The sequence below is a fragment of the Sparus aurata genome, chromosome 4 (genome assembly GCF_900880675.1).
Source record: "Sparus aurata chromosome 4, fSpaAur1.1, whole genome shotgun sequence".
NCBI classification, from domain to species: domain Eukaryota; kingdom Metazoa; phylum Chordata; class Actinopteri; order Spariformes; family Sparidae; genus Sparus; species Sparus aurata.
Window position 1 is genome coordinate 23009955 of NC_044190.1, and position 144179 is coordinate 23154133.

Below are 144179 nucleotides of genomic sequence, written 5' to 3' on the forward strand. Positions count from 1 at the left end.
CACACACCCACAGGATGCTAGGAGAGCGGGTGGGGGTAAGGGGGGGAGCCACGAGTCAATAAACCCTGTGTAATCTGTTCCCTTTAGTGGCATAAACCATCTGAGAGGAGATTACAACCGTTCTGCCAAAGTAAGAACATGCGAGTTCCTAATGGACAGAAACACTGAACAGAAACAAACACACACACACACACGCACACACACACAAACACGTGTGTGCACCTTCGCACATACTCTATAAAGAACTGTGGAGAGTTAAGAGTAGCGTGCCCCAAGACTGCCGAGAAGTCATGACTCGAGTTTTTAAGATACAGCTGCATGACTTTAATACAGAAAGGCTCTTTTTGACTTTAGGGACAGCGAGGCCGAGAGCTACTGAGAGTGAAGGAGAAAAAAAGAGAGTATATTCCTGCATGTTTTTCAGAAAAGTACTGATTATCATGACAGGCCCACCGTGGACTTGGGCTCCTGCTGAGGTAACCGATGCGCGGCATTGTCAGTTTGTGTGAGATTACGCATCACGGCCTCCATGAGTGGAAGTGGAAGAGCGGAGGGGGTCGGACAGGAGTGGTTGAATGTGTGTGTTCCTCTGAAGAGCTGGAAGGGAGGACGTGTGGACAGGCAAATCAGAGGGCAGAGGGGCTACTTTGTGTGTGTGTGTGTGTGTGTGTGTGTGTGTGTGTGTGTGTGTGTGTGTGTGCGTGTGTGTGTGTGTGTGCATGTGTGTGTGTTGGGGGGGAAGGAGGGACGCTGACTTTATGCATCATTAAGCAGGTGGACTGAGAACACCAGGCAGAGCCGTCACTGTGGAGGGGAGCAGAGCAGACATCTGGCACACAATACAGGACGATACACCCACATGTTAGGAAGAGCCGGTTTAAACACACGTCATCGGGCTAATTATTATTTATGGATCATCTCAAACCAATTACAGTGCAGTTGTTGTCACAGACCACTGTGTGTTTTGTATTATAACAATCTGTTTCTCTTGTGTCATGGAGAGTCTTAAAGCAGAGAGCCCTTCTGTTTGTTTTTGATGTGACCGTTGTTAATCAGCGCCTTCATCCGAACTCTATTAATCTAAGAATAAGACAATACTCAGATTATTACGGCTAAACACTTTAGCCAAGTAATCTCACATTAAGGTTGTAATCGGATCAAACATAACTTGATTAACATTGCTGGATTAAGCTGTCTTTACACCTGAATCAAGATAAAGGTTGACGACTTTTAACTGACAATGTGGCAGATTAAAGGCTTGTTTCGCTCAATGTTAGATAAATACGAATAAAGACGGAGATCCCTGTCTGCACCCTGCATTAGTTTTTTCCATTTGTTTTTCTGAAAGCTTTTGGATGCTGACGAAACTGAGCAGTACCACCAGAAATTGTGTAGCCAATAGTTCTCACTCTCTCTCTCGTTCTGTCTCTCTCTCAACACAACCGGTCGAGGCAGATGGCCGCCCATCACTGAGTGTGGTTCTGCTCCGAGGTCTCTGCCTGTTAAAGGGCAGTGTTTTTCCAGTGACTGTCGCAAAGTGCTTGCTCAAGGGGGCGATGTTGGGTCTCTGTTAATAAATGAATCAAGGAGTATGGTTAAGACCTGCCCAATTTGTAAAGTGTCGTTAGATGACTTTTTTTTTGTGTGAATTTGGCGCTATGCAAATAAAGACTAAAGATTGAGTTCAAGCAAGGCCACCATAGAACATGACAAAGGAGTTTGCACAATGGCGGACATCCGAAAGAATTGGAAAATCTCATTTAGCTAAGATTGTGGTGGAGGTGGTCATCATGTTTTTATGTACAGAAACAACTAATTATCATTGGGGTTCCATCATTACCTACACATACAATGAAAAATACATAAATGTGTTGCATATCACATGCATGTGTCATGCAGTGACTAGCTAAAGCACTGAGCTGCTCTTTAATATGATGTATGGATGGGAGCAGCCTTTTATCATGATGGTTGAGTGTTTTTGGAAGATCATAAAACCATCTGGCGCACAACCACTCCCTCATCTGAGATCCTCATCCTCATCTGCTGTTCTGTCTCCTTGTTTGGTTTCAGGAACGACTACACCGTCTCCCCTAGTGTTTTTGTTGCTGTTAAACTTAACCGTACTTAAATCATCTTGATCCTGCTTTTTTTTGTTGTTGCTGTAACTGTTATCACAGCCAAAGCTCATGTTGGGTCCTGGATTCCACCACCTGCATTAAATTCAGCATTATCACAAGCACCACACATCTGGACTTAAACTTATGGCGTCGATCGAAGGACCACCAACATATACTGGCAAACACACAAAAATAAGGTCGGCTGATCTGACAAGATTGATCCTGAAGACGTCCAAACGTTTTTTTTTACAGGCAAATCATACAGATTGCTGTACTCTGTGTCCACTTACTTCTGTGTCCAAACTTCACCTACCCTCATTGACTAATGGAGCTCTGCCAAAAAAGAACTATGTTTAATTCAATATTGTTTTATTGGTACGGAGAAATTAATTGGATTTCAAGACTGGCTAGAGTCTACAGAGCATTTCAAAACTGAGAGAAATGATAGTTTAGATCGTCAATCATAATGCTTTTAAATAAATCATTAATCAGGGTGGCTCTAGCTCAGGAAGTACAGCAGGTCGACTCATAATCAGGAGGTTGCTGGTTTGAATTCCAGCTCCTCCTAGCTGCATGTCAAAGTGCCCTTGGGCAAGATGCTGAACCACAAATTGCTCCTGATGAGCAGTTGGCACCTTGCATGGCAGCCTCTGCCACCAGTGACAGAATCTATAAGCCGATTTGGACAAAAGCGTCCCCTAAATGCCCTAAATGTAAATGTAATATATATTTTGGCCAAATCACCCGACATATTACATTCTTATCTTAGTAGCCATCTTATTCCCTTAGCCATGATACCTTGTGCAAATTATGTGAGCGACTTTCGGCCCATCCTGTCTCTTGACCGGAAGCAGCATCTTCCATGGTAATAGGGCAGTAATCCTCATTCCTAGAGCAATTAGTATGACTCATCATTCATTCATGAAAATCTAGGTTCGCAACTTTGCAGAGTAAATACTACTAACACCATTATGATTGCTAAGCCCACTTAGCTAATGCTTCTAAAGGCATCACATCAGCTATTATGATACTTTTGTACTTATGCTAGTTCTGCTGAGCACCCATAACAGTTTCTTCAGTAACCTCCAAGGGAAACCTGCGTTAATTTAATAATCTCTCTAATAATATTGTCGTCCTTTCTTATCATTTACTGTTTATTGCTTGCAGTTTTTCTTTTGGTGTTTAAGTGTTATTTGGGAGTTGCCGATATCAATATACAGGCCAATTTATACACATTTTTTATAACAAATCCCCTCAAATGTGGTTATCAAATCAGTTCGTATGTGATATCTGTAATAGGCCAATAATATCGGGCTACTGCTCCATCAGTTGGGGGTTTTTTGTGTTAAAACTAAAAAACTACAACTAAATCAGGCTAACCATCGGCAGTTATAACAACTATATTGATATAAGCTACAATCAACAAATCCCTTAATTTACTCCAGAATGTTCCTTCTACCACTGGCTCAAAAGTCACCATGCATCTGGATATAAACCTGGCGAACAAACAACCCATGTGAACTCGTATTATTAGGTTTAGAGTTTCACCTCGATCCGGGTATTATTCACAGTATTCAGAGTTACTTGTGTGCACGCAAGCCGACTGATCCTCGGCTCTGACTTCACACCGAATAAAGACAAACATGGCATGCAAGTGAATGCACGGGGTGACTTCATGAAACACACACTGCAGGCACAGGCTGGCTCAGCTTCCCTTCGTTAAAGTGGCTGTCGGAGGCGATATAGTAATCCTGTTTTAATGGCCGTGCCCCTTCCCCCACCATGAAGTGATGGCCCCAGACATACCGCTGCGCCTCTCTTAAGGGAGAAGTGTCAAAACCAAGTCACCACTGTGTCCTTCGCAAAACACATTTGACAACAGTCACGAGCTAAAGAGGAGAAAAAAAAAGATCCATTACCCCTGTGTGATGACTTCTGAGATTCAGTCAGGTGTGTTTCCACAGTGCATGTTAAGTTATAGAGCCATTTGTTCCAAAATAGGACCAACTCCCCGGGAGCCATCTCAGACATTCATTACAATAAACCAGTGTTTGTCTTCTCACTGTAAAGTAATGCCAATCTGCGAGGATTATACCTCGTGTTTAATGTTATCTATGTGGATTACAGAAGAAGAAGAGACTGAATGTACCCTTTGTTTGAATAATGAGAGCCTATAATTAGACTCCACACTACCCTGCTGTGTGATGTTTTTTTGGATTTTCCATTTTTAACTAATGAGACTCCAAAAGGAACAGATTTACAGTTTACCTTATGTGACCCAATAATCCTAATCTGGTGTGATAGCGCCTGTCATGTTGTTAAAAGCCAGATACGATTATATACATTATCACCCTTTGGCCCCTGATATCAAGCAACAAATGACCCAAACAATTTGTCAATTAATGGGTTACTCAGCTGACATGAAATCAATTGATATGAGAAAAAGAATATTCAAGAGATTTATAATGCAATGAGCCCAATTATTTTGTGTTACCAGCTTCTTAAATGTAAAGATTTTCTCAGCTGTATATATTGTAGGGGCTGCAGTTCAGGTTTGTTTAGATTTTTTGATGAATCTGACTATTAATCTCGATAAATTGACTCGTTGTTTGAAGAGTAGAATGTCAAGAAATAGTAGAAAATGCTCATCACAAGTTTCTACACCCTGATGTGTTGTCTTCAAATGATGTGTTTTGTCTTACCAACAGTCCCAAAACATCAAAATATGTAGTATATAAACATAGTAGACGGAAAATCAGCAAATCCACAAACTCCCCAAAAAATTCCAATCAGGGGCGGTTGTAGCTGTAACTGTTTCTAACGACAATTTAATCAACTGGGTCTTTGTAAAGTGAATACATTGTTGGTTTAAGGCTGTCACGACATCAGATTTTCACTACATGATTATTGTGGCCAAACGAAATCAAGATAAAGACACCATTGTGATATCTATAGACCATTTGAATAAAAAGAAAAATGCTATCAGTCAAATCCATCCTTAACTTTGTTTAATGTTTGTTTTGTCCATGTGTAAGATGGAGAGAGAGTCTGTGTACAAACAGACATTATACATAATGAACAGCAAAAAGTAGGGGTGGACTGGCGAATATTCAGCATTTTTTTTATTAACAATATCATCGTGATTTTGTCAGCTTGCCAATAAAATAAATAACTTAAAAACAGCAATACTTTTGCTCTGATGCAGCATAATTTCTCTGTCAGCAGTCAGCAGTCAGCACGCTGCAGCCTCTGATTGGTCACAGGAATCAATAGAAGGAAAAGTAATAGCTTATCAACACTGAATAATCTGAATCTGCAAAGAAACTAGTGACTTAAGTTTACAAATGAATGGAGTGGAGAGGAAGATAAAAGATAAGAGAAATACTTAAGGAAGTACCTCAAATTTACACTTGAGTTCAGCGCCTGAGTGAATTGTACTACTGGTCATTCATATTTTTACTGCAAATGTATTATTATTATTGTAATAATAATAATAATAATAATAATAATAATAATAATTATTATTATTATTATTATTATTATTATTATCATCGGCAACAAATATCAGTTATCGGCACACATGGTAACTAACATCATCATCGGTATTGGTATCAGCCATTTAAAAAAAACAAAAACATAACAATCAATCACTTGTGAAAAGGCAACCAGATTCATTGAAAAACAAAACAGTCCACAAGTTAAAACATCTGCACTCTAATATTCACAGGATATTTTCATCATCACGTGCATTATTAACACCATGTCCATATTTCATTTTCTAATATCAGTATCAGTATCTGGTTTTAGTCTGCTGGTTAGACAAAGAAAACGTTTTGAAGATGTCACATTGGATTCTGCAAAACCTGTGACGGCTATTTTTAAAATGTTTGCAGCATGTTTTGCTTCATTAGATAGCCAACAGATTGCAGGACATGAGCGGGCAGGGAGATGACAAATGACATGCAACAAAGGTCCTCAGCTGGACTCAAACTGGACTCATTACAGTGCGTGACCCGCGCCTTAAACCCTGCCAGGACGCCCAGTAAGAGAGGAGCATTTTTTTACATGTTGTAGTGTTTTTTTTTTTTTTTAGATCAATTGATTTGTTAATGAGCTTAAAATGGATCGAGTTGTAAAGCAAAACAATCATTGTTTGCGGTAAAACCAATGATGATAACAAATGCTAAAAAATAATGACATAAGGGTAGCAGCATATGAGCAGCTAAGTTAGATGGGTTAGTCCGATTATTGGGACCGGTATTCAGCAGTTTCTGATTATTAGTATCTGATTTTTCTGTCAGATTGCAGATGAAATACACAGATTTAAAAATGTGCTGGTTTGGCTCTGATGCGACATCCCGTCCTATCCATATCTGACTGGCAACACATCGCCCTCAGCAGCCTATAAACACTGAACAATCTGAGGAACTATTAACTTAATGCATCAAATAAATGACGTGGAGAGGAAGTTTAAAGTGGCAGGAAATGGAAATACTCAAGGAAGTACCTCGAAATTGCACTTAAGTACAGTCGGTAAATTGTACTACTGGTTATATGCAAATGTAACAAACATATCAGCACACAGCAGCAGGTAGAGAGCAGCTAGGTTTGATGGGTAAACATTACGGGTAGTTCGATTATTGTGGCCGATATTCTGCATTTTCTGTTTTCTGCGGATAAAATAAATAGATGAATGTGCAACTTTGGTACTTTGCACTCAAGAACCGTACTTGAGTAAATTGCACTTCAAAACATCACTGGTTGTTTGAAATCCTGACACAAAGAGTTTGCTTTTAAGGCTGAAACCAGATATCGGTCCCTAACATCGGTTTTCAGTCTCCTTGATTTTCTAATGATCGGTCTCCTCCCTGAATAAAAAAAAGCCACATACCTGCCTAGTAAACAACAGACTTTGATGCCAATCAAACTAGCTGGAAACACAGACGTACTGTAAAAAGCAGCCAATGATAATGAAGCACTTAGCATCAGCTCCCTGCGCACGGTGAGCTAAACGCAGGCGGCACGAAGCTACTGAATAAGTGATCAGCGGAGAAATCAGCAGACATTTTTTTTCTCCCCTTACTAGATCACAAAAATAGATCTGAGAGCAGACACATGAGAAGAAAAAAAAAGAAAAAGAAAAATCACAATTGGAAGCTGAGCACATGAGCGATCGCGGAGAGAGGCTGGAGGGAGGGGGGAGGATGGAAGAAAAAACAAAAAACACACGTTATGTATCGGACGGCGCGCGATTGTTGTTGTGAATACACCTGCTCTGCGCTGTCATCCTCCGTGACCCTCAGCGGCGGGTCAGAGCAAACACACAAACACAACAAACAACAACACTGTGCAACCGTACTCCTCCTGAAGCGCCTGCTGTGTGTGGATGGACACCACCGGCGTGAATATGTAACAGTTGTTGAAGGCAAAGAGAGAGAAAGCGAGATGGACAGAGATGGAGGCAGCTCCGACTTCCGCCAACAGCTGCTCGGCTTCAACTTCGCACGAGAAACAGGCAACGGAGAGGAAGAAGAAGAAGGTGATGAAGAAGAAGAGAGACGGAGAAGGGTGGAGGTGGAGGTGGAGGTGGCGATGTAGGTTGTTTTTTTATCATGACAACAAAGCTAAGGAGCTAATTTTGAAGCCATTTTTTCCCTCCACATGAAAACACGCACCACCTTTTTTGCCACTCACACGCGCGCACAAACACACGCTCCCCCATCCTCACGCGCACCTCCTCCTCCTCCTCCTCGCTACTCACCACAGCTGTCTCTTAGTGGGCAGGCAGTCTTTGTTGGAGGCTGTCACTCCCATGGCCATCTGCATCACCGTGATGTATTTCTGGTACTTCATGTTGTCCTCCTTCGCCACCACTGTCGCCGCAACTGCTACAACTACTACTACAAAAACTACAACAACTACAACTATTTCTACTTCTAGGGATCCGCGCGCCACAAAAGCGGCACAGGTGAGCGTGCATTCAAATGTCTGTTATTGTCCCCTGGCACCCGAGGAGGCATCTCCAGAACCGAAAGCGCCATTTCCACGTCTGGAGGAGAGTTGACAGGGAGAACGCTCCCCGAGGAGCTCAACGAAAGGTACCACGCCGCCGCGACCCATGTCTCTAATCTCATTAGAGCTCAGAATAGATTGGCTAATCCATTCAATTTTTAGTCAGGACCGGGTCATTGTTGTGGTTCGTCCCCCCCCACCTCCCACCTCCCAGTCGCGGCCACTTTGTTTTTTTTCTCTACTGTTTGTCTCCCCCTTTCTTTCTTTCTTTTTCTAATTTTTTCTTCTTCTGTTTTTCTAAAAGAGAAAGAGACAAACAGGAGTCAGAGCTCGGATGCAGCGGCGGTGGCACCCAGGCGTCTGCGAGGTAGGAAAGAGAGTGAGCGTGTGTCCAACCAGAGAGGGAGAGAGAGCAGGGGAGTGACAGAGGAGGAGGGGGAGGAGGAGGAGGAGGAGATAGAGGCAGCAGCAGCAGCGGCGATGTGCTGGCTTAACAGAGGGGGGGACCTAGCCTACTACTGCTGAGTAATATCTCATTGTGGCACATTTGGAGGCAGCGTTTTCAGTGTTTTTCTTTTTCTTTTTTTTTTTGTCCAGGATTTGGTTTTAAGGGTTGGTGGGAAACACTTAAAAAACTGGAGCTCAGAGAGGATGGAGAGGAGTGAAGCAACAGCAGCGTGAACAAAAAAGAAAAAAAAAATACTAATTAAAAAAATAGAAATTCAAATGCAATATGATCACACAGATCCATTTGTAATTTAGAAGAATTGTAGCTACAGAAGTAGTAACTCACTGTTATTAATACAAAACCCACAGCCACAATAAATCTCTGTAGTTTCTGCAAACAGTGTTTATGTTGGAACTACGGTACAACTCGCACAGAATAGGTTTTTATCAGCGACAGTGTAATATCCCTTTAAGGAATTAAGAGGGGTTTTTTTCTTTTTGGTTGTACAAACACTTGACCCTAATTTCACAACATGAAACTTGATAGAAACTGGAAATATATTTATTCTAATAACACTTTATACAAACAAATTCAGTGTCTTAGATAAGCAACTGTGCACAATAGACGCCAGTATAACACTGCAACCAATTTGATGTTGTGACATCGCTGTGCTAGTGGTCTGGTTAGGTTTAGAGACAAACATCACCTGTTTAGGCTCAGGGAAAGATCATGTTTTAGCTTACCTGCTTCTGTCGCCACAAATACGCATGGAAATTTCCCCTAAGTCTTAAAAGTAACATCTGGTTTTGTCCCCACTAACACGGTTGGAAAATGTCCCGACCCAGTGGTTTCACGCATACAAATGCTGAGCGTTTATCGTTCTCCTGGTTGGCAGTCTGGACCACCAACACCATCCCCTCCCCCCACTGATATTGAAAGCCAGCTCATGTACCTGTAACATGAACATTAAAAGACATGCGTTGTTGACATTTTTATTATGCGTATGACACGTACAACTTTAATGTACCCATAGTTTTCAAAGATGTTAAATGACAACATTTTATTCTGACGACTGTGCTGATTTATGTGTTGCACCGTCATTTGTACTGCATCTTTCCCTTCATCTTATTTGATCTTATTTTGCTTTGTATTTTATCTCACCGTGTATAAAGTATAATAAAGTACATTTGTACCTTTTATTAGAGATAAATATATTTCAGGTGGTTTAGTAACGGCATCTCTGTTGTCTCTATTTAGAAATATAATTGAATAAACACTAAACTATTTTTTCATATATATATATACAGTTTTTTAGTATTGTTGAGGAAGCAGTCAAATGTATTTCCCTATGTATACCAAGCATCTGGCCACAAAAACTTTCTTCGGGATGAATAAAGCTTTATCTTCTTTTCTGTCAAATCAACAGAAGTTGTTTGTGTCTCATTCAACTACTGACCTTGTTGCTTAAATCTCAATCTCCTTAAGTAGCCGTACAGTGCTACTCTGCAGGTTTAACTGAACGAGGAGGGGAGTCACCATGATCTTATTGGCGGCTCAGTGAAACTGAGCCAAGCAAAGCTAATTAAGAAACTGCTCAGAAAGGATAGAAGAAAACAGAGCACTTAATATTTTATGAAGCGAATACACTCGTGTAAATACATAAAATGTTTGCTACAACAGCTGGCATCAATGAGAGAGAACACAAGTTTTTTTGAGAGATAAGTAAACTTGCCTTTATTCTTTATCACGTGTGCGTTCTCTTACTGCCAGTCGACAGAGTGATGTGAGCATGTTGCATGTTTCTTCAGGACTGTAGGGTGATAAGGAAGAGCGTGATGTAACCATAAAGACTCCTTCTGTGTAAACCCCTTTGGGCAGGACCATTAACCTTTAGATAAGTTGGCAGAGAGGCTGGAGAGCATCTTGGGCTTTTTTCTTTTTTTTCTTTTTATACAATGAAACTGCACCATGAGGTGAGACAGCACATCTCTGTCGCTGTATTTACATATTTGTTCGGACTAATAAACAGAATGAAGGAAGGGAGAGCCGCGGTGTATAAACCACAGTCGACTTGAGACGGCCCATGCGCCGGAAAAAGTAAATCTAGATATAAACTCTATCTGGAACGAGTGACACCGCGATAAAATTGCCAAGGAGAGAAGTCAGACAGGCAGGTAAGTCGTGTTGGATGGGGCAAGCTGGTGAGCAGCTGGTGGGGAAGGTCAGCGGGGAAACTGCTGTTATCAGCACTGCTTGATATTGGCACGTATGAAAACAACAGAAAAACTCACCAAAGAAAATCACCTCGCCTTTCCTCTGACTCCTCTCATGTTTGTTTACAGTTCTTGGAGTTGCAAAGAGGATTAAGTGAACACACACACACACACACACACACACAGAGGCACACCAGTGCCCTGAAGGAGACAGAGGATGGAGAGGTCACTACAGCAGTGATATGGTCTTTAGCCAGGAGGACAGTTGAGACTGTGAATGACGCACAGCCCGCAGCACACTGTCAATACTCTCTGTAGTCTCTCTTCCTAACAGAAAATGTACTGCTACTTGGTGAAACTGGCTTTGCAAATTGACACCATATCCTCGATAATCAAAACCGATTCTTTGTGCCTCTAAAACAACACACCCTTCCTGTTAGAGTGCTCAGTGTGCAGCATGTGCCAACTTCTTTCTGTGCTAATTTCGCTGGCCTCCAACATATGTCCGGCTGAATGGTTCAGTTATGTGTCAACATCTGCTTGATAAAACTACACCAGGAGTCTCTTTCATCGTCTTTATATGCACTGATATAAATGGCCAGCTCAAAACACAGCTGTCATCGTTTTGATTTTTACGGCGAGCGAGCGATGGAGAAGAACCCTGGATTGGTTGAAGAGTGAGATTTCCCTCAGGAGCAGCAACCATCCAAATGTGTTGATCCCCCCCTCACCATAAATTACACTATCCCCTGGCCCCTGGCCACGATTAATCACATGACCACAGCAGCCAGATTAAATCTGTAGCCTTGGACTGTTCTCCTGTCTCACTCTCTCTCTGCCTCTCTTTCATGCACGAGGCACACAAATAATCAACGAGCACACACATGAACACAACATCAGCTAAGCACCTCGTAATGTATGTTGTGACAAATATACAGGTTACAACTACGAGTGTGCCGTCACAGAGATTAGTCACCGTGTGGATGGTGTGTCATCATCCACCTGTTATGTGTCACTGTCTGTAGGCTACAGCTCCTGATGCTGTTTGCAGCCTGTAACTCAACACTTTACTGCAGAGCTTTAATTTTTTCACGGCCAGAACTGCATAGCCACAGCAACACTGGCTCTGGGCTTGTCCCTGACACTTGATATGCTTTCATATTTCGAGAAAGAAATGATGTAAGTTAAACAGGTACAACATGAAAGAGACTTTTAATTCCATAAAGAGCAGACACAATTATTTAACAGGTCTACAGGGAAAAGCAAAGCAGTATAAATTGCATAGTGGGTAATGTGGGTAATGTAAAAAAAACAATCTACTGGTACTGATGCTATAAAACTGTTGGAGTCATTAAGGACACTTTACCTCTTTAATTCCACACATTTTTATTTTTTTTCTAAATGTGGTTCCTGTGACATCACTGGAGGCAATTAGCACACATTTATACTAATACTAGATTTCTTTCACATATGCAGCTGTACTCCCCTGGACCTGTAATGTGGAGTTACCCTTTAATCATTTTTCAGTCAATTTTCAAGCATTAATTACTAACAATTGAATGGACGAGCTTCTTCAATGAAGATCTTCTGCTTCTGTGTCTTTTGTAGCTAAATTGAATATTTCTGGGTTTTTAGACAGTTACATTATGAAACTGAGATGGACATTTTCCCCTATTTTGTTTTCTGGAAAAATTGGTTCATTTGGTAATCAAGAAAATAATCGCTGTACAGTTCATTAGGGAAAGTCATTGTTAGTTCCAAGCCTATTTTCTTATGATGGTCTTTGATATGAATACAACATGGAAAAACACATGATTATTCATTTGAATTGGTGTCACTTGCCACTTGACGCCCCAAACTTTAATCTTTACAATGTACTGAAATACATGCGGGTGTTTACAACATGCCTATTAGACTAAATGTGTCTTCGCACCAAGCCTGCCTTTTCATTCAGACTAGCTTGGAAGGCTTAGAAAGTGTTGCTAAAAATGGGACACTGAATTAAGTAGCAGAATGTCACTATGGAGAACATCCTCTGTTTTTTAAATTTGGATTGTAAATGCTGAGCTAAAATTAGATCTGAGATAACGCTGGGTTCATTTTCACACTGATTTGGGTCGCAAGACCATCTAATAATGGTGTAATGCTGAAGTCATATAATGCTATTCTGTAATATAGAAGTTATGGTAGTTATGGTTATTTCTATGCAATCTATTTGTATTTGAGAGAGAAAATACAAGGAAAGCAACAGATGTGATGCAAGTAGGGGGTCCAGCTCGAGCTAATATGCAGCGCTGGTCCCACTTTTGGAGTATAAAAGAAGAAAATGTCAAAAACAAAGTGCAGGTCTGCGTTGTAATGTAAGGCGGAAAGGAGCTATAGCTAACAGCAGTATCTGCGTGATAAAAAAACCCGCCTGTGACGTGTGTGAGACTTGCCAGAGAGCAGTGATGTGATAAGAAGAAACACATGGACCGCCAGACATGGGAGCTGCTGAGGATGCATTAAGCATATGAATCAGCCAAGGGTAATGCAATATGTAAATGAAACAGTTGTTGAAGTGAACGTGCCTGCTGTTGTTTCAAAATTGCATGTGAGGAGCAAGGGGCACGACTCAGTGCTAACACATGTGCATTCTATACTGTTTTTTCCTCTCAGTCTGAACGCTCTATCTCAGGAGGAGAGGGAGGAGATGTGGATAGAATCATTGTTTTGATAGCCCCAAAGTTAGGTCGAGTTAAGTAACCGGTAGATTTCCGTTAAATACCCAGCGTCAACACAGTTTTAGGGTAGAGCACAAGGGTGGTGAGGTGATGGAGGTTGAGAGGAAAAAAAGCTAACAGAGGGGGAGACTGGGAGCGAATGCCAAGAGCCCTGGATATTAAATGACTGCTGTTGCTGCTCGGACAGTGATTTATGGTTCAGCTTCCGAGGTGTAGGGTGTGTGTGGGGAGGGAAAACAAGGACGGTTCCACATGAAGGGGGATATACATGTAAACAGATATTCCACACGACGTTTGCAGAGAGAACTGAATTTTCATTGCAACTCCGTGCGCGAGTCTATACATCAGCGTGTGTTTTATAGAGTGTTACCTGACAGTGAGGTGAGGCTTTGTGCTCCTGTGCCTTCTAGTCAGCGGGCTCTGACACCAGCAGCTTCCTCCTCTCCTGCCCTCCCACTGTCACCTTTATTAACAGTCTGCCAGGTGGAGACTTTCTTTCCTAAGTGTCCCACTGTAGCGTCAGATTTGCTGAGGTAAGTGATGAGCCGAAGCACAAAGAGCCTGTGGGAGGGAGGCAGCTCTCCCTCCTGTTCAAAACGCACTGTTTACAGGTAACACAGAGCGGCAATATACACTAGTTTAAGACAATACAATACAAAGCACCTCAGTGTCGGGTGGTCTGCCCTGTTGCTCACATCTGTGTTAACCCCTTAAGGAACACCGTTCGGAACACCCTTCACTAAACGAACACCCTTTGTAAAAACGAATAGTTTTTTTGCTAATAGTTTTAAGCATCAGATCTTAACAGTATATACTCACTGTTGGAAAGCTGAGACTGTCGTGATTATTTTAAGCCCAAAAAAGTTATTTCCAGACCATGTAATAGCCTTCTAAACTCACCATGACACAACATTAGAAAGAGCCCTCTACCGCAAGAAGCAAGAATGCCTACATACCTTCGGAGTGTTCCCTTTTTCCACAGCTACAACGTCATGCCACAATTTTTTTTTTTTCATAATTCGCCAAGAGTCCATAGAATGGGAATATCCATTTCATTTTACCCAAAACTAGCTACAAGTGTCAAACAAGCAAGAAACCCCAGGGTCTTAGCTTTCATTTGAGACCAAGATGTTTCTAGGTAAAGGGCATCTAAAGTTATAAGCCTTTGAATCTCAGTAGGCGCTCTTGGAAAAAAAGGACCCAAGCAAAACGCACAGACATGCTTTTAAAAAAAAAATTGTGAAAAATCATTTTTTTAGTCTTTTGACTTCAAATTTTGAGTGTAGCAAGCCGAGACCTGTGGCTATGGCCTAATTGTGTCTGCTGTGTCCATAGACATACCTGAACCCTTATATCTTAGTCAGTTCACTGACATTTGAATTGGACAGAAACCAAAACCTGTATGTCATAGAATCACACTTACACTTCTAGAAAAAACTTGAGGGTGTTACCTTTCCAATGGTACCATCCCTGAGTCTCAAACTATGTGGGAGCTGTCATGCTTTTACTTTCGGTATGTCGTTTTGGAAAAAGGTTAATACGTCCTGGCTGCCTTTTAGTCTACCGTCTAAAGGTTGGACTTGTTTTCACAAGTGCTGCGTAGTCACACGATGACAAAATTTGCCTCTCTGCTTAAGACGTTTGAATAAAGAAATACTTTATCCTGTATTATGTAAACACTCTTGATGTGACAATGGATTAGGGTTGGGCTGGTGAACAACACCAACATCCAGGTGCCCTACCAGAGAGCACAATGAATAACTTGTGAGTTGTTTCTATTATCATTGTAAATTATTTTTTTTCCCGGTAATCTTGCCCGGTTAGGCGAACTTATATGCTCGCTTAAATTTGTGGCAGCTGTGTTTCTTTTTCTGCGGGCTGTCAATGTGTTTTTTTCTATTCACAGTTTTCTTAGCCAAGCGTCCGCAGTGTAGCTAGTCGACTTACTTTGCTTAAAGCTTCAGAGGCTGAATGCAGCCAAGTCACAGACATGCGGTGCGGAGACGAAGATGCTTTCAAACCAAGAATGGGAATGTATGTATGTTGGTGGTGACGTGAGACAGTGGAGGTTGCCGTCAGAGCGACAGCACATGGCATGACAAGCACATAGAGAATAATGGGTTATCTATATTGGCTGAAAAAATATCCAAATCCTGCATTTTGTAATAACATTGTTGGTCCGCTACAACTGCTTTAAATGCAGGCAACCAGCGGGAAAAAAAAACATTAAGAAACAGCTCCTGTTACCAAATAGTCTGGACAAAAAAAAAAAAAAAAAAAATACACTGTTTAAAAAATCAAGATATAAAGTTTTAATTATGAGGGGTGAAGGTGGGCAGATTTTCATGCTAGCTGTTTCCCCTTGTTTGCAGCCTTCATGCTAAGCTAAGCTAACGAGCACTTGGCTGTAGCTTAATATGTAATGGAAAGATATGAGACCAGCTCTCCTATTCTCAACAAGAAAACAAATACCAATAACTCCCCAAATGTTTCTTCGATGCTTCTGTTTTAAAACCTGCCATGCATTGTTTCCAGGTTAATTTTAAGGAAGGGCATTTTTCATTGTGTTGGCAGCCTGTTTAAATTCTACATAGTGTTTGTGTCCCACAGAAAACCGAGGGTGAAAGAAAATGTGTGTGCGTTTGTACGGCTGATGCTTCTTCGACAGACAGTATTACTGCTGTTTACCGTCTTTAGTTAGATTAAGTAGATTAAAAGTCATGATATAAAGTCATGAGAGCTCCTTACTTAGAAAATCCATGTGCCCCTCTTGGGAGGTACAGAAGATCTCCACCGCCTGAGAAAAAAGACAAGGAATATAGAGGTAAGTATCAGACGAGTTATGGGATAAACTACCCGGTCTTCAGTCTAAACCCCCTCGGCTCAACCTTCAAATAACACCCCTGGGGTATTAAGCATTTGCTGAATGACTTGGCAAAAGAGATGTTACAATCCACAGATTTATGTTACTTAGCGAAGGTTGACAGAGCATACTGGCTTTTTTTCAGCGATGCCCTGCTTGACATTCCCACACAGACACACCTGGGAGCTCCTCAGCAGAACCACAGTCCTCAGACTGAGGGCTGTTAGATTTACTTTTATATTACACTAACAGCTTGACTCTGATTCACATCATCCTTTTATCCACTTTTCTATAGCACACAGTTATACAGTAATTATCTTAATCCTTGTGAGACATGGAGGGGTTTTATTTTATCTACAAACCGTGCATGTAGTTGGCTGTGTGTTTGTATATGGTACAGTGCTGTAGGTGCTGCCATGCGTGTGCTGTGAAGGCTGTCGCTGTGCATCTAATCATAGCAATCTCAGCCAAGAGTGAAAATAGACTATTACACCATCTGTGTGTGCATATATTCAAGTAAGAGAGGGCCATAAAGTTCCAGTCTTATCCCTGTTGCACAGCTAAGTATCCTATTGTGCAGATTCGAATTGAAGTCACATTTGTAAAGGTAATGATGCTGGTGGCAGATATTACATTTGAAAAAAAAATGAAGGAAAGACATCAGATTGCTCAGATTTGTGCAGCATCATTAACTGAGGCGAGCTTTATGAGCTTGAAGAAGGTCTCAAAGTGTTTTTAAGGTCGCTGGTCAAAGACTTGGGATTAACGCGCATATGCAGTGGTTGACTACAAGCAAAGATTAGTCATAGAGCAATAATCAAAAGTAATGAAGCTTATATCAGGATGTGGGTTCTTACTGTAACCACCAACAGCTAAAAAAAAGATATGTTCATTGCCATTTCACTGTGCATTGGTGCTAAATGAAGCTTTCTATCAGCGGCGGAAAGTCTGTACTCAAGTGCGACTGCAGTTACATCACTGAAATATTACTCAATTACAAGTCAAATTAGTGGTCTTTAAATAAGAATTAAGTCTAAATTACTCCCAGCTCCTGCTCTCTTCTGCTCAGTGGTCATGGTCACCTCTCCAAACCTGCACCGGCTGCAGAGCCGTAATGTCGAGGTTTTCATTGGTTTCGATATTAATTCAAATTGTACACTCTACTCAATTATGATTTTGAAAGTAACTAAGCAGGGTTAATGATGCTATGCATACTTGAGTATGAGCAAAATTACAGACATGAAAAGTCACTCAGAATAGTACAATTACACTAATATGAGCATTTGTAATTAGTGCCTTCCACTCCTGCTTTCTACTGTCAGAACATTAAAGTCTGCGTTGTTCATTTATGCACCCAGATTTCTGTCTCTTAAAGGTTGTGGGGTCATGGTAACAACTGACTCCATTATTCATACTACAGAGAAGTTATTAGCTGGAGTCTTTCGATGCAGCTTACTGTGGCAGAATAAACATTAGGCTGCTGGCTTTGAAACTGAGTTGAGGTATAAATAATGATGTGACATGTCGATCTCATTAGGCCCTCTGAAGTTGTCTCCTCTGGACAATGATTAGCTGTATAATGTACAAAAACATGTGTAAGGGTTATATTCTCTCTGCAGAAACCCAGCGACCTCCAGTATCAAATCTTTGTTATTACAGTTTCTGATAAAATGTATGTGTGAAGCAAAAATAAAAACACAGCTGTATATGTTGCTTTTCTCTTTAGAGTGCAGAAACCCAGTGTTGACACAGCACACACAAGCTGTGCTTGAGATTCTTTCAAATGATACTCTGTGGTCTGGCAGTTAATTATCAGAGTGAACGGGCAAACCAAACAACAGCGAGGCCAGGCCGCTCGCATGTTCAAAATGAAGCACGAGAAGGGAGAGATCAGATAGTCCTGTGAGAGCCCACTGGACTGGAGTGTGCATGTCTCTACTGTATGTGTGTGCATCATTGAGTCCTTTGACTTTCATTGCCATGTCTTGTGTGGTGAATGTTTTTCATAACAAGATATAAACTTTAAACCCTCTTCTCAATACACACAAGCAATGCGCTTTTTTTTTGAGCAACACATAATTATAGATATGGAGTGTTTGGCAACTATCTCGCTCTTAGAGTAGGAAATGCCTGTTATAAGCCCCATTGCTAAAGGGAGGGACAGTTACGCCATTAAAAGGTACGAAGACACAGTGAGGGGTCATTGCTGTTCTGCCTTTGACCCAGCAGGAAGAAGAGTGAGCAGGTAGGACAGGGTAGAGGTGTAATGTGTTGATAACATGTTGTGTGTGGGACCCACCACAAGTATATAAAAAAAAACATCTAGATGCAATTAGCAAGCTACAGTAACTCAAAGTGAAACTCAGCTGAAAATGTCATAATTGGGGGCACGATGATGTCCCTCACCCTCCGAGCAGAGGACAGGACGAGACGCCATCTAGAATCACACACTGGGTTGGCGTTATGCTGGTGTTGTTTGATCCAGTGTCAAAGATAAAAAGCAGGCGGAATGAAGGGTCTTTGTTTTGCTGTGTAAAAGGAGCTTAAGGTACAGAAATCCCTCGGTCAACTTTGAAACATGGTGGTGCATACACATGTAAATTTTTGGCCTTTCAAAATGTAACCTTTTTATGTATACAGTACACCCACTTCATTTCTCGTTCATCTGATGTGAAGTGGCTGTGGCTCAATGTGTCTCCAGGCCACAGTAAAATAAAGCATTTTTCTGTGGCCTGGAGACACACTAGAGACCCCGCTCTGCAGTCACAGCCAGAGTTATGTCACATGCTACCTTTTGTCAAAGTCACACCAGCGCAGTCCAAAATGTTGCATACAAGTTTCAAGTCAGGCCAGTCCAATAAGGCTGGGTGGATGTGTTTAGACAAAGTTAGTGTACAGTGCTGCACCATAATTATGGTAATCTCAGTATGCTTAAGTCTGCAAAAAGTCATACTTTCTGCTTTCTACTTTACAACTACGGCTTCACACAGAGTCAGTACTGGTAATTGTTGCAATTTCTCAGGTCGTCAGTCAATCAAAGAGCTACTGTAAAGAAACACAGAAAGCACTTTGAGAGGTGGAAGGATGAGCTAGTGGTCAAGCTAACCAGGGCAGACAAGCTATTATTATCTGTGATGACTACCTATCTGTACAGTAAGATGCAGTCAAGTGTTCTCCAGTCCAGTCCAGTGTAGAAATAAGTCCAACTGTGCCAGACTAGTGTGTTCCTCAATCAGAGCCTCTCCATCTCATATCAGACAACCGCGGCAAAAGCCTCAATGAGCCAACGGAGCGCTGGACGATGAGGAAGCCTCTTGTATTTTGTGCCATTTCTCTTTTTTTTTCATATCATTAAACAGTTACAGTGTACATATTATGTATAAACAAGTCTTATTTATTTCTTGGCTTTTTATTCAATTGTTTATTTTTTACTATTATTATTGTTTATTGTTATATTGAACTGTCCTTTGGCTGCTGTGACGCACAGATTTCTCCATTTGCGGGACTAATGAAGGAATTCTGATTCTGAATTCTGATTCATTTACCGGTTAGTTAGCGGTTAATGGTTGTCAGGTCAAGCAGGGTTAGCAACAGCAAAATAAACCAAAACTGACGTCTGCACTCCTGTGTGTTTTGTGTTGCATCTTTGATCATTCCTGACTTTGTTTCCAACATGCATGAAGCCATTCTTCCCTCTCCAAGTTCCATCACTTTGGGGTCTGCTTGAACAACAGTAACAGCAGCATGCATCACACAGCATTAAACTTGCACAAGGTGTTAAAACCCTGTGTTGTTCCTAGGACGCACGAAAAGTGCTGTAATGTGCTAAAATATTGAAAACAAAATGATGAAGCTTGTATGGGGGCAGGTGAGTAGGCGGAGTAAGTATGTGAGAGAGAGAGAGAGAGATTCTGCTGCACCGAGCAGATTTGCAGGGCCAAGGTCAAGGTCACAGCAGGCTTGCTTCCCGCCAGAGGCAGAGGTAACCTGAACCAACAACTGCAACACAAGAGAGCCCACACTATCTCCAGCCTGGGTGTGAAATGAAAAAGAAAAAAAAAAAAAAAAAGGTTGCCCTTGTGCTGGTGTGAACAGGCGATCTATGAAAACATATGCAGATTTTATGCATGCAAGAGATATTTTGCAGGTCCACAGATCAGATTATATTGCAGGTCATGTGATGCTTTTCTTTCTTTAGATCTTTTGTCAGACGACTCTCCCACAGGATTTTTACTATGATTTTTCCACAGTGATTTTATCATCAGTATTTGAAGTGTTAAATCATAAGTTATCAATGTTTCAGTGAGACAGTAAATGCTCATAACAACAATCCAGCTGAACAACTTCACGGTCCATGTTGGTGCTCAAAGCAGAACCGTTCATTGAGGCAGCTCAGCACACACATTGAAATATTCATGTGCTCTACATGAACTGTGCTTTCATCTATAAGTTAAAACCTCGGGAGAGGGTGTAAGCATTTTACTTTGAGAGTCTGGCTCTAATAAACATTTTGGTGGAGTAAAATGTGTCAGCGAGGCAACAGAAGGGTGAGACAGTGTGTGAAATCAGAGCTCAGGAAGAATCTCATGACATGTAACATGTCTCTCTGGCGAGGCGGATTTGGATTTCAGTAATCATGCTTGCTCCATGCGTTCTTGATGTGATGAGAAAGCACTGCTGGTAAATGTATTTTAGAGGGTAATTTATTCAACATTTTTTTTCCAGGCTTTAAACCCAGGATGCTGCAGTTTGCCTGAAGCTAGTGAGGCGCAGAGTATATTAAAGTTTGGAGAAACAGAACTCAGATTCAGACGTCGAACTGCAACAAATCTCAACTATGAAACCATCTGTACATCTGCATATTCATCTATATTTACATTAAAAGCTTGATATCCAGGTCAAGTTCAATCAGATATTTTTATGCCACATGCTTCTTGTGGAGGATGTGATCACTTCAACTGAGAATCAGCTCCAAGATGCCCAAACCCCGTCACCTCCCTTTTATCAAGAATCTGCTCCACAACAAGATTACACTGAATCCCAACACTCAGGCCCAGTGAGACCAGCATCCTGCTGACGAGCATCAAGATGATTCACACTGGGGCTGTGCGACACCAAAAACTTGGTACCTACCCTGATATACATCTTTTCATATCCAGATAAATATACCTATCACACTAAGGCGCATTTCCTGTAAATTCAACTAATACATAGTTTATATAAAATAAACACATTGAAAGGCTTTTTTTTTGTTACATTTTAAATGCTTCACTTAAAAGACCAAAATGATTTTCTTGACAAAATAATACTCATATTACATTATTTTTTTTTTGTTTTTATTTAGGTCCTTTGTGCAAATTTCTCAAATATGCTTGCATGAAATATAAATTTAATCCCTGGTATCTCGTACTGTTTTACATGATTCTCGTGTGGATGGTAAAAACGTTCCGTTATTTCATTAATGTCAAATAGGACGGATGCATGTGAGTGTTAACATCGTCAGACAACTGACTTTGGCTGAAATGAGGCAACCAATGCTTGGTCTTCAGGTATTTCCATGTTTTTGAGGGTCTATCTGATATCAGTGTGTTGATGTTGTTCCAAGAACATCATAATTAATGTTGTTCCAGGACCATCAATTCTAATTACAAGAACAGGACAAAGTCCATTTCAGATTTTGCTGTTATTAAGAATCAACTCGGATAAGCTCTCAGGAAATGTCCAAGTTGTTATTTTGATCACGTTGATTACTCTGTTGTAAGCCCAGACCAAGAGAAAACTACAGTATATGATGAAGAGGGGCAGTGAGAGAACCAGTGACGGACACCCCCAACTTACACTGTGTATAACTGAGAGGTCTGCCTGCATAGGTGTCAGCCGTCTCACTGATGGACTCCCTGACAAGATCAGCTCACAGGGCCAGGCGACACTAATGGGCTGTCTCCACTCTTTTTCTCACTCATGTATAAGCTCTGTGAGATACCTGGAAGTAAGTCTCTTCTCAGGGTAGCTGCTAGATAAGAGCGGTCACCTTCCTAGCAGGAAAAGACCAAGGTCTCAGACTTGGCGGGGCCGTTTCTCATCCTGACAGCATCACATCCAGCTGCAAACCAACACACCGGAGATTTCAGCAAAGCCAGTTCTGGACCCATAACAACATCATCCACAAATAGCATAGCTGCCACCATGTCACTTGTCTCCAGTTGAGCCCCCTTGTCAAGACTTCCCAGCGTATCTTGGATGTGTCTGACTTCATGCTAAGCAGGCAGGCATAGCTGTCAGTCAGTGTGAACAGATATGATATGACTTGCAGTATCTCCCACAAGCTGTCTTTGGAAACAGCTCTGTAAGTCCTCTCTAAATCCATAAAACACATGTAGACTTGATTATGAAATTCCTGAACACATCACTGATCCACAGTAACACAGCTAGCGAAGACGCCAAACTAGATTTAAACACTCCTCGACCTCAGTCCAAGGATAATTGTCAACAACAACAACAATAATCAATTAACCACTCGAGGCATTTATCATGCACAAACATTAGCTGGTTCCAGGATGATTTTCTGTCTTCTCCTGTTTTATAAAGCGAAAAATTGTTTGTCTTTCACCGTTGTTTGAACAATGAACAATTGGAGATGTCATCTTAAAACTGTGATGAGCATTTTTCAACATATTACAGGCCAAACAGGTATTTGATTGAATGGAATTGAAATTTTGGGAAATACGCTCAAAAGCTTTCTGGATAAGAAGACTGACACCACTATGGCAACAAGACTGCTGTTTCCACTTGTTTCCAAGGTCTGGTAATAGGTTGTTGATTGTATACTTCATATCCACCGTACTGTAAAGAGAGTTAGAGGTGCCACAATTTTGATTCTAAATGTACGTCAATCGATAATCACTTTCAATTTCGGTCATTGTTATCAAAAGTAGGATCAAAGATTTGCCCAGTGTTTTTATTGTCTCCACCCTCTTGGGCACGTCGAAAGGAAAAAATGAAGAAACCTGAACTGAAGATGATACAGCCAGTTTACTGCCAGCCTTCATTTGCACTTCCTGTGTGCACAAAGACAATAAACAGACTGGTACTGGATACAAATGACAGCATGTGAGACACTGGGTTTATTTTCTTTTTTAAAAGGGGATCCTTTATTGATTTCTTTGGGAAGAGTGTTTACTCATGGGTGAAGAACTGTACTGAACTGAAAACATTGCCAAAGATCCTTTATTAATTTGTTTGGAAAGAGGGTTCACTCGGGACATATGTGACAAACAAACAAACTGAATGACTGTCTATTGTTATTTATTGTTGAATCCCTGAAGGGTATTTTTTGTTCAACTCCGGAACCTTTATTATTGATGAACATTATTTGAATTAGCCAAGTGCAGACGTGCACAAAGCCACCAGGATATGATCAGGGTGCTGTACTTTTATCTTTTTAAAGAAATAATTTGGCATGAAAACAACAATCTGTTGGGTTTTTTTTACAAATCCAGGGGGAAAAAAGTCCAGTTCTCAAATCAAATTGAATCATGGTCTTAAAATGTATAATCAGATCAGGGATTTGTAGAATTTTGACACCCCTAATAAGATTGCCAATAAAGAGTATCAATTTTCTGAACTAACTCCTGTCTGGAAAATGCCAACAAAGGACCATCCTTATTGAAGGGTAGCAACTTCTTTGTCATCACTGAAGTCATCAACAGAAAGTTAAAGTTTCGCAGTGATCGGCTAGCGATGAAAACATAAATGACCTCAGGTGAATTGGTGGGCCATTCCAGTCAGGGGGGTTTCGACCATGGAGTGACTCAAGCTGTATGTTCCTGCCCTACGGAGGCACGAAGAGCAACAGTCAGAAACACTTTAACCAGATCCTGCATGCAGACCTTCACTGTAAAAAAAATTCTGTAGAATTTACGGTAAAATACTGGCAGCTGTGGTTGCCAGAACTTTACCGTAGAAAATACGGTCACAATGTAACTGTAAATTTCACATTAGAGAACTGTTATTTGTTTACGGTAATTTGCTGTAAAAATAACAGTTATCATATAAACCTGTTTACGGTAAATTCTTTTAAAAATAACATATATACTGTAAACCTAATTACAGTCCATCAGTGAAAAAACATGGTAAAACTGTAAGATATATTACGGTATTTTATTGCAAAGTTCAACTACAGTAAAATGCTGGCAGCTGTGGTTGCCAGAATTTCACCGTAAAAAAGATGGTACAACACACATGGAATTACAGTTTGTTGGCGTAGATTTTACAGTCAGCAAATGCAAATGGTAAATTATAAAGGAAATAACCAATTAAGCCCATTGTAAACCAAAGTACAGACTATAATTGATAAACTTTAAGAACATCTCTTTGCATATACACATTCTCTTTGAAAAACAGAACTTGTCTAGTATACTCACAAGGCAGTGTTGACATCTTCAAAAGACAGTGTGTGTCCATACATATGAAGGATAGTCCATGGTAGAAGAAATAAACATCATGAAAAAAGGAGCCACTTTCCCTGTGTTGATCAACACTAATGAGTCACTGAGTCCAGACTTGGCTGAAGAGGGCTCTTAACATGGACATGGTGTTCAAGAAACTGGAACTTAAAGCATTCAGCAGTCACCAGTTCTGCTTGAAGACTCATGTGTTGTCCATCTGGTGTCCACTGTAGACTGGCATGATCCTCTCTGCAGCCAGAAAAAAGAAACAAAGCAAAGGTTAGATTGATGCAGTGCCTGAGCATGATGCCTACAGAGATAAATTCAGCCTTCTGCTGTTAAACTGAGCTCCAATGAGCTATACATAGAATGAAACCAGTACTCTGGAATATAGTTTTGCAGGTCATCAGGAGTATTTCATTTATTTTATTGTATTAGTGTGAAAAGTAGAAACAGTCACTTTTCAGGACTAAGTGATATTCAGTATTTGTTTCACCCTTGTCGAATTGCAACCTAAATCCTGAATCCTGTCCATAATACTGATTTTTTTTTTTTTCTACTGTATGTTTGTATGAAGCTGTTGGCACCGTTCACTTGAGGGAGATCGATTGAGTGTAGTTTGAGTGCTTGCATCTACTCATTTGCTACACTGACATAAACCATAGCTTACCTCTAATTACCTTGACAAGACTGGTGTTTGAGTCATTGGGTCCAGACTTGACTGAAGACAGGTGGGACAGAGTCTCATACAGACATGTTACAATGTTAAGGAAACTGGAACTTTGGGCAGGTGTTGTCATCATTCCTGCTTGAAAATTCACCAGCAGTCTTCAATCAGGTGTTTACTGTGGACTGGCATGAATCTGTCTGCAACCAGACAAAGAAAGACAACAAAGAAAACATTGTTAATGATAATAATGATAATTATTATTATATAGCACTTACACTGTTGCAAAGTGCTTCCCGCAACAACAACAACAAAAAACAAAACATTAATTAAAGAAGTTGGAACAGAAAAAAAATTAAATGGTGAATGAAGAGTAGGTTTAAAAAATCTCATAAAAAGGCCATCCTATAAATATGATTTCAGGAGGCGCTTAAAACAGTTAACAGATTTAGCAGATCTAATAGATTGAGAGAGACTGAGGGAGAAACTGTGGAGACAACAGCTGAAAACACACAATCCTTTGGATTTGACATCGAATCAGTGATTTTGATTTTTTTAAGGATAGTTCTGAGGATTTACCCTTAAGGAACTCCAGATAACAGGGTAGTAGACATATATGGGGGACATAATTATTGATGTGGCCATGTAAGTATTTGACAGGTGTGAAGAAACAAAAACATTTAATGGCAGCACCAGTTCAAAAGCCAATCTATTTAAATGTACTCACTGAAGATGAGTGCTGATAAAGATGACGACGAATCAGAGTACTGGCCATACCGCATTCCTGCAAAGTTGATTGCCTTGCATTATCCAGCTGCACCGTGCTGTGGAGAAGGTGAAATTATTTGTTAAAAAATTGTATGGCTAAGGTGTTAAAGGGATCATTCTCACTTGTTATGTTATCTTTGAATTCGCCTAGATCAAGTGTCAATAAATGTTTCCTTCGTAATACATCCAAGTCTCCTTGTATCATCTTTCATTAAGAGTAAACCAGTTTCTCCATTATCAAAGTCTTAACCGACTTGCTACAGAAGTTACAGCTAAACATTTTTCTAGCATTAGCAACGTTAGCTGTAGCTAACGTTAGCGACTTCTCAGAGCCCTTAAGTGACTCTTTTATTCGGCAAAAAGCAGATAGTGACATGTCCAGCAACTTTTAAGATATAGCTACCTGAACTCCTCTGCTTGAAAGTCAACGAATAAGAGCTAACGTGGCTCTGCGGCTAGCTAACGTTAATCAGACAGTCTCAATGAGCTGTGAATGTGCTTACCTGAAGAAGAGACTCTGCTCCTGTGGGCGCGAAGAAATGGCGGTGACCTGAAATTTCAAGCTTCCGTTAACTCGCGGTCCTCTCTCTCTCTCTCTCTTCTCTGTCTGTCTGTCTGTCTGTATCTATCTATCTATCTATCTATCTATCTATCTATCTATCTATCTATCTAGCTGTGTGTCTGTGTGTCTGTCTCTCTGTCACAACAACAAACACTGCTCCTTTGGGCGCGAAGCAATGGCGGTGAACTGAAATTCAAAATTTCTAGCTTCCGTTAACTCAGCGGTCATCTCTCTCTCTCTCTCTCTCTCTCTCTCTCTCTGTCTCTCTCTGTCTCTCTCCTCAATTCAATAAAGCTTCATTGACACGAACAACTACAAACACAACAACGTTTTCATTGTCATGTTTTACATATAATAAAAAAAGGACATGTACAAGAATAAAATACAAATAGAAATTGTGTTTTCACTATACAAAAGAAAGATATAAAATAAAATATACTATTATTTTATGGAAGCCCATTTCCGCCACTTGACAAAAATTATGAGATACTTTGACTTAGTATCTCATAATTATGACTTAGCTATCTCATAATTTTGACTTAGTATCTCATAATTTTTTTTCATCAAGTGGCGGAAATGGACTTCCATATTATTCAAAAAGGATGTGTTAACAATGTTGCAATAAAACTCTATATGATAAACGATTGTTGTAGGCCTATGTTTTCCTGTGGGACAATAAAGTTAATCTTATCTTAATTCACTGTGTTTTGACAATAATACAACATTTATAGTTTTCTATTGCATTAAGTGCTTTGTGTCGGCCCGAACAATGCCCCTTAACTGTGATATAATAAGCACATACCACGGCCTGTCATGATGTATTGCTTAGATATACCATACTTTTTAACATTCTACTTTCTATACAAATGATGGTGTGATTTAATGGTTGTGTACCGTAAATTTAAACGTAAACATCAGCAAAATCTGTAATTCAGACAGAATGATACCGTCAATTTTAGGGTAATTACACGCTTGTGACATTACGGTATTTTACCGTGAATTTAGCAAACTTTTTATAACATTCACAGTAAATTCCATATTTTCTACTTAGTAAGGCCGTAAAATTTAAGTTATTTACTGTTTCTTGATTTACAGTAATTCTTTGTGTAAATACATTTCTTTAATGTATTTACTACAGTGATATACAATTTTTTATTTTACGGTATTTTACTGTTGCTATTGACAGTTTTTTACCGTAATTTCTACAAACATTTTTTACAGTGTTCAGTCAGTCCGTCCTCGGCTCTCGATGCCTCGTAGGAGAAATCTACATCAGTAACACAAACTGGCAGATTGGTCTCAACAGTTTAGATTTTGCCACAATAATCATAGCCTCGGCCTTCCTGCTATTTGGCCTTGGCAAGCAAGAGAAAAAAATAAGCAACCTTGTACAAACAAGAACATATCTTTAACTATTAAGCTTGGGCATTCCTTTTTTTGCTATTCACTGTCGCTATTATTGCAAATGATCTCATAAATGTTTGTACCAGTTTCACATAAACAGTCCAAGGAAGACAACTTAATTAATGCCATGCTGGGGCCCTATTACTGAAGAGATACAGTTTAGGTTTGTTCCGTTTGTCCTCTGACAGCAGGGCTACAGAGAACAGAGATATGAGTTTAAGAGACACTGCCAAAACACAAGTTGTGTGAGTGAGTGTTATAAGAATAGGACGGGGCCTGTGTTTAGACAGGGGCATCCTGTGCTGGTGAAACAAGAAGGAAGAGGTCTCGACATCACAGCGTCTCAGAGAGGAAGAAAGAAGCCAGACGTCCAATAATATTCTTTAAGTTGTTCACGCCGTTCTGTTTACATCGTCTCATGATAAATGGAAAAAAACGCTCCAGTCAGTTTCAGTTTCAATGGTGTTGTGTGTGAACTTTGTTCACATAAGAAAAACACTTCAAACATTTAAGTGGCCTTTAATCATTAGTGGTAGTGTCAGGTCTCGTGCTTATGTCCCAACAGATGTAGTATACGGGTGATCTAAAAATCCATGAGAAAAATTAAATGACAATAAAATGTCAATGCAAAAATTATGATTTGGACACAGCCACAGTTTCCGAAGAAGAAGAAGAACAAGAAGAACAAGAAGAACAAGACGACAAAGTATCTGTATTCATCACATACAATCAAACAATATATAGTATAAGCCACCCCGGAGGAGCAGTGGGCAGCCAACTTACTGTTCCCACTCCAGATCCAAGCCAGTGCCTTAGTCAGAGGCACTGGCCGGAGAATGAACCTATTATATATGTTTTGATGGCAGGGGAAACCGGAGCAGCCAGATCCAAGGTGAGAACAAATCACGGCAACAGAAATGCCCTGCTAAATGTGAGATTTTAACCCAGGACCTGTGAGGCAGCAGGGCTAACCACTGCGACACAATGCTGCCGTACTGTATCTGTAACTCTGCTTTTTTTATACATTCGACATTCATTCAATCCTTGGTAATTTGCAGATAAAAGAATTTCAGTGGTCACACAAATATTACATTCATTCTTTCATTACAAAACCTTGCAGTGTATGAGAATATTGTAATACAGCCTGTTCAATATAAAACTGATATGAGCCATTGGGGGACTCACAAGAGACTCACAAAGGGGCAGCAGAGGCTGAGATATCCAGACTTTTACTACACTGACTGCAAAAAGACCTTTATGTGTAAAATTGATGGGGACCTATTATTCTTTTTTATTTTTTCTCCTTTCCTTCAGTGTTTTATAGCTATCGTCCACATCAACAGAAGCTCCTCTCTCCAACAGAAAACTCTGCTCCTGAGACGCCTCGTTAGTCATCTCGCCTTTAGTTCCATGACTTTGTGACATCACACCACATCACCATGTCTCACATTTGCATAATTTGGGCCTATAGCAGCTAGTTTGGCTCTTAATAATTGATCTACCACAGCTGCTCTGTTGTTGTTGTTAGTGGTGCTGGATCAGGCATGTGTGAGCTGACCAATCAGAGGAAAGTGGGTATTTGGGAGGGGGCGCTTAAAGAGACAGGAGCTAAAATAGAGCGTTTCATACAGAGGGTGTATACAGTTATGCAGCACTGGACAGTATGAGAAACTGATGTGATGATTGAGCTCTGAAGGCAGCCTGTTCTAGTAGTACCCCAAAATAAAATTATGCACCTGAAAAGGAACACAATATGTCACTGAATTAGGACTTCTACTTTTCATGAAGTCGTTTTCTAATGTCACATTGCTACTATTACTTGAAAGTACCTTGTTGAGTTTTTGACCTCTACTACTACTGTGAAACAGTCCTTTATGAGTGCATCCCTGTTTTGTTTGTTTTGTGTACACTGATCAACAGGTCACTGATCATCAACATTTTCTGGTAGGCACAAACAATACTAGGTAAGAAGAGGAGGCGTTCAGAAAGGGTTTTGCTAATGTTTTATGAGGAAGGAAAGACATCAAGGATACAAAGAATGCATTTGGTGAGAGATGACTCTGGCATGTACACACAACTTCTGTTTGTTTTCAAGAAATTGCCACAGGGCACCTTTAAGTAAAGGATATAAACGCTTCTTGCACTGCTGTCCACGGGAGAACAAACACAAGACGTTCAATGAAATATAGGCTCATAAACACAGAGAGAAAATGATGGGCGGAAAGTGAAACTAGAACGGGAAGTCAGGTCATTAATCCAGCTAGCTGGTGCTCAGCAGGGTGTTAACCCCAGGGAGCAGCCATTTCTTAGTGATGCCATCCTCCAAACTCCAAAAGATGACTCATCCTGGACCCATTGAGGGCAAATAACATTCACACATGGTCTGGCATCGCAGCACGACAGTCCTTGGTGAAACACAAACTTAGCTACAGTCAGTCAAAAACTTTGATTCTGTTGGCAGTTCCTGTCTCGCAGGTGTCCTCTGTTCAAATACATCTTTCACTCCATGTGTTGCCTCACAGATACCTCTGTGCAGCCACGCTTGTCCAAGTGCACACGCATGTGCATGTGCATGTGCACGTTAAAGTGATGCGCGTATGAGTCTACAGTACATACTTGCCTAAGAGTGAGTCTGTTCTCCTCAGGGTAAGCCTGTGGAGCCTGCGACGTTTCCTCTCACCCTACTGTCAGGCACTGCTCAGCTGTTGCCTGCATGGCTTCTTAACGGTCTGGGGAGCAATGTACCCTCCTGTCCCTCCTCAGCCCACCAACACACCCCGGTGACCCCAGCCGGAGTTAAAGGTCAGCACAGAGCCCACAGCTAGCAGCGGAGAGGTCACTCTGGAAAAGTTTCTTTGTCTCCTCTACTTAACTGAGAAACAAGTGAGTCCACAGAGCTGTGAATAAATATTTGCAATATTTAAGCTATTCAGTTTAGTATGAATTATTTTTTTATTGGGTGAGTGGGTTTGGTGGGTTAGGTCATAGGTCTTAAGTCATGACATACACTTGTAGTGATTATAGTAAAGTTCTCTTCTGTAATTTGCAGTACATCAAATTGAAATATGTTCAATAAAGTCAAATTCAGTTGTAATTTGAGGGCAATTTCAAATTTAGTGGCAGGGCTTCTTAAAATGTGCCTTGAAGAGACTGTTTTAAGACTTCTGGTCTCAGCATGGATCACACTTTCACAGCAGGTCTGACAGACAGAGAAAACACAGAAGCACCAACACCTCTCTGTAGCTAACACTGTGCGGCAGCTTGCTTTATTATCAAATTATTATTACAGCTGGCTAATACGGCTTGTACATTCATATCAGCTCAAACCCGGTTATGAAAAACAACCAAGGTGAAAGTTTGAAAAAAAAAAATAAGAAGGAGAATTTGCAGATTTTGCCATTAAAGAAGTCAAATATCGAGTTAAGTCGTAACGCAAATTATAGTTACCATGAAAGTATGACAAATAACTTTTACAATCTATGACAGGTCCTAAATGCAGATGGGAGATATGGATGCAATGTGGGTTTATATTGCAACACTGTTTATGGATAAAATAAACAAAAAATACTGCTTGTTGTTTTACTCATCCAGCTATTTATTCCACTGACTCAAATAGCTCATCAAAAATCATATATCAAGAGCCGACAGCCACGCGAACGGGTCTGTGAGGCTGTACTCAGACACAGCTATGCATTGACCTAAATGCTGAAGTCAGCATGCCAGACATGCTCACACTGACAATGTTAAAGTGCTGATGTTTAGCAGGCATTACATTCACCGTCTAAGATAAGCAGTTGTTTGCATGCTATTTAGCACTAAAAACAAAGTGCAGCTGAGGCTGATGGGATATTTCTGTTTTAAAGCATTTGGTTGTGAGCGTTTATGACAAAATACCAGATAACGGACATCAAACTGAAATTTTGACTTGATGACGGTGATGGATGAAACGTTAAGATTGTTATAATTTATCATGAGAAATATATGAATGTCTCCACCAAATATTCTGGCAGAGGATTCATCCAGTGGGATTTATCCTCTGGGCACCAAAAATGTTTGCACCAATGTTTACAGTTTTTGTAAGTGGTAGAGTGACCATGTAACAGACTGATATTGATACAGCCACACCACTAACATGACTTAAAATCAAAATCATCACCGTTTTACAATCTTTCCTTAAAATACCCAATTCCCAACATTAAAGGGTTAGTTACCACTGTATGACACCAGGCAAATCAACGGTAAATATGAGGGGGAGGTATAGTGTCAGTATTTGTTTTGCTTATGAGTAATCACATTTTATATAATACATAACAAAGTAAATCAACCGTTTTATAGAAACGTTATAATTATATAGCAAGACACAGAGAGGTGACTCACACATCCAAACAGCAAAAATAATAAACCTGCACTCAGACATCACTCATCGCTTGTTACAAGCAGGGTCACGACTAACAGGTATGAGAGTGATGTTTGGACATTTTTTCAACAAAACAGACAAAATGAATTTTCAGTGCAAGCAAGGCAGCATTAAACAACTGGCTCAATAATGAACCATTTGCTCATCAAGCACAAGGAGTAAACAAACACAGATGACAGGCAATCGCTCGTCAACACATCCGCTAACAATGTTAGCGCATGCCATGTGATACCAACAGGACGAAGATCAGAGGGCTCCTGTAGAAGAGGAAGGTTCCCACGAGTGGATAATGTCTATTGAACTGGATTACAACAACTGCGAGAGTGAATAGAGATAAATAAGAGGTGAATGCAGGAAGTGCAGTGGAATTGATGGCTGCTATGCAAGTACTTGATAAGAAGTACTCGATTATGTAAAATACTTAAAATGCCCATCGCTCTATCTTCATATCGCCCTGTGTGACAACCTCCTGCTGTACAACGTTTTCCTCATTTGTGCAACTACTGTCACGACTCGGTCTAGGATCTCTTTGAACCGAATCAACTTAATGTAAGCGTGCGATAATGGAGACCCTCCATGTTTCCAGTTAAGCAGTGGACACTGTGGGTTTACCGATCCATGTTACAGGTTAGTAAGTGAAAGAGACGCTACATCAAAGATGAGGCTGCGAATGAAACCCCGTCCTGCGGTGGCCTTAATCCTTCAACACCTGCGATGTGAAGCACGCTCCTTTGATGCTGTTGGTTCAGCTGAAGAGAAAAGAGACTTGATAGGGAGACAGAGAAAGAGAGAGTGAGCGAGAGAGAGCGATGGGGAGATAATAGACTGCTCATTTAAAACTGAACTAAAGTGAATGCAAGTTAAGTTGACAGATTGGTGCGGGGGGGAGCGAATCAGCTCTTCTATAACTCTTCAATGATATAACTCGGGGGAGGTTTACTGCTCCATCTCACTGACAAAGTACTGGGTGAGAATGCTGACTGGCTATCTGCTGATGTCTGGAACCGATAAATATATAAAATTCAAATCCAGCAACAACTCATGAAGACACCAGTTGTCATTGATCTTGTCTGGACATAATTTTATAGTCCAGAGCTCACAGCTCCCGGTCGTCCACAGTATAGAAATATCTCCACCATCCTTACAGGTACCTCTCGCTACATGGTCACTGCTGTTTGTGCTGCATTACTGTTTGGCTTTCACGTATTGTCTTATATGTACTGTGTGAATTATGCCTGCTTCAGGGATTGACCTGTGGGGATGAATAAAGATTTATTTATTTTTTTAATTGAATTGAATACATACATCATACATCATTAAAAATAGTCTTTTCTGTTTAGTCAGGCTGCTTTGTTTCATGAAAAATCTCATAGATGAATCAATGTGCTGCTTTAATTCCCCTGTGAATGTAGCCTCCATATATACACAGTATGTGTGTGCGCACATACAAGGAATTTTTGTTTTTCTTTCCATTGCCTCCACTATACTTACACAGGAATACACCTAACAGATAAGAACAAGGACAACAAAGCTTGACAAATGAATGTAAAAAATAGAGAGGGCTAATATGTGCACATGTATATGAACAACTAGGTTCACAGACTTTTGATGTAAAAAAAATCACAAAGGAGTCCAAGGCAAGCTGAAACCAGGCCAACCAGACCTACCACATCTCTGTATCAGTATTAAAACTGAGAGGAATCAAAATGGAGACAAATATATGTGATGACATCACGGCTTTCATATTGTATGACAGATACAAGAGCTGAAACGATGAGGCAATTAACAGAAAATGGATGAGAAACAAATGTCACAGTGGGGTTGCAGCAATGCAACTTTTTAAGGTATACTGCGATAGAAAAATGATATTCACCATAATGTGATTCAAAACAAGATTTTGTTTCAGGCTGCTTCATAGTCATGTTCATGCTCGTCAAGTGTGTCCATAGCCTACACACCATCCATGATTAGTCTCAAGCTAAACTCAAACTGCAATAAAGAACCAAGGTAGGATGAGTGGTTCAAAAACAAGACAAATGTCCAACAAATTACTATCAGGAAGATTAGGAGCATATTTTTAGCAGGTCTGTTGAACCTGAAGATGACAACCTTGATACGCTAAAGGGTCCGCAGAACCTGCTACATTAACAGCAAGCAGCATAGAACAGTACAACCAGAATGTTTCTGCAGAACCACAAATAAGAAAACTGAATGTTTCTTGATGTTGAATGTTCTTTTCATTCTTGTCCCAACACTTACGCTCTGGTAAAGTTAAGGTACAACAAAACCTTGGTTAGGGTTAGGAAACTGTCATGGTTTGGCTTAAAATACCTCTTTTGGTCGCTACGATCACGGATGGAGATGGCCAGAAATCCTGAGAAAAAAAAAAAAAAGCTTGTTTCGGTGACCAAAAAACAGCTGGACATATCCCCAGGTGTTCTTACAAATATCCACCTTGGGCATCGAGCTTTGCCCGCTTTCTTGGCTTGTAATACCTGGGCTGAGCAGTGTAGATAAATGACTTATAACGGTGGTACCTAGAGACCATAATATTTTCTGAGATGGTCCAAGGTGTCAAGTTTGAGACATACTGTTCTAGGATACCAAAATAAATATGTTTGTGTTACGGGTCTTTGTTGGTTGGTAGAGATATAAAGATGTCCCTTTGTGTCATGGGATAATGTGACAGGCATTTTTCACTATTTTCTGTCATTTTATAGAACAATCAATCAGTTTTATCTCAGATCTCAGAATGCTCTAACGCTGACCACCACCACCAACAGCAATATAACAACAACAATGGCAATACAATAATCTAGGCTACCACACAATGGAACAATATCACAAGGGACCGGGGGAGATGGATGATCCTGGGGTGGCCAGCTCTGCCACCGTGGGCCATTCACTGTGTCCAGCAGGAGGGAAGCTGAAAGGACAAAATCAGCACAACGGCAAACAAAAGGCAGGAAGAGGACACGTCCGGTAATTTTTACATAATTTAGATTATGTGAATTATTCCTGGACATCAGAGGACACACAAACCACCCAACAGGCCGGAGTCAAAGAGAAGAGCAAGAGACATGTAAATGTAACAGTTGGAGCATGAATGCACTGTGATAACACCTCCCCAAACATGAAACATTTAATTAAAGCTGCAGCTAACAATTATTTTCTTTTCTCCAACCGACAATCCACAACCCCGAGGTATTTCATTTATTATCTCATGACAAAAGGACCGGAGCAAATCGCCACTGGTTGGCATCATTTTCTGTTGACATACAGCACTTATCCGAGTTGCTTCAGTGCTTCATTTAAATAGGGCTACATGCAATTCTTTCATTATAGATTAATATGGCAACTAAAAAATGACAACCCAAAGCAATTAACAATGACACAGAATAGAGAAAGAAAACTAAATCCTCACATTTGAGAAGCTGGAACTGGAACTGAATGTTTACTTGATAAATGACTGAAATGATAACTGGTTAACATTATTGTATTGGATTCATTTTACTAATCAATCAATTGACTGTTTCAGAACAACATGTAATATTTACACTATGGGTGCAAATTTTGAGCAGTTTCTTTAATTTAAATTGTCGGCTCCATTATCGATTAATGATTAATAATAAACAAAATATGTTGGACTTGATTTGTGTGCGATGTGTGAATCAGAGAATGCTACACCAGGAGTTAAAATATCAGATAAAGTAAACATCAAGTTTTTATGTTACTTAAATACATTTTCTGATACCCGCATTTGTATTTAATTTTGATATATTTAATTAGCAAGTGTTTTTAATACGTAAAAAAGATACTTTTTGGTGTATTTATGCCCATCTCGGCTTGTGTTAACACATCTGAATCAGTTCAGTTCTTATGATTATGACTGAGAGGCACATTCTAATGTTTAATAAGGTATTATTAGCAAAATGTTAACTGATCAAAAATGATTTCCACAGACAGTAAATTCTATATTCCAGCAATGCAATACTGCTTTTTGTGCAAGGAAAAATAAAAAAAGGGGTAACCAATAAGACCATTTTGACATACTATATAATAAAAAAGGTGTCGTAGACCGCTTTGATCGATCAACAACAGTTGGGTGATTCATTTTGTTTTTCTCTGCTCCTGTTAAACCTCAGCGCCTGTACCACCAGACCGGCCCCTCCTTCCACTGCTTTGTTCTGAACGGAGCATGTTGAGGGGGTTGGGTGTAAGAAAAAGGGTGTGGCTTCCCTGTTGTCATGGCAACAGAGATATCCCTGCTTTGAACCCCATCAACCAGTCACCAGTGGTATGGAGTGGAGGAACGATGGCACATGCAGAAAAAAAAACAAAACATTACAAACATGCATGGAGCTTCTGCCTGCAGCCCTGTCATACAAACAAACAACCCACAGAGCTGAGTGCCTGCACATGGAGGAGACGTCTGAGCAATTCCTGAGACCTGTAATAACCTGAGATAAAGCCAATACTATCCCCTTCAGTGACAGAGTGATAGGCTCTCCGGTTTCTCCGAGTTCAAACATGCATAGCCCATCACTTATACCAGCAATACCGCTGTACAGCAAATATCTTCCCTAATAGGCTGCCGCTGTTATAAAACACAAGGTTACATGACATTATTAGGCTCCGTAAAAAACAGGAGTCAACGGGTACTCTGCGTGTATCTGTGGGATGTGATGAGCGCCTGACCTGAAGACAACCCCACGGAGGGGGTGGTAGAACATAAAGCAGAGGAGCTGATGTCTCCATACTGCCGAAAACTGCTTTTTAATATGTCAGTGGTTCAAGACAGCCGGTACACAGACTCTGATGTTATTGTGTACGAGTGAGATTTGACAGCAAGAGACTGAATTTACCTCCAACAACCATCAGACACTACAGCAGAGCCAGATCGGAAAATTGCCTACATATATATTCAAAAAACAAACCAGTTCACTACATTAGATATGCAAAGCCCTTGTGCACTTCCATCAACTGAAAGCTGCACCATTATTCAGTCCCAGTCCCTCAGCAAACAGCTCAATATCACAGTCAGCATAGCGTTGCTTTCCAAACACAGCTGCATTCAGAAGATATGAAAACACACTTACAATGGAGCCCCAAAGTTATTCAGTGGCAGCTGCACTAATGAAATGAAAAAAGGCTTGATCAATACTGTATTTTACTTTCAACATAGTGTTAGACCTAACTGTTACAAGCCATATAAAATGGACTGTGATATCACATAATGTATATGTTAAAAAATATTACCATCTGGTGGTGAAATGTAGAACTGCACAACACTGCTGCTGACCCAAATGGGTGTCAAGGGAAAAAAAAACACTTTAAAAAGTGGAGAAACAACTTCATGTCAGGACAATAATGAACCTCTACTGAATTGGAAACCTATTGGAGGAGGAATCTTTGGAGGAAAGAGAGTCTAAATCAAATTTCAGGGACATTATTTTACCCAAAAAAGTCCATGCTTTTTTGGAAAACACACACTGTGAAGTCTGTAGGAGCCGGGGGTTATAATTATCCAGAGGCTTTAACATTCTCACCTTTGACTCTCTAGAAGCATCTTGTGTGAAATAAATACAGCAAAGGTAACAAAACAGCCACTAAACAGCCTCTGAAGTTTTCATAATTTAATGTGCATTTCAGTTTTTATAGTTAGGTTGTGTTTTCACACCAGGTGGAGGTGGAAAAACAGGTTCTGGATCATCTGAAAGAGGGTCAAATCTATCTGATCAGTCTCTTACAGCGATAGAACATGAAGGATTTCCTCGAACCTTAAAGAAGAAAACATACTTTTTACTGCTCCCCATTACTGTTAAGTTCGCTAACTTGGCAAACGAACCAGATAAAGCCCAAATTATTCTTGGAAAACTAGCAAACAGGATACTTTTCTCTTTTGGTGGCTTTGATTTAAAATAGTAGGGTTTTAGGGGGGAATTGAAACCTTAAACATAAACAGCCCAACAGTTAGTCTCCTAAAAGCCTATCATCCAAGTGTTAAGATAGCTGACCTCAGGAAACCCAAATCATCATCTCACCAGCCTCCATTACTATTCACTTAGCTTACTTTGCTAACTAACCATCTAAGACCCATTTCGGGAAACTAGCCACACGCAGGACATTTTTTTCTTTAGGAGGCTGGAATTTTAAATTGTACAAATTTAGAAAACAACATATAACATATACAAACGAAACATTAAACAATAATCATAAGCACAACCTTACAATTAAGAATCGTAACAGCCAAGTATTAAGCTAGCTAGCCCCAGGCCTTGCTTACCGTTTGATTTGTCATCCCTCCATCAGAATTCCGACAGTTTTTGACGGCACGTAAACGCAGCAGAGCCGTTTGCGCGCCATACAACAGACAGCGGGGCAGCAACAGTTAGCAACAGAAGCTGCCCAACAGAGAAAGCAGACGAACTGTGGAGTTACTGCACTATTGTTTTTACACAATTATTAGTTGAAAGTAGCTAACAAAGCTAATGAAGACTGATGCCATGTTTAGGAATAAGTCTGCCTGGTTCTCCAGTAGTGCACCACAGGAATGTCAGAACTTTTGGGGTAAGTGCTGTTAGCTAGCTAACTGTTAATCAGGTCAAGGTTTATAGTAACCTTAGCCTATGTTTTTTTTAAGTTAGTAACCTAAGAGTTAAATTAATCTCCCACTGAATCATGTTAACTGTATTTATTAACTTGGGTAGTTAGTAGGTAATATAGTGTGTAGTTTCTAGCCTTAAAACCTGGAAATCAATTAGCAGTTTTGAACATCCAGTTCCCCGGTCTCAAAAAAATGCGATTTTTGAATAGTTTTTTAGTTAAATGCCTGTAACATGGTCTGTGGTTACAACCGGCTTAAGATATTTTGACATTTTGTTCTACAATATAAAATACATCATTAAATGTCCCTCAGTTTAATTATAATGCACTTACATTTCTTAAACATGGCAAGTGGATAAATGAGACTAGAGACTTTGGTTACGAACTATTCTAACTTTAACTTTGCAAGTTGTTGATTTATCAGTTTACAGAAATCAAGTAGAGTAATTGTGTAATAAGATGCCAAGTGCTGGGGATATTTAAGTCCTACACCGCAGTGTAGTCTGTTCGAATTGTTAGCTTTTTACCTCTAGCGATTTAATTTACACTTCGAAAATCACAAAAGTGCTGTTCATCTGTGAAGATTGTATTACTGGACAAAACAGTTAAGCATAATAAAGTTATGTTTGCCACAGAGATTCTTTCGGCAGTAATCCAAAATCCCATCCCCAAAAATTCACAGGTTTCTTGTCGAGGGAACCGGACGATGCTTACTTGCAGGTCAAAAAAAAATACATCATCGCAATGCCAGTCTGTACATAAACCACCTGCAGTTCACCGGGTCTCAATAATTCCTCTACACATTTAAGTTGGATTTAAGCTAAATTTAAGCTGTTTTTTTGGTTAAAATAACATTTTTCTTGTAGTTTTGGAGGGTGGGACCATTGCTGGTTGGAGAACAGCAGACTACCTCTTCAGCAAGGATGCTACATGTCCTGACACTCTAAGGTGAGCATGTATTACACCCGAAAAGCTGCACATTTATCATCTAGAAGATCATTTGAAAGTCATTTTCCCATCATTTCTGTTTCTTTTTTTCAGGATATTTGAAAGCAAAGATTATCTCTGGAACAAGGTGGCTATTTTTCACTGCTTGTTTCTGTCCACCTGTGAGAGGAGACAGAGCGTAAAGTCTGTGTGCATTGGTCATTATGTGCTGCCTCCAGCTTCAGTGCAGGAAGGTGAGGAAGACTTGTTTATTGATTTGTTGTAAACCATGCTAAATTAGTTGTTCCCAACCTTGGGATCTGGACCTGTAAGGAGATCCCAAGATTAGTCTGGATGGTTACAAGATGATCAGTAAGACAGGAAATATCATATAGTATAATATAATTAGTTAAATACCTGATTAGTTTACCTCTTCTGACCACAAAACTATTCAAAGGGAAGTGTCATTCCTTAGATTAACTTTATTTAAAAGGAAACCATTTTTTTTAAATTACTGAACTCATTCCATGTTTTGTCTGATTATCATTTAAGAAGTGAGAAACGTGGTTGGGAGGTTGATTTGGGAGTGTGAAGATGAGCAGTCAGTAGCAGAGGTAAGTACACCGGGATGAAGAATTTACACAAAGGCAGATCATGTAAATTACTGTAAGCTGCTTAGTTCAAATCTGTTTTGCAGGGTTCCCATAAGAGCTTGAGTTGCCAGACAGAGGATGAGCACAGTGAAGGAGAAGCCGGGACAAGCAAGTATGTCACTTTTCCTCTGAAAATATTTTGAATCAGAGAGCTCAAGGAAATTGTAAACTGTCCTGCAACTAATTTTGCCTTTGATACTCTTTAAGCAGATCTGAACCATGTGACACGGACTCAGCCCCTCTATGTGGTCATTTGCGGGATTATCCAGTTAGTAACATATTCACAGGTGAAACATTATTAATAATTTCATAGTTCCAATCATGCTGTTTTTTGAGTTTATGTCTGTACTTGTTTTTGAGAAGATAAGAAGTGATAACCATATTGAAGATGTGGTGCAGTACATATTTTTAGATAATGAGAGAGTCTTCTGCAGGTATTGGAGTATCTTTAGCATGTTCTGTGTGTTTACATGCTTGTTTTTCTGGTGATTCATTCACTGCAGGGTATGTCAGCATGGACAACCTTCAGAAATATTCTGGTGATCTGAGTGATTTCCATCCCGGGTGTGTCCGATGTTCCAGCTGTAAATGCTGCTTGCCACACCCATAAGCAGTCACACACTCAGACACAAGAGTGTGGAAGAAGAATACATATCAGTTGTGGTATTAACAGTCACAAGCAATATATATAATATAACAGAAATTTTGTTATTTGGTTTTTATTATGGTTGCAATGTGAAAATGTATTGTAGATGTTTACGTTGACATAAAATAAATCAGTGTACCAAGGCTAATGTTGATTTTATTTTGTCCACATTATTTCATTGTCTGTTTATTGTTTTATCACTCTCACATAGTCCCCATTTTTTTTCCAGTTGCCCAGTGAAACTGAAATAGGTAAATGGTACAAAAAGCTAAAATAACATAATTTCTTACATCTGGCTGACAGTGTGTACAATAGTGCTTAGTTTCTGATATAACAATGTAGTGAGGATACACTTGTCCAAAAGAGGAGTCACGGAAATTAAATTTGTGCACTCAACTAACATAGTTTGTCTAGAGACAAACCTCGACAGACAATCTGCACATTGTAAGAAATACAGCACGAGGTGTTAGGTGCAGTCATACTGACCAGAGGGCAGCTGATGGAGTATTTTGCTTTTTTAATCATCTGTTTGCAGTCTTACAGTATTAATGCAAGTTAATACACACAGGTTAAATCTGTTTTCTTAATTTCTTAATTTATTTTTATCTTTTATTGATTTCCCTTCTCAAATGTGGAAACATCACAAATGACAGACAGCAAGGGACAAGCGAGACGTATAACACGTGTGTTGTACGAACAAATATATCAAATGAAAAGGCTTTACAGCTGTTTACAATTTGATTGAACAAACACTTTGTCAAATAAGACATTTCAGCTTTTTTTTTTAACTTTCAATAAGACATTTGAAATCAGAAACCCTTCTCAACAATGTAGAAAACATGAGAAGAGGAAAAAGAAAATTGTTGACATATATCGTATATGTGTAATGTGTGAGTAATCAGAAAGACGTGTATTTCATACAAAAACAAACATGTACTATGCTCACAATGGTTTCAATTTAATTATATGTAAATGTAATATTCCCATCAGATGCGCCTCACTCTGTACGGCCTGTTTGCTATTGGACAATCGTATCGGGCTGAGCGTAGTATTACGTTAAAGTTAGAGGGTTTTCAATGGAAATCACATCACGGCATAACGATTAGACAGGTTTGATATCAGCGTATGATTGCGAACAAAATAATTTCAAAGTCATACAGTCACAAAGTCTTACAGAGCAATGTGAGGGTTAAATGTAGTAAAATTAGCGAGGTTGAATTCCTTGGCGTGGTCGCGGTCACCCCTACAGAGTGGACTCTTCCACGGGTCGTTAGCCAATCACATGCTTTGTTTTGGTACCTGCCCTGCTAGCAGGAAGGTGTAGCTCGCTGCTGGTTGTACTTTGACACCAGCTGCGGTGCAGTCTTGTTTCTTTGGACTCTTCGTCTGTCTGGTTCATGTTCAGCTCGCTGTCACAGCCGTCATGTCGCAGGAGAATCTGACCGTGGTGCTGCACGCGCAGGGAGACCTGCGGCTGGTACGACACGAGCACAAACGTGGTCCATGTGCATGTGGCGATTAGTTACACTCGGTGGGACTTAAAACTGAATCCAATCTTTCTGCATTTTCTTACAGGAAAACCGTCCCGTCCCTGAGCCAGGACCCGATGGTATGACATGTCTTAAGAATTTAAAGGTTCACTTCAACAAAATGTGTAACGTTAGACTGTCTGTGCAGGTTATGTGAGGTTATTGTAAGTGAAACTTTAAGCATTACATCAATGCAGGTAACTCTGGACACTCTGTTTCTTATTTAAAGAACACTGCATGTCAAAATGCTTTACGAATATATGAATATACAGTAAACTGCTGCTTTTAAAGCTTTCATAGCTTTGAAATGCATTAATGATTTTCTTATGAAGATTTTTATCTACTCACAATGCATTAGTGTAAAAAAAATGGTGTTTGAAATATGTCAGTCAAGATTGGAATATCATGCTGGATGTTTTTTTTGTTGTTTTTTGGGGGACACATTTAATATCCATAAGGCAAAATAGTCAGAATCTAAGATAACTTTCCTGAACTTTGTTAATGATCTCAAACAATAGACCATTCTAGTGTATAATGTTAACAACAAATAAGCTATGAAGACATTTTAGTAATGAAATCAATGTAATATGATTGTAACATGAACTATGGTATTGTAAAATGTTAATTCAAATTTAAAGATGTAGGAAATGATTGTGACCTCTGGAATCAGACTTGTGTGTGGCGTCTTTCTGCGACAAGGTGATGAAATGCATTCCCCTCTCATGAGTAAGTGCTGTCTGTCCATATGTTATACCCAGAGGTTTTGCTCAAGATGCACTCTGTTGGAATCTGCGGCTCAGACGTTCACTACTGGCAGCATGGCCGAATCGGGGACTTTGTGCTCAAAAAGCCAATGGTTTTGGGGCACGAAGCGTCAGGACGGGTGGTGAAGGTCGGGTCTGCAGTCGAGCACCTTAACGTAGGTGAGTGGGTGAGACACGGAAGGCGGTACCGTGGAAGTGGACGTGCTTTTAAATTTCAAACAACAATATTTATTATTCCAAAAGGGTATATTACTTTTCTCAGCTCTGGTTGTTTCTACTTGTGGAGCTGTAAATGCATCTAATCACATGCATTTGTGGTGCTGTAATCTCATAATTTTGATGTAAATCCTTCACATTTTTATACTGTTGAAATCCAGCTCACACTCAGATCTTCTGTGATAGTAATACCTTGATAAACTCATGCAGTGCCGTTTACTTTTTAGGTGACAGAGTGGCCATTGAGCCTGGCGTGCCCCGCAAGGTGGACGAGTACGTAAAAAATGGACGGTACAACTTGTCTCCAACCATCTTCTTCTGTGCCACACCCCCGGATGATGGAAACCTCAGCCAATACTACAAGCACAGTGCCAACTTCTGTTACAAGTAACGCTTTGTTCATGATCGCACCAGAGTTTGCACAACAACCGCCTGATCTGACTGCCAACTGACGCTCTTGCCTAACAATTGTGGTTATCCTTTTATGTCCTTCTTCGTCTTAATTTCTCTCTGATTTTTTTTTTCTTCCCCTAACGATGCAGGTTGCCTGACAATGTGACCTACGAGGAGGGAGCTCTGATCGAACCTCTGTCTGTGGGGATCCACGCCTGTCGCAGAGGTGGTGTGACCCTCGGCAGCACAGTGCTCATCTGTGGTGCAGGTAGAAATGAGACCAAAATATTGAAATTGAGTTAAAAGACTTTTGTACTTTTGTTTTTTTTCATAACAATCCATAAGTAAAACAAGACACGGCAGGCAGCATTTCACTGTGCACTGTTAGGGAATACAAACAGAGAGGTTGATTGGAGTAACATGCCCCTGCAGGTAAAGAATCAGCTTTAACTCTCGGTGGGCGTAGTCACAAAAACAAGACTCATACTGACTCAACAAAACTCAAGTGAGGGCAAAAACTGCCGAACCTGAACGCACCTCGTAAGAGACTTAATATTTAACAAATCCCTTATGTTGTAAAAAAACAAGCTAATGAACATTTAAGACAGATGTGTGTCAGGTGAAACAGCAAATTGTTCTACAAAGGGTAAGTTAAACTGAACAGGTCCAATGTAAATGCTGAGCACACATTATGTCATTCACTCTTTTTACTCTCTACAGTGGTCATGTTGTGTATTTCCTCTCTCTCCACAGGACCTATCGGGTTGGTCAGTTTGCTCGTGGCCAAAGCAATGGGGGCCTCAAAGGTCGTCATCACAGGTAACGCGCGCAGTTTACGAACATCCATCTCGGCTGAAACGGCTCGTACAGATTCTGTCCCGTCTTTTGTTCTCTGATCCACCTCTACTGCATTCAGATCTGTTCCCGGAGCGTCTGACAATGGCCAAAGAGCTGGGTGCAGACTTCCAGCTGACGGTGAAGAAAGGAGACGGAGCCCAGCAGCTGGCCAAGAGCGTAGAGGACCTGCTGGGCGCTCAGCCTCACATTACTATTGAGTGCACTGGTGTTGAGAGCTGCGTTCAAACTGCCATATATGTACGAGTCTTTCTTCCTGTAAAATATCACATAAGGGACATAATGTATTTTTTAGTCCACACTTACTTGACAGCTTTAGCTACTTGTTACATTACAGATTAAACTACCTACTACATTTACAGCATGTAAAATGAGCGATCTTCTTGTATTACTGTTTTTACTTAAAATGGAAACAAACAACTTCTGAAATCAAATCCTAGATGGGGTCCAAGTGCTTTTTAAAGACAGCATCCTGGTTACTGTCCAATGCAAAAACAATCATAAGAATCACAATTGGCCCACGAAACCCCAATCTCAGTGCTGTGAAAAGACACACCAGGCTGTATCAATTAGTAGGTAGGTTTTGTTACTGATCTAGTTAAAGAAAGAACACGTGGACATTCACTGTTGTTTTACCTCAGTTTCTGTCCCATTTCCTTATCACCCTCTTTGCCTCCTCCATCAGCCAAATTTGTCTTCTTTTGCAGTGTGAGTTCCCACAGTTATTCCAGTTGCTCCATAGTGACATGATGTAGTGACCTGGGTAAACAATGCCTCTTCCTTTTTTTGGTTGCCTAATGGCAAATGTGCTGTCTTGCTGTAATCCTTCCTGCATTTGCTGTGGGACAAAACAAGCCTGGACTAAAAGCAAAGTTTATAGGGTTCAGCCATTACACTGTGCAATCAATATTTACTTCAGAAAGATAAGCTGAAGGAAAAAGTTGTCTATTTTCAGTTTAGGAATTTGAATAATTTCTCCACCACTGCCTGTATTATATTCTTTATAATATTATACTCGAAGTCAGCCTGCTAAATGTTTGTTTTTCAAAAAATTCAAGTTATATTTGTCTGTTTCCTGTCAGGCGACACGTTCGGGAGGTGTGATCGTGCTGGTGGGCCATGGCTCTGAGATGGTCACTGTTCCACTGATCAATGCTGCTGTAAGAGAAGTGGACATCAGAGGAGTTTTCCGCTACTCCAACACGTAAGAAGATATTGATTAAGCCCTTTTTATTCTACAAGCAGACGTTTAAAGCAAAGTTGGATACAGTTCAACTTTAGTTTGTTTACAGTCAGTGATAATTAAGTAATAGGTATCACAGAGATTGAACTCTAAAGTAAAATGTTTGTCCTGCTGTGTTGCAGCTGGCCGATGGCCATAGCCATGCTGGCGTCCGGCAAAGTGAACGTGAAGCCCCTCGTGACGCATCGGTTCCCTCTGAAGCAGGCGATCGCGGCCTTTGAGACCACGCGTCAGGGTCTGGGGATCAAGGTCATGTTGAAGTGTGACCAGAACGACCAGGATCCCTGATGCGACCCGCTGGAGTGAAACAAACCTGACCCACTGCGAGCGGCTCAGCATGACGGACAGACACACACTGGACATTGACCCCTAGAAAGATAACAGCTAGTTGTAAGAGACAAACTACTAACAGACTACTTACTGCTGTACTGCCTGCAGGTCAGAGATGTTGTTGCATCAAATGGTACGAGTTATAATTCATGGCGCTTATTTAAAAAGCATTTTAATTGTTTTTATGATTTTATATAATTTACAAATGTGCTGCTCTTTACATTTCTGATAGTTTGCACACAGCCAGTGTAGTAAAAAAAAATGAAAATCCTTAATAAAAATAATTTAACAAATTGTCTATTTTTATTCTCACACAACCTGCACTACCTAAATATAGCCATTAGGGGGAACTAGAGACTCAAAGTGAAAACATTGCAGTGTTTTTGTCCCAATAGTACATAACAGGTACTATATATAAACAAGTTTAGAAAGGTTTTTTGTATTAGCACATGATTTGAAAGTAAATGTTGATTGGACAATGTAATGGCCAAAGACTCATGTCACCATTGGCATTTAGATTGGTTCCTTATAAACGTTTCTTTTGCTGTACTGCTGTGTTCCCCACCAGGCACAAAGTCTCCCAGGAAAATGAAGACAGACTGGAGATCCAGTCACTGGTACCTGGTCTCATGTATCCATTATAAAGAGTAAATGAATGAATAAAGTCATCTTTCATCCTATGTTATTGATAGCTGAGTCAACAATAATGGCACTTGAAAAGACCAGAGGGGCAAAAGTTGTGTTCACACTGTAAATAAACAGGAACCGAATATATTTAGCCATTTTATGCCAACAGGAATATCTACCAAAAGATTACAAGAACTACAATTAATTTACTGATTCACTTTGCAGCTGTGAGCTTTGTGGGAAGTGTGTATAGAAAGATCAAAACTCATAGCTTTGTTTTGAGAAATACCATAACATTGAAGTTCTTTTCTCTTCTTGGCAGCAGTGGGCTTTCACAGAAACAGATCGGTGCCACGGCTGTGCTTTCATACAGCGAACACATCCTTTTTTAAAAAAAAAAAAAAGAAATCTTCAGTCTTCAGTTTGATTCGGTCCAACAAAACCAGCCAGGTTTAGCTCAGATTTTATTATCTTGCCACAATGACATGGTACTACTTTACGAGGCATGCACACACATAATGTTCATATGGTTAAAATTTACTACAATGCATTGCAAAACCATTACTCGGTGGTAAGGCTTGTTTCTGTCACAGTGTGTGTGATTCACAGTTCTCTCTTTCCCTCTCAGGACTGAAAGCCAACATACAGGTGGGAAGATGTTCGCAGTGACTAAACCTGTGTGTTTTTGTTTTGTTTAGTTTTTTTTTCAACATGAGCACAATACTAGACGAGTTTCTCCTTATGTACAAACATTCTAATACTGCTTATGGCAATGGGACAGCTCACACAACACAGTTACATTCACAATCCGCTCATAGTATGCATGAGTTTTCAGTCAGGAACACTAAAGATGAACATACAGTAGAGTAGCACACAAAAGAAACTTAATTTCCTCACACGTGACTTTGATATCAAAAGCATAATTAATGCATGTTAAGAGTTGTATTCGGTTGCTTGTTATTTAAATGTGTGTGAGTGTTTGTACATGGGATTTAGAAAAGACTAATCTTGCCATTCAGAGGTTGAACTTGTGTATTGCCGTATGATGAAGCTGAATCAAAAAGGATATGGCATTTCTCCCATAAACCCCTGCTGCAAGCGTTGGTTTGATTCACATGTACATTATATCATCTTAGCATATTTAAACCCAACATTTCAAACACTCGACGCATTCTCCTTTCCACTGGCAACCACGATGGTATCCGGCATTTAATTGTGTCTCTGCCATCATCACAGACCGTTTTTCAGTTCAACAGCAAGATTCAATAAATATTTACAGCTGCGGGCCCCCTCCCTCCCCTCCGCCTCCGGTTGCAATATTAGCAAAATATGTATTTACACGAGAAATAAATAAACAGTGGAGAAAAATGAAACTATACAAGGAGTATAGTAGAAGTACCATATTGCATTACATGAATATAAAAAAATAAACTGTGACGCATTCGCTCGATAAGTCCGTCCACACAGTCTCATTGGAGTGACACAGAAAAAGCACAGACAGGACAAATAAATAATACACACACACACACACACACACATACACACGCACGCACACCGTCTCTTCAGCTGGTTGGATGGAAAAAAGCATCTCATGTCAATAAAATGGCCGATGCATGTTAAGCACAGATGAAGGAAGAGATGATGATGATGAAGTCATCAGCTCAAACAAAAGAAGAAAAAAGAGAGACATGAATCGACAGGGAGAAGTGATCCTCCCTCACCCCCCCGGTCACTGGTCAGCTTGGTTTGACCCATAAGAATACCAATCACAGCTGATCACAGCCCGTCCTGTGGAGCGGTCCCTGGCCATTGTTTATATGTACATAGGTGTCTCCTGTCCTGTCAGAAGTCTGAACATGGCTGCGGGCATGGTCTTCATGTGAATCTGACATTGAGAGAAAGAAAACAACAACACAGTGTCAGTGAAAAGTGTTTTCTTATTGATATTCAGAAGATGCATAAATCTCATGACTGAATGGATTCATGACTAAAACTGTGTATAAGCAGAAGACAGAAATATTCATACACATTCTTTTTGACAGATTTATGAAGCTGTGTGTACGCCTGATTCTGTTTTATATTCTTTTTGTCTTTGGGAAAACCGGCAGGTGTGCGCAAGCTTCATTCCCAATCCCACAATTATACAGAAATGGAGGTAGAAACACCCGGCGTATCTACACTCGTGCCGGCTCCACCACTCATTGGTCCCAGAAGAATGGTAAAATAAGAAGCGCAATGTGGTTTAACTGTCTGTGTTCTCCAGCGGCACCAGAGCAGCTGTCGCTACGTGCGACCGTTACACGCGGCACATGGACCCGTAAATCATCATTAATAATGATAATGTCTTCATCATCATTCCTGTAAGTCAGACAGATGAGCACTGAATAAACACAGAGCTCAAACTGACACAGACTTTTCAAAGCGCTTTTCAATTCAGGATCAAATGAAAAGATGATGAACTTGGACGTAACGGCTCCAATGTAAATAACAAGTGATCAAAATTCTTTTATAAATATGTGTGGGAACAGGCGTACACACCGTTTTTTGTATATAAAGAAAGTTCATTCTTCTGGCTCCTGGTATTCATTAGCTGGCATTTTCCTGACCTTCTACTTCTTTGGCATAACTCTCCATATATATGTTTTCTATATCGATTTATCTCCGGGTTTCTGCTCTGACTTATATTATCCCACAATGCAACATAAAAAGTAGTGTAAAATCAATGGTCACTAAACACGATTTATTTACCATCTCGCAGTGTGCAGACAGGTCAAAGAGGTAAATTTAGAAGGCGGTTGGGGCAAGAGGAACAATCTCTGTGGAGTTTTTGATTTTTCTGTCTTATACACTAAATATTCCTCTACACAGAGATCACAGACCTCTGGGTAGTAAACAGCAAGTGATTTTGAACCCATGTTTTAGACTCGACACTGAAATTAACATTATAGATTTCTTCCATCCGTCCACAGCACAGAAACCTCCCCCCATATTTGCAGTCTTTATTAGCTGTTTGATATGCTTGGCTCTGACTATTCCAGTTAGTATTGCACTTCCACAAAATACAACCTGCCAGAGACAGAATTAAAAGAGGAACTGTCAGGTCGAGGCAGCACAGGCCGAGATATCCTCACTTTTACTGTCCAAACAAGCTGGATCCAGCATTTCCTATAAAGATACTCAATCACTCCTTTTATTAGTCTTCCCCCGCCCGGTAACATCTTTCAAACCTAACGACCCAGTTTGTAATGCAGGATTTCTGTTAAAAATGAGTGGTCACCAGGCCGAGCCTGAAATAATCCATCTGGGTTATTTTCTTGCTTTGCTTTAGAAAGTTTCTCTGGAGTCAGGAAGAGATTAAACAACTGTTTTCCAAGATCTTTACTGGCAGAGAACCTCATTACTAAATGCAGAACCTGTAGAGACTCTGCGCAAATAGGGCAGATAAAAGATACACATACGTAAATGTGTATATAATTATTCTCTGCGTGTATGTGTGTGTTTGTGTTCATGAGTTAAACCTCTCCGACGGAGTTCGACAGGGCCTGGACAATCTTCTCATGTGCTGTTGCCACCACACTCTGCCCGTTGATCTCTATGATCCGGTGACCCACACGGACTCCTCCTCGCTCAGCAATGCCTCCTCGCATCAGACTGCATATCTGACGAGCAAAAAAAAACCATTCACACACACACACACACACAGAAGAAACGTCTACATGTTAGACGCGTTTTGCAAGAATTCAGAGGTATATGCCAGTGGAAAGGTGAAATGTCTGTAGCAATGCTGTGATGGCATCTAAAACTGAGGCTACAACAGATTTATATTTAAAGACAGTGACAAACTGCATATTACATCTATGCTAAATACAATGTTCTTTTTAGCAGGATTTGCTTTAGGTGTATATTTTTCAAGGCGAAACAGTAATTTATCACAACCCTGCAAATGACACAGTGTTTCTTCAGTATACCCAACACAGGGCAAATACAATAATGAGGAGATTAATCTAAACTGAGGCAGGAACGTACACATGCCGTACAGGACAAGTACGGAATATACCATACTCACCATTAAAATTAACAATTTACTCACAAGAAAAATGCAAAATCACAAAAAAGGAGCACATTTTGATTACGATTTGAGTAAGGTTGTTGAAAGTATCGATACTTTGATTCGTTTTTCGATGCCGCATTTTTTTAAATAATTTAATCTCCGTTACTCATAAACTCAATAGCAATAAAAGTATCACCGCTACAAATTAAACAGATCCACAATTAGGGTTACAACCCAAGGCTGCACAGACATTAACTTTATCAACAATGTGTGGTTATGCTTTCAGGAACTCTTCTTGTACCACCACTGTGTACAGGTTATAATTTAAGTGAAGACAAAAATGATGCCATCCGAAGGAGCGTTTTTAATTTAAGTGGTGGTTTTGAGAGAAGTATTGAGTATCACTTAATCATATTGTACTGAACTGTGCCTAATATTCTATATCACATTGACCACCCTACATGCTCCTGGGTAACAAAAAGAAGTCAGAACTATACTTACGATGCCGTTTTGGACACTGAAGCCCAGCTGATACTTCAGATCTGGTCTCTTGATGAGGACAGTGGTGACAGGAGGGCAACTGACAATGTTCATCTTCACTTGAACCTGGTTCTTCAAGCCCTTTAACAAAAGAGCAACACACATAAAAGTTGTTCAGTTTTACAGAAATCATACTTATTTTACAGATTTAACTGCATCTCAAGTGTCTCTGTACCTTAATGATTCCCTGACAGGTGGCCAGTGGCAGCCCCACTAGGCTGGTGTTGTTAATGGACATGATCTGGTCTCCGATGCTGAGCTTGCCAGAGCGAGCGGCTGGCCCGCCGTTCATCATGTTGGCTAAGATAACTGTGGGCAGGATGGAGCCCCAGCCCGACTCCACGATCACCACACCCAGGATCTCCCCTTTACTCTTCTCCAGCTGCAGCTAGAGGTGGAGAGAGAGGAGGAGACAGTCTGTCAGGTCTCATCCTGTACAGAAGGTGACCAACTACAACACCATGACCAGAGCACACTGATTGACTGGAGCCTACAATAAAAACACAAACATTTCAACACTACTGTGTCTTCATCTGCTTTAGTAAATCTCAGCAGCACTGGATTTAGTTTCCAATTTCTGAAGAATGTGGAAAGAAATATTTTTTACTTAAAACAATATGAATCCTTTTTCCTTTAGAATAACTGTCAGAAAATTCACTTTTTCTCTCCTTTTTCCTTCCTAGTCTGTTCAGCACTGTGAGACCCTACCACGATATCTATCCTATTAATATCTCTGGTTGGATTATATTACTTCAGGCTATGTTGCAAATCAATGAGCAGCTCTCCTTTCTGGCGATGTTGGATTTATTATTTATTAGTACATTATGTGAAGAAATACTACAATCTCTCAAACAACAGCTGTATATTTTATCCATGAATGGATCCTCTGTTGAACTTCTACAGTTTGTAGCATATTACCACATATATCACTGTAATAATATGAAACTACATAACCATTACGTTGACACATTCAGCAGCTAAAGGACAGATTCTTTAACAGTCAAGTCAATCCCATTTAATTTTCCATTATTGTTCAAATGTGGCCTGCATTGCTGTTTATAAAGAGTATACAGTGCATAGGTAGATGTCTGATTTAGAGAAGTGCTCTCTAAATAATGTTTGTAATGACACAATAATACAGTTAATATGCCAGACATTAAAGCTGCCGCAAGGGAGTTTTTTCTTAATTCTGGCGGCCTCTGTGGACAGAAATGGTATGAGCACCACTGCCTCCTGTCGTAAAGATATTGATCTGGCTCGTACATTTGTTTTGGAAGTGTGTGAAAGAAAGACACAAAATATCTGCAGTACTATTTTTTCTTTTCTACTCCATGAAATCAGACCTGGGACAGAGCGATCCCTGTTTACATGATTCAGTTTAAATTCGATCTAAAACCCGCAGGACCATCAATTCTTTCTGCCAAGGCTTCTGTCTTCTGCCGAATCACGCACGCTCGTGATGACGTCATTGTTTTTACGGTACATGCATGAAATATCCAGAGTGGTAAGTTTTGAGCAGTGTATTATGTGTTTGTGAGAATAATGTATTTTGTCAGCGTATTTTGGAACAATTTCCTCCTTGCATTGTCTTTTTTGAGGCCTTGATGATGAGGAAAAAAAATGAAGTCAGAGAGGTTTCTTAGCTTTTGTTCACAGGCGATGAAACACTTTTGGAGTGTTAATATATATTTTGTCTATGTTTAGAAATCTTCTTCTTCTTTTCTGTTTTTATCTTGTAAAATTTGATTTAAAACATTTGATATGTGCATTTTATTTCTATCTCCGGCTCAATTTAAATGCTTTACCTTTAACTTTCAGCTTGGGTTGTACATATTTTAGAGATGTGAAGTATTTGAAAAAAATCACAATAAGCTAAAATACCATTGCGGACACTGGAGGAACATTTCTATGGAGTTCTTCAACACCAGTGTTTGCAGGCTGCATAATGATGAGGTAATGTATGGATCTGTGGCTGTTTAAGATCAATAACTGTAATGTGAAGATACTGACACAAAGAAAACTTGGTTTTAGTGTCGTACAGTACCACCAGACTACAGAACAGCTTCTCTTCTCAGGCTGTGATGTCTCAATTGATCCTCCACACTCCAGCATAAAAAATAGGTTTAGTTTTATGACTCATCCAACTTGCAGTCAAATCCTACCCGTTGACAGGCATTGAAAATAACTATGAACTATAAAGAATTAGCCAGTCCTTTTGCTGATGGTTCGTATGCTTATGTAGGTCATACAGAGGCATCAGTATTGAACTGAAATCGTTTCATAATCAATTAAAAGTTCCTTGCTGTTTGTTTAAATCTAATTAAACAGTCTTGACTCTGCCCTCAAACCTCCACCTGGTGTTACCTCAGTGAACAACATCTGATGATTATCACTTCGCCACACAGAGGTTGATCGGTGCTTAAAGCCAGATGAAACATTTAATTGATTTAATTCTGAATTTATAACATCAGCATTTCGATTCACACTGCTTTACAGATCCAAGTACCGTGTGGATCTCAACACTGTCTTAATGTAGGAAACAGTTTTCTGCTCACACTCTCAGATGCCAGCTACTCATGAAGCCTCGTGAAATGAACTTATTCTCCACACAGTTGGTGAGGAAGCTTTATCGCTTCGAGAAAGCCCAGTTTCCCCATCATCGCTAAAAACTACCCATGTGCCTCTGAAATAGCAGCTGTGTGGTGGTGCCCATGCAGCCTCTCTGCTCGTACAGCAGAAACTGTTTCACGGTTTGTAATTCTCTCAAAGCCTCCGGTAATGCTTTCAGCGCACACTGTAAGTTCAAGAGGAAATGCTACAGCGATAATATTTTTTCTAAAAGCCAAGAGTTGACATGCTCAAAGATTTTACTGTGCCATCTGCCTCCTAATCTGTCTAATTAGTTAACAGCTACTGTATATTTTCTCTGATGGCCCTGCAGCAGGAGTGCGATTTGTGCCACACGCTAAATTTCATAGCGTCTCGTTTTTTTCCGGCACCAACAAACATCTGCGGGAAAATCTTGAAGTTGCAGGAAATTAATTCGTGTTCTGCACATTTGATATACACCAACCTCTTTGCAGTTTTCAGAGTTGGAGAAGTGAATGAGGTCGTCATTGTACATCTCCTGGGTGTTGATGATGTCACTGTACTCCTTCTGGCTCAGGTCCTCAGGGTTGATGCCATTGGCTCTCAGGAACTCCTGATAAGCTACGCTGAACGCCTGGCCGATGGACTGAGCGATTAGCTGGGCCTGCAGGCAGACAGAAGCATGTGTTTGTGATCTTGTTTTGTTAGATCCACAGAAGCTCAGCTTCACTGAGTTATATATAAATAACAATAGAGTGGGGAATGAACATCCGGTGGCATCAAACAATAGCGGCATTGAGTTTGCCAAGAATATGTCGTGGCATAATAGAAACTGATTTTGACTGTCATAAGCTCTTTGTTTGCATTTTCAGACGAGAGCAGAGAAGACAGGAGCATTTCCCTGCTGGAGTCTCGATGAGGAGGAATGAAGTTTAATGATAACAGCCATAGAAACTAGATCTACACAAACTAAATGTTCTGTCTTTACTACAGTGATGGAATGATATACAATTTCAGCCACACAAATCAAGGACTTTAAAGCAGTTATTCACAACCAGGACGAATCGTACCTAACTGTGAACCCATCATGTCACCCACTGATTTGTGGACTACCATTTTAAAGCATCGAGTTGTTTGGAGTTACATCCTTCACCATTTTGTTTTTTTGAGCCAGAAGTGACCATTTTCAGACAAGTGGGTGGTGTTGAGAAGAATATCCTGCTTGGATCTGACTGAGAACTCGAGGACTTGCCGTGGTAGTGTCTTGTCAATCACAAGATAATCATGCTCTATAGCATACCCTGCTATATTATCTATTATACTCTAAATGGGACCATCATTTACAACATGAACATAATAGTGTATTGAAGAAGACCATGAACTCATTGGGAAACTATTAACTGAGGTAATAATTCAAGTAATAAGTCGTGTCAACCCTGCATTCAATTTGACGGGAGGACACTTTAGGCACTTCCACATTGATTTCACTACCTCTATATTTTAAACAGTCATTGCTCACATCTCTGGGGGTGCTTCTGCATTTGCCGGATAGAACATGGGAAGATTGCAGAATACCTCAGCTTCATAAATAAAATAATTTTGACAAAATATACATTCACTTGTGTTTAAGGGAAAAATACCCATACAAATTCGATTAAATGTCAGTGTGAGGTTGATTTTTAGTGCGGCTGCTGTCACAATCGCCAATGAACTCGCACCTCCCACCAACCTTGATTGATACAGCTGACAGATAATTGGTCGCAATGTGAGCTTCACTCATGAACTCAAACAAATAAGATCTAAGATCTGAATGTCTGCTTTGACGAAAATATGCACTTTTATAGAATGATCCTCAAGTTTATAGTCAGTTAAAATAAAGAGATTCTAAACATGGTGGGTGTTTTTGCTGAAGGGATGCTTTAGCTTATCTGTTAGGGTTGTGGGGGCTGCACAGAAGAAAACATTGGGGACCTGACACAAAGGATATTTGCTACCAAGGAAGATAAAAGTTAGGAAAAAGGGAAATTAGTCAAATATGAACTTGCAACAAAATGAAAACCTGAGGAGATCTTTGCTGCATAATCTACATCATTTTGCATGCTGTATTCCCCTGTTTTCCTTTGTAATTAGATTCTGCACTTGCATATAAATCTCCTGAAGAATCTGCAGACAGTAATGGCCAAAACTCTCAGAATCAATACACTCTGGCTGAGTTTTGCACGACAATAAAAAAACATCAAAACCAAGCAAACACTGCACACAGCCAGTGGAGCCACAATAACAGAAACTGTTTATAAGTTGATGGATGAGCGGCTGAATGGTTCTATTATAACTCTGGCCGGCCTTTAAAACCTGGCAGCAGAATGAGATGAAGAGAGGACAGATTGGAGTCCAGCCTTTCTACTGACTGGCAACAGACACTGAGCTGCTGGCTCTTCTGTGCAACATTGTTCCTCATGCCAAGTCTTACTGAATCTGTCTCAACAAAACAAGCAGTGGCTCTCTGTCTTTAAAAAAATAAATTAAAGATTTTAAAAAGCCCAGCCAGTAGTTGTCATTTCACGTCACTGAGCTGCTGTGGTCAAGGTCCCACAGCATTGTTTTTTGAATATCTATATTTGAGTAACATTTGTGACAAGGCTCAGCAACACGCGGAGCATCCAACGAGAACTGAAAAGTGCTTGATGTAAATCCTGATTAAGACAAAATCAGCTTTTTCTGTTTGGGGGATCAATATGTGGAATTCCTCCTGTGGAACTCAAACTGGATCTTGACTGGGATCATTTTAAAATCAAACAAACAGTTTTTGAAGAGATCACTCATGTAGTCTTTTTTGTAGTACAGTTTATATCTAATATTGTTCTGTATGTATTGTCTTGTATATATGTATTGTTGAGTTTGTGTTTGCATTGTCATTTGTGTACGTGTTGTTGAGTACATCTATTTAGGGACAGGATTGGACACTTGGGCTGTAAATGTTTTGTTGTGCGGCATCAGTTTATGTTACTCACTTTTACAATGTACAAATAAATATGAAATTAATAAATACATGTGGAGCAGACACAAAAATAGAAATTAAGGATTAAAGAAAATAAAGTAACAAAGCAATAACAATCCTCCTCGCTTTACTTTCTTTAGATGTTGGAAGACTTTTCTCCAAAAACACCTTTTTTGACTTCCTCTCAGCTACTTCCTGTCATTTAAAATGGACAGCTACTCTTATAAAGTGTGACCACATACATCAGGTTTGTGAACTTGAAGCACTTACATCTTCAGACTCAAAGACATGGCATATCATCTTGTACTGCTTCTTTGCCTCTGGTGCCCCGGGCGTAGTTTCAATACAGTCCTGGGAGGCTGTGCGTGGCATCCGGCGTCTCGCCATCAGGACCACAATGTTCCCAATGTCTGCGATGTAGGATATAGTACGGAGTGCGTTGTCCATCATCGTCTCCTGTTGGCAAAATCAACCAAAGTCTCACACGTCGAAGACAAAATCAACCTTTGAACATCAGCCCAGTTATATCCACTGATGAATTTAAAGGTATCATTATCATCATCAGTGTTGTGAAGGAGGCATGTGGCTGTTTTCTTGAGGGGCTGCTGTGTCTGACTAGGTGTTTTGATTTATTGTGGATTTATTGTAGGTCTCTCTTGTAAATATGACTATAATCTCAATGGGAGATCTTAGTAAAATGAAGACAAAATAAAAAAAATACATATTTCTTTATAATACTCTACAAGTACAGTTTCAATTTGTGACTTTATAATATGTCATGTAGGGTATGAAGACATATTCGCAGCTGTGAGCCTCAAATCAAATCCATCTGGACCCAAAATCTGGAACAAAATGAAAAAAAAATATGAACACTGTAAAGTTGTAATCTTTTTACATTCTGAATTTTTGCTAATTATCTTGTGTGGCCTGTCCTCTTCCAGGTCAACACAGTCGAGTGGAGACTGTATGATTCGGGCACCACTTGGCAATACCTCATCCTGTTCGTGTGTCCTCCTGGATCCAAACTCTTCACATATATTTCATGTTATTTCACTAACAGACATTAAATCAATTACATTTGTAAGCTGTGATTTTGTTGTCCTATGCATGCAACATCTACTGCATGTCTTCCATCTTTTTTCCCTGTCAAAAGTGTTTTTCTTTTTCAATATTATACTTTTTTCCTCACTAGAATCGAGGGTCTAAGGACGGAGGATGTCATTCAGGGTACAGATTGTAAAGCGCACTGAGGCAACTATACAAGATACAGTAGGATGTTATAAATATGTGTTGGAGAGTACAAGATGGAGCCAGTAAATAGAGAAAATACTCACATCACAATTCCACATTTGAACCAACAGTATTTTGCAACTGTTACTAACTACTTCCTTTTTTAAAAAGTATTAAAAAAAGGTCTAATGGGATTAAATTAAAGTGTGATAATTCACAGATAAATTAGATCCTGAGTACCTGTTCATCTGAAAATAATAAATAGGTGTGCAAAATACTCAGCCAGCATCTGGATATCAGAGTTTGTGTTGTTGAAACTAAGTGATTTGAACGGTGTAATCGTGTTTGTTCAGTCAGTCAAATAACTGTCTTGTGTCGTGATGTGGATTTTATGAGGCTTTGTTTCTGAACTATAGAACTGAAATTAGAGAAGATATGGACTTGAATCTACGGGTTTGCTGAGATGGACTCATTTGTTCATGTTTTATGATAATGTGCTCAATTTCATTTCAGTTTAGTTAACTTCACCTCATTAACTGTGCCTGGTGGTTTTATTCCATCAGCCTAATTAGTGCTGTTGTTCCAGCCCACCTTTGGAGTTGTTCCTATTATGAATCAATGTCAGAAACCCCATGCAAGCTACAACAAGGCTTTTGATTGCAAGCACGAAGGCTTTTTCACTCTGAATCTCTCCGTTAAGAGAGCCAGGACCACTGGCAACCAGATGGAAAAGGGAGGAAAATAGACACTGCATTGCAGCACGTTTCTGCCAGGCGGCTTCCCACACACACACACACAAACACACACACACACACACACACACACACACACACACACACACACAGATGACCAAACAGGAACTCAGACTGACATACTGCAAATGAATCATCTATCACGTATACATTAAACTGTTACTGTGAGCACAAAGCTCTATTTATGATCCAAAGAACTGCAGCACTCTCAGAAGCATTTCTGCCCCAATCAAAGTCTCTGCCTCCTGTGAAGGCTTGTTCTTGTGCTTCACGCAGCTGCATATCACGACGCTAAAAGGCAAGAAAACTTTGACGAAGCTCCTGCAAGAGTGAGGAGAAGCTTTGTTTAAGAAAGAAACTTCAAGATGAGAAAATCTGGTGGATAAATGGGATTTTCGACCTTCAGAAATCAAACTTCACTCAATTTTTTTTAACTTTTGGACTGTGTGCGTCTGTCAAATAACTGAAAAAACAAACACCCATATTTTACCTCTGATTGGTTCAATAAATGGCTAACTCATTACCTTCACAAAGGAGGTTTTGTTTTCACCTTTGTACATCTGATAGTTGGTTTGTCTGCAGGATTAGACAAAAACTACTGAACAGATTCCATCAAAACTTGGATGGTGGATGGGTTAAAAGAAAATCTCCAACCAGGCACATTTGAAAATGCATATCCCATGACCATTCACCTACACGTGCTGTTGTATACAGGAAGCAGATTGTACTAGTTGGTTGCTTAGCTACAGAAAAGTCTATGACCGAAGCAGAGAAATGTGAATGCTCTTCACTTCCTTAATAATGTGATTTTGTCAGCAAAACATTGAAAGCAGCCATTTTTGTCTTTCTTTTCCATGACTGCATTATCGTCGTCTGTCTGTGTCCTTCTCAATATAAACAATATAGCACCCATTCTGTCAACGTAGAAACTCAAATACTCCAATGTACGTGTGGTGTGCCATTCTAATTATTTGGATGTTTATATGAAGCCAGTCACACAATATCAATAACCCTCTGGCACCAAAACCCCCACTTATAGACTAAATTTATACAGTTTTAAAATGCATATTTTCATGCACTGTCACATTCAATATATATCCTGCTTGCTGTAAATAATTGTCAATATAAATCCTGCAAGATAAATATAATATAATGTAATGTAATGCATAGATATGTGTACATGCATATATCATAATTTACATTATCTGTCTACCTCGTGTGCGCATATTTATCCTGTGTTTATTCTGTATTTCTTTGGAATACTCAATTGCTTCATCACAATACTTGTACAGTGACACACAACCCACAAAACAGCTGAATTATACACAGACTTTTTGGTGTTTACTCTAACACTGTTAGGGTCATTGGTGATTTTAACATACTGTTAATACACCTACTTTCTTTTCAGATGTTTTGCGCACTACATTCCTCTCCCATTTACCATTTTTTTAGTCTTTACTAGTCGTTATCTCATTTGTAGCTGTATGTCTGTTATTGAGTAAGAACACTGAGAATAATGTGAAACTGGAGTCACATTTCGTGCATGTGAACACATACGTGGCCAATACTTGGCCGATTCTGATTTTAATATACACCAATGAAGAAGAGTTGCTCTGAGTCACCCTCCACACGCAGATGTTCGTGCAGCATTTTTAGGCCTGGCAGAGTTTAATCTCACCCCGGGTCCAAAAGAAATCTGACAGTGACATCAGGAGATTAAATAAACAAATAAATAAACTACAATCAGTAATGGCATTTCATAACAAGCAGTATGTGCCCACAGTTAAGCTGCAGTTATGTCAGCTATGACACAACAGCACTCCCCTGATGTGTAATACCTCAGTGGGTGGCTGAGGCACTGGAAGGGTAAACAGCTTTCATTCTCGCCGGTGAGAATAACACTCTCTGGTAAAAAACAGAAACATGATGTACGTGTGCTTGCTGTCTCTCACCTGTGAGTCTGCGTTGAGGACTTTGATCCTCTGGGTGGAGATGAATAGATCAACCTCGGTGAGGGTTTGAGCATCTCCGTCTGCACTCTGCATCAAGATAAAAAAAAAATAACAGAAGAGGTGGTTAGATCATCTCCTTTGACTTTCCAGATCTTTGTGCCAAACTTGGCTGTACATGATTTACAATTGTCTAAATGGTGTCTGTGTTAAATACAGGAACGTATTAGTTTAGATATCCAAAATGCATGCATGTAAAGTTCAGGGTCCAGCTGGGGAAAATGCTTGTTAGATGGACCGGTTGTTAAGTCTAAAGGTGAGGTGGATAAGGCAGAAAAAGAAAGCGTCTGGCAGTGGCATTACTTTACATCAACCGTCTTGGCACGAGGATGGCGGGCTGGCATGGAAACAGTTCATCACTAAACCCTGACCAGCTGGCTGTATTTGAGAGTGAGAGCAATGCAGCTTCAGCAGTGGAACAAGTCTGCTCACTTCTCCCTCCTTATCACTGTGCAGTGCACACTAATAAAATGATATTTGTCTTTCCTTCATTAAAAGAGCCGCATGCATTTCACAAATAAAGCAATAGTGCCAAAAGCTGTTATTGTAAATATTTAATGTCATAAATGGTGAATCATTTATTAGAGACGGTGGCTTGAAACAATTTTTATACCGAGTATAGTTTCTTAGGATACATTAAAACTAACTAGAGATTGGAAAAAGATGTAACTGAGTGTTGTTGTAGTTTCAAGAACACCTTTTGCCTGGAGAAAAGGTGCGCAGTCTTGCTTTGTGAACAGAATTCAACTTGTCTTGTGGATTTAATGTCCTACAAAGGCGATTGTTACAGGATAAATGACAATCAGCCTCTTCTATGATGGACTTCTGCTTACAAGATCAAATTATTAGTATTATTATTAACGTGATGTTACCACTGAAAAGTTTGATTATAGCTAATCATGTCAGGTTAAGGTAAAAAGAAAAGAAAAGGAAAGAAATATAAGACCTGACAACTAAATGAGACCAGAAATGTATGGCATCCCACAACAAACAATTACTTCAAACAATGTTGAATTATACATTTTTGGCTCTGAGTGCGCCGTAGTTATTCAAAACATTGAGTCTTAAAGATGCTTAATGCAGTCAGAACCGAGCTTGTTTTTCACCATCATGCCACGGATGATATGAGCTGAGATGTTATTACTGCAAGAATCAGCTGATGAAAACTGAGTTAATCACATGAAAACAAAAAAATTACACGCACTGAATTACAATCTAAAAAAAATACAAGTCGAAGTACAACTGAATTTGCAAACGCAAATTAGAGTTGCAGCTGATGAGGTAAACATTGTCATATTCAGTATGTTGTCTGTTTTTGTCAGCAAAAGCTAAACTTGACAAAGCCTTTTGATTTCTGGTATCTTTTCGTTTTATCTTGGTACATTCATAATGTAAGGAGACTGGTTATTGGACGTTTGTAGTGGCTTAAAATCCTCCTTAGATTCTTATTCTTCGGTTTAAAGGAACAAATATAAATTTGACTTTTAAATGTCATTAATAGCAGTCGTGTTACTTGAATCACTAGAAAATTATTATAAATTCCTGCACTCGGTCAGGGAATAAAACAGCAGGAATCCAGAGCATGGGTAAGAGGTTCATCCCAATGTGCCATTGTACTCTTAATTGGACATTTTTGATCTAATGAAAGTGTTATAGCACAGGCTAATACACAGTAATAAAGTTATAAAAGGACCTGTGTGGTAGAGAAACCCGTGAAGTAATAAATCCTGGAGCTTCTCCCAGAGTGTTCTGCTGACATGTCTTCTGTTACCTGGCGCTCAAAGTAGTTCCACATAAATTCATGTAAATGTGCTGTTACTGAATTTGGCTTTAGCGGCTCTGGTGCCTTTACATCACAACTCATCTTCGGTCCGAATAATGGGTCCTTTAAAAAAAGCCTTTAATGATGCGTCTGGTTAAATTCTATTTCAACTAATGTAGGAAAGACTCTCACTACTAAAATGCATCGCCTTTCACATAGAAAAACAAAAGTGTTCGTCTTACTTCTGGAAAACCTGACAAAGATTTGTTCGACTAAATTAATGCACAAGACAAACGTGACACAGATGGGAGGAGGATGGACGGAACCAGACAGGCACAAATGAAATGAAAAAAGAAAAGGTAAGAGTGTAGGGAAAGTGGCCAAAGGGTCTTCCTTTTGCTCTGTGTATTACACACCGCCTTTTTCTTGATTTTGGCAGCCTTCTGTACCCTCTGGCAGGCGGGCAGGCAGGCGTTGGAACGGGACAAGGTCAGCGGATACGGGAGCACAAAAAACAGGAGGGAGAGGAGGAGGAAATAAAGAAGGTAAATAAAAGAAGGTAAGACAGTAAAGCCTCAAACCAAACGGCAAGTGCGCTATCGCTGCTCAGAGAGAAAGAGAGAAGGACAGAGAGAGAGAGAGTGAGAAAGAGAAAGAGAGAGAGAGAGAGAGAGAGAGAGAGAGAGAGAGAGAGTGAGAGAGAGTGTGTGTGAGTATGTGTGTGACTGTAAATATGTTTGTGGAGATAGCGTTCGCACAGCCGTGTTGGTTATCAGATACAAATCAAAACAGCAATTACAAAGGGGTCATAATTGCTTTTTCTCTTTTAAACACAGCAAATCAAAGCGTGCAGACATGAACTGACACTGTTCCTGCGGTCTTAACTTCGATGTAAAGCTCTATAAGGAGGGTTTATTTCTCTTTACCAGCACTGCGGCGAACAAAGACATCAAAGTCTATAACTGTTTACTTCCCTCCATGTTCATGTCACAGTCTAACCGCTATTACCAGAGGAAGACTGGCTGGAAAACAATCAATGCTCAAAGAGGCAGTGGAGGGGATAAAGCCCCGAGCCAGGATTTAAACTGTACGCTTGGGGTTTGTTCTCTGGGCTGGAAAAAAAAAAAAAGTCAAGTCACTATATTTGGAAATAAACAGCTTAGATGAACATGGAAGCAGTTTTACATGTGTTTGATTAGCTCATCAGTAATTCTGGTCTTGGCGTGGGCCCTACAGTTGCTGAACTTGCACTCATAATCCTTCAGGGTACTTTGTAATCTTTCAAAATCAACCCTCCTGTATAAAGTTCAAGCCATCTCCATCTGCCATCGCCCAGAGGAAATGATTTTGACCTTCATTACGTTTTCCGAGTGTGAGGCTGGATGTTTGCCCAAACCAAGACAGTATTAGATGAAAAAAAAAAAAAGAAAACAGCCCAGAGGGAAGAGTCTTTTTTGGGGGTTTTCGTTTTATGACAGTTTGCTCCTCCGTCGTAAGTTCTCACGCAAGACAAACATCTGAGGCTTTCAGCAACATCTACTACTCTGCTAAAGAGGAACTGAGCAGGGAGGGGACAGACAGCAGGAAAGAGTGAGTGTGTGTGTGTGTGTGTGTGTGTGTGTGTGTGTGTGTGGGGGGGGGGGGGGGGGGGGGGTGAAGCTGCATAAATATTACATCAAACAGAGTGAACATCATGAAAAGAAGATCTGCATAAATAACCTCTACAGCCTTGCTACGATCTACCTGGCACACTTTCTTTCTGCGCTATCCAGCACTACAGAGTCTAAGTGCTTGTATGTACTACATGTGTACTTGTTCGGGTTGAAGTGGAGCAAAAAAACACGAGCAGGGCTGCACGTTACTGCCTGTGTGGTGGGGTTTGAGTGCAGTCAACGTTTGTGTCCGTCTCAATGTCAAAGATTAAAAATGACATTTGCTGTAAAGCAACTCATTCCTCCACAGGGGACAAATCAAGGAGATAATGGACGACTTCCTGTTCAATGGAACTTTTACAAGCAGGGGACAGGCACTAAACAGTGAAAGCTAACTGTTGCCATGGATTCATCCTGACAAGACTTTTGGCAGGGAAGGCAACTGCATGACAGGGAGTGAGCGAGCGAGTGAGAGAAGAACCAAACATAGATTGGATAAATATGAAGTGATGCCAGTCGACAGCCTCATTGTGGTGAAGAGGGCTTTTAGACTGAAACAAGCTAACAGGCACAAAGACTTTCAGACCCTCCGTCACTTTCCTCTTTGTTTCAGAATGTTGTTTGATTTGGTTGTGACCCATGAAGTGAAGTAATTAGGGATTTGGGGACGAATGCAACTACAAAATGTATGTAATGTATGTAATTTTTCTCATTAAAGTCAACAGAAACTAATCATAAATACATCAATGCGTTCATTGGTTGTTTTGGTCTTTCATGCCACATTCATGGTTACATGCTGGCATTTATGGCTCAATACCAAAATTAAATATTCGCTTGGTATGGACCGATTAAGCGTTCATGCTCCAACAAATTTTAAATATATCTTGTTGCGTAATTATATAAATACTTGCAGGCAACAGCAATTTCGAAGCCTCTTCAGCCGCAATTTGATATACATTAAGACTAATTTTGTAGCCTGCAAAAGGATCACTAACCATTAACAATCCTAAATGTAAGTGGAACAGATTAGACTATACTGAAGCATGTAAAATCAAAGGATAGGGCTCAGTGGCAGGACTGTTTAAGTATGAGGATGAGACACACACTAGAGTGAACTGAATTTGATTTGTAATTCCTTGCTGATGTCATTCACCATGAAACCTGACCTAATATTTCAAACCGAAGACCTAAAGTGCATTAAAGGGGCACTGTGTAGTTTTGGAGAAGAAATTCAAACTCAGAATTGTAATATTTACAGTACTAATGTGGTAACAATCCAAAGAAATGTGTATTTCTTCGATAGCTGAATAAACGAGCTGCTGTCAGATGGAAATAAGATCCACAGAACACTATTTGAAGCTTAAAAGATATAATATAAGATATATATAAACAAAGTAAAACAGTATGAAACTGAGCTGTCCCTCAAGGTCAAGACGAAGAGAGTTTGTTTATTCAGTTTGTTTAGTCATAAAAAAAAGATCAAAAATGAAGATCTTTCTCTTCTGATTGAAAAGTTTCTTCCAACATAACATTCTCTGTCTGCACAATTGCACTCAGGTGTATCCATGCCACTGGTGACATTACAGCACGCAACTTTCTAAAACTAGACCACTAGACGAGGGGTCATTTAATATTTAGAAATACATCCAAGCTTGTGATCGCATGAGAGGGAGATAAAAGAGACTGGTGTCTGGGTAGCAACTCTGCACCAGCGCTGCATGATGTCATCAAGTCACGAAACCATGCGCTTTCATCTCGAGTCCACGACTAAGAAATGTAAACAAGCTAAAAAGTCTCCTCCTGAAGAGATAAACTTTGAGTATCGCCTTTTGTGAAGTTGGACACTTGCACTTGGGCAGAGCAGAAGTGATGAACGGAGCAATCAAGCTAATGATAAAGACTATGAGGCCGGCTCCTCGACGCTGCTCTGGTACCATCCACAGCATTTCTCTGAAACTGCACTGGAATATCCTCATCCCGTCAACATTAGTGAGGAGCAGGGAGAGTGTCAACAAGGGAAATATAAGGTTCACAAGCCAGCAGTCCCATTATCCAGCCAGCTGTGGCAAACACACACCCTGCGGCCTAATCTGGCCAAGTTCTTTAGCTGCCCTAAAAGACCACTCATGCCTAATACATAATGTTGGGTTCTATACACCATTAGCACTCTGTCCATGTACATTTCATTTAGGGCAAAATAGACTAGATATAAAACAAAAAAATACCTCATGAACTATTAAGTACAAATGATAAAACATTCAAACAATATACTGAAATGGCAGGGTTACATGTTTGCTTGAGTTTGGGGAAATGCATATATCTTCCCCTTCACAGATGTCCACGAATGCGAGAAATTGATTCAGATACTGTATGACAAATATGATCAAACATGCAGTATTAGCCCCGTGAAGGCACTGGACGTATTTCCTGCTGGGCCTCTGTGTATTTTGAGACGCCTAAATAACAACAAGTCGACTGTAACATTATGCCTGCTCCTCCGGGGAGAAGAATGAGAACTGCAGCCACACCAGCAGCACTGATCGGATGCTGTCTCCAGGGATGTGATCAAACATAGCTCAACAACACTTCTGAGAGGCTGGAATAACTTAGAGGGGAATAGGCTCTCAAATGGCTGTTTCCACAACAAGGATTTTTTTCTAAGAAGCAAAGGACATTTCTTGTTGCTCAAAACCACAATTTAAATGTATTTTCTGGTCCAGCCCTGACTCTGGTGGTAATACTTTTCGATGACTGAGGAACTACCGGGGGATGAGTTTTCTCTGCTGTCACTGAATAAACATCAAGGTTGCGACAACTTGTGCAAACCATGAATTCTTACAGTAAGAAAGTATTAGAAATATCAGTTAATCTTTATTGATGTTAAATACCAAGTTATAGTATGAAGTTGACTTCCCAACTTGCAGCGGCAACATTGTGCAACTGCAAATTAAAAAAAATAAAACAAAGCAAGTGTTTTTTAATCAACTATTTGAACAGTTTTCTTAATATTTTTCAGACTCAATTTAGGAAAGCACAGAGTGACTAGAAGTACCAAACAGTTCCAAGAATTATGGGACCAGAAGAAAAACACTCAGAAAATAAAAGTAATTTCCACTTCCACTGAAGAAATAGAATAAGAGGCCATGGTGTTGTTAGAAATGCTATTTTCAGACACAAAGAAACAACAACACAGAGTCATCCCTCTGTGCTTTGATGTTTGAGTTTAGTGTAGTAAATTGATAAAAAGGAAACTCTGCAGAGGTGACAATCCTCTGTCTGTATTAAGGTTATTTCTTTTCAACCTCCATGAAACAAGAATGTAAGTTTGGATTTTCTTGTTCACTCTCCTTGTTCTCTCATCGGCGCTCCCTCTCTCTCTCATTCATCCACTAGCTCTCTTAATTGCAGCTGTCTCTCATTCGCTTGCTGCTCTCACTTTTTTTAAACTAGTGGGAAAAACAACACAGCTTTGTTTATAATGTGTCCAAAGTAGCAAGACATATCCACCCAACATGCTTATTTTAATACTAGGGGTGCCTTGCACTTCTTCACTTTGCTGAAGTGCACAACTTGAAGAAGCTGCAATATCTGTTTGACTCATCAGGGACATTTTGTCCAGTCCACCCCAGTAGATCTGAATCATCATAAGGACTACAGCAGGTGCAGGCACCAGTTTTACAACTGGAACTCAGGTTAATTCTAAATTCAGGTAAAGTTCCAGTATCTTTAAAGGCTGTTGGATCCCTGGAAAAGTTCCTGTAGTTGAAAATGACTGTAGCCGTGTTTCCACCCAACGTACTCTCATCTTTTAGCCCAGGGAACTTTTTTGACCCATGAAGATTAAAAAAAATCATCATATGCAATGATGATGCGATATAAAGCGATGAACAGGCATCATTATTTGTGCGTTATTGTATTTTGTTGATGTGTCAAAGCCCAATGAACAAAAACTGGCTTGTTGCTGCAGCTTTTAAAAAAAATGGTAGCTGAAATAAATGATGCAAGTGCTGATCAATCAGAAATGTTCTGGAAGCGCCATCCCCAAAGTTACTGTACTTTTGGAACGTAATAACCCTTTTGCTAAATAAAATACTGTCCCTGCAACATTAGAATTTAGACTCTGGTCCATGAAGTGGAAACACAGGGTCGATCCAAATGTTCCTAGTTCCTTCTTGAGGTTAGTGCCTGGGACTTTTTTGGTCAACTCCTCCAGATGGAAAACGGCAGAACTGCAAACACGCAGCCTGCTGAGTGAGCAGAGGAATGGATATGGATACCTTTAGGCCAAAAACACAGCGTGTGTTTGTTTTTATGTGTGAGTCAGTGCGGCTGGGTGTGTGTGGGTGTGTTTTTGAGTACCTTGACCCTGCTGACAGCCTCCTGGGCCTGCATCATGCGAATGTTCTTGGAGGGGTTCCTCTCAGACAGCAGCTGAGTGGAGCCCAGGTAGTTAGCAGCAAAGATAATTCCATCAATCAGGTCTTCTGGTTCGCAGGGTCCTGGGACTGGGCCAGGAGGAAGCAGAGAGGAGGGTGATTAACAGGGAGAAGAGGGGAAGGACAGAGTGCAGTAAGACTGAAAGGGTCAAGTGTGCAGTGGGGAGGGTATAGCAATCATTGCAGTCAGCATGCTGTGTGAAGAAATGGAGCCAAACACTGTTACTCTGGAGATGGAGAGATGGAGATAACAGGCTGGGTGGGATAAAGCAGTGAGATGGCCACTGGCTGCGAGCTGATGGAGGTTCAGTGCTGGTGGGAGGCTGAGGCTTGGATTAATCTGTGTCTGTGAAATGTAGATGTGGACTCTCTGACACCCACTCGGGGACACAATGTGCTGTCATGATCTGAAGGAGCAGACAGGCAGCAAAGGCCCTCACACATTATTGGGCCAAGCATCTGCCCAGAGGCAGGAAAAGAGCACTGGAAGAGTTATATCAGAGCCCATGATGTGACAGACTGGAGGCAAAATAATACCTGGAATGGTTCCATGCAATTACAATGTTTTGATTTCATCACCAAACAGGTGTGAAGACGGATTCACTCACCATCGACGAAGCTGGGAAACGACGCAACCTTCTTTGTTGGCTGGAAGAAAAAAAACAGGATATGACAAATAAATGACTGTGAATAGATTTACAGTCAATTAAGCTTGTCTCTTCAATCTCAAATAAAACAGAGAAACCTTTACGTTTCACTCTGTTTGTAAATGATGTGAGCTGTTACACTCGTCTGCTTTTCTTATTGTACTGTGCACGTATCAGTTCATGGAATCGAGCAGCTAATCTTTTACATTTAATTTTAAAGAGCACCTGCCCACAGTTTTGACATGATGCGTAGGGAAGTCTGTTAAGAATCGGAAAACAAAGATGAAGAGAGAATCTTCAAGGTAAACAAACATCAAACACTCACTCACAAAAACCCCTCTGTCTTTTATTGACACAGTCAGAGAAAGTTAATCTGATTGCTGTTTACATCAGTGATGGTAAAACCGATTGTGATTGGTGTCTGACTTTCCACAAACAAGCAAGCTGACCGTCCTAACATGAGAGGCATGATGCACATCTGCTATATTGGCTGGTAGTTGCTTTTCACAAGCTGCCATGAAAAACTTGTGTGAACAGTATTAGTTTAAGCTAAAATGCTGTGAAAGCTTTTAAAAAAGTTTTAATGTTTTCCTACAGCAGGTAAAATGAGGCTATAACTGACGCCGGAGATGGAAAACAATCTTTTTCATGTGATTTAAAAGATTGATAACAAAATTAGTGCTGATGTTTGAAAAATATTGTCCCATATGGAGACAAAAAACATATAAATGGGTTTATTTGAAAGAGGCAGAGTTATGATTGAAAACATGGCAGGAACTTCATCAGAATAATAATAAATGACTCTTTTAATCTATGTAGAAATATCTCCATTCATGATTTTGCTGAGAAAAGGCATCATAAATATTCAGACATTTCACTTATTTGCACCCCATTCACACAAATACATCCATTTAAACCTGAATACTTCTAATGCTACAGTATTTACACCTTGCTCAAGGGCACTACAAAAGTGGGTGAGGAAAGAGCATCAAGTCTCAGTCATCCACTTCATTCAAGTTGCTGAGGGAGGTGGAGGAGTGAAGAGGAAGCAGGAAGATATAGACAAGAGTTGGTTGCACAAACAGAGGGAGAGAGCTGTGAATAGTGAGGTGATTCATGAGATTTAAACACTCATTGCCCTGGATCTATTGGATCATCGAACCCGCTCTCTACGATCAGAAAGTGTACTCAGCCCACCAACAGGGAGGTGTGGTTGGAGGCTGCACAGGAAGCCTCCGCTACAGACATCTCAGTGAAAAATGGCTCTCATAAAACCGCAAGCAGACACACCGCTCAATTACGACAACGCTCTTGCGCCGCAAGCAGAGGACATAAGCTGAGGTTGTAATTACACAATTACTAATTTACTCAGTCACACACACATGCAAGCACACACACAAACAACATCTTCTGCCTAAATGACCTTGCAACAGATCTAAAGGCTGATGGTGGAAAACACTGCGATACAACATCCAGCAGCATCTTACCTCTGGTACATTGTTGTTCTCCAGGGGAACGTTGAGGTCGGAGCGCTGCTGTTTTCTGGGTTGCTCTGCACCATTGCTCACCTGGTGGGTCAACACAGAAGAACAGGTGGGACAGGACAGGAATTAGGATATAATAAAAGTGAACATCAAGAGAGTAATATTGAAAAAGCTCAAAGTCACACACATGGAAAAACTTTTTGCTTCGGTTTCTGAGGTTCAATTGTGAAGAAAAACTGTGTAACAAAGATGAAGTTTTAACCTACAAACAAAGTTAATAATAAGAGTGAAGTATTATTTTGATCAAGCTGCCGTAAACTGAAGCATGATTAAGTTCTGTCTTCTGCTTTTCCTTCAGCCAGCTCTTTCTTTTGTCTCATCTCACATCAAATATATAGACATATACAGCACAACCAGCATATAATGACACAGAGTGAGGATTACATTTATTCCCCTGGATAGCCATCCTTCAGTCCACCACTGCTCCTTAACATTCACTTGTGTTACTGGCTGAAATGAAAACCTCCTGCCTTGATGTGGCAGTGAGGAACTGAAATCCGGAGGAACGGTCCATGCTGTTGTGCATATGGAATTGAAATTAATTACCACAAACATGACATTAGTGGCCTCATTTGCAAAACGAGAGCTAACTTAAAGCCCTGATCAGTATTCATGCTGCACAACTCTGTTGTGCAAACAACCATTAAATTAATGAGATTCGTGTTGCTGTTTGGTGGGATGTTTAACTGTGATGTTCTACAAAACTACATTCATGCACAGAATCCACAGTGAATTCAGTCAAACTCTGCACATGCCTTCATCTGCATCAAAAGCACTTTCATGAGGTGTAGGGATAACTGAAACACCTACACCTATCTAATAATTATACATGTTTATGGCGGCTGTGGCTCAGTGGGTAGAGCGGGTCGTCTAGTGAATCGGAAGGTCACCAGAGCGAATCCTGGCTCCCCCTAGTTGCATGTCGAAGTGTCCTTGAGCAAGATACTGAACCCCAAATTGCTCGTGATGAGCAGTTGGCGCCTTGCATGGCAGCCTCCATCATCAGTGTATGAATGTGTGTGTGAATGGGTGAATGTTGCATGTATTGTACAGCGCTTTGAGCTGTCGTTAGACTGGAAAAGCGCTATAAAAATGCAGACCATTTACCATTTAAGCAGAATCATAATAATAGGGACACACTGGCTTTTAAGAGATTGTAAGTGTTCTTAAATAGAGAAGAAATAAAGAAGCATTCCATCCCAACACAAACCTAAATCAAGTAAAAAGGAAGGAAAACATTTAACTGAAAATACTGGCTATTATAGGAAAACAGAGTCTAAATGTTAATGCTGCCATAACATTTGACCATTGTCTCATTGGTGATTATGTCACAAATAACTTTAACATTTACATGTTAAAACGTGCAGCATGTAAAGCATGTGCAGCGTGTAAAACACTATTACAACACTGTGTTATATACTTTCCTCACACTAACATAATGTGTCTGTAGATGACCTCAAACTGTTCCAGCTCTTGAAGCATAATCTTCTGGCACCACACTGTGCAGCAAAGCTCTTATCAAATTCATTGTTATTCTGGTTTATTCAAGGGTCATGTAGAAGGGGTGTGCAGAGAACATTTCATTTGTTAACAAAGGTCAAAACGACCAAATCATCTCAGTGTGTCTGGGACTCATCTGAATCTGCGGTGTACTGTACATTCTTCCAATTTAATCTAGTGTCTGACCCAGTTCTGTGCTACAAATGAGCTCCACGGTGTATGTAGGAGCACATGTGCGCACTGTGGAGCAGGTGTGTATCAGCATGCTGCCCACAGGAGACTATCTCTGTTCTCCTTTTACCATCTGACTTTTAAAAGATGGGGGAGCTCTGCGTGTGTTTGAGCCCATCGATGTGTCTGTGCAGCATGTGCACGTATATCCAGATCTGTGAGAGGGAGAAAGATGGGGCATCTCAAGGTAACATGGGGGAGGGAAAAGGCTCAGAGGAACAATGAGGCATTGAGGAACACGTCACCTATAGCTCATCTCCAGCTCCTCACGACAGGGCTCTTAAATTATATAAGGTAGCAACATTATTTGTACGTTTTCTGCAAAGACTCTGACCATATTCGCATTGTTCTGTTGGTGATGTTGTTGGTATGTTACTTCTATCCATCTGTGTGCCTTTTGAACACATCAGAAATCAATATCGCTACAAGATACACTTTAATGGGAAATTGGACTAGTCTTGAATTAAAAAAAACACAAGTATTCAATTACTGCTTAAGGATGTAAAAGAAAAAAACAAATCACAGTATGAAAAGCACAGATGTGAAAAATGACAGACGATGGCTGCTTCAGTTTCAGGTTCCCTCTATTGTCTGTCTTGGCTCAGTGTCACACACTGCCAGGGCTTACTGGGGCTCTTGAATAGAACACGGCCGTTGTTAATGTGATGATTAACACCTGTGCTTTTTTCCAAGTAAAAAATATCCAATACGAAAAGGCCTAATAGCTTGAAATGTAGTACAGTAATCATTTCTGAATAGAAATCTGCAAAATTTTTAAATTGCTGCCTTAATACAATATAACAAAAAAAAAACTGGTTATCAACACATTTTAACAAAAGGCAAAAATGTTTATTTGACTTTAAGTTCTGCTTCTAATATAACTGCAAAATGAACCTCCTGGCTGAAGCCTGGTGAATGTGCTCTGTGTATGCAGGTGTTTGTATTTTTATATTGTATACGTACAACTTTTGATCATTTTGATGTTTGGAAGGACAGAGTGGACTGTACTATTTTGGACTGGTTACTATTTTGTCTAATATCTACTACTTCAGTCTCTTTTTCAAACCCAGTGCCAACTGAACAACAGTCAAGCACTGTTTGAACGGAAGACAGAAAACTATTTACAAACATCCTTAACTTCATCAGAGCATCACGCCACGAAAGGTACAAAAATTAGCGTGTCCACTTTAAGGTGTCATGTTTCCATCAGTGCTGATCGAAGGTGGAGCCGATAAATCCCTGTGAACTTTAGTTATTGTCCTGTTAATGAATGCAAATTGTACCCTTTCACAGAAGACAAAAGACATGTTACTGTGTTTTTTTTTCAGTGTGAAAGAGGTTTCAAACAGGTAGCCTCTAGCTAGCTTTGTAATGGTAAATTGAGTTGGAGACCAGTAAACATTAGTGGGAATCCTTAAGCCTTGATGCATATATATCATTGTTTTCAGATTATCAACTTCATACTGAAAAATTAGGACCTGTCTTGGCAGCTATTTTTCTGAACTATCGATCTCTTTTTATTATGGACTGAAATTAACTATCAAATCTCTTTTCTTGCTTGGTTTTGTTTTCCCTATTGGGTTGGTTTTATCTTCAAGATTCTAAACAAACCAACAAGGATGCTGATACTTGTAAAAAACAGCTCACCTGCTCCTGTGTCCACCTCTGCCTGTCTTCAGGGGAGCGTGGATGTGCCTTGATCCCCCTCTGGAGGTCAGGGTTGTTGTGATGCATGGAGGGCAGGTTCAGGGACTTGGGCCTGCTGTCGTGACGATGGTGAGCTGGTGGGTAGGGGATAGCATCAGGCTTGGGATGAGGGTAGTCACTTGGTGTTGGGTCCTGCGCCAGCTCCTCTGGGCTTTGGTCAGTGCCACTGCTTAGACTCCCCATGCTCATACTCATCTTGATCTCTGCAACAATTTGGTCAATGTCCTCCTCCGCCTCCTCCCCCGTCTCCCCCTCCACCACGAGCACCTTACGGCTACGGTAAGGAGACGCCCGCACTGAATTCCCATTGTCCTCTGGGGCATAGTAGTCTCCAGTGTATGCCCTTCCATGTCTGTCCTCCTCCTCACCTTCCTCATCTTCTTCCTCATTATGGCAGTACTCCTCGCTCTCTGCCTCCTCCTCATCCTCTTGGGTGTGCAGGGTGTCTTGCAGGGAGGGTTGGTGGTGGTGGTGATGGTGATGGTGATGATCCAGGATGGGTTCTGGTCTTCCGTTGTATATCTGTTCATCTGGGTCTTGCTCCACCACCTCACAGCGAACCTCCCCCTCTCCCTCAGCCCACTCCTCCACGCTGTGCCTCTCTCTTCCTGCCCACTGCTCCTGCCTGACTTGGCCCTCCTCTCTCCACTCCTCTCTCGCCTCCTCATCTCCCTCTCTCCACTCTTCCCTCACCTCTTCCTCCTCTTCTCTCCACTCCTCCTGCACTGCCCCCTCTCCTTCCTCATCTTCCACCCATTCTTCCTCTCGCACCTCCCTCTCAACCTCCCCCTCCTCGACCCAACCTTCCACTGCCTCCTGGCATTCGTCAGTGTGTGCTCCGGCTGGCTGCATGTTGCCAGCGCAGTCCCCCTGGCTGTGGTTGTGGCTGTGGTTGCAGTCTCCCTGGCTGCTGCAGTCCATACCCTCCAGGTAGCTGTCATCCTCTGGGCAGTAGCGGATGTAGTAAGTCACACCTTCATCCTCTTCTGCCAGCCCTGCAGGGAATAACGGTCAACACAGAAGTCTTTCTCAACATCTGCAGCCTCTTTTCTAAAATCCAAACAAGCACTGAAATACGTGTGTTGGATAGTTCTGGCCTCCACATTGTTGATTAATTCCTGTAACTCTGTTTCCCTGACAACACCTGAGAGTTTGAACAATCATTACTAGTGCTGCATAATTTATCGAAATATAATGCCAATATGGGTGATCGCAATATCCAAAAGAGAGGCTGCAATATTTTGATAAAGGTAAATGTGTGACAAAAAAAGCATTATAATGTAGAACTGTAGTGCTGCAGAGATGCACTGGCCTACAAATCTTCTCCAGGACACATGTCTTCTCAGTACAGACCCAGACAAATGACATATCATCATGATTTGATCATGAAGTTTGTTCAGTGGAATTGAAAATTGTGATTCAAAAATGATCCTTCCCACTAACTGTGTATCATATCCATGGCAGAAACCATCATCTATTACTTTGTTACCTCCCGTCTCAACTACTGCAATGGTGTCCTGCTCAGGTAGTGCAACTACTGCAACTACTTTCAGAGATAGTGTTGCAGCCCCCACCCTGTAGAACTGTCTCCCTTCTATAATCCGCAGTGGTTCATCTCTGGAGACAAAAAGCTCCTGAAGCACCACGTGTCCACCAAGGCCTACAACATTAGTTAACTCTAGCCGTTTTTAGACAGAGCACCAAGCCGCCAATTTGCCCATCCTTTTGGTGGCTCGGTCCGCGGTTTTAGACAGAGGGTGGCAAATTGGGGGTCTGTTGTGGTCCGCCGATTTTCCGCCTCGGAGGGTACACTTATTTCTGCCTCGACTGCTATCTAAAAACGAGGCGGCAATGTGCCGGCCTCTGCGTGAGGTGGGCGGAGGTGTCGATGACCTGCACTGTTGTGCGACCCACCGCCGGGGAGTTTTAAAACCAGGAAACAGCTGATCACAGGAGTCAGTCCTTCATTTCACCCGCGGACATTAAGATGAACAACTGGACAGCCGCTGAGATCCAGGAGATGCTAGCGTCTCCTCGGTCTCTGTAGCTGTTTGGTTGTGTTAGCTTGATGTTGTGTTGGCAAGCTAAGGAAGGTTGCTACTTTCAAATTAAAAGCCCCCCGCTAAGAACCCAGTTCTAAACTCCAATGGGGTGCAATGTAAAGCTCTTATTTTGAAGACAAATTCGTTGTCATTGTTCACAGCGAAACTTAGAGAATCACGTCATGTCACAAGTCTACGCCTATCTCCGAGGCGGCTTTTGGAAAAGGAGGAATATTACGCCTCGGTTTTAGAAAGACAGGCCGGCACATTGCCGTCCTTACCTTGGAGCAAATGTGCCGCCTTTTCTATCTAAAAAGGGCTTCTGTCTATCCTGCATTAATCTATCCTGCTCTGTCATCCGACCAGCCATCCCTCTTTCTGACTTCAGCTCCTGCTTCCTGATTATTCTTTTCTGTGCGCTCCATAATGTAAAGCATTCTTGGGTCTTTTAAAAGGCGCTACATAAAACCAAGATATTATTATTATATTATGATAATCACCATTCAAATATCTGTCACAATAATTGCAATATGATTTATTATCATATCATGCAGCCCTAATCATTATAATCCCATAAGATTCTTATGATATGGAAATGTTGTTTATTACTTCAGTAAATAGGATGAGCCTTAGATTTGACTTAGCAACAGTAGAAAGTTTTAGTCTGCTTAGCTCAGAGAACCCTCTGGCTCAACAATTAGCAAGATAGCTAACGCTATGCTACATGATTTGTGTACAGCTGACAAACAGTGAAAGTAATTCCACTGTATGTTTAACAGCAAGGTTACCAAGCTAGCCAGCCATGTCACTGTCCTCAAATCACTATTAAGATTTTTTACAATCAAATGATAGCGGATGAATAGCAGAAAGGTAAGTTACAGAAAGTAATGGTATGTTCATAGGGATAATTTATGCAGCATCTTGCCGCTCGTCTGTTACATGTGCCATCCTGTGGTTTTCAAAGGATGATGTAACTACGCTCAGTGTTGTTGATACTGATTTTAGATAAAGGCTAAACATCTCATTTTAGAGGAGTGAACTCACAGTTTCACTGCAACTACAGGTGTTCATATATAAGGAGTTTATTGACACCCTGCAGCCAATCAGAACCATAGTATTCATCTAGATCATGGTATACTAAACTTAAATACAGCTAGATAATACTGATAAACAAGGTTTATTTCCATGTGGAACTTAGTCTTTCAATGGGAAAAATGTTTGAACTTGGGTGCCAAATTACACCCTTGCTTGAATGCAGAAAACAAAGGGACTCCCATATGCACCAGTGGTAGAGCCAACATTTTAGCACCTGAATGACAGTTCACTGTTTGTATTTCTCAGCATCTGTGTATGCTTCACATATTTTTTCTATTTACTTTTTGCTCAACAGCTCAAGCGCACTATTCTTGTCTGCCTTCACATTTAATCAAACAGAAATGAATCGACAATCAATAATGTAAGAATGATTAACGGAGGGGCAACGATTAAATCTTAATTCCTGATAATATAGAATAATTTATCATCCACATTATTAACATCATACTCACCGTCATCATAATCCTCCTCGTCATCTGAGGTGTTGTTAATGTAATCAGAGCTGGAGTCGTCATCCAGGCTGTCAGCGCCACCGTGGAAGTCTGCCCGGTTGTGGTCATTTTGTTCATGTTCTGGCGTGGAGGGTGTTGCTGGCCTCTGATCCTCCAATTCCGCGTCTGCTTGGTTGGTGTAAAGCTTCACTTCAACCTCTGCATCTGCATCCGCCTCTGGATGGCTGTGACTTATGTCTTGAGACTTGGAGGACGAGTATTGTGCCTTGCAGGAATGGGGTTGGGGTTTCGGCTCACGCGAGGACTCTTTGGGGTAGCGGACTGGGCGTTGCCGAGGGGGGAGGACTTTCAGATCACATGACTCTGGAGGATGAGGGTTGGGACAGGGGGCGGGGCCTGGAGCAGCCATACTGTTTCCTCCACTGGTCCCCGGCCTCTTCCTATGAGCCATGTTTTGCGCTTTACTTGCCATGCATTGTTATCAGTTTGATCCTAGGAGACAGATAAACATCCAGAGGAACAGTGTTAGGGCAAAATCAGATACAACTGTTAATCCACCCACACAAGAGCTGCAAGTGCATTGAGGAACATACTGCAATGTAACAGAATCAAATAATGTTCAAGGTTAAAGCTGGTAAGCTTTTCAGATTTTAAGACAAGTGGAACTTTGTGTTTGTTTGACTCATATGACCCTTTATCAAAATGGCAATAGACTCCATTTATCAAACACACACACAGAAAGTACACCCTTACAAACATAGTCCTCCATTCATCTTCTCACTCTTTTTCTTCACTTTACCTACATCTATAACATATTCAGTTCCTGACTAACCAATCTTTTCTTGTTATCGAGCACAACAGCCTCAATTTACTTTAGCCACATTCAGAGCAACACTTTTGTGCTTACTTAGCAAAACTTTGGCTTCAAATACACAACAGTGGACTTTATATATCGCTGCGGCTCAGCTTGAGAACAATAGACACAAAGAGCAGAGCCTTTCTAAGCAGACCCCCTCTACATAAACCTAATGGGACACAGTCAGAGAAAGAATCAATAGTTAAATCAAGGTCATCTTCACAAAGGTGCTGCACATGTGCCCTGATACCACTAGGCCTACAGATGTTGGTGAAGACTTTATTGATCCTTCAGTGACTTGCCGGCTGAGAATGGTCAACCTGGGAGACAATAAAGTCTCTTTCTCAGCAAGACCTGGCTACGTAGCGCAGATGAGAAGACAAAGCAAATTATTTCATTCTGTGGTGAGGAAGCAGCCAGCCAGCTAGCACAGGACTCAAATCCCAAATGTACATGTTTGCTCTCAAAAAAACATATAGCTGCTTCAGTGTGGCCTGATGTGCTTAAACTCAATTTTATCATCAGAAATCAGTAACTAAACCATATCCAGTCTTTTAAAATCTACACCATCCAGTAAGATAAACAAGATGGTATTGTAGCATTGGTTATATTAAAATGCAGAGCAACCTTGAGCAGGCTGTGGACGCGCATCTGTGACAAGAACAGATAGATATAAAGTAATAGGCTTACTTTCCTTGATACCAAAACAGATATTATTAAAAAAAGTTACACAAACAAGATAAAGGTATCCCATAAATCATGAATAAATCCTATTACAGACATACAAAATAAGGAACACAAACACACAAGCCAGCATCAACACACAAACAAACAGAGCCAAGGATTACAGCCACAAGAGCGCATTACTATTTGTTGCAATGCATTTTAACAACCAACAACAAAAGTTCAGAGTATGTGTTCCAGTTCGTTGCTATCCCCGCTCTGTTGTGCCGTGCAGTTGCCATGACCAAGTGCCCACAGAGGGGTGTTGCTGCTTATTTCCCCATATTTTCCTTCACAATAATTACATTTTCCACTGCCAGTGATTACAATGGTTAATTAACTCCGCACAACCTGCCACAAACACATCCGTGCTGAAACACAAACACACACACATACAGTAAAGAGCACACACATGGGACACAGTTGGTTGCTCCACAGGTAGCCAAGTCAGGGGACAAAGATTACATGTGCACACAAAGCACATGTACTGGGCTCTTGCGGCTGTTTGGCACCTAACTGTAAAATAAATAAATATAGGCACTTCTCTGGAGGTTGCTCATCATGTACTATTTGTAAATGCATACAGACACAAGGACATACATGTCCTGTACACCTGATTATATATAGCAGCTTGTACGTCCAATGAAGCAATTTTGTGCATCATTTAAAACAGCTCATAAAAAGGTTTTCCATTCAGATGTTTGCAAATGCCTTAAAAATGACCCCAGCTTGTTAATGTCTGAGAAACCATGCACTGACTGTCTTACCTGAGCTCCTGAGCTGGGATCTTGTGTACAATAGAACAGGGATCTAGCTGTAACATTGGTCCCATCCTCCCTCCCATCTCTCTTCGCTCCTCCCCTCCCCCACCAGCATCTACACAGCATGCACCTCCCTGACTCCACCCACCGTCTTCCTTCACATTATATCCCAGCATCCTCGTGCAGAAACCCTGCCCCGCCTCAACCAATTCCCCAGGGCCGAGGGTAAGGATTGGTAACTATGGGTAACTGCATCCCCTGGGGACTGATACCCTTTGACCTCCTCTTTGTTGGCTTACTACAATCACTGGCCTTATTTTTGTGGTGTGGTGTTGCTTGACTGTTGCCGTGTTTTATTCCATGTCGTGTTTTTGATATTTTTCCTGAGTGTCACCACAACTGCTGTGTAAATCTGGAAATCCTATAATTCCCTGGCCAGGTGGCTTTTATCAAATCTGCTTTGTATGGCATGTATTTCAGGATTTGATTTGTGTTTATTGATTTGCATGCATTTGTAAACGATTGCAAAACACACAGGGTATCTGTCCCACCTGTTCAGTGCCATGAGGACAGATTTTGAATTAATTATAACATATGGTACATACAACTTTGCTTGTAAACACAGAACCTGTCTACATGTCACAAGGCTCGTTTGTACCTTCACTTGTAGAATCTGTTTTTCCATTTAACAACCAATCTATAACCAACAATTTAATGAGCACAATCTCAACCTATCCAAAATACGAATACAATTCTCTAAAGATTTCTCTTTTCTCTCTTTTTCTCTTTTTTCATTTTGGCTCAGAAAGTTACCTATGAAACAAATCCTGCCTTCCTTTTGCATTTAATTTTGACTACATATGAGCGCCACTGCATTTTTCATTACCTCATCGGAAAATCACAATTGTTATTATTAAGTGGTCCCAATTGCTGAACAAAATACCCATTATTTTACATAAGAAGATAAATAGTAGATTTATTTTATAGGAGATACTGTAGCTACGGGTAGGGGACAGTTTGCACACATACAGCTGCCTATAAACTGGCGCTAAGCACCTTTAACAGCTGACTGGATGCTCACTGCATTACTCATGAACACTTTTGTTTTGTTTCACTCAAAACAAAAACATGTACCACCTTATTTAGGGACTTAATTGCAGGGTAATGTAGTTTGTTTAATTCAACTCTATGCATTTGGGACATTTTATCCAGTCATCTTTTTTATTTTCAGTCTTCTGTTAGCCATCAGTTTGCAGCCAGGCACCACTGAGTCATGTGTGGCCACACAGGTGGCTCCACTCAGCTCGAGACAGCAGCCGTTGCTGCTGAATTGCCACAGGAGGCAGTCGATGAGTGGGGCACGCCTCGCAGAATCAATGATGTCCCCTTTTGCAGTTCAGTTTCGCCGTATTTTTCACGTCAACATTTTCGATTCTTCAACAAGCAAAAATCCACAAGGCAGAGAAATGGGACAATGTTATAATTGCGATTTGCAATTACTTCATCAGACATATGAAACATTGTTCTGTCTCTGTTGTTGTTGGAATCTGGAGTTAGAACTGCAACGATTAGTTGATCGCAGACAAAATTAGGGGCCAACTATTTTGATAATCTATAAATCGTTTCTGTCATTCTTGTTTCTGTCAAATTGTTAAAACATTTCCTGGTTGAAGCTTCTTAAATGTGAGCATTTGTTGCTTTTCTTTGTCAATTATTATAACAAATAAAGAATCTTCAAGTTTTGGAGTGTTTGACGTGTGTAATTTTACAAACATGCACCCTGCAGTTTTTTGAAAGTTAGATTAATAAACTTAAAATAACTAAACTAAACTAAACTAACAGGTCAGCATCTTAAACCTTAGGCCAGCAGCCACCCTTATTTCACAGCTCCAAAATAAGTCCTCGGTGAAGAGGGAAAGTACTTATATTGTTCTAACTACATCCTAGAAGATTTGTAAACTGCCCAAAGCTGCACATGTGGGTTTAAAAGATTGTGTATCCGAGTTAGTCTCTCTTGTACAGGTTGTGTCTCTGCCTTCTCTGTAATGCATGCAGGGATATGCTCCAGCCTCATGGGAACTTGAATATAAATGGAGTGTTGGAAGAAAATGAATCAATGATTGGTGCAAAAAGAAATCAGAATCCAGCTGGCTCCATCACTGTACACTTCTTTCTACGTCCCACCTGCGCACACACATAGACACACAAAGCATGGGTCTCCCACATAAATGCACTGAAATGTAGGCACTGATTCAAGCTGTTACCTCCATCACTAAAATAGGCTCGACACACACGCACACTGGGAGTACTAACAGCAACACACCAGCCAGGCCGCCTGCAGTATCCCAATTGTCTGTTCTGAGCTGCAGCTGGGGACCACTTGTTCAGGGCTGTCTCCACGGACAGACCTATTCATGTATGCCACAAAGCGCCTCATCTACAGTAAGATAAAGCTTTAAATTACCCGCAGACGCTCCCCCTTGTTTGACAGACATGTCTTAAACGTGTGTGTATGTGTGCCTAAAAGCAGGGCTGATGCGAGGACAGAGGGCGAGAGAGACAGTTCGAAAGCAGCAGATGGCTTGGTCAGAGTGTGGGCCCCGGGAATACTAATGTCTCTCTTCCTTGAATTCTAAGATATGACCTCTGTTCACACCAGTGAAATAGAGAGTCAGGCTTCAACAGGGAAGAAGCAAGACAGAACAGATGAGAATGTCTTTTACCCCTCAGAGTGTTAAAGAGCCGTGAAAAAAGATGATTATCGGGCAAACTGTACATGGCTATTCACATCTTCTTTAAATGCACAAAGACAAAAATAAGTATCTCTATTGACTGCATTAGCATCTGAATGAATAATTTGACTCAGGGTGTGGGGACTTAATGATTAAGTTCACCAAGATGTAACGGACAGTCTCCAACATTCAGGTTCAAATATGACACAGCAACCTTTTTAATGTTTCCCTCCAAAACAGTGCTTCTTCTGCAGGCAACAGGGTTCTCCCACCAAGTAATAAGCTTATGGCATCAGTCTTTTTTTGTTACATGAAAAGACTCTCACTAAAGCAGTGTAGTTATTCACTACTAAAGAACCCCCAACATTTCCTCCTGCTGCAAGTAAACACTGGAAGTATTCACTTGCGAAACTAGACATCATTAGTATTTTGAAGTACGCTAGTTACATGAAATGCACAGACATACAAAAGTACATATACTTGAAAAGCGGATCAATTTTAAATATGTCAGGGAGTAGTTTATACAGTCTGTGGGAGTAAAGGAATAAGAAAGTTAAATGTTAGATGAAGAGCTGCAGGTGACAGGCTGAACACCTTCAGCTTCTCAGTGAGGTAACCAACTCCCTTTTCACTCATTCATGTTATTAGATTTAGTTAGTATTGGGTTGCCCAATACAAGCTTTTGTCTTTCACTTTGACAACAAATCCTCCATTGTCATCTTGTCCTCTCATCATCTCTCCTCGTTACCTGATATGTGAAATGTAACTGCGGCTACTCTGCGCTGCGAGTCTTCTGCTGCCGTTGCAAAGCAGATGAGTTTGTAACTGAAGTGTCTGTCGCCTGATTAAGTTTGATTAGAATAGCAAAACGACAGCGGTGGGCAAGTAATATAATCGATGTATGCTCAGCCACTGTGTAAGACTGGTAACACTGACTACAATGGTAAGTCTGCTGCAATACAGTTGAAATTGTATTGGACCACTTCTACATCACTGCAGAAAGGTAAGAGGTTAAACCACTAGGTGTGAGCAAAACAAGATTTTCAGCTGCTATTAAGTTGCTTTTAAATGTTTTATTGTATAAAGTTTTTCTGAAAACAGGTCATTGCAATAACACAATTTTGAATATTATGAGTGTTTTGGATACATTTCCATACATTTACCTATTGTGATAGATCTCAGTATCAAAAACTGAACTTGTGAATTTTGTAATATCAATTTCAACCATTTATCATATCACCACCCTGCCTTCCACTTTCTTTCATGTTCTACATCCAAACATGTTTTGTGCTAGAACGAACTGCTGCTCTGCTCTGACCTTAGAGAACATTTCATGTAACATGCTACAAAAACAGTATTTTGTTTTCTTGCATTACATACAGGTTTTTGTGCTTCTCATTTTGAGCTCTTGTCCAGTGACTCATTTTGCAATGTATTTGCTGCAGGCTCAGCTGTGTACTAACTAGAATCATCATTTAACACCAAAAGGGTACTTTATGTGAGTTCCAAGGAGTGAAATAGGAGGAGTGGGAGTGGAGGCAGCACTGCATCTTGACTAAAAATTGGAGCATCATGTTCTGTCCTATTGCAAGTTCGATTCAATACTGACACATTCTCCAAGCAGAAGGCAACTGCATATCAGGCAGCAATCCCACTGAGGTAAAAACTTTTCTGGTAAATACTGTTAGACTAGACTAGACTAGCTCAAGCTACTGACTCACAGCTGTCTCCATTGCATTGTTTTTTTATGATACATTTACCCTGCAGTGATATTTTTGCCAAAATAGGCAATTCTGTAGTTTTTGCTGCATCGTGACTGATCCATTAAAACTTTCATGCTGTCTCTCTCACCTCTCTCTGCTCTTTCTCTGCTGTCAAAAAAATGTCTACTTTCCTTTTCATCTTTTTTTCAAAGATCTAACCAGATAAAACAGATCACCATGATTTTGGTATCCAGTTCTTTACATATGTAACAAAAAACCTTAGTTTGGTTTAACAGTTGGTTCTAAAACACCATGAATTATTTGGTTAACGGTGTTTCAGAACAAGTGTTTTCTTTTCATTTTGCTGGGTGGTATACTTAAAAACATTTTTATTAGTTGAACCAGTACAAAGTTTAAGTCATTAGTCTAGATAGCTAACTACAGTATTTTATTTTTTTTCTGACTGACTGAAGGCAAAATGATCCTGCTACTTGTAGCATTGACAGAATCAGACAACGCTTATAGCCAAAGCTTTTAGTATATTCCATGCTTGATCAGAAACATAATCTGGTAATCTAGTTATCAAAAATATCCTCTGTCATTTCTTTATCAAAGTAATCAGATATACCACTTTTGAAATCTAACATGTTGGCTAAATGAGAATAAAATAAGCATATCCTACTTTCAAATCAACACTACTCGGAATGATTAAATAAATTCTGGTATATTTGGGAGTGTGCTGGTGCGTGTGCATATTGTGGTCTGAATGACTACATTATGCATCATTATTCAGTCTTTGGGGTCTGCTTGTGGCTCATTTTTCACTATGAAAAGGAAGAAAATGAGACCTGTCGGCTGAGCTTAAAGTTAAAAGCTGTCAAACGGATGGAATATGGAGGAGTTCAGTATGAGTTTCCAGAGAGAGGAGAGCGATAATGGAGAGAAAGAATCTTCTCTGTTTCATTTCTTTCAAAGATGGAGACCTGGCTTCCTGCTGCTACTCGGCACACAGGAAATTGCTGTTTCAATTCAAGTGTGCTTTCTGCTCTCTCTCACTCTCTCTCTTTTGCACAGACACACAGACACATTTGTAGAGAGAAATATGGTCAGAGCATATTCTTTTTGCTAAAAAGGTCTGACAATGCACTGGTTTTGCCCACAGGAGTGCGCATTTACTGGAGGTGTCCCTGTCATTTAATGAATACAGGGATGTAATGGAGGATAAACTTGCCAATACTCTTAAACCACATTACATTATTATACATTATTTACCACAGTACAGACTACGTGCACCTATCTTTACGGCGAGTGGTTGATGTCATATTGGCATTGAGTAATGCAAACCAATAAAATAGGGGTATTCAATGGACCAACTAAATTAACTACAAACTAACTACCAAACATACGTGACCGATATTAAAAAAACAAAAGAAACAACAAAAAACACCACAGAAAGCAAGACCATATATACATACATATATATATATATATATATATATATATATATATATATATATATATATATATATATATATATATACACACACTTTAGATTCAGCCTAAACAAAACATCTGACAAAGAATGTCCCACCTGGACATCACATAGCAGGGACTTCCACACTACAATCCGGGAGAAATAAAATATCTAGTAACTATGATGAAAGAAAAAAACAAAGATCACCTCCACTCAAAATGTGTTTCATGTCCCCCAAAATGTCTGATCTTGACTATACCGACTTGTATACTTGCAAAGTTTGAGTCTAATATGAAATAACACTACTGCCAATGAGGCAAACTTGGTTAGCTATCAAGATTAACACCTCATACACCATATGTGATGCAAATATCCTTGCTAAATGGAATATATATTAAGCATACCCTAGTATGTATTTACAATGTGACAATTTGAACACACACTGTAATACATAGATTTATCAGAGAGGGAGAAGATGTGCTCCCTGTGCACTTCAGACATTAAAAAAACACTTAATGAGGAAAAAATATTAAACAAAACATCAATAATAGCAAACCTGTCTTGAGGAGAACTTTAAAACTGCCACATCATCCGTTTTCTGTACATTTTGATTAGAGTGGAAAAAAGCAACCTCTGTCAAATTGCTTTCTGTTGACATCGATGTTTGGAGATATGACCCTTAATCAGACTCTTTCGGCCAAATGATCAGGACAACACAAAAGGAACTGACACTGTGAGAGGTTCTGTGTCGGTCAGGTTATGAAGCCTGTGGGCATCAGCTCTAGATCAAACATTCCATCGACAGATAAGGCCAAGCTCAGCCCTTTCAACTGGAGCCACTGCAGCCATCCTCCCTTCTCCTCTACTAGCTGAGGCATAACTGCAATATACCCACTTCCTTATGTACCATCTTGATATTCTCCATCTCCACAGACCAGCTGTGCTGAAACGATTGGTTTTTAAATCCTGTCAAACTAACCTGAAGAGTGATTTCAGGCAATCTGGGAAGAAATCTGAATTTCTAAGATACTATTTATGTCTCACTTAAAATTTTCTGAACCATGAAATAATCTAAGCTGCCCTTTATGAAGCAGATATCCATCAACTTTAATAGGGTCAGCTCTGATCACATGATGTTGTAAACATTTAACTGCATGACATTACCCTTACGACTCGTCCACATCGTTTAACACATGTTAATAAATTGTGTAATAACCTGGCCATGCTGAGCTATGCTGCTTGTAAATAAGGAGTAAAGGCACTATCAGAGGGAGACAGAGCGAGAAAATGAGTTTCCTCTCAGCTGTCTCATTGAGATTCAGCGTTTGTTCTCCTTACAGCCTCCCACTCACTTCAGGACGACAACAAGAGAGCGATGCGGGAGACGGGGAGAGAGAAGGAAACCAGAGACTTGGTGAGCAGCGGGAATGGCACAGGACCACAGAACGCATTGCTCGTTCACCCGCCATTCTGCCTGCCAATGTCCATCTTGCCACTCGAAAGCACACCACAGGCACACCCCCCTCCTTCACCCTTGACTGTTACCATGGCAACCCTTTGTTTTCCAGTGCAGTCTCTCAGAGGAGGATTGTCTCAGCCAATCACCAAATAACTCCTTCTAACTGAGCAAACACACAAAGCACGCACACATTACTTGAACAATGCTACTGTGCTAATGTGGACGTTTTAATCTGTTTTGGAAACACAGGAAACAGCAACACTTTTGGTCTCAGCTGTGTTAAGTAAATGTGCCCCCTCACATCACAAAGGCAGAGTGAATACAACAGATGGACTCTTTTCTTTTGGGGTGGCCCAGCAACATAGGACCATATTATCTACCTTCATTCACAAAAACAACAAGCCTCCTTACTGATTCACAGTGGTACTAACTTGTATCAAAGATGAAGTCTAAATGGGAGGCCTCCCTTAGAAAAAAGGGAGAATAACCCTCACTGCAAACAAATAAAGACAATATGGTCATTAGGGCAGAAAAGAAAGGTACACACAAATTGTTTTTTGTGCTATGCTCATGTTTGTCCTCGAAGGATGGAAATACCTGAACTGGTGTCGGGTGAATGAGTGAAATGTCTGTCAACTGTTGGATGCTAGCTCTTAAATCCACAACAGTTACAAGGCTTTCCTTTACTCTGTCGAGTCTCAATCCCAACTCAGCAGGTAACTGTTTCATCTGTAGTCTCTGACTGGAGTGATGTTGCAAATAACCGCCCACACTGCTGTACTTATGCGAACATCAAACCATCATTTCCGGTTTAATTAATTAGTTTTGTTAGTTTATAATGCAAATCAACAGGCACCACACAGTTCCATGAAAAAAATATGAATCAATTAAAACCAAAACACTAGGTAACCTAAGCAAAGACTCAGCATGTCTGGCCGAGGTGGCAACTGGAGCGCTACGTTTTTAATTACATCACGGGTAGACACGTGGTGTGATCACCAACATAATGTGTTGATGAGATTTGTCAGGTTACATTTTATAGTGGTGTTCCCGGGACGTAAAGTTCTCAAAAATAATCTCAAAATATCAGTGTATTTGAGGATCATTAACAAGATCCTGTTCAGCAAGAACAAGTGAAATCAAAGAGGAAACTGTCTGCAACCACCTCTGCGTGTAAACAGTCAAATCTTTAAAAAATCAAGCTTAAAAAAATAATTCAAGAACTATTCTTGATTTTGTCTGTGATTGGTGCCACAGTTTTGCTTTGCGTTATATTGTCTTTCTATCATGTTGTTTGTGTCTGGCCTGTGAATATAGATTAGTTATTTCTTATCACATGGGGGTAAAATGTGCTTTTTAGTGGTCAGCAGGCTGTTTTCTGTAGTCTTTGCGATATGTTTGATTTCAACTTCAAACCAGATACACGGCAATGCAATGTTTTTGATCAGTTGGCCTTTGAGTCAAAGTCAACAAGCCTATCAGCTAAATAAAGAAAGTAATTCACATTTTTTGCCTTTTTTTAAACTTGTTGCATGTGACCACTAAACAACATGACCAACAAGAATAAAGTATCACCCATTAACTCACAGTGTGAACACATACTTTGCTTTGTGGGCCCTGAGACTGGCCAGGTGGCACATGGGGCTAGGATGGCCTACATTTTAAGAAGGAACATGAAACACTCTCTAAAGTTTGCCTGGCGAAAAGCCCAGCATGCAGACAGCTAAACACAGCTAAATGGCCCCAGAGGGAGACCGATACTGGGGCGATTTCACAGGGTTTAATTGAAGCTGTCAGCTGGGTTTGGTTACTGATGAGAGAGAATGAGTGAGAAAGGGCGAGACTGATAAAAAGCATGAAGTTATTCCAATATGTAAAACTATGAACTTGGTGAAAAACAGCAAAAGCAGCCTTGACATCACATGGATACCCAATCACTGCTGGGACAGCCTCCACTGCACACACGTTAGCAGCAGGGAAAGCATTTTTTGTTCTGGATTTAATGAGAAATCCCACTACACCACTTTGTCCCAACTGGGCTGACGCGTGACAACACAATAAATGGGTATTAATCCAAAAGCCAAAAGAAAGGGGAGGGGGGGTTAATACAGATTGTGGAGATGCTGCTAATTAAAAACTACGGTTGTTTGTCCTGTTGGCTGATAAGATGTGGAGGGAAAGTACGCAGGACAAAAAAAGACCCGCTGTTTATTTTTGTTTGAAAGGGGATTAGTCATTTTTGTGCGAGTTCTGACAAAAACAGGATGAAGCACATAAATCTCAGGATATGAGAATTGAGATTGGAAGATTGTCTGTAAAGCAAAAAGTATGGTTTTTAGGATCCAAGTTTTAATTAGGAAGGGAGATACAATTTGTGAAATGTCAGTTGTTTTATCTTTGCTAAACTTTGAGTGAAATGTGTAAATTGTAGTTGGATTACACATCAGTGTAGGTGGTTATAGTTACCGCCCTTTCAAAATGTGCATTTACCTTTCATTTGTTACTGGCAGGAATGGCAGACATGTTGCAAATCGCTATTTTAGGATTTTAGAGGTTTTGTTCTTGCAAAAATTCACTACACACAGTCAGTTATTTTGCTTCTGCTGCCCTTGCTGACCATCAGGCTTTGTCACTGCAACTACATTAACATATGTTAACATAGGTAAGATCTCTGGCTGCTTTTGACTAATGAAAATGAAATGAAATGTGCTTTTTACTCTGTAGCAGTGTTGGCACAGAAACTCTGGTATTTAATATGCACCAGCATGCTAACAAATCTTAACCCACCTCCTCTTGTAACTGAAGCCATTCCTTTGGATCAATCGTTTTCAGTCAAGGGGCCTTACGCCTCAGATCCCCAAGTTTTGTCAGTGGTGACTGTTCTATCATATAAGAAATGTATGAATACCACATAAATATTATATGGACCTCAACAAACAGCCGCAGAGCAGAACGGACAGCAATCCTTTACTGGTCTGTTCCACTGACCTGTCATCCCTCTTAAATTGTCACTTAAAGTCTGAAGAGATGAAAATGAGAATTGCTCCCTGGCTGACACAAAAGTCCACCTGAGCCATCAGTTAGATATCTGCTTCTTACTGACCCCTCTCCAGAAACATCTTCTTCCCCTATGTCCTCTAATCCTTATTCTTCGTCAACTTTAATCAGCAACAGTTATTTCTCAGCAGCCTTCACTCTCTTAACCTCTGTCAGGTCCTTTAAACCCAAACAACGGCAGCAGCTCAGGTGACGTCTTGTTTGTAACTGGCAATAATGGACGTTTGACAGCTGCCTCATAATTGCATTTAGACCGGACAATACACCGCAGTATTAACTCCATTCTCCAAGAGTCAGCTCAGATTTCAGGCCACGGCAAAAAAAAGCATGTACTTCTACTCCCACAAAGCTGTCTTCCACATTGACAGATTCCTAAGAAAAATGCTAATAATATTCATTGAATGTGGTGATGGTCATTGTATCCAGTGACAGCACAGAACAGAGCAAGCAATATTGGGCTGGGAAATATCCCCTTATCTTGTTGAGAGACAGACAGGCTGAGCGGTAACAGCCAGGCCCCCTAATGCAGTTTGGTGGCAGGCACATGAAATAACTTCTGGGTTCAGTCAATCACACAGCCCTTCGGGGAAAACAGGAGGAAAATATGCATCACGTTTCACATCATAGAGACACACACAAACACGTACCGCAATGCATGCTCCATCAGCCCTCGCCTGCCTTTTTTCCACATCTATACATGCATGTGTGGGCTACATGTATTTGTGACTGAAATGGCTTGATAACAACACACCACGGTGATGACTGCAATTAAGTGTGAGTTGAAAAACAAAGCACACTCAGCACACAGGTTTCCCACGCGTCAGTGTTTGCTCCTGAAAAACACAGCAGGGTTAAATGTTTCACCGTTATTTGCTTTGGAGCAAAGTGATTTGCGCGCATGACCTGCACACCTCTGCACATCCTGAAATGGACTGCGAGAGCGTGCACGCTGCTAAGCTTGGTGTGACTTTTTGTTTGGTTTCAGTATCACTGCTGGCCAGCTGACAGGCTGAGGATTAATCAGGCAGACAGCGCTTGCTCAGCCACACAGAGGAGCAGCATCACGTCGGACAGGAACAATAGACAGGTAGACAGACAGACAGACAGACAGACAGAGGCTTGGTTTGTTTAACCAGTCCCATGTTGCACTGTGTCACATGTCACTGTGTGTGCGCACAAATGTGGGTTTTTGTATCTCAGACCTCAGAAGTGTGCTAACTGTTAACAGAGTGGCTCTAGTTTGTTGCATCTGACTGCCTGAGTGTGGTATGTGTATGTGTGTGTATGTGTGAAATTGTCACATCAATCCTCCTAAAGCAGTGGCAGGTTCAGAAGGGGGTGTCACACCTCCAAGCCTCCTTAAAGATTTACTGAACCCAAGGGATACACACTGAGTCAGGCTGGAAGATTGAAATCTGCCCACTTCCACACACACACAGAAACACATAACAAACGGTCTCATGTTGCAAAAGCGGCTCTGTAGTGTTTTTACGTATTCCCCAGCACTTGCTCTTGTATACATTCAAACATCAAAACTGTATCTGTCTATGTGTGTGCTGCATAATCTCCAAAGTTGTTTTCTTTTTCATTTTAAGTGCATTTACTGTGGAGAGACAGAAAAGTCATCTGTGAGTCTCTTCATATCATCTATAAAGCTATTCTAATGAGGCTGGGGAATCTTTATCAAAGTGGAAGGTTGGAGAAAACAAGAAGACAATCATCACAGCAGCAAGTGTAGTTTGACAGAGGAGGCAGGCCTGCTATGTAATAATGTATGATTCAAGCTATTTTAAGATTGCGGATTGCTAAACCTAGATTTCTTTGGGGAATTCTCACTCGCAGTGCTCAGTAGAAACTGTGCCAAGCAGGAACACAGTCAGTTCCTGCCTGGGTTGGGTAATGAGGCTAGCTCAGGCTCAGTGTTATACCTAGACAAGGTGGGAAAACGTGTATCTATTCAGATTTGGCGTCATCACATTACGTCTGTTCTGTTTGCCCTGGCCTAAATAGTGAATGTCAAGGCAACACAGGCAGGCATCCAATATGTGATCACAGTCGTCAGACACATCTCTCTTTTCTCTCTTTCTCTTATATCTCAGTGTAAATCCCTAGTGAGTCAGTCATGATAACAGGACTGATAATATAACTAGATCAAATGAACAGTTAAGAAGACTTTGGATTTAATATCATGTTATCATGATTAACTATCAAGACTCACTAATATCTCTTGATGGCAGAAAGTCACAAAATGTTCAGATAAAATATTTAGGCGATTTAGAGGTCAAACTAAAACTAAAATCAGGGAACACACAATAAAATAGAGATATGATGAGGTTATGAGGTGCAGCTGGGCTATTTCATTATCAGTGACTTGGAGCCAGAACAAGAGTCATATTATTGCTTTTTAATTTTTCGTATTCATCTGATTGTTTTTATGTTGAGAGACTGCTTTCAGCTCTGAAAAGCTTTTGATTGGCCAATATTTCAGATGTGAAAATGGTTTCTTAATTTCTGACAGATGAAAGTATGCATACTGATGTCCAGGCTCGCAACTAGGGCTAATAATAATAATAAATAAATAATAATTGTATTATTGATTACTGTGTTGATTATTTTCCCAATCAGCCAATCAATCGTTTAGTCCATAATATGTGAGAAAGGAGTGGAAAACTACCAAACAAAATTATCCAGGAGACATCTACAAATGTCTTGCTGTATCTGACCTACAGCCAAGACCTGATGATTTCAATTTTATGTTAACATAAAACAAAGAAGAATGGCAAATCCCCTTAAAGGAATTTGGTTTGCAACTAACCATTACTTTCACAATAGATCACTCTGTCAACAACATTTAGATTAATATAATTACTGTTAAAATAAATCTATTGTCAAATATTCAGTCAGTGTTAAGTAAACATGTCAATTACTGGCTGGAAGCAATGGATTAAAGTTAGGTTCAGTGATATATAGAGTGAGGATATTTTTGTTGTTATGAGGAACTTGTAACATTCCACTATTTCCAGCCATTTAACTGATTGTGGGCCGGACAGAAGAACAGCCTATCCAGTCAAGTTCTCTATATATGTTGACAGAAATATATGTATGCACAGTATTTAAGGAGTGGGGATAAGAGGAAAGTCAATAAAGAGAGTTGCAGGTGTGATAAATGTTTGCTTAAGAAAAATGGAGGCAGTCAGAGCAGTTGGAAGACAATGCTGCTGCAACGTGTCAGAAAATGAAAGGGGACAACTGAATTGTGTTGAATGCACAAACTAACAAGGATATCTTAAGTTATGTGTGACACAATTAAAAGATACCAATTTTTCATACATCTCACTTAAGTCATCATTCTACAGGATAGTTGTATTCATAAAAATTGTATTTATGGTTTTTGCATCCATAGAAACATAAAATCAGCAAATGCATAAACCATAGGGAAGTGGAATATAAACTCAGTGAAAGCAGGATCCTCAATAAAAAACTACAGGGCCCAAAAAAGATGACTTAGAGAAAAGTAAACTGCGAACTGTACACCCAGGCGACAACAACAACAATAGATGCCAGACAGCATTTAGAAAACTTTAGCGGTGGCTTCAAGAATTAAGAGTCTAGTCGAACAGTTATGAAGCCAAAACACTCAACTCAAAACCCCTTTGCCTGCAGATTCTGATGGCTTTTTGGCTGTAGCAATGATAATTCTGTCTTACTCAAGTTTATGAAATAGATATGACATTAGTGAAATTAAAAAAATGAAACGTATAGTGCAATCCACGATTATTGACACCTGTTCTGGCGTGAGATATCATCTTTCATCTACTTTGCATCTGTCTCTCGTACAAAAAGTATTTGGTATGCAATTAAAACAAAAGAAATTGTGTTGAAAAACATCTACCTTTTTATTTTCTTAATGTTATACTTTTTTCCTACTCTGAACATGCAACACGTCTTTCTGCAATGTCGCTGTGCGCTGTGAAGTTCTTCCTTTTCTGGACAGAGGCTCTAATGCAAGGCTCTGCAAATTATTTTGACATAGACTTGTGAACAATTTCAGACAATATTGCACAGATGTCTTTTCACTGGACTGACAGTTGACATAAAAATTGCCGTGTATGTCTGAGTGAAGAGATCATTTTATCCCAAATACTGTCTAGAAAATGTCGAGAGTACATTGTGTACAAATGGATCATTGAGAGAACTGTCATGCTTTTATCTATTTTATGAAAGGTCAGATCTGAAGAGAGATAAATCAATGCCAAAGATGGCAGCTTGTAGATGCATTGCCTCAGTCATTTCACTGTGATGTGCTGAGTGCTAATGTTGCTGTCCCTTGGGATGAAGCCAGGGATCATAAGACATGGCAAGGACAGAGAAGGATCTAACAGGGCTCATCGAGGCTGGATGACCAAACGGAGCCAACAGCAGCACTGATCCCATGATGACAGAAATCTGGATTATTGCAGCTCACATTTGAATCCCCTTACATCACATCACTCTGAATCTGGTCTTTCTACTCATCTTAAAACTAAACCATGGACCTTTACCCTGCATTTAGTCCCTATATTATCAAGTGGCAGTACAGTGGCCTTGTGGATAAACAGGCTGGCCTTCAGCTGGAGGTTCACATGCTCAGCACGACACAGATTCACCACAGGTCCTGATTCAGTATATTTGGCCCTACACTCTGACCCAGTCTTAACGAATTACAGGAGTCAATGAAGTGGTGACTTTATCATCACACCACTATGAGGAATTGAGAGTACATCATTGCAGAGCCGAGGTAATCTGACAGCCCCGGATGAACTATGGTTCCAGTTAATGTCTGTGCAGACTTTCGAAGGATGCAGGTCATTACTGCTTAGCCAATATCTGATAACCAGATTAGTCAAACATAACAGCCAATTTTTTGAAGGTGTTGAGAATCCTTTTAAGCAATTTATGCTCAAAATACTCAACCTCCTCAAATCTGTATCTAGATTAGTTAAATCTCTAGAAAATGACTTTGACCCATGCTTCAAGATGTGCAATTATATGTGAGCCCACTATAATCAACTGTGTGTTTCTGAATTAGCGGCAGTGTGTCCCTTCAGCATTACCGCTGAGAGGAATTGCTCATTCGAACATTACTGAAGTCACCGCAGGTTCCCATCGTCGCTCTGACCCACAGATCTCTCCAGGCAGAGACAACTGTCTCCCGTCACCACCGTCATAAATCCTTGTGCCGGGTTTAAAAGGGTCTATGTCACAGCACTGCATGTCTGTATTTTAGCTGTGTTCAGCCTCAGAAGCTTGAAAAAAAGACTTTCTAGTTATTAAGGAAGTTAAGCTAAGACAAAACATATAACAGTGGCACGGATCAAGAGAAAGAAGGAAAGCAGGAAAGAAATTCCAATGCTACCACGGTAAATGAGCTGATTTTAATAAAGAGTGAGAAAGCACAGCCGGTACTGGTGTGCTGATATGATGGATAAGCTGTCATTGGTTGGTGAAGAAGTCCCACCCCCTGCATGTCACTATCACAGTGATAAACTAATCCATCCCAAGTGTGTGAAGGACAGGTATCACAGGTCCCTCCTTCCTGCTGCTGTCAGTCTTTACAACCAGCACTGCTCCCAGAAGACCTCACTGTGCACTGTGCAATACAAACTCTATACATAAATCATTTCTAATTTTTGTTTTGTACTATCTGGACAATTCTTTTATACCCATATCTAATATTTGTATATAACAATACACTGCCTCACTGTTTATAATTACATGTTCATATTGTACAGTATCATGTATGTATATACAAGTCTATTCTATCTCTTATCTTTTTAATATAAGTGTATTTCTTTACTATTACAATTGTCTATTGTAATATTACTGCCCTTTAGCTGCTGTGTGAAAGAAATGTCCCTGTTTGCGGGACAAAAAAAGGAATTCTGATTGTGATTCTGATATAGTAGAAAATTATCATTGAAACTGTCTCAAATATCCAAAATAAATATGTATTTATTGATATTTCGATACTTTTGGCAAAACTAATTCCCAAATCAGGGGCGGCTATAGATCAGCGGGTAGAGCAGGTCGGCTAGTGATTGGAAGGTCGTTGGTTCAAATCCCAGCTCCGGGCTGAGCTGAGCTGCATGTCAAAGTGTCTTGAGCAAGATACTGAACCCAAATTGCTCCTGATGTGTGGTTGACACCTTGTATGGTGGCCTCTGCCCTGTGAGGGCCCAGTGAGTGGGCCTCAGTGAGGGCCCTGCGATGAGCTGGCAACTTGTCCAGGGAGTACCCTGCCCTCGTCAGTGAGACAGCTGGGATTGGCTCCAGCAAAAACCCCACGAACCCATAAAAGGGATCAAGTGGTTACAGACAATGGATGGATGGACGGAATTCCGTTTTTTGAAAGACAACCAGATGTAGTTTCTATAAAAAACATAAAACATCAGCAAAATTCTCATTCAAATTAATTGTAATTTCAAATGGTTACACTTTTGGGTTCCAATTCCAAATTCCAATTCGAACATCACAAAAAAATATAATTTTCTACAAGGTAATTTGAATTTATATGGATGATTAAGGAGCGGGTGTGGCTCAGTCTGCATGTCAAAGTGTCCTTGGGCAAGATACTGAACCCCAAACTGCTCCTAATGTGCTGGTCAGCACCTTGCATGACAGCCACCGGCAGTGTATGAATGTATGCATGAATTACTGTAAGTCGCTTTGGACAATGGTGTCTGCTAAATGTAAAATGATTCAGAGAATCCTTGCACTATAGTCGAGCAACAGGGTCTGCCACCTGAGGAGGGGGAAGACAGACTGACAAATGTGAACTGTTTTTGTTCACAGCCTTCACACATTTCTAGCAACCTTGTATATTTTCTCCCGGCGGGTTGGCAAATTTGACTAAATAGTAATAAGCAGAAGAATGTTCATGCTGTATTATCATGCAGATATACAGTGTATATATACAAAAACACTGATTGTGGATTCTTTTATATTTTCAGATGATTGCAATTCCTAGGCAGAGCAGAAGAAAGGAAAGCACAGAAAATTCCTTACACATATGCGATGACAGATGTGACAGATCGTGGCATCAAATTCCACTATGTCTTCGGGGTTAATTATGAGTACATTCACAGAGTGGTATCCAAAAACCAGTGTATACATTAATGGAGCTGCTCAGGCTTTTGATGATTTATAACAAGTCATGGGAATGCCAGATTCTTTGTCCTTCCCTTCATCTTCAAAGGATTTAATCAGAATAAGTGAAGCATAGCAGCTGGCAGACTGAGCACACATCACTGCGCTGCACTGGATGACTCACATTCCAAATGCAGCCATCCCCAAAACCAGTCCATCCCTCAAGTTCTCATATGGATCCAAAACCGCCACGGATTTCCCATATCAGTGACATGCAGATGGATGGAGGAGTATTTTGTACTGTTTACGGAACAGCTCGAGCGAGCATGGTTATGAAGCTGATGTCAGTGATCTAGTTCTGGAGTCACAGCTCCTTTCAGACCACACTGAGGCTCAGACTTTGAAACCCCAGAACAAACAGCCCTGCCCCTGTCTCTCTTTAATCACTTTACAAAAAGGATGCAGTGACTATCAACAGTAAACATAAAATAAACACACAAGCGGAACGGATGGAAGGAGTCTGTTGATGATGGATGATATTTAAGTCACTATAATAACAAAGGCTGTGATATACTGTTGAGTGTCAGGATGATACAGAGCTCTATTAATTTCTCTGTGGGTGGATGGCGCTGTACCAGGGTGGATGAATATTCTAGCAGAATATTAATAAATGATGAGGGGAGGCAGTGTTGAGAGACTCACGACACTCTGGATTGCTCAACTGTTGTTTTTGCATCCCCTTCCTCCACCTCCGTATAGTATGTCTTCAGTTGGGTTCTCCCATGATGCCCTCCCTTCTCTTCCATCAGAGGAACTAACTGTCTATCACAGTATGTTTTACCGAGAAAATATCAACAATGTGACTGTTGTTAACCTCTTAACATATTTACAGGTCGGATAACTATCATTATAATTGGCATGATAAACAGAGTCCATTCTACTCAGCTAGTGAGGGCACCGAATTCTCCTCATATTTTCATATCGCTGAAAGTGCATAGCTTGTTTGTTTTTCAATCAGCCATGGCAAAACATTAAAGGTGTCTCAGCTAGGAAAGTGTGATATCAATTAATGGGTTTTGTCTCTGATGCGTAAAAATACTAACATAGAGTGAAGTGTGTGAGTTCTCTCTCAGGAGCCCTGCATATTGGCCTTGTCAACAAGGACTCGCTTCAGCTCACAAGCCAATCGGAATAGGATTTATTATAATAGCAGAGGATTTCTGTTTTTGCAATACTCCATCATGCAGAAGTTAAAACATTAAACATATGAGCTTTACCCCTATATGTTTTTTCCATCCTTTTATTCCTTACTCCCTTCCTCATCTTGTCCCTTCAGTGTTTGTTTCTACACCAGAGAGGCAGGACTCAGTGGACAGCCAGGCAAGATAAGGAGCTCCCCAGTGCCTGGAGGTTGTTTGTGTGTGCTCACTCAGTGCCCAGAAACGGGTCTGAGTGTACCAGTACACAGAAACACACAACAGTGGACAGTGGTCATCCTATCATTATTGATGTGTCTCTAAAATTTGGGAGAACTTGGGTACGTTTCATGTGACACAATGAGGCGTCCTCCCACACTCTTCATTATAACATCATACTGTTAAAACCTGTCAAGGCACAGTAAAGCAAACTTACTGATATCTGTAGGTAGGCAGAGCAGCTCTACTGTTTGCTCCAGGCGGTGACCTAAAACACAAAGGAGACAGAGCGTCACGCTGAGCATCAAATTGACAATGCGCATGAGAGACACTCAGTTCAGCGCAAAGACTGAGCTTTGATCCCTTTCTCCTGCCTCGATGTGCAGAAGCTATGAGGGTCGATGATGAGAAATGGGACTGTTTGGGTTGTAGTGGCAAGAAGACATCTGGTGAATAAAACAAAACAGAAAGTGACACTGCGGGCAGCTGTCATTTGACTCTGAAATAAGGACCTGAATACCTAACAGAATCTCTTTGGCAATTGCATCATGCTGGGCATGATAATATGCTCAAACCCAGCAGAAAGTCTGCTGACACAGACTGACACTGACAATCATCTGTACATAAATTATTCAAAATAGTATATGTATATTGGTATCAAGTATCCTTAATTTTCATCATTATTTTTTTTAATAAAAAGGATTTTTTCCCAGACCACCACTGTTTGTGACAGTGGTGTAGCTAAACAAGAGTAACTTGCATTTCAGGGCAGGAGTTTCAGCAAACTTAGTCAAACAGCAACATTAGCTCAGCTGTGACAGCAAGGCTTCACCATCTGCCACCAAGCCAAGGCCGCATGTCACATCTCATCCTCATGTCCCGAGTCCCCATGTGGCAGCCCCAAGTTGCTGTCCCAACTCATCAATTAGATCAGATCAGCCAGAAAACACACCACCAGCATAAGCACTGCTGGTGTCAGTATGATAGCTCTTTCACAGCCAGTGGGGGTTCTGTTGAGTGAAGTGATTTGGTCAGACGGCGGTAAAAAAACACCCAAAAGGAACAGGTAATTGTACGATGTGGTGAAGACCACAACAGTGGCAGCTGTTTGCTAAATAACAGAGTAGCTAATCATCATCATGTTTCCTACATGATATCAAGAGTTTTCCACTTGCTTATGTAATAACTACTGATAAAAGTAACAGAAAAACAAAACTTTGCTTCACAAACAGCTGACTTTAAACAAGAACTTATCTGCTGTTGGATCCTCAGCAGCAATGTACCTGACCAAATGCTGGAGAGAAGGAATAACGAGAAAGGCAAAATGGTCTTTTGAACTGCAAGTGATCACCACTCGCTGACTCAATCTTCCAAGAGAATAGTACAAAGTTTGGTATATAGGAGGAGAAGAGAAAAGCAATGCCTGAGTGTTAGAAAAAGAAAAAACAGCTACAGACATAACACACTCTCTTTATTCAGAGGACATTGTTTGCATAAGAGAACTTTAACCATCCCATCCACATGCATGACTTACCCTTACCTTGTCTGAAGCATTACTCTAACCCTAACCCAAAAATTTTGTCTTAGTCCTTAAATCAACAATTGGTGATTCTTGGTGGGGATGGACATTTTGTTTTTAATTGGTAGGTGAGACACAAACCAGACTGACTTTTTGTTGCACCCACTGGCCTCTCATACAAGAGGTACCCTTTAGTGCCTATATGAAAAGTACCTTAAAAAAGTAGGGGAATAGGCCTGCACTAAATAATACCTTGTGCATCTGTATTAAATGCAAGATGGCATGACATTATATCTGAATTTGACCACCTGGGAATTAGAACAGGTTACCCACAAGGACATGATGTGAACACATTTGTTGTCCGCACAAGGTGAGAAATACTTAACATGCACAGTGTGTTCAAACTAATTGCAATGACTGTGGCTCTTCGATCTTACCACTGCTGTACTTCACCATGGCTCCCCTCCTCCTACTTGCATATAGCCCTGAGGCTTGTATTGGTCCCACAGGTCCACCTCACTCTGCAGCACACTGCAGCTATACAGTGTCTGAGTCAAAACACTCAGTGGATCATGCTTATGAACAACCCAAATGAAAGAACAAAAAAAAAAAAAAACATTTAGAAAGGGGCGCATACTCCAGTGAGCTACACTCGAGGAATCTTACACTATTATACTGTATAGCCTCATTCCCAGCACCATATCATCTTCGATACTGTGAAGCAAAAATGGCCAGATACATAAATAACTATTTTCAATCATAAATAACTGCTCATTATGCTGCTTTTGTCTCTCCTTTATACCCTTACCAAAGTTATAGATCATTCCTGACTAATCACAGTACTCAAGGGTTGTTTTACTGTACCCTTAACAACTGGATATAAACAGACGCACATAGTGCACATAAGCATGTGATTGAATACAAAATAGATATTTTACAGAGAAAACTAAGCAATTTATAGGTCCATGGACAATTTATGGTTGATTATTGGTTGTCCTGCTTCAGCTAGACAATAAAGTTAAATTGTGAGGTTGCTCCCACGCTTTTAATTCTGAGCGGATATTAGGCTCACGTTACTTACGTACGAGGCATGAAGGATGTTATAATAATACCTGTAAGGTATGTCAGACGGAGGCAAAGATCATCTGCGAGTGAAAAATGTAACAAATAACCTTGTAAGTACTTTTTACTGGGACGCACATATTGGAGAAGATCCACGCTGAGCATGACTTCTGCCTCACAACAATTACGAAACATGTTATTGTAGAATGCAACAAACGTGAAAGGCAGCGCAGATGGATAAATGTTTCGTTTTTGTAATGGTTATGTATTGAAAAGACGTAGCTTTTATGTTGTAGACTGCTGTAGTTTATTGGAAGGACTTTCTGAACAAAAGGGGAATTTAAATGATGAAAAAGTAGCCATGCGCAGCAATATAAATCATTGAGGATGCAATACACTGAGATGCATCGCAATGCATCTAGAATCGTTTTGCATTTGAATCGTTGACAACTGAATTGTTTTCGAATCGAATCATGAGGCCACCGAACACACCTTTACTATATCTTTAATACCTCTACTATAACTCTTACCTCAAGACACATAATTACAAAAATGGAAATGAGCCCACACAAGAATACTAAAAAGATAATAAAAGGCTTGTTTAGAATAATTATGTGCACCTAAAAAGGGCATTTTCAAAAGGCCAAATCAAAGTGGTTACATACAATGTAAGATTTCTATTTGTCCTTATTCAGGTTCAGTGTGATAACGAACTATATGCCATTGACACAATGTAGGTCATCAAATATACCAAATATTACATGTCAACTCTACAACAGGTAACTTGTGGCTCACACTCAAAAACAGCAAACCACTGTAGACTTCTAGCTCTAGGTGTTATCTGAACCAGTCATCCATCCACTGCTCGAGCAACGAGGGCCAGATTGTTAGGAACAACTGTGAGTGTAAATGCTCATTCCGTTCAGTGTCAGTGAATATGTCAAAATTTGACTTTAATTTTACATACTGTGCAGTATATCTCAATTTAAGTTTCAGTTCTTCATATTTCTTTTCTGTCCATGTATGTGTGCAAGTGTGATGTGGAAACTTGAAACCTGCTGGTCAAATACACTGATAATGTACCTTTCATTGAAGCAGGAGACATCTTGTATCCACACATTAATTTTTGGTTTGAATGAGGTAACCCAAATCAGGTAAATGTGTATTTCGATTCACATTATTTGTCATGTGAGATGATGCAATACCACCACAATAAAGACGTGTGAAAATTAAAATGGTATGCCTGCATTTCATCAGCAAAGAGATACGAAGGACGTGACTTGTAACACAAGTGTCAGAAAACAGTAGCATGCTAAGTGCTGCTAGCTGCTTTTTAGGGGAATGCTTTTTCTGACGTTTTTTTGGCCGCATACATAACACATCATCAAAAATGTGACACGCCTTGGGGGCTTGCCCTTCCTACAGAGAATTCAATTTAGTTCTGTTACTAGTTGGGCTCTGGCTAAGAAGAATAATCACAGTGAACCCCGATTTCTGCTTTGTACCTTTTATACAAAACGATGAGGTGGAAAAATGGCTGACTATTACCGCCTTGAACAGGCTGTATCAAAGGGGCTTTCGTCTCAGGGGACAAACATGATGTGATACGCTGATGATTTCCCTTTTTAAAAGTGTTTTTGCTATGAATGAGAGAGGACCCGTTAATGAGAATAGCCTGCAGACATCAATAATGTACATTGATGTCTGCTGACTATTCTCACATAACCTGACCAACCTGACAAAATCACAACATACCTGTCTGCACACCTACATCTCAGGTCATCAGAGCTCATCTCCAGCAGGAAATCTATCCACATTGATCTCCGTCCTCTCTCTCTCCTCTGCCATGACAGGCGAAAGCTTACAGTGCCCTGTTCGCACTAAAACCTTGCATAAGCTGTTCCCTGGCATTTTACACCCCGTCAACATTTTACAAGGTTGCTCACTGCCATGCTTTCCTGACCTCCTGTCCCAGAGCAATAGCTAAGCTGTCTTTGCTGAATTACAGACTGAAGGCACCCAAAGATGGAACAGAGTATGAAATGAGAGACCTCTGAGGCACAGCAGAGATAAACAAGCTGCTGGCTGCTAACAGTACAGTTAAGATGTCCTGACCTGCAGCTTTAGTCTCAGTGCTGTTTAGCAGTCAGTGTTAAGATAAAACACACCAAATGCAACATATCAATATTTTCCATCTTAGGTCTTATCAAAGAATATGGTGAATAATATTGTGCATAAAATCAAAACATGGTATGTATGAGTGGTACAGTTAATACTGACATAAGAACGCGTGTTGTTGTCTTCAGATTCATTATCTATTCACTTCAAACCCACCTCTTTTAATTCTCTCATCAATATTCCTCAGCCAGCCTCAACTCACCCGAGGCTGAGAGGTCAGCACAGACGGCTCCAATTTCAGCATGTTCAACTAAACCAACGGACTGTTTTTGAGCTTATTGCTGAGGTGTGGAACCTCTCTTCTGACCTTTCAAATGCCTCCTGAACCAAAACTAGAGGGTTTGTGAAACTATTTGATGCATGCTGCAGCAATTAGTTTAATGCAGTGTACTATATGTTAAGTGTTGTATACTATATAATGTGTACAGGTGTACAGTGCCTCCTGAACTCAAATGCCTCCTGAACCAAAACCAGAGGATTCGTGAAACTATTTGATGCAGTGCTGCAGCAATTAGTTTAATGCAGTGTACTATATGTTAAGTGTTATATACTGTATAATGTGTACAGTACTTCACAGACACCTTGTGTGAATACACAGCACACCAATAAAACTCATGCCTTTTCTGTAGGTAACCTTGATTTAAAGATATAATTTTCTTGATAAATTATTCAAGAAATGGTGTCTAAATTATCAAATATAATCTAACATACATATAAAGCTTCTAAGCATCTTCTAGGTCTAGTTTGTTTGATAAAACACAACGAAACAGCTGCTTTGCTGTGCTATTTAGAATAAGCCTTATAGTCAAAACTCCTGATCAAAATCTACATTGATTGGCAGCTCTTTAAATAAACAGACTAACATTAGACTGTATCAGTTTCTCTTCACTTTCACCTTCCCACTCATGTAAGCATAATTTAGCAATGTTTTGACCATGAGTGGGAGGTGTACATTTTAAGTCAGTGCACTGTAGGGTTGTCAAAAATATAGATTTTCTATACATAACAACTCTAAATATTTGAAACTGTTGAAATGCTACTTTTCTGTAGAATTCCATACACAGGTAGCAGCTGCACCTTTTCGCCCTCTCTTCTTTCTGACAACACAGTGACAGACAACAGGACTTCCACCAGCGTATTCCAAGACCAGCGACCCACTGGGCCTAAGCATCACAGAAGTTTAAAAAAAATGTATTGCTACAATGTTTTTTTAAACTAAAATGTGTTTGTGAGAAAAAACACTTTTTTCTGCCAAAACCCTGCACATTGTTATGAAAGGCCTCATCTTAATGCAAAAACTAAAGTTTAAAGAAGTGTGACATTTACAGTTTGCTATAGTCATTTTGCTGTCAATTTCATCCTGTGGTATAGAAATTGTTATCGAATATCAATACTTTTTCAAGGTATTGTGTCCAATTATGAATTCCAGTATTGTGACACCACAAGTGCAGTGCTGCATGTAAGTAGAGACACCATCATATGGTATGTCTGATGTTATATTTGCGGCATGGCGTTTATCTCTCAGAAAACTGAAAGACATTTCTGAATATTGACAGTTACACAATTCTGAATGTCCTTCCTATCATCAAGCCCATCCGCATGCATAACACACAACAGATAACAGCCAGGATTATACCAGATATTGTTGTCTTATGATTTGGATGTTGCTTTGTATTTCAATGTGTGTAAAGAAATAATACATTGCAAATTAACTCTTCAGTATTAAACAAATACAAATACAATAAATGTATCCCTCTGTAACCATACTTAAGTCAGCACATCCCAGGTATTTCATCAGGGTTTCAAAGCACAGAGCCACTGTTTACATGCACAAGCTCAATAACAACATACTCAAGTCTCAGATAACGAATGGATTTTGACACACATCTAAAGACACTCATTAAGATAATCACCATAGACACCGGGACACAGACCTATCGACTTTTGTACTTATTTTTATTCAAATGCAATTGCAAAACATTGCAATGCATCGTGGGAAAACATCATGAACTGCAGTTGCTCACGACAACTGGCAAAACAATCGATGAGCCAAACACCTACATTTGGTATTTTCCATTATATATCAAAATAACTTACTACAATAAAAATATGGATGGAAAGTATTGAAAAATAAATTACTGTATCTACTGTGTTCTTGGTAATTTAGCACTTAAGATTTCAACCTCAGATACTTTAAGACTGTTATATACAGTATAGTGTTGCCATAAAATATGTCATCACTGACATTGCTCTAGAAATATCCTGTTGTATTGTTACATCATTCATGTTTGACCTCATATCCATAGACCAGAAAACAACAGAATGGGCCCACAGATTGGAAGGCACATCGCCGCTTTCTGCTATAAAATCGTTCTGCTACATACTGTAACCCATCAGGTGAATGAATAATAGCAGGAGAGAGATGGCCTATATAACAACACTGAAGAACAAAGAGTAAAGTTTGGGCCACAGGTATAGAAGCACCTGCTGTGTCTGTTGTTACTGTTCTGGCTCTGGCTCTGAGGGGATTTTTCAGAATTTTCCCCAGAGCACACAACAGCACAGCAACATAGATTAGATGGATGTTTCCACAACACTCTCTGCTTGACTGGCTGTCTCATCAGACAACTTTACCACCCTCCCTCTGGTCAGAGGGTTAATTCTAACATGCTGTCCAAGAAATTTGCTGTGGCGGCAACCGTACATGTCTGAGCTTTCCTCAAATGAAAACTGAATGTCATTGCTCTAGAAATGCAACTCGAACCATTCATGTTTTGTTTTCTCAATTTTCCCAAGAAAATAAGTGTGACTGGAACTCATTCAAAAGCAACCTATGTGCTAATAAATTAATATCCTACCCTGTGTGTGGGATGATAAACTACGCAATCAAACTTTTCATGTCATACCATTGAAACACAAAGTCGAATAACTTCTTAGGTTCAACTACAGCCCAGAGGGTTCTTCCAAAGTCAAATTTTCAGTTGTTTTTTTTTTGAGAACAAAGATAATTTAAGGCCAATGAATGTCAACAATTTATTTGCTTGTTAGCTAGCTTGCAACCATTATTGACAATAAATCCAGAATCCAGATGCCAACATCTGTCGCTAGCAAAGATAATGTAAGCTTATTATATAAAATATTATTAATGGTAGAGTCTCTCATTGTTTAACACGAAGTTATTCAATCATCAAATACACACTACTGAGGATTTTGTGGTTGGCTACTTTGTGTTAAAATATTCCCATCTGCCTTAATCGCACAAACATTGAAAATTACTACCTACAGTTATTCACAAAATTAGTAAATTTAAGACAATTTGTGACCGTAATTTGCTTGATCATATTTTGAGCTTTTTTAAGAAACTTCAGACTTTCTGTAGCGGACTGGCATCCACTTGTATTTTGAGTGAAATGTATCTGCAAAAGTAGAAACAAAACAAAGTTAAAGGTGAAACATGTTTGCATTTTTTCTCCCTCTCATACATTTGTACTAAAGCTTTTTTATTATCATTTTTTCATCTGTGAGATCCTCTCTTTCCCCCAGTCATCTCTGGGCAAGTCTTACACTGCAGTTAGAACAGCCATCTGGTTGCTCCATCGCCTTTATCATACAAATGATGAACAATCATCTGTGCTGTCAATCAACCAACATGTCTGACCATAGAAATAATGGCCCAGAGGCTTCTTCTCCAAGCCGTTCAAGATTCGGCCTCATTTACATTCGACATGCATGAACAACAGCATGCTGCATTTTATAGGTGAGTTCATTTACCTCTACATCCATAGACAACAAATGTTTCTTCGAATAGCAGCAATCTCTCACTGTCACTGAAAGATATTTACCAGATGTGAATTTGTCTGCATAGCCCAACAATGACAGCAGCAGGTGAAGCTCTCTGCACATCTAAATGCTAATAGCATTCTGCTCCTCAAAATAAATGCGGTAGCTAATGAGCTGGCTTGGTGGAGGCATCTTAAGCCTAAGTAATGACATAAGTGACAGCATACTGAGGGAGAGGAGGCATCCTATGACTCACAAAGCAGCAGGAGGGATTTGTAAAATTGGTATTTTAAGGTACACACATACACAAGCCAGCACTAACACACGCACATGCATAACTAAAAACTAACAATGCCATGGTTAGTTTGACTGAAACTCCAGGTTTTCAATTTAGATCCTATGCATATGGAATACCTGTATCTTGCTCTTTAGTCAGCATCTCACAATCTTACATCATAAAAAGGCAAATTCTGGAGGAATATCTGAGTGCAAAGTGACAGTTGTTGACTGTCTACCATATGCTAGCCCTGTACACACACACTCATACTACAAGTCTGCAAAATAATGCTGAGAACTCTAACAACGCAAAACTACTGAACAAGAGGCAAAGTGTTGCGTTTTTGAAAACACTACTAATTACCTAATTGATTAAAATGTCAACAGAATAGCTCCAAGTAAAGGTGTAACCAAAAGGACTCAAGCCTGCTCAGTCTGTCCTGAATGTGCATACACATGCGTCTCTTCCTGATCATGGACTTCCACTTCTGGCAAGTCCTTATTGTACCTCTAAGCAATCTATTTTAGTTGACTCTGACACTCTGGCTTGCTGCCCTGGGTTGCTGCTTACAGCTAAATTTATAGTTCACATTTTTCATGTTCATGCCTTCTGTTGTCTTGTAGCACAAAAGCCATGGATCAATATTAGGGTTGGGTTCCATTTTGGATCCAGTTCCGTACTGATAAAATACTTAACATATTTGCAAAGCTCTGAAGCTAAATAATCTCTTCTAGCTCTTTTAGGGACAATTTTCCACATGCCAGTGAGTTTAATTGTCACAATAAGTATTACTCAGCTTGTGAAAACAGTCGTATAATGTTTTATGTGAAGGAGTTTTCTACAATCTGAGAAAATAATACTGATGATGTTATCAGAAAAGAAATGCCACTCTCTAGAATAATTATAGTCTGGTGGACAGTGGCATATTTAATCAACGTTTCATATTGATTCTATTATCTAATTGAAGCTACAGGTTGTGAACATTAACTTCATAAACCTGTCAGTCAAACTCTAGACTTTCAATTTTTTCACACTAACACATTATTTAACACAAAGCAAAGTTTACGTTTTGCTTTTTGCATTTTTTTTTCCTCTTGTTGAACTTTTTCTTAATGTGGTCTTGTTTCTGTTGTACCTGACGGGTTTGCTTTTGTTACTGTATATTGCCTTACTGAGTATCATGCTTTTGCTTTGTCTGTTTTTAAAGGTGCATCATGAATAAAGCTATGATTATCATTCTTACTATAAAATGTCATTACAGATCTCAAGTGTATCTTTGAACTTGTTTTTAACTTAAATCACAAACATTCAAATCTGAATCTAAAGAGAATGAGGAGGGATTTGAAAGGAATTGGATTAAAACTTGATGAAATCTGATTTGATAAAATGGTATCACACCACAAACCTAATCATTAGGGATTCAAATTACACTGAGTTTAGCCCAGATGAACAAAGTAGGGGGCCCTCAAACATCTAAGCAAATAAAAATATCAAGACTAGAGGAGAGTTTATCCAAATGTAGACAATTTGCACCATATAGGTACATCTATTAAATGCTTTAACCATCTGAGCTGGATAACAAGAGCTACAACTGTGAAGGAAAACATACTGGTATCATTCAGACAGATCCAGTTAGCGAATAAGGCTGTTTCAATGCTTCTCTGGGTGTCGCCTCAGAGCGATTCTTTAGTGCCACCCATGATTAATGCAGCTATGAATGGGTTTCTCTTTCACCAAGCACTGTGGGAGAAAGGCTTCTTTCGTTCTTTCTTCCTTTCTTTCTTACTTAGCCATCTTGCTTTCCTCCCAATGTGACCTGATTTAGTCAGAGTGTGAAACTGATTTGGACTCATTTACATGCTAATGCCATAAAGAGAGGTGAAATGATGTGTACGCACACCTCAATGATTCTAACGGACACCACAGCCCTTGGGAAAAATAATCGGCACTTTTAACTATATAATTCACAAGCTCAATATTCATACTCAGGAACAGCACGTACGAGCACGGCCATCATGTTGTACCATTCCATATTTCCACATTAACACGCTAAAAGGAGATATTTATGTAGGTTGCTGGTAGAGGTAAAATGGGGGCTGCAAACTGGAGGATGAAACCTTGAAGATGTGTGTTGGTTGTATTACTTCAAAGGTGACCTTGTTTAAGTTATTCTATGACATGCAGAATAATTAACATAATTCATATAATTCAACATATTGATTATATAACTGCATACATGGACGTTATGGTTATTAAAAGCAGCAGGGAGGACAATATCATATGTGTCTGGTGGCAGGGCAGTCAAAGGAGATTTTGAACACCCTACCTTTGTGTTTTGAGAACATTAGCCTAGAGACAATGTGGACTTGGCCTTCACACTTGACTCACAGTGTCATTTTGAACAACGAAGAAAGCGTAAAACGACACATCCAGCTGGATTGCGACATCTCTAGCAAACCTTATTCATGCCTCAACTAGTCGCTGCTTTGATATCGATTACTTGAAGGTGCGGGTCATTGATGTGGTGAAGTATGTCAAGGGAGCAAAGACAAGTGTTTGATGCATTCTGGAGACCTACTTCTCAAGTGTTAGTGACAGTGTAGGGAATGAAAGAAAAAACACCAAGTCACAGTGAAGACAGCTGCAAAACTAGGTTTGCTGCTGTATCACTGGCACAGAGGTCATTTTTTTTCTGTCTCTTCCTTTAACTTTGAATAGAAAATGCATTAAAAGTGACTTTGCACGCCATCTACAAACCTAGTGAACCATAACAGAGCTTCAGAGACAAAACCGAACAGGTCAAAGACTAGCCCACATTTTAACACCTGTCACAAACACTAAACATAGAAATGCCAAAATAATGCCCCTAAACTGAGCATGATGCAGAGTGTGACCTGGATTTCAGCATGTTATCTTCACCTGTTAGTAAATAGCAATAGTAACATGTAATACACTTAAGCTATAGGTCAACACTTCAGCAAGAACAACGCTTGGCCGCTTAAAGACCGATCTGGCCACTTCAGATCGATTGTATCCACTGGACGAAAGCTATAGGAGATAGCTTTGTCTCCAAATCAAAGAGGTCTAGTGGGGGTTTAAAAAACACAACCATGACAGAGGCAGAATCACAGATCACACTTTCAAGCAAAAACAGAAATGGAATGAGACAGCGCTGTCAAAACAGCTTGAGTAACACTGATATGGCTGTCATATTCATGTGTGTGATACTAGAACAAAGTCAAGAGCTGGGCAACAGGGCTGACCCATCTCCGTCAGGATATCCATGCTTTATTTAGAGAAAACTGATGGTTAAAGGCAAATTACATCCTTGATTAGACATTTCTGAAAAAGCACAAGTTTAAAAAGCCAAATTCCTTGTAAATGCTATCTCGAGTGACAATCTGATATAACACTCATATATCTTGCCATGATCACTGGATACAAATTTGAATATAAAAGGTCAAACTGAATATGTAATGTGGATATTTCCTCTGAGCAGCGTCATCATCTGATATGTGTTGGTGAGTCATCACCAGTTATCCTTGCAACTCTAAGTTTCGATGCTGTTGAAGTAAGTACATCAGCTCTGTAGATATATTAGGTTACAGTGCTATTTCAAATAACCTTATGAAACACAACCAGTAGGGATAGAAAGGATTTCCAATCTGAGGTGCTTCTGTCAGCTCTTAATCTTCTCGCTCTATTGACCACTCTAGCTGGCTGCCACAAAGTTTTTGCCAAGATTTTTATTTCAAATTAAGCTTGATATGGCTGACTGCAAAATAAAACTACATGACCCTTGAAAAGCACATAAAACTGCCAAGGCTGCAAAAATCCTCCAACATCTGATATTAAGAGTGGAAAATGTTTTTATCTGGATCTGAATCCTATCAATAGTAGGTCAGATTTCTGGAAAAAATCCTGTATGGAAATAGTAGGGCTTTGTACTAGAAGGACCTGTACCAGACTCATTACCACTCAGTCAAATCATTATAATTATATAATATGTGAAAATTCATGGTGTGATTCGTATCTGATTTACATAATATTGCAAAGCTCATTGTTGGTTTATGACGCTGAGCCGGAGAGAGACTGTAGTGATGATGTCATCTGGAGATAAATCCTCCACAGATGGTGAATAATGGAACAACTCGTGGGACAATATGACAGCATCCATGGTGATCTTACTGGTGAGCCACAGCATCACACGCCACATTCACATAAAAACAAGCTAGATTTAATATTGCAAGTAAAGTAATTCATACATCTGCAGGCACGCAAACCATCTGCAAAAAAATGTTGCCTGATGTCATCATCATTTTAAGCCTTGATGCTCTAATTCCCACCTCACAGAGACAGTTGACTATGTTTGCGGATGCTGAATCTAACAGTCCAAAATATAGGCTACTGAGACATTCAATCGATTAATGGAGAACAGAATATCTATGGACACGAAATTGGGTAATTCAAAAATCATCTTTTTTATCATTGTAATTGAACATCTTTGTGTATTTGAGTCCTCGTCAGATTAAAAAAAAATAATTTCACAATAACTCCTTAGGCTCCAGGAAATGGAGTTAGGCTTTTGTGACTATTTACAGATAACTGACAGGGTGAAGGATTAACTGAGTTCACTACAACGTATACCTCTGCAACAGTCCACTTCAATTTAATCAAGCCTATGTGTAAATCAGTTAGATCCAGATTTTTATTAGGTTTCTTCATCAAGATCCTAGAACCGCCTCTTTTAACAGATCTTCACTGAAAGTTAATGGTGTCTGTTCTTGGCAAAGACCCATCCTCAATCCAAGTTTCCTGTAAATCTGTTCATCAGTTTCTGAGCTATCCTTGTGACAAACCAGCTGACTAACAAACCAGCTGACATGACTGAAAACACAACCTCCTTCACAGAGGTAATATTCATAAAAACAACTACAACTTGCAACTTCAATTAACTCTGTCTACCTTGCATCAATCCATCCTGCTCTGTCATCCGTCCAACCATGGATTTCCTGACTTCAGACACTGCTTCCTGACTGTTTTCTTTTTGTTTTTTTGTGCCCCCTTTCAATGCAAAGTCTCCTTGGCTCCCCTGAAAGGCGCTACATAAAACCAAAATATTATCATTATTAACATTTAAATCAATAAATATCAATCAGATGCAGCCCCTCAGCATCCTAAAATCGAAACAGCATAACCCAAGTTCAGCACATGGTGGTCAATTTCCTTGTTTTGAAAGTAATTTGTAACTTCACAGTTAAACCCCCTCACCTGTAATTTCTCAGCATATCTGTCTGCTAGTTAACACAAAGCAACAGTTTGGTTCACAGTTTGTCCTCTACATAATAAATCCTTCTTTGAAAAAAAGTTTGCTCGCTCTAATTGTTCACACTTTTTCAGTTATCTGGAACAACACCGCAGCACCACTTATCTTACCAAAACCTTATCATTAATCATTGTTTCAATGTCCTTTTTTGCCTTTTCTAACATTTTTATGCAACATGAACAAAATCAACACCCACCCTGCAGCCTTATTTATGGGTTTAATTATCTTGGAATCTTTTGTTTTTGCCAAAGGACATGATAGTATGTTATTATACCTCCGCCCACATCAATGTTACGTACAGAGTAGAGAATGTAAGTGTTGGTGCTGTATGTGAAATCCATAGCTAGCAAAGCAAAGCTTTTAAGACGATATAACACATGATATTATATAATGGATAACTGACTTTCCTATGGCACACCTGTCCACTACGCTGAGGCAGTCTCATTTCTGCTAAAGTAATATTTTTGTTTAGCTGACCCTAGTAACACGTGTATTAAGATCAACTGCCTTGATAGGCTAATGGTTTAATAACAGATTTCCAAATAGTATTTCTTATAAATTGTGTTGCACGGATGGAGGTGTTGCTCTATTCTGTTTCCTTCCCCCGAGTCCAATTTAGTATCCTCTGGCTGCAGCTAGAATACAATCCCAGCAGGCTGCAGGGAGGGTGTTTGTCCTTGATGGCAGGTGCTAAACAGAAAACTATCCCAGGGTACGGGAAACAAAGCAGGGACGTGAAGGAGACAAGCACAGGAGGACAGTGCAGAGGAAGTGAGGACAGACTAAGAGGAGGCTCTGGAACGAGAAGGAGGAAATAAAAACTAAGCATCCCCACTTTCAACATCGCAGCAACTCAACATGCTGGACACATCCTCCAAGGCCTTATAGGATTCTATCATGGCTTTCCAGGGGCCTTTCACTTTTTTCTAACAGCCATGCATTACTCTCCTCTATCTGCCCTCAGCCTTGATAGCACTGGTCATCCTCAGCTGTGACACAGCCATTGTTCTGCCTCTCTGTTGCCTGCTCCCCACTGTACAAGTCCCATCTTCCATCTTCATTCCGTCCAACTGTTAACCTTTTTGTCAGCTTTACTCTAGTTGTCAAACCAAATTAATTATCTCTGTCTAGTCACCAGCTACAGAATGTGAATCAACATTTGTAGATCATTTATCAAGGCTAGGATGTGAATTATTTTATCTTTTGTCTTTGGCTTCATGGTTTTCGTGCAGAGTTTCAAAAACGAGGCAATGTGTCTTTTCAAGCTTAGCAAACTAGGATCCCAAAGAATTACTTTTGATTTCATTTTAGTGGAAAAGAAAGAGATTTTTTTTTACCCTGTTCTATTGTTACAATCAAAGTCTGATTACATCACATCTTATCATTTGAAATATAGCCAAATAATGAACGGAGTCTTACTCAAATCTTACTGGTTTACACTGCTGTTATTAACCTCATGCAGCATAGCGTGTATTGTGTATTCCGCTGTGGGCCAGCGCCAACTCCAGGGAAAACACTGTTGCCGTGAGAGAAACCAACAAAACAAGACTTGGAACTGTAAACATCAGACAGCCCAGAGATATCATAAAAGTGGACAATAGCTAATGAAATGCATTCTGCATGACTGGATGAGGACAGACGAGAAGGACAAAACAGTGCATGATGCAGAGCAGACCCTCTGAGCCTGTCCCCTTCTCCCTCTGAACAATGAACAGCCAGACACAACGCCTGTCAGCAACTGCCCTCCCCTGTGGTCGGGGACTGGCACAGGGTGGCACACAACAGGCACTTAAGGATCCACACATCCTCCACCAAATATAGCTTGAAGACACCTACAAGCCTCATAAAACATTTAGCTGGTCAATAACTTGAAGCCAGTATTTTCAGCAGGTGCTAGCGTAGTGAACCTGTACCACTGTTTCCAACTTCGATCTTGAGAACTGGCACTATGGATGGGAAGAGTTAATCTAAATAGCACTATGATGTTAAACAAGTATGGGGTAATAGGATGTATATTAAGGGAAATGAGTAGATATCAGGGGTGAATGAGACATTTTCTCCACAAAGAGAACTCAGAGCAGGCTGCACATGCCCGAGGTGCCGTTTACTAAAACGATGCAGGAAAGGAATTGGACCATTAAGGACATCTAAAGATTAATGACCTTCCGCATCTCGTTAGACACTAAAGGCCTATAGCGATATAACTACAATCGATTGTTTTAGGCGTAGACGAGCCTGCGCATGGATGAATCACCTAAAAAATGTTGCATTAGGTGTTATCGTACTTCAGAGCACCTTACATATATTTAACCGAGTTGCCCCTGAATACATACATCCTAAAAATCACACGCCATGACACACAGAGCAAGAGGCGTTTTTCGGTCAGAGCTCACCGCCCGTTGTTAACACTGGTGCTGAGGACAAATCCACAGGCAGAGCGGATCAGCATCCGTCCGCAGCACCTCCTCCGGATGCCTCGGAGAGAGACTACTACAGTCCCGTTGACACATGGATAATAACCGATGATGATGAACAAACTGTCTGAGATTTTTAACAAAACTGCGCCTTACCTGGAGAATGTCATACGCCGATCAAGTCACCTCCTTTTCGGATCTGAGAGGGATGGTGCTGGCTGGTCGCGCATCACTCAGTGTGTGTTTCGCCGACGGAAAGCGTACGGAGAGCAGAGCCTGACAGCGGCGCCCCGGAACGAGCATAAAATCAGACGAGCCCACTGCAGTTGTCTGGCCCGTGAATACGAGAGCCAGCCACCCCACCCGAACCGCGACTTAGACAGAGAGTAATCCGTTACTCTTTGTCGGTCGTTACCAATGTCATTATATGAAATGGAATATATGGCTACTAGAATCATATATTCCCAAGTATCCAACAACTATAGACTACCATTTTATGGCTTTTATTTTAGCACATCACCAGCTTAAGTTATAGGACAGGTTGAGTTTTTTTTTTTTTTTTTTTTTTTCAAATCACGTTACTGTTCTTTATATTTAACATTTAAACCTTTCGACCAGGTAAGAGCCAAGTGTTAAATGCTGCATAGGCGTTAGCTAACATCTAAGCTAGCTAACAAGGTAAACGGACGTTAGCGAAAAACGTCACCTCAGTCAAAGCCGAATTATTGTGTAACTAACTGTAAAGTGTTACCTGTCGTTTAACTAAAACATTTTTTAATCAAGTAATGGTAACGTTGGGTAGTGACCATTAAAAAAAAACAAATGGTTGCCAACGTTTTCACAACGAAACAAAGATGGCAACCGGAAGTGACTCCTGTCGGAGCTTCACTGGCCAAGAGAAATGGCCTACCTATGTTATTGTCTGCGGAAGCCTTAAAGGACCATGCATTCATACATTTTATTTCCTCCGTTTTTGCGTTTTCTCGAGATCCTGAGTTATTATCTCGAAATAACAACTGCCGTTTTCCCGAGATAACGGGATAATTTTCTTGAGATTACGAAACATTGATATAACAATATAATTAATAGCTATGTAGTTAACGATGACATCAGGCTCACTTAGATTGACCTGCTGATATAGCTGAAGCCTCGCTAACCATCTTTTTTGATTACACACACTAATGTGTATATTATCTGTTATAGCAAGGCATAATGCTATTTCAGCCTGTGTCTAGGCCTTGATGAAAAGATATGTGATGCGGTGATCGATATGCTCCTGCTCCTCTGACATTGCTACACTGAATGATGTTTCCTGCAGTGATTTAATATACTACACTATCGTTTTGTTTTCTCAAGATCTCAAATTAGTTATATCGTTATCTCAGGAAAACAAAGTTTTGTTATCTTGAGTTCTCAAGAAAATTATCCCGTTATCTCGGGAAAACGGAGGAAATAAAATGTATGAATCCATGGCCTTTTAGGGCTTCCATAGGTGTCTCAACCATATGAACAAAATTTTAATCCACTAGTATTTTTTTGTAACTTTAATGTACTTTCTGTTTTTGGTTAAATTGACACTATGAATTAATGTTTAAACTAAAGTTAACTAAAGTAAACTAACTAAACTAAACTAAACCAAAATCTATTTGTTTTGATGCTGCATAGATGTTAGCTAGCTAACTGGATGGTTAACGCAAGCAAGCTAACAAAGTAAATTAACATTAGCCAAAAATCATTCGAGTTATTTCAGAGCAGAAAACTTCCGGCAAGTCATTTTTGTTTTTTTACCAAACTCACCTCATCTCCAAACTATATTATTTATTGAAGTGTTACAAAAGAAAGGAAAATTATTCAAAAGCTAAAAGCAAGAAATGCAAGGCATAACTGTTTCAAGTTTATGGAGCACTAAAACTGTAAAGAGTTGTGGTTTACCCTGGGAACTTTGAGAATTATTCAATCACTAGAGTGTGTTGAATTGTCCAGTTTAATAAAGAGCTGATATATGGTGACAAGCTCTTCAAGGCTTTCATTCTAAATGTTAACAGTAATCATAATCATTAACTCTGTTGCCAGTTGTATCAAACACCATGGATCAGCCTTTACAGTGCTTTATTATGTAGTCCATGCTGAGATGAAGAAAGATTTCCTCTGAAGAGCTTCAGCCTCAGATGTGAGGTGGAGTCCAGCACTGCCACTGAGTGGCCATGTGTCAACATTACAGCTGAATGAATCACCAAGCAAACAGTCACAGATGGATAGGACTCAAATCTGACACAATAAATCCACTAATGCCACAGAGAAGCAGCCTTAATCCCTCTGCAAGGGAACATTTTTTTCACAGTGAACTGGGATCTCTCTTCACTTTGCAAACAATGTGTAACTTAAATTCTTTTGATTGCAGAAATCCTAATTAAAAGACGGATAGCTGCATATTTTAAGACACAGTTAACAACATGAAGCCATTATGTCCATACATAATACATATCTATAAACAGACCGATGATATAAAAAAAATGTCACTGTCAATTAGGTTCCATTTTCTTTTTATTAATCGTTAATGATTTTGTTGTTATTGTCACTGCTGCACTGTGTTTGGTCCATATAGCAACTTGCACTCGATGTTGGAGTGTGACATTTTATTATTTATTATATCAGTTAGATCTTATTGCTCTCCAAAGGGGGTCTCTTTTACCGTTGAAAGCTATTTGGGGAAATTGTTCCTCTTCTTCCCAGTTTTGGCTGTGTCAGAGACTGTTTCTGATATGGGCAAATTACATGTATTTACCTGTGAACACATTTGAAGTGATTATGGAAGCAAGGGATCAGAGTTCATTTGGAAAATTAAAGCCCATTCTGAACAAACGTGCAACAGTTTTAAGATATTGCTGTGACTGCGCAATACAATTAAAACATGATTTAGCAAAAGAGGTTTCAACCCACCTCCAGGCCACAGTCCTGTTATGATGAGTTTACTTGTATTTGGTTTACTAACAACTTAAACAATGATATCATAGCAGATATATAAGACACATCTATTCTTGCAGAAACATGATTCCATATTGAAAAAACACAAAATTATGACAGTAATTCAAACTATTTTGTCAATAGCTTTATATTTTTTAATCTTTTTCTTGTTTAAAGACAATTTGTGCTCTGCTCTACCTCTGGTACTGGTTCTAGAGAGGATCGCTGATGCTGGTGCAGCCAAGAAGAGGAGAATAACAGAATGAACAAAACAAAAGCAAAGAGCTGTAGAAGACAGTAAAATGTGGAAAACATCACTTGAGAGATCAGGAAAGATTATGTAATGATGTCCTGTGTATGCTGTGTATGCATGTCATGTTTACATGAAAAGATTTGATGATTCACACGATTCATAATATTTTCTTCATTTCTTACACAGGACAGAATGACAAGACCTGAATTCCATTTATTTAACTATCAAACATTTAGCTAAACATTTGAAAAGAGGAAGATGATTCATAAGTCAATTCAAAAATATCTAATATTTTTCTTACTGTGCAAATGTTATTTTTCTTTGAGTTACTGGACAACAAGGCTCACTGCAAACAATCTATTCTTATTCATGGATTTTTGTTCTCTTCTACATGAGCTCGGATAAGTAAGGGATGAGCTTTTTGTTAAACTATTATAGATACTTAAAAAAAAAAAATCATCGTCATGAAATCACTTTAATAGTATTTTACGTTGACCTGAGAATGGTGCTACAGTGGCAGTAAAGGCAAAATTCTTTTTTCTTGTATTTACTTTCCAAAGAACTTCAACAGAAATATCCTGGTGGCTATAAATACACAGCTATTCTAGCAAAAGCATGATTATATTGGAAAAGCATGATTATAAGAGGAATTTTCTTCAAACTGCATGGTCAGAAACTCTGGCACCTGACTGGCCTTTGTACTAGTATTTTGGATCGAGTCCTCGTGGCCTAAAGCGGTTGGGATCTCCTCCTTTGCGCCCCCACTGGTTTGCCTCCTGATCCATTGCGATGTCTGCACGATCACGATCCTTTATCAAATGGTATGCTGCTCTACCATTACTGAAATGGGAAAATAAACAATGAGTGTCAGTACAGTTCAAAGTTAAACTTAAAAGTGGTGTAATTGTATTTATATTTTGCTCCTCACCTGATAACCGTAGCAGCCCACCTGCCCCCTGGTCCTCTCCGGGCAGCATCATAGTTTCCTCTGGCATGGAAGTACTTGTCTGACCCTATTGTGTTGGCCTCCCTCATGTCCCTGTATGCTCGCAACATATCACGACTTCCTGATCAGAAGGACAGTGGGCATTATTTTGTTAAATGAAACAGAAAGTGATAATGGTAATTCTCCACATAATCCTAGATAAATCCAGGTGCTGTATTGTAGGGAACTGAACTTTCAGTTTCAACTTCTTCTAGTTGCTTACGATACAGCACCTAGATTTACCATGACCTGGAGGACTGAGAACATTCATCAACATAATAGATATATAACATTACAATTATACATGTTATTTTTGTGAAGATGTTTCTTACCTTCATAAGCTTGCCCAGGAAAATTGTACCACTGTGCATTGGTTTCTACAATTAGAAACAGAACAATTGCTGCAAGAAGCAACTTCATGTCTGAAGATGTCTAAAGAGAAAACAGAAAAACAATCAAACAATTCATCGTTAAATAATCCAAAACGTAAAACTTGCATTCATATTTTTCAGGTCCTATCACCAAATTAAATTTCAAACTTACTTTGCTGTTCCTGCAGAGTTGACAGTCTTAACAGTTCGAATGTAGAGTATCTTGTTGGTGAGGACTCCTCTGATCTGACTCTCCTTATATTCTGTCCTGAAACAGTGCAGGTATTATTAGTAGCAAGCTGTGGAAATTCCAGTGTGAGAACTGCAATGTCAACAAATGCACTGAAGATACTCCCAAATTATGCAACTGCACGTTTAAGCAAAACAGTGACACACGTGTTTATATAATTAAAAACCTTAGTTTTACTTTCTTTTTTACTTCTCTTGGCAAGTTGTTCTTTGCTCCACTTTTGGATCTGGTCCTGGAAATAATTGCTGGTACAGTTTCAGCCACAAAGAGGAGAATAGCAGAGTGTATGAAAAAACAAAAAAAACATCTGCAGTAGTATCCTAGAAACAGAACACAAACTGTACCAAACATTCCTATGAGAGAAAGTTATGATGTAAAAAAAGGAACTATTAATGTCATTTTTGTTTTTTAACATATTGTACAGTGATTGTTCAGATAATACTAGACGGTGACAGTACCAGTCAAAAGTTCAGACACAACCTCTCATTCAGTGGTTTTGATTATTATTATTATTTTTTATTATTTCTGCTTTGTAGATCAATGCTGAAGACATTAAAACTATGAAGGAACACATATGGAATTATGTAGTGAACATAAAAGTGTTACACAAAGCAGAATATGATTTATATTTTATATTCTTCAAAGTAGCCACCTTTTGCTTTGGTGACAGCTTTGCACACTTCTGGCATTCTCTCTATTAGCTTCATGAGATAGTCACCTGGAATGGTTTATTATTGTCAAGAGTTGATTCTATTGGGTTTGAGACCATCAGTTATGTTGTGCAGAGCTAGTGTTGGTACACAGTTCAATACAGCTAAAAGCGCTATTTGGCTACTGTTCTAATCTATATTATGGCAAGAACCGCTCAGCTAAGTGAAGAGAAACGACAGTCAATCATTACTTTAAGACACAGAGGTCAGTCAATACAGAAACTTCTAAGACTTTCAATGTATGTTCAAGTTCAGTCGTGAAAACCACCAAACACATGATGAAAAAGTGGCTCTCATGAGTACCACCCAAAGAAAGGAATACCAAGAGTTACCTCTACTGTGGAGGAGAAGTTCATTAGAGTTAACAGACTCAGACACCGCAAATTAACAGCGGCTCAAATTAGAGCCCAGATGAATGATTCACAGAGTGGATGGTGTGGGGCTACTTTTCTGGTGACACTGTTGGTGATTTATTAAAAATTCAAGACACACTTAACCAGCATGGCTACCACAGCATTCTGCAACGACATGCCACCCCATCTGGTTTGCGTTTAGTGGGACCATGATTTGTTTTTCAGCAAGACGATGACCCTAAACGCGCCTCCAGGCCTTGAAAGGGCTATCTGACCCAGAAGGAGAGTGTTGCGTCAGATGACCTGGCCTCCATCCATCAGCTGACCTAAACCCAGCTGAGATGGTTTGGGATGAGTTGGACCGCAGAGTGATGGCAAAGCAGCCAACAAGTGCTCAGCACCTTTAGGAACTCCTTCAAGACTGCTGGAAAACCATTCCAGGTGACTACCTCATGACACTGATTGATGGAATGCCAAGAGTGTGGAAAGCTGTCACCAAAGCAAAAGGTGGCTCCTCTGAGGAATAGAAAATATAAAACATATTTTGGTTTGTTTAACACTTATTTGTTTACTACAATATTCCATTTGTGTTCCTTCATAGTTTGGATGTCTTCAGTATTGATCTACAAAGTAGAAAATAATAAAATTGAAGAAAAATTATTGAATGAGAAATTCCATTAAAACTTTTGACTGGCAGTGTATAGTAGAGGTACATGAAAACATGTGTTTCCCTTATTTCTTATACAGGACAGAATGCGGAAATGTTGTTTTTCTTTGTGTTACTGTACAGTACTGTACGTGCTGGGTCAAACAGATCATGCTACAACTGTTTTTGCTGATTGCTACAAAAGGAAAACTTCATTTTCTATGACTAATTTACAAGAACAAACAAGAAATAGTTTATTTCTGACTGTATTCTTCGATACGTGGGAGCTTCTTTGTTGGTGAGTTAAGTGCAGGTTCCTGCAAGCACAGTGAACATTCATTGATCATTCTTGATGAAGCAGGACCTGCTTTGTTTGTTTTATAAAATTGCTGCAGTGCCCGTTCAAAACATGACATTCAGCACTGCTTGTAAACTCCAAATATTTAAAGTGAAACTCTCGCCAAAATGAAACCAGGCTTTTTTTGTGAAGGTACCCGAGTCAAACCTTTGTATAAACGCATAGTTATGACGAAAGAGACACTTTTAAGATTTACAGTATTTTTGTTTTCATGTCAAACTCATTTTCAATGGGAGTGCTATGGGCACTATTATGACAGCATCAAAATCGCTATTTTTAAAACAATAAGAAGGCTCAAAACAACATGAAACTTTGCTCGTAATATCACCAGGGTCTCTACACATGAACACGAGCATTGAGAACATTGTTTCTGTACACAGAGTTTACTAAAAAGAAAGTTTTTGAACAATTCACGTTAGCAGTTGCTTGTTCTGCTCGCCGCCCACCTACCAGTGGAGAAGTGTCAATTTCCGAATGCAACGTAACATGGAGGACAGTTAAGGTCGATTAAAGCTTGGTTCCTTATAAATGCACGGATAATTTGTTGTTTTGTTGTTAGTGAAAAACAATATTGACTTTGAAGTTGAAAAAGGAGCCTCATATAATAAACTCTAAATCTATAAAACAGAGCGTTGCAAGAAAAAATGTCATTGCCAATTATGTTCCATTTTATTTTGATTTATTTGTGAATGATTGTGTTGTTATTGTCACTGCTGCATTCTGTTTGCTCCATTTAGCAACTTTCTTGTCTGGGGGCTGGAAATTTGCAAATAACCCATGTCGGAATAGGACATTTTATCATTTATTCTATCATCAATTATATCTTATTGATTTCCAAGTGAATCTGTTTTACCTCTGAAAGTTATTTGGGTGAATTTGGGGAAATCTTCTGATTTTGGCAACCTCGAACAGCTTGACCAGGAAACTTGTACCACTGTGCATTGATTTCCACAATTAGAAACAGAACAATTGCTGCAAGAAGCAACTTCATGTCTGAAGATTTCTAAAGAGAAAACATGATTCATAATGTTTTCTTCATTTCTTACACAGGACAGAATGACATAAGACCTGAATGTCATGTCTTTAACTATCAAGCATGTAGCTAAACATTTGAAAAGAGGAAGATTTATAAGTCAATTCATTAATATCTAATCATTTTTCTTACTGTGCAAATGTTATTTGTCTTTGAGTTACCGGACAACAAGGCTCACTGCAAACAACTTATTCTTATTTATGGATTTTTATTTTCTGCCACATTAGCTAGGATAAGTAAGTGATGAGATTTTTGTTAAACCATTTTAGATACTACAAAAACAAAAAACAATCATCGTCATGAAATCACTTTATTGAGTCTTTTACACTGACCCGAGAAAATCGGCTACAGTTTCAGGAAAGGCACAAGTCTTTTTACTTGTCTCTTACTCTTACTTGTATTTACTTTCCAAAAAACGTCAAAACTTCAACAGAAATATCTTGGTGGCTGTAAAAGACAGATATTCTAGCAAAAGCATGATTATATTGGAAAAACATGATTATAAGAGGAATTTTCCTCAAACTGTATGGTCATTTACTCCAACACTAGATTGGCCTTCGTACTAGTATTTTGAAGGAAGTCCTCGTGGCCTGTAGCGGTTGGGATCTCCTCCGTTGCGCCCCCACCGGTTTGCCTCCTGATCTCTTGCGATCTCCGCACGATCACGATCCTTTATCAAATGGTATGCTGCTCTGCCATTACTGAAATGGGAAAATAGACAATGAATATCAGTACAAGCAGAAAACAACACAAGTGCTTCTCAAAGCATAACTTTAAAGTGATGTAATTGTATTTACATTTTGCTCCTCACCTGATAACCGTAGCAGCCCACCTGCCCCCTGGTCCTCTCCGGGCAGCATCATAGTTTCCTCTGGCATGGAAATACTTGTCTGAATTTTTCCAGTTGGCCTCCCTCATGTCCCTGTATGCTCGCCCCATATCACGACTTCCTGATGAGAAGGACAGCAGACATTATTTTGTTAAATGAAAAAGAAAATTACAAAAAAAAAAAAATTAGGTAATTCTCCACATAAATCTATGTGCTGTATCGTAGGGAACTGGACTTTCAGTTTCAACTTCTTCCAGTTGCCTACGATACAGCACCTAGATTTACCATGACCTGGATGACTGAGAACCTTCATCAACATAAGAGATATAACATTACAATTATACATGTTGTTTTTGTGAAGATATTTCTTACCTCGAACAGCTTGACCAGGAAACTTGTACCACTGTGCATTGGTTTCCACAATTAGAAACAGAACAATTGCTGCAAGAAGCAACTTCATGTCTGAAGATGTCTAAAGAGAAAACAAAAAAACAATCAAATAATTCATCTTTAAAAAACCCAAAACGGTACAAACTTGAATTCATATTTTTCAGGTCCTATCACCAAATTCAAATGTAAACTTACTTTGCTGTTCCTGCAGAGTTGACAGTCTTAACAGATCGAATGTAGAGTATCTTGTTGGTGAGGACTCCTCTGATCTGACTCTCCTTATATTCTGTCCTGAAACAGTGCAGGTTTTATCAGTAGCAAGCTGTGGAAATTCCAGTGTGAGATCTGCAATGTCAGCAGACATACTGAAGATACTCCCAAATTGTGCAACTGCACGTTTAAGCAAAAACACACTGACACAGTTGTTTATATAATTAAAAACCCTAATTTTACTTTCTTTTTTACTTATACAGGGAAGCTGTGCTGTGCTCCACCTTTGGATCTGGTCCTGGAAATAATTGCTGGTACAGTTTTGGCAACAAAGAGGAGAATAGCAGAGTGTATGAAAAAACAAAAAAACATCTGCAGTAATATCCTAGAAACTAAAAAGAGATCAGAAACTGTGCCAAACATCCCTTTGAGAGAAAGTTATGATGCAAAAAAAGGAACTGATAATGTCATGTTGGTTTTTAACATATTGCACAGTGATTGTTCACATAATATTAGATGGTGACACTACCAGTCAAAAGTTCAGACACTACCTCTCATTCAATGTTTTTTCTTTCTTTTCCTTTTTTTTTTTTTTGATAATTTTCTACTTTGTAGATCAACGCTGAGCTGAGCTGCATGTCGAAGTGTCCTTGAGCAAGATATTGAACCCCAAATTGCTCCTGATGTGCAGTTGGCACCTTGCATGGCAGCCTCTCCCAACAGTGAGGGCCCTGCGATGAACTGGCGACTTGTCCAGGGTATACTCTGCCTTCGCCCAGAGACAGCTGGGACTGGCTCCAGCAAAAACCCCAAGACCCCTTGAAAAAGGGATAAAGCAGTTACAGATCAGGACACAGTTCAATGCAGTGAATAGCGCTATTTGACTACTGTTCTAATCCATATTATGGCAAGAACCCCTCAGCTAAGTAAAGAGAAACGACAGTCAATCATTACTTTAAGACATGAAGGTCAGTCAATAGGGCGGCTGTAGATCAGTGGGTAGAGCTGGTGGACCAGTGATTGAAAGGTCGCTGGTTCGAATCCCGGCTCCCCGGGGCAGAACTGAGCTACATGTCGAAGTATCCTTGAGCACGATACTGAACCTACACCCATCGAGTAACTGGATTTGGCCCCAGTAACCACGCAACCCCCTTGAAGGGGCGATCAAGCGGTAACATCCCTGCGACCCTGACGAAAAAGCGGAAAGAGAACAGAACGGAACGGAAGGTCAGTCAATACAGAAACTTTCAAGAAGTTGTGAAAAACCATTAAAACACATGATGAAAAACTGGCTCTCATGGGTACCACCCCAGGAAAGGAATACCAAGAGTTACCTCTGCTGCGGAGGATAAGTTCATTAGAGTTACCAGACTCAGACACCGCAAATTATCAGCAGCTCAAAGTAGAATGCTTCATGAATGCTTCACAGAGTTGATGGTGTGGGGCTGCTTTTCTGGTGACGCCGTTGGTGATTTATTCAAAATATTCAAAAGGCACACTTAACCAGTATGGCTACCACAGCATTCTGCAGCGACATGCCATCCCATCTGGTTTGCGTTTAGTGGGACCATCATTGGTTTTTCAGCAAGACGATGACCCTAAACGCGCCTCCAGGCCTTGTAAGGGCTATCTGACTCAGAAGGAGAGTGCTGCGTCAGATGACCTGGCCTCCATCCATCAGCTGACCTAAACCCAGTTGAGATGGTTTGGGATGAGTTGGACGGCAGAGTGACGGCAAAGCAGCCAACGAGTGCTCAGCACCTCTGGGAACTCCTATAAGACTGTTGGAAAACCTTTCCGGGTGACTCCTTCATGACACTGATTGATGGAACACCAAGAGTGTGTAAAGCTGTTACCAAAGCAAAAGGTGGCTTCTCTAATGAATGGAAAATATAGAACATATTTTGGTTTGTTTAACACTTATTTGCTTACTACATAATTCCATTTGTGTCACTTCATAGTTTGGATGTCTCCAGTATTGATCTACAAAGTGGAAAATAATAAAATTGTAGTAAAAATATTGAATGAGAAAGTGCATCCAAACCTTTGACTGGCAGTGTATAGTAGAGATGCATGAAAACATGTGTTTCCCTTAATTCTTATACAGGACAGAATGTGGAAATGTTGTTTTTCTTTGTGTTACTGTACAGTACTGTATTTGCTGGGTCAAACAGGTCAGGCTACAACTTTTTTGCTGGATGCTGCAAAAGGAGAACTTGGTTCTCATTTTCTATGACTAATTTACAAGAAATGTCCGTCCAAAATTACATAATTTATTTCTGACTGTGTTCTCGGCTACATGGGAGTTTCTTTGCTTGTGAGTTACAGTGAAGAAAATAAGTATTTGAACACCCTGCTATTTTGCAAGTTCTCCAAATTAGAAATCATGGAGGGGTCTGAAATTTTCATGGTAGGTGCATGTCCACTGTGTGAGAGATAATCTAAAAAGAAAAATCCAGAAATCACAATCTATGATTTTTTAACAATTTATTCGTGTGATACAGCTGAAAATAAGTATTTGAACACCTGTCTATCAGCTAGAATTTTGACCCTCAAAGACCTGTTAGTCCGCCTTTAAAAGTCCTCCTCCACTCCACTGTATTATCCTGAATCAGATGCACCTGTGTGAGGTCGTTAGCTGCATAAAGACACCTGTCCACCCCATACAATCAGTAAGACCCAAACATTCAGCATGGCTAAGAGCAAAGAGCTGTCCAAAGACACCAGAGACAACATTGTACAACTCCACAAGGCTGGAAAGGGCTACGGAGAAACTGCCAAGCAGCTTGGTGAAAAAAGGTCCACTGTTGGAGCAATCATTAGAAAATGGAAGAAGCTAAACATGACGGTCAATCTCAATCGGAGTGGAGCCCCATGCAAGATATCACCTCGTGGGGTCTCAATGATGCTAAGAAAGGTGAGGAATCAGCCCAGAACTACACGGCAGGACTTGGTCAATGACCTGAAAAGAGCTGGGACCACCGTTTCCATGGTCACTGTTGGTAATACACTAAGACGTCATGGTTTGAAATCATGCATGGCACGGAAGGTTCCCCTGCTTAAACCAGCACATGTTAAGGCCCGTCTTAAGTTTGCCAATGACCATTTGGATGATCCAGAGGAGTCATGGGAGAAAGTTTTGTGGTCAGATGAGACCAAAATGGACCTTTTTGGTCATAATTGCACTAAGCGTGTTTGGAGGAAGAAGAATGATGCGTACCATCCCAAGAACACCATCCCTACTGTGAAGCATGGGGGTGGTAGCATCATGCTTTGGGGGTGTTTTTCTGCTCATGGGACAGGACGACTGTACTGTATTAAGGAGAGGATGACTGCAGCCATGTATTGTGAGATTTTGGGGAACAACCTCTTTCCCTCAGTCAGATCATTGAAGATGAGTCGTGGCTGGATCTTCCAACATGACAATGACCCAAAGCACACAGCCAGGAAAACCAAGGAGTGGCTTCGTAAGAAGCATATCAAGGTTCTGGAGTGGCCTAGCCAGTCTCCAGACCTAAATCCAATTGAAAATCTTTGGAGGGAGCTGAAACTCCGTGTTTCTCAGCGACAGCCCAGAAACCTGACTGATCTAGAGAAGATCTGTGTGGAGGAGTGGGCCAAAATCCCTCCTGCAGTCTGTGCAAACCTGGTGAAGAACTACAGCAAACGTTTGACCTCTGTAATGGCAAACAAAGGCTACTCTACCAAATATTAACGTTGGTGTTCAAATACTTATTTTCAGCTGTATCACACGAATAAATTGTTAGAAAATCATAGATTGTGATTTCTGGATTTTTCTTTTTAGATTATCTCTCACACAGTGGACATGCACCTACCATGAAAATTTCAGACCCCTCCATGATTTCTAAGTGGGAGAGCTTGCAAAATAGCAGGGTGTTCAAATACTTATTTTCTTCATTGTACATGCACGTTCCTGCAAGCACAGTGAACATTCATTGATCATTCTTGATGAAGCAGGACCTGCTTTGTTTGTTTGATAAAACTGCCGCAGTGTCCGTTCAAAACATGGCGTTCAGCACTGCCCGCAAACTCTGAATATTTAAGATTTAAAATCTGGATAATCACATCTGTACTTTCCAAGCCAGTGTTGCATCGAGTATCGCTTCCCCATGGAAACTACTGATTATGGAGAGCTGCCAGGGCTGAAAACTAAGCTCTTTTGAACAAGTTATATCTGCTGGATAGTCTAGGGCATTAAAGGCACATTTCATGTTTGTGTCATTAAATTCAACAGAACCATTCTTTATTGCATTTTTTATGTCTTTGTTTATACAACCAACTACTGTTACTTATATACACCAGTGCAGTGCCCGTAAGAAAAGTGTATTCCTATAAAAAAGTGGGAGGTTAAGGAGCTTTTACATGGATGGCCAAATGAGGCTGTGTTTGAAGGTGGGGCGTCATGGATATTTAGGTTTGTTGTGAAATCTGATATTCCAGGGTATAATTGGCTGTTTTTGACTATTTTTGATTTTGCCATTATATTTCATCTTAAAAGCTATTTACTTGGTGTCATTATTTCAGCACAACCTCACATGTGTGACTGTACAGTTATCTTTTTTATTTTGACATACTGTATTAACACAATGGACCTAAAATCACAAAAAAAAACATGAAATCTGAGTAGAAAAAGTTAGATTTTTTTAACCACAAATATGTTTAACAATCCTTTTTTTTTTTTTTTTTTTTACTTATAATGCAAATATAAATGGTTGTTTATCTAAATGTGTGCATACATTTAAAAAATTTACAAAGTTATATGTAACTATTTACATTTAAATGCAGGCAATGCTCAGGTCTGCCTGTGCTCCTTCCAGCTGAATGAAGAGCTGCACTGCCTGCTCCACATTCAGCTTCTCCTCATTAAACATAAAAACAACTCCACTACTCAGTAAACACACTACACCAAACACTACATAACACACTAACTACACACTCCAAACACGCTAAATGTCACAAATCTCTCAACTCTCACACACACGACCATCGGTGCATGTCAATCATCCGCCTAGGTCCCTCACACAATTTCCTGTTCCTCAACAACCAAACTTGCTGCTTGGACACTTTCGTGACAAAAGCCCGTTTTTACCGTTTCTTCCTGCACCAGAAACAAAGCAAACGTGACGGCGATGTTCACGAAAAAGCGTGGCGGACATTATTTACCCTAGGTCCGGTTTTGAACGTGCCGATGCTTCCGGTCCGTCGCCTCGGGAGGTGGGCTGTGTAGCTACACACGAACATCCACAGATTCCGATTCCACTTTGTTGTCCGCGCGTCTCCGGATCTCCTCAGACCCGAACAGACTCAGTCCGGACTCGTTTAATCTCATTAATCCACAACAGTCAATTTAGATGCACAGAACAGAACAGAAAGGGACCGAACCGCCGGCAAACTCCCGGTCCAGCTCGAGCCGCTGCAGGTATAAATCTGCTTGTTTCTTAAGGTGGGGGGTCGCGGTGGGCTCTGCAGTGATTGGCTCTGGTGCGCGCGTGGCCACGGTGTGCAGTGATTGGCTCTGGTGTGCACGTGACTGTAGTGGCTCTGGTGGACAATGCTCGTGGAATTTGTAAAGCATTTATGAAATAATTTATTAACAGTATCATTGCAGTCCAAACAAATGCGAAATATCACACCATTGAACCACGCAGCAGTCATGTTGAAACTCTCAGGTCAGTCTGATCCTGATCCGCAGAGTTATTTGAGGAACACACACACACAGATAGACAGACAGAGGTTCCGTGTATTTATAGATAGATAACTAGGCTGAATATTATATTTCATAAATCATTTTAAATATTTAAGACCTTTGGGAGAAATGTGTGCCCACTGTCATAACTGGTGCAGGTTAAAGAATGAGCAACCCTTCTCAAAAGGCACACACCTCAACGACTGATGGTATTTTTCTTATTTTCCCTGATAAACTATATATGATGATTTTCTTTCACACTGACAACAGTGACAGACATAGCACTATTTTGTTTCCTTAATCACATTCATCAACTCTGTTTCCAGCTCTATCACCCAGAATGGATCACAATTACTTTATTTTGTTATCCACACTGAGATGAGGGAAGACTCCCTCTGAAGAGCCTCAGCCTCAGATGTGACGGGTGGTCCAGCACTGCCACTGAGTGGCCATGTATCCAAATTGCAACTGAATGATGCTCTAGGCACACAATCACAGATGGATTGGCCAGAAATATGACACATAAAATCCACAAATGCCATAGAAGCAAACTAAATCCTTTTGTTAGGTGATGTTTGTTCATCAACAGTGGATTGGGTTTTTTAATTGCAGAAAGCTTCAAATCAAACATTTTTTTATTAAACAGTTCACCATCTGAAAACATAGTGAAGTTGCACCTACATATCGATGAAAGAGAATATTTTCCAATAGTTATTAAATGATTGTTGTTTTTTCACTGCCCAGAGTCAAATCTTCTACAATTATTTTTGCAGATGTACCAAACAGACAAAACAAAACAACTCTTGTAAATGTGTGCTGTGTAAAATCAGTTCTTGTCTGCAGGTGAGTTTTGGTACTTATAAACAAAACAACACAAAATTTACATTTTTGATAGATCTTTATTGCTTCAAGGCAAACATAATCATCAGCAGTACACAGACATGAATATAGAAAGACTAACTCTTCTCACTTGTTATAACAGTTTGGGATTAGGCACCTCAACTGTAGCCAACAGAAGGATACACACGAGTCAGGACATGAACTACATTCAAACAGCGATTCCCCTCCCCTCAAACTGTAGTCAAGTCAAGTCAAATTTATTTATATAACACATTTCATACGGCAAGCGTAAACTCAATGTGCTTCAATAAATTAAAACAAAGATACACTGTAGAACATAGAATAGCATATAGGATAAAAAAAATTAAATCAAAATATTACATGCATAAAAAAACATTTAGGACATTATAAAATCACACAAGAATGTATTATTATCATCATTTAAAAAGGCAGATAATAATAATAATGATAATAAAAATTCTTAAAGCAAACAAGACAGAAATAAAACACACTCTTTAAACTTAACTAAAAGCTTGCTGGTTTTTAGTTTACTTTTAAAAGAAGACACTGTTGTAGCAGACCGTAATTCATTCATGTGGAATGTGTACAGCCAATAATGACTTTTATACTAGAAATTTGAAGGAAGTCCCGGTGGTCTATAGTGGTTGGGATCTCCCCCGTTGGCCCCCACTTGTTTGCCTCAGCAACAGAGTCCCCTTTACCAGAGTCCCCCCGAGTCCCGTGCAGCAACCTCAAACAGCGTGAACAGGAAACTTGTACTACTGTGCATTGGTTTCCACAATTAGAAACAGAACAATTGCTGCATCTTCATGTCTGAAGATGTCTAAAGAGAAAACATAATTTATAATGTTTTCTTAATTTCCTACCCAGGACAGAATGACATAAGACCTGAATGTCATGTCTTAAACTATCAAACATTTAGGTAAACATTTGAAAGAGAAGGATGATTCATAAGTCAGTTCATCAATATCTAATCATTTTTCCTATTGTGCAAATGTTATTTTTTGTTGAGTTACTGGACAACAAGGCTCACTGCAAACAATTTGTTCTTGTTTATGATTTTTTTATGAGCTCGGATAAGTAAGTAATGAGCTTTTTGCTAAACCATTACAGATACTTTGAAAAAAACACAAAACAATAATCGTCATGAAATCCCTTTAATGAGTGTTTTACATTTATCTGAGAAAAGCTGCTTGAGTGGCAGGAGAGGCAAAAGCCTTTTTCATGTATTTACTTTCCAAAGAACTTCAACAGAAATATCTTGGTGGCTATAAAAGACACAGCTATTCTAGCAAAAGCATGATTATAAGAGGAATTTTCCTCAAACTGTATGGTCATTAACTCCAACACTAGATTGGCCTTCGTACTAGTATTTTGAAGGAAGTCCTCGTGGCCTGTAGCGGTTGGGATCTCCTCCGTTGCGCCCCCACCGGTTTGCCGCCTGATCTCTTGCGATCTCCGCACGATCACGATCCTTTACCAAATGGTATGCTGCTCTGCCATTACTGAAATGGGAAAATAGGCAATGAATATCAGTACAAGCAGAAAATAACACAAGTGCTTTACACACTGTAATTTAAAAGTGTTGTAATTGTATTTATATTTTGTTCCTCACCTGATAACTGAAGCAGCCCACCTGCCCCCTGGTCCTCTCCGGGCAGCATCATAGTTTCCTCTGGCATGGAAGTACTTGTCTGAATTTTTCCAGTTCGCCTTCCTCATGTCCCTGTATGCTCGCAGCATATCACGACTTCCTGATGAGAAGGACAGCAGACATTATTTTGTTAAATGGAACAGAAAATGATAATGGTAATTCTCCACATAATCCTGAGTAAATCCAGGTGCTGTATCGTGGGGAACTGAACTTTCAGTTTAAACTTCTTCCAGTTGCCTACGATACAGCACCTAGATTTACCATGACCTGGATGACTGAGAACCTTCATCAACATAATAGATATATAACATTACAATTATACATGTTGTTTTTGTGAAGATGTTTCTTACCTCGAACAGCTTGACCAGGAAACTTGTACCACTGTGCGTTGGTTTCCACAATTAGAAACAGAACAATTGCTGCAAGAAGCAACTTCATGTCTGAAGATGTCTAAAGAGAAAACAAAAAAAATTAAACAATTCATCGTTAAAAAATCCAAAACAGTACAAACTTGCATTCATATTTTTTTGGTCCTATCACCAAATTAAATTTCAAACTTACTTTGCTGTTCCTGCAAAGTTAAGAGTCTTAACAGATCGAATGTAGAGTATCTTGTTGGTGCGGACTCGTCTGATCTGACTCTCCTTATATTCTGTCCTCAAACAGTGCAGGTATTATTAGTAGCAAGCTGTGGAAATTCCAGTGTGAGATCTGCAATGTCAGCAGACATACTGAAGATACTCCCAAATTGTGCAACAGCAGGTTTAAGCAAAAACAGTGATACACGTGTTTATATAATTAAAACCTTAGTTTTACTTTCTTTTTTACTTCTCCTGGTAAGTTGTGCTGCGCTCCACCTTTGGATCTGATCCTGGAAATAATTGCTGGTACAGTTTCAGCCACAAAGAGGAGAATAGCAGAGTGTATGAAAAAACAAAAAAAAACATCTGCAGTAATATCCTAGAAACTAAGAGAACACAAATTGTGCCAAACATTCCTTTGAGAGAAAGTTATGATGCAAAAAAAGGAACTATTAATGTCATGTTGTTTTTTAACATATTGTACAGTGATTGTTCACATGATATTAGATGGTGACAGTACCAATCAAAAGTTCAGACACAACCTCTCATTCAATGTTTTTTCTTTATTTTCTATTATTTTCTGCTTTGTAGATAAACGCTGAAGACATTAAAACTATGAAGGAACACATATGGAATTATGTAGTGAACATAAGTGTTAAACAAAGCAGAATATGATTTATATTTTATATTCTTCAAAGTAGCCACCTTTTGCTTTGGTGACAGCTTTGCACACTTCTGGCATTCTCTCTATTGGCTTCATGAGATAGTCACCTGGAATGGTTTATTGTCAGGAGTTTGCATCTATTGTGTTTGAGACCATCAGTTATGTTATGCAGAGCTAGTGTTGGTACACAGTTCAATACAGTTTGGCTACTGTTCTATCCCATATTATGGCAAGAACCACTCAGCTAAGTAAAGAGAAACGACAGTCCGTATACTTTAAGACACAAAGGTCAGTCAATACAGAAACTTCCAAGACCTTTGAATGTATGTTCAAGTTCAGTCGTGAAAAACCATCAAACACATGATGAAAAACTGGCTCTCATGAGTACCACCCCGAGAAAGTAATACCAAAAGTTACCTATGCTGTGGAGGAGAAGTTCATTAGAGTTAACAGACTCGGACACCGCAAATTAACAGCAGCTCAGATTAGAGCCCAGATGAATGCTTCACACAGTTCAAGTAGTAGACACATCTCAACATCAACTAAACAGAGGAGACTGTGTGCTGGGCCAAGAAACACAAGGATTAGACATTAGACCAGTGGAAAAGGTGAGATATTTGGGTCCACTTGCCGTGTCTTTGTTAGACACAGAAAAGGTGAGCAGATGGTTTCTACATGTGTGGTTCCCACCTTGAAACATTGAGGAGGAGGTGTGATGGTGTGGGGCTGCTTTTCTGGTGATGCTGTTAGTGATTTATTCAAAATTCAAGACACACTTAACCAGAATGGCTACCACAGCATTCTGCAGCGATGTGCCATCCCGTCTGGTTTGTGCTTAGGGGGACCATCATTTGTTTTTCAGCAAGACGATGACCCTAAATGTGCCTCCAGGCCTTGAAAGGGCTATCTCACCCAGAAGGAGAGTGCTGCGTCAGATGACCTGGCCTCCATCCATCAGCCGGCCTAAACCCAGTTGAGATAGTTTGGGATAAGTTGGACCGCAGAGTGACGGCAAAGCAGCCAACAAGTGCTCAGCACCTTTAGGAACTCCTGCAAGACTGTTGGAAAACCATTCCAGGTGACTACCTCATGACACTGATTGATGGAACGCCAAGAGTGTGGAAAGCTGTCACCAAAGCAAAAGGTGGCTTCTCTGAAGAATATAAAATATAAAATATATTTTGGTTTTTTTTAACACTTATTTGTTTACTACATAATTCCATATGTGTTCCTTTATAGTTTGGATGTCTTCAGTATTGATCTACAAAGTAGAAAATAATACATTGAAGAAAAACTATTGAATGAGAAAGTGCATCCAAACTTTTGACTGGCAGTGTATATTCTTATACAGGACAGAATGTGGAAATGTTGTTTTCTTTGTGTTACTGTACAGTACTGTATGTGCTGGGTCAAACAGGTCAGGCTACAACTTTTTTTGCTGAATGCTACAAAAGGAAACTAGGTTCTCATTTTCTATGACTAATTTACAAGAAATGTCCGTCCAATATCACTCAATTTATTTCTGACTGTGTTCTTCGATACTTGGGAGTTTATTTGTTGGTGAGTTACATGCAGACTCCTGCAAGCACAGTGAACATTCATTGACCTTGATCAATTTATCAGACAAAGCAGGACCTGCTTTGTTTAACATGACGTTAAGCACTGCTTGCAAACTCTAAATATTTAAAGTGAAACTCTCGCCAAAATGCAACCTAGGCTTTTTTTGTGAATGTACCCGAGTCAAAACTTTGTGTAAACACATAATTATGACGAAAGAGACACTTTTAAGATTTACCATATTTTCATTCGCCAGTTTTAAAACACTAAGAAGACTTGCTACAACATGAAACTTTGCTCGTAGAATCACCAGGGTCTCTACACATGAACACGAGCACTGAGAACATTGTTTGTGTACACAGAGTTTACTAAAAAGAAAGTTTTTGTACTCACCTTAGCAGTTGCTTGTTCTGCTCGCCGCCGTCCTACCAGTGTAGAACTGTTGATTTCCAAATGCGACGTAACATGGAGGACAGTTAAGGTGGACCGTGCTCAAGCTTAGTTCCATATAAATGCACGGATAATTTGTTGTTGTGTCGTTAGCGAAAAAAACAATATTGACTTTGAAGTTGAAAAAAGAGCCTCATATAAGAAACTCTAAATCTATAAAACAGGGCATTGCTAGAAAAAATGCCATAGCCAATTATGTTCCATTTTATTTTTATTTATCATGAATGATTTTGTTGTTATTGTCACTGCTGCATTTAGCAACTTTCTTGTCTGGGAGTTGGAATATTGCAAACAACCCATGTCTCTTATTATTTATTCTATTATCAGTTATATCTTATTGATCTCTAAGTCGATCTCTTTTACCTCTGAAAGTTATTTGGGCGAATTTGGGGAAATCTTTTTCCGATTTTGGCAACCTCGAACAGCTTGACCAGGAAACTTGTACCACTGTGCATTGATTTCCACAATTAGAAACAGAACAATTGCTGCAAGAAGCAACTTCATGTCTGAAGATGTCTAAAGAGAAAACATGATTCATAATGTTTTCTTCATTTCTTACACAGGACAGAATGACATGAAGACCTGAATGTCATGTCTTTAACTATCATTTAACTAAACATTTGAAAAGAGGAAGATGATTTATAGGTCAATTCATTAATATCTAATCATTTTTCTTACTGTGCAAATGTTATTTTTATTTGAGTTACCGGACAACAAGGCTCACTGCAAACAACTTATTCTTATTTATGGATTTTTATTTTCTGCCACATTAGCTAGGATAAGTAAGTGATGAGATTTTTGTTAAACCATTTTAGATATTACAAAAACAAAAAACAATCATTGTCATGAAATCACTTTATTGAGTCTTTTACACTGACCCAAGAAATGCGGCTACAGTTTCAGGAAAGGCACAAGTCTTTTTACTTGTCTCTTACTCTTACTTACAGTATATTTACTTTCCAAAAAACTTCAAAACTTCAACAGAAATATCTTGGTTGCTATAAAAGACAGATATTCTAGCAAAAACATGATTATAAGAGGAATTTTCCTCAAACTGTATGGTCATTAACTCCAACACTAGACTGGCCCTTGTACTAGTATTTTGAAAGAAGTCCTCGTGGCCTGTAGCGGTTGGGATCTCCTCCGTTGCGCCCCCACCGGTTTGCCTCCTGATCTCTTGCGATCTCCACACGATCACGATCCTTTATAATATGGTATGCTGCTCTGCCATTACTGAAATGGGAAAATAGACAATGAATATCAGTACAAGCAGAAAACAACACAAGTGCTTCTCAAAGCATAACTTTAAAGGGATGTAATTGTATTTACATTTTGCTCCTCACCTGATAACCGTAGCAGCCCACCTGCCCCCTGGTCCTCTCCGGGTAGCATCATAGTTTCTTCTGGCATGGAATTACTTGTCTGAATTTTTCCAGTTGGCCTCCCTCATATCTGTATATGCCCGCCCCATATCACGACTTCCTGATGAGAAGGACAGCAGACATTATTTTGTTAAATAAAAAAGAAAAAAAAAAAATAGGTAATTCTCCAAATAAATCTATGTGGTGTATCGTAGGGAACTGGACTTTCAGTTTCAACTTCTTCCAGTTGCCTGCGATACAGCACCTAGATTTACCATGACCTGGAGGACTGAGAACATTCATCAACATAATAGATATATAACATTACAATTATACATGTTGTTCTTATGAAGATGTTTCTTACCTTCAACAACTTGACTAGGAAAATTGTACCACTGTGCATTGGTTTCCACAATTAGAAACAGGACAATGGCTGCAAGAAGCAAATTCATGTCTGAAGATGTCTAAAGAGAAAACAAAAAAAACAATCAAATAATTAATCATAAAAAATCCAAAATGGTACAAACTTGAATTCATATTTTTCAGGTCCTATCACCAAATTCAAATGCAAACTTACTTTGCTGTTCCTGCAGAGTTAAGAGTCTTAACAGATCGAATGTAGAGTATCTTGTTGGTACGGACTCCTCTGATTTGACTCTCCTTGTATTCTGTCCTCAAACAGTGCAGGTATTATTAGTAGCAAGCTGTGGAAATTCCAGTGTGAGATCTGCAATGTCAGCAAACATACTGAAGACACTCCCTCAAATTGTGCAACTGCATGTTTACGCAAAAACAGTGACACACTTGTCAATTAAAAACCTTAGTTTTACTTTCTTTTTTACCTGTGCTGGTAAGTTGTGCTATGCTCCACCTCTGGATCTGCTCCTGGAAACAATTGCTGGCTGTGTTCTTGGATACATGGGAGTTTCTTTGCTTGTGAGTTACATGCAGGTTCCTGCAAGCAGAGTGAACATTCATTGATCATTCTTGATGAAGCAGGACCTGCTTTGTTTGTTTTATAAATTTGCTGCAGTGCCCGTTCAAAACATGGCGTTCAGCACTGCCCGCAAACTCTGAATATTTAAGATTTAAAATCTGGATAATCACATCTGTACTTTCCAAGCCAGTGTTGCATCGAGTATCGTTTCCCAGTGGAAACTACTGATCATTGAGAGCTGCCAGGGCTCAAAACTACCCCCTTTTCAACAAGTTGTATCTGTATTTTCTCCAAGGTCATTAAAGGCACATTTCACGACTGTGTGGTTATATTCGACAGAACCAATGTTTATTGTATGTTTTACGTCTTTATTTACACAACCAACTACTGTTACTTATATACAGAATAACTGTGCAGGTTAAAGAATGAGCAACTGTTCTCGAAAGGCACACACCTCAAAGACTGATGGTATTTTTCTTATTTTCCCTGATATATAATGATGGTTTTCTTTCACACTGAATACAGTGACAGACATAACACTATTTTGTTTCCTTAATCGCATTCATCAACTCTGTTTCCAGCTGTATCACACAGAATAGATCACAATTACTTTATTTTGTTATCCACACTGAGATGAGGGAAGACTCCTTCTGAAGAACATCAGCCTCAGATGTGACGGGTGGTCCAGCACTGCCACCTAGAGTCCAATCCATCTGTGATCGTGTGTACAGAAACATTAAATCCACAAATGCCACAGAAGCAAACTAAATCCTTTTGTTAGGTGATGTTTGTTCACCAACAGTTAATTGGGTTTTTTAATTGCAGAAAGGTTCAAATCAAAAGAAAGCCAGCTGCAGATTTTATTACACAGTCCACCATCTGAAAATATAGAAAATAACTCAGTGTTGTGGATAATGAAATATCAGTTCTTGTCTGCAGATGAGTTTTGGTACTTAAAAACCAAAAAACACAAAATTTACATTTCTGATAGATCTTTATTGCTTCAAGGCAAACGTAATCATCAGTAGTACACAGACATGAATACATAAAGACTGACTCTTCTCACTTCTTATAACAGTTTGGGATTAGGCACATCAACTGTAGGCAACAGCAGGATACACACGAGTCAGGACATGAACCACATTACGAGCTTGGCTCTTTTATAATGAGTTCACTTGTATAACCAGAAATATTATGGTGTCTCTAAAGTGAACATCTACTCTATCAAAAGCATGAACATATGATTCCAACAGCAATTCTCGTCAAACTGTACGGCCAATAATGGCTTTTACACAACAAATTTCAAGGAAGTCCCGGTGGTCGGTAGCAGTTGAGATCTCCACTGTTGCACCGCCACTTGTTTGCTTCCTGATCAGCAGATGAGTCCTCTTTATCAGAGTCCCCTGCAGCAATCCACATCACTTGCTGCACCCACTCTCTGCCATCACTGAAATGGGAACATAAACAATTTTTCTTATCACAAGTCAATGTCTCATAATCTATTTCATAAGTTAGGATATAATATAAAATATACATACAGTATCTCACTAATTTCACTCATCAAGGTAGAATTGCGGGTACCTTGATCATGAGACACTATTGTGATCAGATGACACAAAGCTCTGGTTGTCATCTGCATAGAAGTAACAACAGATAAAGGTTAGTGGAAGCACATAAATGAAAATGACTAAAGAGCTGTAAAAGGATCCCAGATGTACTCCACACTGAGCTGAGGAAAACAAACAGGTGTTTGACAGAAATAGGAATAAAACCAATGTCTGCTCCTCACCTGATAGCCTAAGCAGCCCACCTGCCCCCTGCACGTCTCTGGGTAGCATCATAGTTTCCTGTGTCATACTTGTACTTGTCTGAGTATCTCACGTCGGCCTTCCTCATATCCGTGTATACTCTCCACATGTTACAACTTCCTGATCAGGACAGCAGACATTATTTTGTTGAATTTATGAGAAAATTCAGAGAAACAAACAAACAAACCAACAAAAATGCAATTCTCCACAATCCTGGATATATAACATTATAATTATACACATTTTTCTTGTGGAGATGTTTCTGACCTTCAGCAGCTCCAATATGAAACTTGCAGCTCTGTGCATCGGCTTCCACAATTAGAAACAGAACAATTTCTGCAAAAAGCAACTTCATGTTGAAGATGTCTAAAAAGAATAAAAAAAAAATAAAAAAAAAGAGATCACATACTTCATCATTCAAAACATGATGCAAACATTTTATACTTTTCAGGTCAAATTACCAAACTGAATTTCAATCTTTCTATGTTGTTCCTGCAGAGTTTAGACTGTTAACAAATCATCAAGTATCTTGTTAATGAGGACTCTTCTGATCTGAGTCTCCTTATATTCAGTCCTATTTTTTTAAAGATTTTTTCTGGCATAGACACCTTTATTAAGCTGTAGACAGATAGGAAATTTGGGAGAGAGAGGGGGATGTGACATGCAGCAAAGGACCTCTGGCCGGAATCAAACCAGGGTCGGCTGCTTATATGGCATGCGCTCTAACCACTCGATGACCTGCGCGCCCAATGCAGGTTTTATGCAGTCTTGGAGATGGATAAGATGGAAATTCCCCAGTGAGATCTGAAATGTCATCAAAACAAACTGCGGATATTCCCGAGTAGTGCAACTGCTCACGTGAGCTAAGGTACAGACTACCTTAGCTTTCATTTTGATTTAGAAGCTTTAGTTTTAGTTTCTCTCTTTATGTATACTTTGTTTGTGCTATGTTTAGGAGTTTATGACAAAACAAAAGCAAGCAGCATTAACATCTTAGAACGTATAAAGAGAGAAAACTGTGCAAAACATTTGAGAGAAAGACTTAGAATACATAGAAAAGACTTGTTTGTGATACAACATGTATGCTCTGTTTTGTTTGTATTATCACAGTGTGATTGTTCAGCTGTTGTTTGCATCAAAATATATGATTCTGATTATTTTGCATACTTCTCTGATTTCTTACACAGGAAGGAATAATATCATAATAAGACCTCAATATCATGTTTTTGACCATCAACATTTTGCTAAACATTTGCAAAAAGGAAGAAGATTCATTGTTGAATTTATCGATGTCTGATCATTTTTGTCATGGTACAAATGTGGAACTGTATTTTCAGGAGCTCTCATTGAGGCTCAATGCTTAAAAGTTATTGTTTTTTATGATAGGGAGTTATGATATGGAAGAGATGAGTGCATCAACACTCATTCAAACTCTTAAAACAAACACTGTCATGAAAACAGTTTATGACATGTTTTACTCATAAGTGAGAAAAGGTGATTGGGTGACAGCAAAGCTGTTACAATTGGTATTGAAAACATCAATTCAAAATTAGTTATTCATTATTAATTCCGAATCCTGCATATTTTATCTTACTGAAAACAGTTATTGGCCTCAGGGTGAAATGTGGGGCTGCAAAATATATTGTTCAGCAATGACAATGATAGTCACATCTCAGGAAGGCCATTTCAAACATGTCTTGCAACAACTTTGCTGGTTGTTGCAAAAGGAAACCTCCACAGAAGAGGTTTCAACGCCCTTCCAGACTAAAATCTTTTATAATGAGTTTACTGGTTTTTAGTTTCCCAACAACTTAAAGAGAAATCTCATGGTGGTTATAAAAGACACATCTATTCTAGCAAGAGCATGATAATATTTGAAAAACACATAACAATAAGAGAAATTTCCTTCAAACTGCCATAAATAACTCCGACACTATAAAGGTCTTTCATCACTTTTTTCCACTGGTCTTTCTGAGATTGGATTTGGAGGTCCAAATACCCAGCAGTGCCAGGCACGTCTGGGATCTCCTCCGCTCCGCCCCTGATTCCTGATCAGCCTCACTGTCCTCATGACCACGGTCAAATACTTTCTGCACCAACTCTCTGCCATCACTGAAATGGGAGAATAAACCATTTTTCTGTTTCGTTTCAGTTTCTTGATGTGTACAGACAGTTTGTGCTAAGCTCCATCTCTGGACCTGACCCTGAACCCCCCCCCTTTATTCTGTCCTGAAAGCTGGGTTTTGTTAATTTTACATTAAGGAAACCCCAGTCTGAGATCTTAAAAATGGCACCAGACATTTGGAGTTCCCAAGTTGTGCAACTGCACAGAACAACAAAGACAGTGACAGACTTAGCTTTCATTTTGATGTAATAGTTTTTATTTTCTTCAGGCTATTTTTTTTCAGTGTTTTGCATCTGGCCCTGAAAGGTTGTCATTTTCCATGACTAATCTCTAAGAAAGGTCTGCCTAACATTACACAACATGTTATTCTGACTGGCTCCTTGGATACACAGGAGTTTGTTCAGTATTTGTCTATCGAAACAGAGCCTGCTTTGACTGAATTTCAATTTATTAAGTGAGCATTTTTGCATGTATTGCATCCATCCATCCATTGTCTGTAACCGCTTTATCCCTTTTATGTGGTCACGGGGGTTGCTGGATCCAATCCCAGCTGTCTCTGGGTGAGGGCGGAGTACACCCTGGACAAGTCGCCAG

General features: G+C 39.9%; 6 protein-coding genes and 2 pseudogenes across 18 annotated transcripts in view; 2 read left to right on the plus strand and 6 right to left on the minus strand.

Annotated features, from left to right (window-relative positions):
• Positions 1–8539, minus strand: part of tjp1a (tight junction protein 1a) — a 109917-nt gene extending 101378 nt beyond the window's left edge. For 8 of the 9 annotated variants that reach the window (XM_030413214.1, XM_030413213.1, XM_030413207.1 and 5 more), the window contains exon 1: positions 7879–8539. In XM_030413214.1, the coding sequence (XP_030269074.1) occupies positions 7879–7970 (92 nt within the window). In that variant the 5' untranslated portion in view covers positions 7971–8539. The remainder of the gene's footprint in view (positions 1–7878) is intronic. The other variant, XM_030413210.1, reaches the window with a different exon arrangement.
• A 30467-nt stretch (positions 8540–39006) lies between these two features.
• terb2 (telomere repeat binding bouquet formation protein 2) lies at positions 39007–41621 on the plus strand. Of its 2 annotated transcripts, none has more exons than XM_030415132.1 (7): positions 39007–39211; positions 40114–40195; positions 40289–40428; positions 40727–40788; positions 40872–40939; positions 41035–41114; positions 41331–41621. In XM_030415132.1, exons 1-7 carry the CDS (start codon positions 39133–39135, stop codon positions 41435–41437), a joined length of 618 nt encoding a protein of 205 aa, XP_030270992.1. In that variant the 5' UTR covers positions 39007–39132; the 3' UTR covers positions 41438–41621. The 2 variants fall into 2 exon arrangements, with proteins under 2 accessions (XP_030270992.1, XP_030270993.1); XM_030415133.1 differs by having other exon boundaries at positions 41038–41114.
• A 1147-nt stretch (positions 41622–42768) lies between these two features.
• Positions 42769–47096, plus strand: sord (sorbitol dehydrogenase). Its single transcript, XM_030414020.1, has 9 exons — positions 42769–42950; positions 43049–43082; positions 43761–43925; positions 44210–44369; positions 44525–44643; positions 45129–45194; positions 45292–45470; positions 46313–46434; positions 46596–47096. The coding sequence occupies exons 1-9, from the start codon at positions 42897–42899 to the stop codon at positions 46759–46761; spliced, it is 1065 nt and encodes a 354-aa protein (XP_030269880.1). The 5' UTR covers positions 42769–42896; the 3' UTR covers positions 46762–47096.
• Positions 47097–47852: 756 nt separating this feature from the next.
• On the minus strand, positions 47853–116865 carry apba2b (amyloid beta (A4) precursor protein-binding, family A, member 2b). 3 transcript variants are annotated; one of them, XM_030414016.1, is made up of 15 exons: positions 116685–116865; positions 100190–100240; positions 78668–79159; positions 75019–76073; positions 71584–71664; positions 70058–70097; positions 69373–69518; positions 63778–63813; positions 61543–61629; positions 57879–58064; positions 55095–55274; positions 52197–52409; positions 51983–52102; positions 50949–51089; positions 47853–49315 (listed from the first exon to the last, which is right to left on the minus strand). In XM_030414016.1, the coding sequence occupies exons 3-15, from the start codon at positions 79137–79139 to the stop codon at positions 49244–49246; spliced, it is 2829 nt and encodes a 942-aa protein (XP_030269876.1). In that variant the 5' UTR covers positions 79140–79159; positions 100190–100240; positions 116685–116865; the 3' UTR covers positions 47853–49243. The 3 variants fall into 3 exon arrangements, with proteins under 3 accessions (XP_030269876.1, XP_030269879.1, XP_030269878.1); XM_030414019.1 differs by lacking the exon at positions 63778–63813 and having other exon boundaries at positions 116685–116861; XM_030414018.1 differs by lacking the exons at positions 100190–100240; positions 116685–116865 and adding an exon at positions 81014–81032.
• A 3035-nt stretch (positions 116866–119900) lies between these two features.
• Positions 119901–125978, minus strand: LOC115580404 (uncharacterized). Its single transcript, XM_030414697.1, has 9 exons — positions 125866–125978; positions 125653–125752; positions 125263–125401; positions 125015–125152; positions 124272–124352; positions 121274–121283; positions 121063–121162; positions 120674–120812; positions 119901–120585 (listed from the first exon to the last, which is right to left on the minus strand). Exons 2-9 carry the CDS (start codon positions 125738–125740, stop codon positions 120447–120449), a joined length of 834 nt encoding a protein of 277 aa, XP_030270557.1. The 5' UTR covers positions 125741–125752; positions 125866–125978; the 3' UTR covers positions 119901–120446.
• Positions 125979–133588: 7610 nt separating this feature from the next.
• Positions 133589–137864, minus strand: saa (serum amyloid A). Of its 2 annotated transcripts, XM_030415643.1 has the most exons (4): positions 134664–134791; positions 134453–134552; positions 134064–134202; positions 133589–133953 (listed from the first exon to the last, which is right to left on the minus strand). In XM_030415643.1, the coding sequence occupies exons 2-4, from the start codon at positions 134538–134540 to the stop codon at positions 133815–133817; spliced, it is 366 nt and encodes a 121-aa protein (XP_030271503.1). In that variant the 5' UTR covers positions 134541–134552; positions 134664–134791; the 3' UTR covers positions 133589–133814. The 2 variants fall into 2 exon arrangements, with proteins under 2 accessions (XP_030271503.1, XP_030271504.1); XM_030415644.1 differs by lacking the exons at positions 134453–134552; positions 134664–134791 and adding an exon at positions 137771–137864.
• A 330-nt stretch (positions 137865–138194) lies between these two features.
• On the minus strand, positions 138195–139340 carry LOC115580901 (serum amyloid A-5 protein-like; annotated as a pseudogene).
• A 1614-nt stretch (positions 139341–140954) lies between these two features.
• On the minus strand, positions 140955–141815 carry LOC115580711 (serum amyloid A-5 protein-like; annotated as a pseudogene).
• Positions 141816–144179: the final 2364 nt, after the last annotated feature.

Bases quoted from the DNA above. Each gene is read 5' to 3' on its own strand.
- sord (XM_030414020.1), top strand. From the start codon at position 42,897: ATGTCGCAGGAGAATCTGACCGTGGTGCTGCACGCGCAGGGAGACCTG. The intron at 43,083-43,760 runs GTATGACATGTC...TGTTATACCCAG, and splicing joins CCCTGAGCCAGGACCCGATG to AGGTTTTGCTCAAGATGCAC. The intron at 45,195-45,291 runs GTAACGCGCGCA...TACTGCATTCAG, and splicing joins CTCAAAGGTCGTCATCACAG to ATCTGTTCCCGGAGCGTCTG.
- terb2 (XM_030415132.1), top strand. From the start codon at position 39,133: ATGAAGACTGATGCCATGTTTAGGAATAAGTCTGCCTGGTTCTCCAGT. The intron at 39,212-40,113 runs GTAAGTGCTGTT...TTTTTCTTGTAG, and splicing joins GGAATGTCAGAACTTTTGGG to TTTTGGAGGGTGGGACCATT. The intron at 40,196-40,288 runs GTGAGCATGTAT...TCTTTTTTTCAG, and splicing joins ACATGTCCTGACACTCTAAG to GATATTTGAAAGCAAAGATT.
- apba2b (XM_030414016.1), bottom strand. From the start codon at position 79,139: ATGGCAAGTAAAGCGCAAAACATGGCTCATAGGAAGAGGCCGGGGACC. The intron at 71,665-75,018 runs GTGAGCTGTTTT...TTGACCCACCAG, and splicing joins AGAGGTGGACACAGGAGCAG to GTGAGCAATGGTGCAGAGCA. The intron at 51,090-51,982 runs GTAAGTATAGTT...TTTGCTCGTCAG, and splicing joins TCAGTGTCCAAAACGGCATC to ATATGCAGTCTGATGCGAGG.
- LOC115580404 (XM_030414697.1), bottom strand. From the start codon at position 125,740: ATGAAGTTGCTTCTTGCAGCAATTGTTCTGTTTCTAATTGTGGAAACC. The intron at 125,153-125,262 runs GTGAGGAGCAAA...TTCCCATTTCAG, and splicing joins TGGGCTGCTACGGTTATCAG to TAATGGCAGAGCAGCATACC. The intron at 124,353-125,014 runs GTACGAAGGCCA...ATCAATGCACAG, and splicing joins GGACTTCCTTCAAAATACTA to TGGTACAAGTTTCCTGGTCA.
- saa (XM_030415644.1), bottom strand. From the start codon at position 137,858: ATGAAGTTGCTTCTTGCAGCAATTGTTCTGTTTCTAATTGTGGAAATC. The intron at 134,203-137,770 runs GTTGCCAAAATC...CCTTCTCATCAG, and splicing joins TCCTGGTCAAGCTGTTCGAG to GAAGTCGTGATATGCTGCGA. The intron at 133,954-134,063 runs GTGAGGAACAAA...TTCCCATTTCAG, and splicing joins TGGGCTGCTTCAGTTATCAG to TAATGGCAGAGCAGCATACC.